We start from the raw sequence: 131,634 nt of genomic DNA, 5'->3' as shown, positions 1-131,634 counted from the left end.
AGATGTGATTATAGTACTGGAGGTTAGAAGACATACTTTTAACCAGCTGCTCTCCATTGCAGCTGTTTTCTCATGTGTCGCTGGGTCATTCATCATAATTTCACTTGTCAACGCCACTCCATGCAATTTATCTCTTTTAGGTCCGTCCAGACTTTAACTATCAAAGGCAGCTTTAGCTTGAGTAAATATTGGAAGATCTGATTTCCAAAGAGCTGTGCACATAGAGGCTATCTCAACTCAAGTATCGATTTCCTTCATACCAGCATCGTTTGGTTTGCAGTCTTGGCTTTCTGGGCTCCCACATGCAGGCATAACCTCATTGTTTAGCACAGAGTTCTTCTGTCTTGATACATGTTGTCAGAGATTGCATGGATTGCTTGTCTGTGGGGGGGGGGGGTTTTGGTCAGTGTTATGTAAGAATGTGAACTTTATACAGACTTTGGACCTTTGCATAGTTGCAAAGGTCATATGTGCAGAGCGTCTACAAAATAAATACAGAGAATACAAAGAAATATTGCAGTCAGCATTAAATATGCATTACTGACAGAAGAGCAGTTGTTTTGAATTTCCAGACTTTCTTTACTTTAATTAAAAGCCACTGGAGTCATAAAAAACAGCTTTCATGTATTCTCACATTTACAATTTACAGTCCTCAAAAAATAGACATTTTACTGCCTGGTTGTTTTTCTTGGGAGGAGCACTTAAATTAATAGTTTCTCCCGGCAATTACAGCCCCAGACAAACACAAATGAAATTCAAAAGCGCCAAGCAAAATAAACTGGTGTGATAATGTAGTCATATTCATTGTTATTGAATAATTGAAAAAAAAAAAAACAGATCCATTTATCAGCTGAAGTGGAACTGATTGGACAGGATTTTGTATTTTTGTTTATGTCCCACACACAGTTTGTCAGTAAGTAGTAAGACCAGTCTGTCAGCTGACATTTGGAAACGCTAATCCCAGCAAATGAAAGAGTCTGACAGTTCTCTAAGGGAGAGAACTGGTGGGGGTACCAGTTTGTTTACAGCGTGATAATCTGGAGCAGGCATCTTGATTGTGTGCTGGCAGAACATCAGCGGCCGTGCCGTGACTGCGGGGCCACGCAGCGATTACACTGGCCTCTTATCTGTATGAATAGCAGGCCTGTTACAGCAGAAAGCAGGCTTAATGAGAGATGAACATATGGAGTACGGTGACAAAAAAGGCCACCAGCCGGAAGTATCTTAAACTCCTACATCAGTAATCTGAGCCTGTGGCTATGGAAGTGGGTTAGAGCTTGGTTTAATTCTACTCACTATTAAAAAGATGATTTTCTACTTTGTAAAGATATTGTTCCAAAATATAGTCTGGTTCTTGATAGGCCAGTATCACAGAAAACGATGCCATATTCCACACTTCGCAAAACTTCGCAAAAACAAAAGTTTGCTTTGCGTTTGCCCTCAACTGCTTAATTTCCTTGGTTACATGGGGACAGATACAGAACAGTATCTATCCGGTCGTTAAGGCTGACGTCACTAGCCGTGTCTGGGCCTAAACTCTGCTGCTGGTCCATATATCAAACGATCACTATGGCATTACTGAGAGTTGAAAAACTGTCTAAAGTCTTTCATCTTTAATAAAATGATCAGCGTTCTGCTCTACCACGTGTAACAATTGAGTTTAACATCCAGGCATCCATGAAAACTGAATTTATGACATTTAACGGAATTAGAAGTTAGCAGGAAGTTAGCTCGCTAGCTTCTATCTAAATACAATATAGCATGTTCTGACTGTGGGGTTTTGGAAACAAATTTAAACGTACAGCTCTGTTATCACTTCCAACATAAATGAAGACAGAAAACTAAACAGCAGTGACGTTTGTAGGGTTACTGAAGTTTGACTAGCTGGTATATAATGATGTGCTACGTGACTGCTAGTGACACAGCTATGTTAGCATAATATAAACAAGCTAACCTTTTTTCCACTCAATAAAGGTTAACGTGAGTGTTCTCGGTGGTCAGGAACAAATGTAATCGCATGGCAGGATGCTGTAAAAGGACCAAACTTCAGCCAGGAGAACAACTGAGATAATCCATCCACAATACGAGGTTAGTCATTCATATATTGCTGCATGGGCTGGGCTGTAGTTACATCGTAAGGTTTTAAAAACTGAGCTTAAATAAATGATTAGCGGTAATAAAAGCCGAGGGAGGTCAACAGTGATCACTGACTGTTTTAGGAGCTTTTTGAGATTAAATAGAAGAAAATACATAACATTAAACATGTTAACAACACAAAAGCCATATTAAACGCAGACTACTTTAGGCCCGGAAGTAGGATTCGTCACGTCATCACTTAACGACCGGATTATGAATCTATAATAAACAATACGATTGAGTATGGATACTCCATTTAGCCTGATTTTGAACTTTTCGAGAATTTAACTTCAGAGCTGTATGTGAGAACACACATTTCATGTTTGTGATTGGACATTAAATGCACTTTCATGTACCCACATGAGGACAGAGCAGGAAATTCACACAACTCAGTATGTCCCCCATGTGTCCACCCTCCCATGTACTAGTATTTCCAGTAGTGAGGACCCATCTGTCTCCTGTTTGTTGCAATACATGTGAGAAGTGTGTGCAGCTTTTGGACTGTGTACCAACTTTGTTTTAATGACAATGCCTAAAGACTCTAGTCTTTTTGAAGCTGGTATCTTTCAAAAGCAGTATTATTGATATACTGAGACTGCACCAAAACAGTAAAGCTGGAAACAACGATGCTGAAAGGCACCACAACACAGGACTGCCTGAGCTGAGCAAAGCACTGTCTCACTGATCAAATGCTCAAGTTTCTGTTTACTTCAGCTTTCAGTCAGTTTATGTTAGTTCTAAACCCACATTTGTTTCATGTTTCTCACACAACCTTTATGCTCTCATTCACATAATACTCAGTGTGACTTGCAGCCCACGATGTAGCTCAGTTCATTTCCTTGATTAGCAATGCTATCCTTTCTTTCAAAACTTTTAATAACCTTGGAAACACTGACAGGAGCTTCAGTAAAGAGAGCTTTAACCCTCTGACTGTTGATGAAAATATAAAGTTACTGCATGCTGGAGAATCTATGGCACTAAGTGACAGTGATTGATGCTTGTGTTTGATGTGCGTGTGGCGTGATAATTGCGTTGCATGTCACGATTAGCAAGTTGGATTTTACTGAGTGGGCTCATTCAGAGTAGATTTATATGCCAATTTTACTTTCTAGAAGAGATCCATCCAGCAAAATGGGTGATGCATTGCCTCAATTTTTAGAGTATCAGGCATCAGAGTCAAATATTACAAACAGGACTGAGTTTTTTCAGTGCTTTGCTGGTAGTATCTGTTGATACAATTCTAAGCCACATTTAGCAATTCAGATACAGCCAAATGAAGAAGAAGGTAGTGGTGTGCAGTCAAACTGATTTTCAATATGGTATTAATCTGATACCCAAAAACATACCGAGCTTACAAACGCAGATTATGTAATGAAGATCAATGTGTTGTGATTTCAGCAATGAATCATCATCATCTTGCAAATTCTGAACACATTTTAATGACAGCTTAATCAACGTGATTTGCACTTTTCATGATGATGTGTTATAAATAGATTCAGGCATTTCCATTGTGCATGTTTCAGGTATACTATATATTCTCATTAACAAAAAAAGGGAGGAAAATAAAAACCCACCACAATCGGGTGGGCTACATTACTGAACTTGTAGAAGAGAAGTATCGATTCTCATTGTCCACAGTATTTGGCTCATAGAAGGTGCATCTGAAGATCTAAGGTGATATTATGTTCATGTTGATACAGTTAAATTTTTTGCTATATAGACTGCAAACCATTCTGTTTTAACCCCGCTTTTACCTAGTGTGGCAACATTTGCATAAAATTATGTTTAATTGCTCAGGAAACTGGGTTTACTGATTCATGCCACTGCAAGCTTATTAAATACACCCCATTGTGAAGTTTTGCTTCCATACTGAAGGCCATAAGTTTAATGATTTAAATATTGAAGAGATCTTTGTTGTATCCTGAACAGATGTTCTCTGACTCATGTGAGCTGATGTGGGCTTTGACCAAATATCATCCACCATGAGGTTTCCCACCAACAACATGCACAGCTCTAAATTTTACAACTTTGCCTATAAGTTTCCTTAAAGTTAACTTTCAGCACCCTTCTGGCATCTGGTGTCTAACATCTGCTTATGTCAACCCTTTATTACTATATGATGATTACAGAAGGAGAAACAAATCTGAACAAGGTTTGGATCCATGGTTTAGCAAACCCACTGTTGGGAAACGGCTTGCCGTAAGGTTAATTCCGTATAAAGTTGGTTGCTTTTCTGTTTGTAATCGTTCGCCAGATGTGTACACAGATGTTAGAACGAAACACATTTCCTCCCCGGTTAACTAGGAGTGCATACAGTAGAGGCTCAAAGTATTTGTATTTGAATTTTCTGGAAACACAAAGAGCGGTAGCTCCACCTTTGCTGTTAGATCATAACAGCTTTTACCTGCCACAATGGGGAACGATAAATGATACGTTCCTACGCCTGTGTTTAAAGTGGGATTGTCTTTCATCTCCTGCTGGGACTCTGCCAGGAAAGATTCTCACTGTGAGGTTTAATGCTCCGAGCTATAAGCCCAAACATGTTTATTTATTTTTACAATTCAAAAGACCCTTCTCCCCCTCACCTCTGCTGTATCGCTCTCCTACCCCACCCGCCACCCCCTCTGTCATTAACTTTATGGGAATTTCCATGGAATTCTTTCTGAATATACAGTGAGTGATTGTGTGGGGATGAGGAACCGCATGCAAGGGTGTAATATCCTTCTCAGTAAGGCATGGGTTATGGGCCCCTGCTGATGATGACACAGGAACATCTGGATACCGGTGTGAGTGTGTAATGCTAAATAATGCAGAATTAAACACCATCCAAACATTTATGTACTCAAGATTATGTAACATTAAATGTAATCACATGATGAAATCAACTAATGTCTGTGCAAATTAACTTACTAACAAACTCTCTCTTCTTCACCAAGTGTGAAGTGTTTTTAAGTAGCATGTCGCTGAACCCTTATGCTTCATGCTTCGGCCAAGAAGGCTGACATTGATAAATGGAAGATTAATCCTTAACTAATGTTTCAGGCAGCAGTGAGAGTGGAATTCTTTAGATTTTATAACACTCTTTTTTTGGAAGACATGAAAACATAACAGGGACAAAGATTTAAATACAGTTTGTTGAAAGTGAAAATGGCACGAACATTGTGGAGCAGTTGGAATTTATTATATGACCACGTATAATTATTACACCCATTAAACACTGTCTTCACTGTGATTTAAATCGTTGTTTAAAATCCTTATAACTACATTCATAATTATTGATAGTACTTGCTTATTGCAAACTGGTTTGTGCATATAAAACAATGTGTGTGGGACTTTCATGTGTGTTTCCCACACTCACTGAAATGGCAGGTCAGGTGCGTTTATAATCTTATGGCCCTCCAGCCCCTCTTATGATCTTTTTTAATCTCAGTCAGTTTAATCTCAGAATAAATGGAGTCTAATTTTGTTTATTTTCATACAAACTGCAGGTTTTTTGCATCTGCGTCAAAGCACCCTCTGACCTCTTTATGACCTCATTTCTTTATATACAGGGTATATGATCACTCTTGTGTGTTTTACTATTTCACTGTTTCGAGATTCCCCCATTATCCTTCAAACACCAGCATGTGTCTGCATGAAACATGCGAAATAGTATATTAGTAAAGCAGAAGTAATTATCATTATGAAATGGAAAATTAAAACACAAGCACCACAAATTTCTCCTACAATACTTGAGCATATGACTGGCAACAACGGCAGACTTAGTGCCACAAAGGCTCAAAAACAAAAGATAAACTTTTTTTTTCCAAGCTGGAAACAAAAATCCAAACAAGGAGAGTAAACTGAAACCAGAAACACAAAGACTCAGAAGTGGAGACAGATTCAAAGACCGCAGCGGACAGACTGGCAAACAGGACTGTACGTACACAGCACACTGACTGGGGAACAGGACACAGGTGAGGGCAGCACACAGGAGGAAACAATTAAAAGCAGGTGGTAACAATCAGGGGAAGGCAAAAAAAAGGAGCAAATAACAGCCCAAGAGACACAAAGAAAAGTAATTACCAAAATAAAGATACACATAGACGCACAAACACATAAACGAGACAGAGGGAATACAGACACACCCCGTTTCTCATTTCCCAAATTACACATCCTGTCCACAGCACCTCTGGTTTTTAAGTTATGAGTGGACAAAACAAGGAAGCAATACAAAGACAGAGGAGTCCAGGCTTCCTCGCTCAACTGCATCATAACATATTTTTCTGTGATGTACATAACAAAGTCATTACAAAGCAATGTGAGATTTTGAATCCATATATATCATTTCCTATATCCCTATATGTTGTCAATTCAATCGATGACAGTAGGAATTATAGTCACAGCTCTATGTAGCATCATAATCACTTTTTAAGATTAATCTGTTGGTCTTGAAGGAGAGGTCAGAGGTCAAATGTCACATTGTATTTAATATGGTATTTTCTATATGTTGCCGATACACATCACACTAACAATCATGGTTTCAAAGTATTTTTAATCAGTTTTAACCAGTAGATTATTAAGTTGAGTTTGCCAAAAGCATAACCTACTTGGTGAAAAATGACTAAATTAATACGATCTAGGAAGTTCTACTATTTTCTGCTATTTCTGAATACTTGATGTTACGACAGACTATAATTGAATACGTGTATATTTGAATAAATAGATAAGTAATCAAACTTGCAATGTGTTACCCACGTCAAAACAGAATGCAATAGATTTGATCATCATACAACATAAAAAGGACATGTTGTTGTCCTCCTCTCGCACAGGATATATTTAAGCTTTGTGCTGCTCCTTTTTATACAATGAATTTTTAAAACCTCTAAAGAATACACCTGCGCATCCTCGATTATAGCTCCTCTGGCAAGCCTCCTCTCTCTTCTCTCCTCCAGATGCATTTTAAGGAACTGAGAGGTTCAATATGAGGAATGGAAGACATGCGTAGCCAGAGAAATTGGGATAGCCAGGGAAAATTTATCCAAACATCAACCAAAAACTAAACAATGTCACATAAACTGAAAGTCATTCAACTAAAAATGAGATCAAGAACTCAAAATAAGAAGAATCCAAAAAGCATAACCAAACCTTGAGACCACAACATGTGATGCAGATTCTTTGTAACTGAATACATCTATTTATGAATTTGTTGCCAGCTACCATCACTATTATTAGCATAATTTCTCTTCTTCTTTTCCCTTTCTTCTTTTCTTTTTTACATAGAGCTCATTAAATTTCCATTGTGTATAAAATGTGTTATATATAAAGCTCCGCTCTGCTTGCCTTTAGTTACATGTCTCCCCACCATTATCCAGCTCTTCTCTTCTCTCTGTTCCTCCATGCATGCCTGTGCTCCAAAAAGGGTTACTGTGGCCCCAGAGCCCCACATGTGTAAGGAGATATCTTCAGCCAGCCTACAGCACGGAGCTCGCCGTGCGACTGGTTGCTCCTCCAACACACAAAGCAGTGAGCGAGGGAGAGGGGAAAGAGAGAAGAAGGGAAGCAAAAATATGAAAATATCATCAGAGGACTGGGAAGCAGCTTCAGCTCCTGCAATCCTTGTGCAAATACAACACACTCTCATGAACACAAACACACATGCATACGCACAAACACTTCTGGCATCTGTCTCGGGGAGAGATCAAGTAGAGATCAACCACAGAGCTTGGCTCTCCCCCACCGGCTGTCCTCATTCTGCTGCACTACAGAGGGGAAACATCACCAGCTTGTTGGTCTGGGAGGCTTTCTGATTACCTCTGAATCCTTTGGTTGAGCAAGCCATAAATATTGTGCTATTAGGGGCATAACTGCAAACCTGCATGGCAATCAACCAACAATTATAAAAAAGAGTCCACCAGGAGTGTTTTTAACCTTTACTATAAAAGGCAAGGGATTCACATGAGTAATAAACTTCTATTCTAAGCCAATACATTGATTAAAATGACAAATCTAATCAGTTGCAGAAGGATTGGCCCTCTTGTTATGCTCAGTTTAGAGGCAAAAATTGCTGTTTTGGTTAAAGGTGCAGTCTGGGTGGCACAAATCCCTCATCAAATGCCACCATTTCAAGCCAACTTTGTGCAAGTCCATGCACGTGCAAACACATAAATGCACACACGCACAACTGGAGTGCAGTATTAGCACCTTGGGTCAAAGCTGAATACCTTACAAATAAGCACAACTGGAGCTCATCAAAGAGTGGAAAGGCGGAAGAGCCAGCGTTGGTGGTTATTTATGATTCTACATTTTACGGCTCAGTGCAGCTTACTAAATCAGAGGTTTCCTTATTCCTTATTATTCCTTATTGTACATATTTTGATTCATTTGTGATCCGTTTTTCACTTATTGAGGCGAGATATCAAGATTGCGTGAAACTCCACGGCTCTGTTGCTGGAAAGAAAAAAGCACACACATGCACGTGACATGCACATGCTTTTTCCTACATGCACGTTACGAGGTGTGCATGTAGACTTGCACAAACGAACATCAAGACATGTGAGGTAAACATTGTTTTAAGATGCGTAAGTGTAATGCACACATATAAGTCCAATCCCATTTTTTCAAGTGCTTTTCACTTTCGTTTATCTCTTCCCTTCACAGTAAATTAACCAAACAAAAGTAGCTCTCCTTTCAGTTGTTGCATGACAGGAACAGTGCTCATGTAATTAACCGTAAACTGCTCGCTGTGACAGTGAATTATCACGGGGCAACGAAATTGCTGGTTAATCATAAACACTCTCTGTACACAGTCGTGTTTGTCTGCCTCTGCTCTAGCTTTAACCTCAAAGCTTTATTGTACTTTGGACAACTGCGTGTGCGTATGTGTGTGCAAATATGACGTGCAAGCACATGATTTTTGAACAAAACCCCAGAATTACTTTTCCTCTTAATTATTAAGTAAGAAGGGTGGAGAAAGCTTTACATGTTTGCTGACAGTGTAGTCGGGCAATCCCTACATCCCATTGCTTTCCATTAGCTTAAGCTAGCATGTGTTTGGACGCTCTAACTAAGATGTAGCAGAAGAATACTCGAGAACTAACCTCCATCACAAAGGGGTGTGTTTGCCTGACCTCCCGTCCTCGACTCTATGAGGGCCCAGGGCCCAGTTTGGTCTCTCCAGGCAAACCTAACAATGTTTGCTTTGCTTAATGGCTTCTCTGTTTGTTTTTCTCTTCACTGGAGCGACCATCTCTTGGTCGCAGCAGCTTTAGTGTGCTGCCACGTTTGGGGTCACCAAACCGGGGCCTAGCCCACCCAGAATGCAGTGCAGCAGCCAGTGGAGATATGAAAATTACTGCATGGCTGTCAAACTTCCATCTGCAACACACACACACACACGCACACACACAGAGTGGTAATCTACCATTTCATGTGGAGCTGCGATCTTGCTTCAGATAGGCGGCTTTTATCTGTTTGTCAGCTCTCACCTCGGGTTTGTCAAGCTTTCTCTCGAGGGCATCGTAAAATGAAAAAACACATAATAAGAATAAAGGAGTGACTGTCTTTTTTCCCTGCAACTGAAACCTGTGACTCAACTATATGTTGTCATCAAAGGCAGTGATTATCTTCAGATTTATTTTAGATGCTAGAGCCACTGGAGTCATAAATACATAAATACATACGTCTCAGGGAGATTAGGTGGCTGCATAAACACCTGAAATACAAGAAAGTGAGCTGGAAAAACTATAACCATAGTGCTTATCCTATGTATTGCGATGGATTCATGCAAGAACTAAAATTTATATTCTACGGAAGTTACATAAAAATTGGAGACTGACAACAAAATATCTGTTTTCCTCATTCTTGGGGATAATTTTCAAAGATGTTTTAGAGCAGGAATGTCAAACTCATTTTGCACTGTGGATCACAGAGCTAGCTGTAAACAACTTTAACTACAAATGTACTCCCCAGGATACTTTAATAAAAAAACAAAAGAAGTGTAATTTCAACGGTGTGTCTCTGTGGTTTTTCTACATCATAATGAAACACTGCTGTAGTAAATGAAAGAAGTCTGTCGGAGTGAGTCTTTGGCCATAAATTGTTAGAAATAAATGTGTAAAGTAACAGAAAAAGTTCTGATTGTGCACAAGGTCCAGTGAGTGTAAAACGAAAACATTTCTGTCAGCTGACAGAATATGTCCTTTATTTCCTTTATTGACTGATTGATTGATTTTCCTTACTTTGGTAAAATCAAATTTCTACAGAAGATTAAAAAAAACGTAGTGAAGGAAAAAAACACAAACTACCGCTTTTTTACTTTGGTGCTGTATGAATGGCCATGGAGAGGCCATTAAGGTGAAGTCTTTATCAGTAGGAGAGGCTGCAAAAACTTGTGAAAATACAGTTTAAAACCAACAATTTACATGCTCCTTCACAGTCTCCAAAGCTGCTCAGCGGACCAGTTTGAAATCTTTGGCTGACCGATTTTGGCCCCCTGCCCTTATGTTTGACATCCCTGTTTTGGCGCATTTAATCCAATATTACCTCCATAAGATAGCACATCCGCGCGCATCCTATTTACTCACATCACAGGGCTTTTAAACTTAAGATAATATCTTATATGACTCCAACATTTTTACCTGCTTGGTTATTGTTTGCTTTACGATCACCGGCAGCTGCACGGTATAGTTTGCTCATGCATTTTAATCATCCCTACATGCCGTGAGCAACACGCACGGAGCTGTGGTTTACAAATCCCCCTACAAACACCTTTTTTTAATAATTGCTGGGGTGGAGGAGGGGGGTATTATTAGCCCATTTGCTGTGGAGTGCAGGAGGATCACATGAGGCCTTTAGGGGGATGGGCAGACTTTTCTGAGGGTGGTATGGCTTTAAGAGTTTACTACCATCAGTGCGCTCTTTCACTCACACGCCGCAGAAAGTTTGGAGGCCAGGCGAGCAGCGGGATACCGACGGATAGGAAGTGACGGGACTGAGTGAGAGTCAGAAGGAGGTAAGAAAAGAGAGAGAGAGAAGACGTGAACATCAACACAAAGCAGAGTGAGAAGCAGCGTGCAATCATCGGACTCTTGACTGTGGTGCGGGAGGGAGCTGAAGTGCGCATGATCTTATCAACAACACCGGAGCGACACACTTTCAATGGAAGGGAACTGGTCCCAGAAGTGAAAGGGAGAGATTGCAGTGAGGACGTGTGTTTGTCGCCTGATTCCTATGAATGTGCCTGTAATTGTGGAAAGTACTGACGCACGGCGGGGGGACCGCATGAAAGAGTGACCCACCAAACTTTGATCATGAAGGAAAAGACTTGACGAGACAACACGGCACAAGAGAAGAACACAGCTGGGATATGAGCGGAGACCTCTGGATTTCGCCTCGATTTTTTGCTCTCTCGGGTACGGTTTTGCGTCTTCGGGGATGTTTGCGAGTTGCATCTCCGCGGCTCCAGGTCGGATACTGACTCGTTTCTGCGCCCTTGTGCTGCTCGTGGCTGTGGGACTCGCTGCAGAGCTGCGGGTCCGAGTCCGGCTCTCTGACGGACTGGTGACCGAGGAGGTTTTGGAGGCGGACAGCGAGAAAGACTCGATATCACTCGAGTTCAAGCAGGGAGATGGGACGCTCATCACTTTTGTGGTGGACTTCAAACGGGTAAGAGGTTGTCCTGCTTACCGCTGAACATGAGGCGGATACTTCCCTCTGGCTCATTTGAATTTTAGGTTATTGAATAGCTACAATTTCCCCCCTCCAGAATCAGAACTAATTAACAAAGAACTTAATTTCATGCTTCCCATTTTATACCTGCAGACTCATAACACTCCCTCGGTGGTCCTGGAAGTCACTATTGGAAGTCCCCACTTAAAAATAAGAAATTGTGTCTTGTCACTAATCCTTAAAGTCAGTCCAAATCTAACTAAAAGGCACTACTGCTTTGCCCCTCCACCCCCTTACTTTGGTAATACAACCATTCACCCCTACAACCCCCCAAAAAACTGATCAAGGATCTGCACCGTTCACATAAGCAGAACCCCCAATTAGCCCCAAATCTGTGTATCCCTTAGGTGTTGAAATCCGCAACAATGGCTTCTTGGTTCAAGCTACATTGTTAAATTTTAATTCAGGGTCACAGATCTGAATCTTAAACAAAATCACACCTAAAGCCTTTTTTTTTTTTTAAATAAAGGAGAAAAATCTGAGCAGTTACTGTAGCCCACATTTAAGCTGAAGTATAGTTTCATTCATCCCTTTCCATCACAGCTGAGTTTCACCGAGGTCAAGACAGCTGCTGCTCCTTAGATGTGACGCCCCCAAGACCCTTAATGGCCTTCGAAACCCCTGCAGCTCAAGGGTCCCGTTCAGAGCTGATCATAAGTGGCCATATTTAGCATTCTTCTAAAATGTAGACAAACAGCTCGAGTGTCCAACGCCAACCAGTTGTAACATTTTGGAAAGATGATACTGTTTTGCTTTTGTCAATGGCTATCCGGAGACTGGTGAAATTGTCAGTCTTGCAAAATAAAAAACAACTGCTTTGCATAAGAGGGGCGTGTGTGGTGGGGGGGTTGGTGGGGGGGGGGCTGCACAGAGCAAAGGCATGTGTCTGTGATGGTTGCTGTCACACAGAAGCTGACAGGCTGGCGAGATGTGAAGGGGGAGATTTACCAGGATTAAGTGGGCATGTCTGACCTTTTTGATCTGCACGTCTGGTTCACTAACCAAAACAGCTAATTTAGAGTTGAAAGAGAAGAGGCCGTCACCCCCCCAATCGCTGGTGACACCCACGGAAAGAGACGTACAGTGATCTGAGAGCAGGGAGCCCTTTTCCTGACCGTGCAGGGTTGCTGTATCCTGTCACGCGTGCACACACGCCAGCGCACATCACATCTGCACATATGGTTTGGTTTATTTGAACCTCTTACATCGCTTTACTTTTCCGCTGCCTGATTTATCTGTACAGTCGTAGGTCAGCCTCTTGCTGCTCCCCCCTACCTCTCCCCTCTTTCTGTCTCACCCCCCCGTCTCCTGCCCCCGCCTTGTTTCTTCTGCATGTGGTTTTCATTCAAGTCTTGTGCAGTATCTCTCAAGATTTATGGAAAGTTGGATGAGCTGTCACTTCCAGCTGCCATGAATATATAGTTCAGACGAGCGCCTGTGGGAAGCGGAGTGTTTTAAGAGGGATGTTAAACACTGAGTTCTAATGATGAGACACAAAAAATATGGATGGCTCGATAGATAATGTCACATTTTGAAGAGCAAGTCTCGTTCACTGAGATTTAAAAAACGAACTGAAATGTAGTCACGGGACAGCAGCCTCATTACTATTTGCTGCTTTGTGAATACGTGGCAAAATGTGATGGTACATGTTATAGCCATTAGACACTGGTGAAGTGGTCTGCTGAATGTGAGAGGGAAGTTTAGTCAACCTTATCCCAGCAATGAATCACAGTGTATGAGCCATGCAGCGATTTCAGGAAGGTTCTCTGATGGTCTGTAAGCATATGGAAAAGATGAATAGGTGGTTTTAGCTTGCTCATGACACCTCTGTGTCATGTTGACTGAATCTCAACATGTGGGTACTGCTGTCTGTTCACTTCAAAGCAACAGATTTATGATAGTGCGGTTCGCTTTTTTTTATGAAGCACAGGCGTTATGGGGTTGGATGGAGTTGATTATCTGCCACTTATTCTGTAATTGCATTTGAAGGTTACACTCTTTTTTTTCAGCGTGCAGTAAAAGAGCTTTTCATTCCCGTCTGGGGTCTCCATGAAGTATTTGCAGCTGAATCGACTCTAAATTATGTAAAATTGCAGCAATCTGTCTGCAGCTCAGAAATATCCTGATGAAATGTTTCACGTCGATCGGCGGATTTTCTTTTTTCCCCACTGTGAGACAAATCTCAGCACAGATGTCGCTCTGAATAGAGAAGGTAGCTGCTAATTTGGTATCCCCCCCCTTTCCCCCCCATTAAATTCTGCAATTTATGGTTCAACACAGGCTAGTACCCTGAGCTTAACATAAACCGTTGTCTTAAGGTCAATGCGAGGGAAATGACCCTCATCTTTCAGGGCTTGTTTTGGGTCTTTCCAGATTTGGTGTTTTGTGTGTCTTGTCTTTTCTGTCCATCAATGCAGGAATGTGAATGACTTCACGGGGATCTGGGATGCAGTGGTGCACATCATCGTACATCTACAGTTACAGGCACCTTGGCCTGCAACTGTAAAGCCTTTTTATTATCTGGATACGATTTCAGGGTTTTAAATTTCGGGGCCTATTTCGATTTATAGACTTTTTGGGTCTTCTTTTATTCCTAGATGTTTGATTCGATTCCTTCTTGACGCAAACCTCCACGCTTATCAGGGCTTGGGACTCTTATTAGAAGTACACCGTGGGGCGCACTGCAGTTACAATTTAATGTTAGGCGACCAGTAGCAAGTGCATTGCTGTATATAATGTAGCAAGTTTGTCACTCTTAAGCGACTGCATGTGAATGCTTGTAAAGGATTCCTTTGCCCTTTAAGTGCAATGTCGGGTGGCATGTTTCAACCCAACCGCAATCCCTCTTGTTCTCTTAACTATGGGTTTGTTTTTTTAATGCCTAATCCTAACCAGCAAGAAAAGTCAAAAGTGATTTAAAAGCATCTGAAACAAAATGCAGACAGTCTCCTGTCACCCCTTTAGCCACCTAATATGGTCGTTAAAGCTCAGAGGATCTTTTTCTTTTCTTTCTGCACTTTAAAACTCGAACTGCATAGTTTGAGATAGTAGGAATAAACAGCTGATACCATCAGTTAGAAGGAAATTTGAAAGGCTTCCACTCACGCTAGCGTTTTTACTACTTTGGGTGACAAAGCTTTAGGAGTTTGTTGTTCTCACCAAAACCTCAGTTATTGGAACAATTTTGAAAATAGGGGTGTGGGAGAACAAAGAAACTGCTGATCCAAAAAAATCACCAACTATATTTGAGGTTCAGAGTTTTTTGATGGGGATGATCATCTGCACCTTACACCATCCCGTTAACTGGGTCAGGTTCTTGTGAATGATGGCACTGATGAGCACGTCAGTGTCTGTTTTCTTTTTTTTTTCCCCCTGAACCTTGCAAACTGGATCAGCTTTCACTGCGGAGGCCTGCGTTACCGTCAGCTCAGCTCATTGTGATGGTCTTCAAAGCACAGAGGCTTTATGCACACGCCCAGAAATAAGCTTGCTGTAAGAATGGATTTTTTTTTCCCACACACCCTCATGTGCTGTGTCAAACACAGAAGGAAAGTTGAGGGTGGGGAGTTAGGTTGGTTAGCTTTTCTGTGTGCCCTCCCATTGGGTTGCAGAGTGTGACCCAGTTAGGCAGGTGCTCATTCCGAGTTCTGTTCGAGCCTTCGTATGTTGTATGAGCCATTAGAATTGTTTAACTGCATTATCTGTCAGACAAACTCTTTTTCTTTTCTTTTTTTTTCCTGCATGGGAGGCCTGATGACAGTCCACTTTGTTCTTTTTCTTGTTAACGCAGAGGTTTGCCAAGAGTCGCAACTGCCTGTTGTGTTTTTTTTCCCATGTTACAGGTACTTCACATTAGTACAGTACAGTAGCAACCTTTTTTTTTTCTTTACTTTTGGCTGCCACACCTTGCCTCTTACTCAACCTTGAAACACCATCCCTCTTTGTCACTTGTACAAACTTGTAAAGTCCTTTTTATGGGTGAGTGTCACCTGTTCCAGGAAGTGTTGTTGTTGCTTCAGGTACGTTCAGTATGTTATAAGGCACACCGGTTTTCACACCCCAAACGGTGACTGTGAGCAATCTGTGAGTCACAGAAATCCATGTGGCAAATTGTTTACTCAAGGGATGAACTTTGAAGACCTCGCCTCCTACTCTGCTTTCCTTTTGTATGTTTTTTGCGTGGGAAAATGACTCTGTTCAGAGAAGCTACTGCCTAGTTCTGCTTTCTTGTCTTAAATCTCTGAGGTGGCATTCTTGAACGCTTACTTTTGATTTTAATACATTAAGATCTTGTAAGGTTACTCTGTGCTGGAGGAAGAGTTCAGCTAACTTTGAAGTATTTAAAAATGAACTTTTTTTTTTTTGTTTGTTTTTTTTACCCATGGCCATAATTTTCCGTGCTGGCTCAAAATCCTAAAAATCAAAACACCAAAACAAGCTTCTTCTGTGGTCTTGTTGTTGCCATTCGAGTCTCCTCATGAGCCCCCTTTGGCCTCTGGTGGCCCCTTTGCGCCTGTTGGTGTCTTTATCCTTTTCCCCTCCTCCTCTCGCCAGAAGGCCAGATGTTCACATTTAATACTGCTGATAAAGAGCTTCCCATTTTCACAGTCTCTGCTTCCAGGGAAAGAGACCAGAGCAGAGAGATGACTATCATCTAGCTTTTTAAAATTTTTTTCTCACTTATCAGGACAGGGACTGCACAGTGCTGTGGTAGCAGCCTTTGACGGACATGAAGACGGCAGTTGTGGCTTGCAGTGTACATAGTTGTAATTTTTGTCTAACTACAGATGGTTTAAGATGAAGAAGATTGGCAATGACACTGACAAAGAATTGAAGCGTGCCAGATCTTTCTGTCTCCTGAAATATTATTTTTGTCAAATTCATGGCTGTGTCCGTTTGGGTAGCAGCACTTGGCAAGCTTTGGACTTATTTATTTTATTTTTAGGTCAGTGATAGTTCAGGCAGTTAAGTCATAGGGGTCCACACCTGGGAAGGCATTACAACACCCTTTTCCTTGTCAACAATCTGCTGTCGTGTCACCTTTCCTGTCATAAAACAGATTCTGTTTTTTATGAAAAAGGCTCATAAATAATATGTTGTTACATAAAACCTATTATCAATATGTATAGTTTGAATAATACCATTATTTTTGTGGTTCCTGAAACCGGATATGAAAGATGTGCAACAACAGTTGGAGGCTGAATGGGACTGTGGCCATCTCTATTGTTTATGCCTCGTCTATCTGCCTCATTTCCTTCCCTGTTAGCACTCGCTGTTTGCCTCCTTCTCATTTCCTGAATGCAGAGTCCCCCATAAACAGTTTGTGTGTCTACTTAATTGTATCCAGATTCTGCATGAATGAATAAAATTATGTTGTGGGCTGTGCAGAGTTAGTCTTTTAAAAATAATTTCGATTGTATTTTTGTACTCATGTGTAACGCCTAAACATTAACCCCTCATGCACTGGGAAAGGTAAGCTCCTTTTGCATTGTTGTCAGGAGAATAGCCAACAGGAAAACCTTTCTTTTCATGGCTTCCAGTGTTTTGATTGTCCATTCATTGCCAGTGTTTACTAATTGGTTAGCTCTTTGGACAGCCAGGTGTGACCAGACCTAAATGTGGCTCCACATTCCTGCCTTTGGGGCGTCTGTAATTAACTTCAGCTCAAAGCATGTCTTAGCTCAGTGGCTTTTCTCCCGTTCCTTTTGTCTGTGTGCGTCTCTCCCTCCGTCTCCCAAAATGATCTTTAATCCCTGCCAAAAACCTGTGCTTTTTTTTTTTTTTTTTTTTGCTTCTTTGAATGGCTTCCCTCACACACTAAAGCAAATACCCTGTCCCGTCACCAAACATTTTAAATCCATACGTGTTTCCAAAAGGCAGTCGGAGCCATTTACGTAGGTTCGGGATTTTAAAAGTAAACACAAGGTTTCATCACTCGAGACAAGCGAATAAACTGGAAGGTTGCACGGTGCTGAATTTTATGTAAAAATTACATTGCCCTTTTTTACTTTTGTTAGTATACAAGCTTGCCTTTAATCTTATTTGTTCTTTTTTTTTTTTTTTTTTTTAAGTATTACATCAACTTTTTGGTTCTATGTCAGGCAAATATCCACACAGACCCACAGTGATCCCAAATGACTCATCAGAGCGTGGCTTACCAGCAGTCCTCCACAGCCAGCCATCAGCCTTATCAACAGACAGGGTCTTAGGGGGGATTTGAAAACAGGAAGAACCCCCTGCACAGGGAACACATACTGCTGTACTGTTTGTGTGCGTGTGTGTGGGTGCACTTGTGCGTGAATATCCATCCTTGCATCGAGTGTGAATCGGTTCAGCCAGAATGGCACTCAAACTGAGATGCATATATCTCTTGCAAGTGCAGGTGCAATGTTCCCATGAGCGTTTGGACTGCTTTTCATTGCTGGGCTCCTATTTTAACAGCCCGTAAACCAGGTATATACTCTGCAAGGAGACGGAGTTTGTCTTGCTGGGTTACAGTGTCTGAGAATGTTCACTGTAAATGGCACCCTTTGAGTGTCTGAATGGGCTTTTGTGCACTTCTTAAATAATCTGACCCACCAAAGGTAACCACCAATGAAACGAGCCCCCACCCTCTCTCCTGATTAACAGGTCTTCGTTTGACCCACCAGTCATGTTGCATGAATACAGACTTGTTTGGCTGTTGGCCAGTGGTAGTTTGTCTGCAAATGGACTAAGTCCTATGTGTAAGCGAGCAATGTTAAGGAATTCGCACTTGTGCAGATTATTTATAGCCACGCTGACATTTACGCTGCTCTGCTAGAGTAAAAAAAACTCAAGGATACGCTGCCCTTTGATTATGGTATCGCCAGTCTTTTTAAAGATGGGAATAAGGTTGCCTTTTTAATCCGTAATGTCCGAAGGTGGTTATTTTCTGTAATGTTGGTCAGAAAATTATTACTATAATTTTTTTTCTAGGTGTAAACACTCTTTAAGGGGGGGTGACTCATTTTCCAAATGTGGGCACCTCCTCTTTAGGGAGTATTTTGAAATTAAGGGGTGCTTTTTCAAGCTCTAGCAAGTCTACTCGATTCCAGCATTACTGTTTTTCTTGCCATATGCATCCCAGGCAATTATTTTGTCTACTTTTTGGCAGTGTGGTGTATTTTATCAGGAACTGACGAAATCTTTCTCTATAATCCATCACACGAATGAGGCAGGTTTTGTTACAACAGGAAGGGATTACCCCATACTGTGACCACAGAAGCGCTTTTCCTCCCCGTCTCATATTTGTTTGATCTTCTGTCAGTCCTCTGTTTGCATAATTCGGCGACTTTAAAAACACCTTCCCACTTGGGAGATTGTAAAAAGAGATAGCTGTTGTTTGATCAGTCTGACGAGTGCGCACTCTCTCCTAGTGATATTGCCTGTCATCAAAACAACAGGTGTAAACCTTACTTTAATCACTTCACGTTTCACTCCTTTGTTGTCTTTTCTTTATCACGCTTTGGAGTGTGTCTGCACACATCCCAAACGGTGGTGGTTTTTTCTGGCGGGCAGCAAAGATGATATAACTATTTTACTCTGTTTGCTGTCAGAATGTCAGTGAAATTTTACTCGAGCATGACCTGAGTTGACATGTCCTCAGCACTGGTTTGGTGTTGCCATTCAAAGGTCGTAATTAAATTTTAACTACTCTCACTACATGACTGCGCACAAAATATACCAATGCTGCCAGCTGAATATGAAGACCACAAAACATCTTGGCCTGTCAGAAGATAAAGATAAAAGAAATATCACCATCCAGAACCTGTAAAAGTTCAATTCAATGCAGTTCAGTTTTTCATATAGCAGCAAATCACAACAGTCACCTCAAGGCACTTTAAATTTTAAAGTAAAGTTGCTACAAATATGTAGAGTAAAGCGGAAAACCCCAACAATCAGATGGCTCCCAATTAGCAAACACTTTGGTGACAGTGGGGAGGAAAAACTCCCTTCTAACAAGAAGAAACCTCCAGTAGAACCAGGTTGAGGGAGGGCCAGCCGTTATACACTTATGGACAAGTTATATCCTCTAAACACTAAAATGCTAAGACAAATATATATTTATGAGGGGCAATGGTTAGCACCGTGCAGGTCATAGCAAGAAAGTGTCCTTTTGAATCCACAGACCAGCTGGAGCAGTTCTTTGTGCAATGAAAAAGTTCCTCTAAAGCAGGTATGCAGGTGAAAGAATCTCTTTGCTTGATAGTCGCAGGTAGGGATGGGTATCGTTTAGGTTTTATCCAATACCGGTGCCAAACCGGTACTTTTGAAACGGTGCTGGTGCTCAAACCGGTGCTTAAAGAATGGAGAACACAAAATTGGTCCAAAAACCTCTCATGTTTAGCTGTTTTTTTGTAAAAAGATAACAACGTTAGCCTTTTCTGCAGCTGTGGGGCATATATGGTATCACTCTTGGCTGGAAGCAGTGCTTAATCAATGGAAAAAACACAAACTTTATCCAAAAACCTCTCATGTTTAACTGTTTTCCACGTTTTCTTTGGTCATTTTAGCCTTTTTGGCCAGGGTGAAGGGAGTATCTGCCATCAAACAAGAAGACAGCCGCATGTAACTACGACGGTGTTTGCTAGTTCACCTTACATGCATTAATTTAATAACGTGGTTAGCCTACTCAACGTAAATTACACACGAACAACATGAAGCTACTCACACAGAGAAGAACGGCTGCTGCTGCCATCATCATCCGTCATCATTTCTGCTACACTAGCAGGGCTCCGGGTCCGATAACAGGCACCACACCCGCAGTAGATGTGCACGGTGTGAGGTCTTGCAGCAAGCTATCAAATACGGCGCATTTCTGGGCTTTAAAAAAACCCGCTATGCGTCGCCAGGTGTTTCATTGGATTTGAGGTGTTACCTCCTTTGACAGTGTCACAGTATCAGCTTAAAGCACTTGTTGCAGGCTGCTGAGTTTGCATATTTTGCTGTGAAGTACAACCAGACTTTTGACCGCTTCGCCTTGGGCATTTTAATCTGTAGCTCTGCTCTAAAAGAACTACGCACCTGGACCTGCCTACTATCCTCGGAAACGTAAAATGATTGGCTAGAATCTAAAGTGTATCACAGCTTAGGAAAAAAAAGCACCAAAAAAAAGCACCGAAATAAAGCACCGAAATGTGCGCTGCTTTTCGGTCTGGTTACTACCGTTTATGTCAGAACCGGTGCCATCATGGCACCGGACACCGGTACCCATCCCTAGTCGCAGGTATGGTTTTATATTCAACTTCTGATCTTCAGGGTTTTTTATTTAATTTTTTAATTTCTATATTTTTACTCAAATTGTGTAACACGGATAAATGGAAATCTATAGACTACTGTAAACTCTTAAGTACCACCAGCCAGGTAGTCTATTGGCAAAATGCCAGTACTACAGTAATTTTCTGTAGTTTGAATGGTGGGTGCGGTGCACACAAACTCTCACATCTATTTTTTTGGAGTTTTCCTGAAGCATAATGCTGCCACATCCTAGAATAGTCTGTAATACATCATGAGCGTGCATTGTTTGTTGTGCAGCTTTGCTCTGTCCTTGGCATGGCTTCAAATCATTTCAGGAGCTCTTCAGAAGTGAAGCATTTAATCTCCAGGAGGAGGGTTGTTTTTTTGGTGGTGGGGGGGGTGGGGGGGTTGTTGTATGTTTTGTTTTTTTTGTTATTTTTCATTAATTAAGGGGATTTTCCTGCCATCCTGGCCTTCTCATTTGCTCTGCATAGCTTGACATGTCTTAGGTCAAAACTGATCCAATGCTAATTCTAGCTAGAAGCTGCTTCTGGGGAAATTATTTTCTGGAACCTGATCGCTGCCTGTTTGCTTCCTAATTAGGTAGCAAAAGTCCAAAAACGTAGCCAAAACAATAAAACTAGGCAGTAAAACACATACCTTTTGGTATTTCATCATTATTGTTTGTTTACTCCTTTCCCATTGTTATGTCTCATTATGGCACTGGACGTTACCCTTAGTTACCCCTGTAATATTTCACCCTGTCGACTTGCCACAGCTCCCAATCTGTGCTCCCAATTTTTCAACACCATGACTGCCCGATAGCTTATGTGGTACTTTCATTAGCAGCTTCCCTTCTTCATCTTCAGTTCTTCTGTGGTCTTCTAAATAATTGATCCCATAATGCTCACTTACTCTGGTAGTGCTTTTTTGTTCTTAAAGATTCTTTCTGAAACTGCTAAAATATGATCCTAAATATGCCACTTGACTGCTTGTTGCATTTTTATACGTACATAACAGTCTTGAGGTTGTGTTTTTTTTTTTTTTTTTTCTCCCAACCTCTTCGAGAGAAGATTGCTGTCAGTGCTCAAACTGTCAAACTGTGCCCGTAAGACTTTCCATGGTGTGCAGATGATGTTATTTCGATACAAAATTGCATCAATAAAAATCGTTGCCACAGTAAGCACTGTTAAACTACCTTTGCCCTTTTGGCCTAGACGCAGAGTAGAAATTAGACAATCATTAATCACGAGACATAATGACACAACAGGAGGGGATCAGTGTCTTCGCTTTGCTGTTGAGTCGCTTCCAGAGAAGCAGAGCTAGTGGAACTGCCATGCTGCTCTGTAATTACCCAGGGAGCCCTGGGGCAAATCCATGTGGCTGACACGAATACCTTCCTCTTCTTTCTGTCCCTCCCTCCCTCTTTTCTCCCCACCCGGTGTCCCAGCGTAGCACTATGTGTCTGCAGCATGGGAGGTCTTGAAGTCATGGCCTCTGCTTACTCCTGCATTCTGGGGCAAATGGCCCTCTTGTCCTTCTCGCTGTAGGCATTGTACTCACTCTTTTCGCTGTGATATCTCTTCCTCCGCTCATTGACATTATCTTATTGTTTTGTGTCTGCAGGGAAAAAGCTGAGGCATATATTTTCCACTGGCTCCTTTCTGTGTTCCTCTGAGTACCAGCTCATAAAGCTATATAATCAATATTTGCTTAGTAATTTTCTTTCCAGGGGTCAAACAGGATTGCCTTGTGTAATACCCGTGCTGCTATTGTACCCTTGCCAGTGTCTCTTTTCACAGACAAAAGTGGCTGTTGGAGTGAAGATCCAAGCAGTCTGTAAAGGACTGCAGAGCGTAAACACTTGTGAGCAGAATGCATTGCCTTCTTGCCAGGGTGTACTCTTCTCCATACAGGAAGTGGAAGAGCTTAAGAAGAACTCAGTGGGGTTATCTCGGAGCTGTTTATCTATTCCAGAGTTCCTCCTGCTCAGGAAGTGAAAGCCTTCAAACTGTTACTCCTCAGCTGCCTGTTTGCTTCAGACGGGTGTGTGAAAAGCGGAGGAGGGGTATTTAGGACTGTGTGTGTCTGTGTTGGAGCTGAGGCCAAGAGGAGGGGGTTTGGAGTGGGGTTCTAATGAATAGGAGGACAGGTCTACTGCTCTGCTCTCCACACTGTCGAAGCTTCCCATCATGCTTTGCCTTGCCCCTCACCAAACTCTTTATGGCCTTTTGGTTTGGTGCCAGATCGCTCGCGCATTTGCCAACAGCAGCACGTCTTTGTTTTTATTTGTGTGTGTGTGTGTGCGTATGCGTGTGTGTGTGAGAGAGAAAATTCTCACTATTGGCATTTTGCTGCTAGTACAGTTCTACTTTAAACAGCATGCTAAAATGAGTCTGACATTTCTGGCATGTGAGAAATTCTAGTAGGTCTGACAAGAAACAGGCTGGAAAGCTTTAATTTGACACAGCAGAATACCACAGTATTATAGGAGCCTCATTGCACAGGTCTGCAGACAAAAAGTATCAACAAGTTGTCATGTGAGCCTTTATGGGTGAGGTGAATATAAACCCTTTGTTTCTTTGAGTAGACAGCTGTTTGGACATCTTTGAACTGCTTTAAGTACCGTACTGGAAACAGCATCTGTTCTAATTTGGATGATTCTCCTCATATAAACAACAACTTATCGTAACCTCGCCTCGACTACTATTCCCGATACTTTCCGAGAGTCATCTGTTCAGCCTTTTCATTTCTCATCCCTTTGGCTTTTTCAGGATGTGAAAATATTCCGAGCGCTGATCCTGGGCGAGCTGGAACGAGGGCAGAACCAGTACCAAGCCCTGTGCTTCGTTTCCCGCCTCAACCGCAATGAGATCATCCCCAGCGAGTCCATGGCCCGTCTCAGGCAGGTATGACACGGTGGAGATTGTGCTATGGAGATTTTTCAGCTGATTATATGCTGTGGAGAATCTGAGGATATTACGTCTTTCCCAGAAAAATCCCCAGGCCATTCGTTTGGCAGAGGAGCGGAGAGGCCTGGAGCAGCTGACTATGAGCGCAGCGGTCAATCTAAGTCGGGCCTGGCACCTCAGCGCCCACATCCACAACATGTGTAGCGAGGCTCGCGAGGCCATCTACACCAGTGAGGCAGATGTGAAATACTGGCTGGAAAAAGGTCAGCAGCCATCTGATTTTTGTTTATTATTGAACCTCTGGTGAAACTCTGGTGGTGTTTTTGTACCCCCCCCCCCCTTTTTTTTTCTTTCTCCTCTCCTGATTGTCTCTCTAATTCTGCATACGTCTCTGAACTGATTCTCCTAATCTTCTCAACACTATCTTCCCTGTTTCTCTCTTCAAGACACCTCTTTCCACTTAATTCTAGTGATATGACTTCAAGTATTATCTTGTGGGGTTTCAATGATAAGACTTTGTGACTGTGCATGTTATCTTGGTTCCTCTCCTCTTTCGCTCTTTGCTCTCCAAATTGCCTTCTTGCACACTATGAAATAGGGTGAAACGGCATGTGTGTGCATGCAGATTAATTTTGTTTATCGGAGAGGTTCAGCCCATTATTTAACCATTTGTTTTCAAAAAAGCAGTTTGCAGCGAGATGCAGATTCTTTATAGCAGCGAAATCCAAATTATTCGAGCTGAGGAGAATTCATACGACAGCACTATTGTCAGCTGACAGCTTTGTTATTAAGAAAACAATGTTGATGGTCACGGTTCACCGAGCGCTCTGCGCCGTTATCTGCACAGGGACCTATCGTAGCGTCTCCTTAGCATAACAAAGCTGCCCTTTCACTGCAGCATCTCGCCTGTTTTATGCCACTTTGTTTGCGCTCTCTAGATCACAGCCGCATTTAATTGAGCGGAATCAGAAAAGGGAGCGATCGGCGCAGACGCGCGACTGCTTGCTTTTTGTTTTTAACTGCCACATGCTTCCCTATTTGTTTGTGTTCAGGAGTGGACGGCTCCATATTTGAGGTTCTGCCCCAAGCAACAGAGCTACCCAGCTTTCAGGCCTGTCATGCTACTAAAGACTTGTGGCAGCCATGTCTCTGCACGTACACCCTGCGGCTGGAGTGGTACCCGTGTCTGCTGAAGTACTGCCGCAGCCGGGACGCAACTGGCAAGGGCTCCACCTACAAGTGTGGCATCAAGAGCTGCAGCAAAGGATACCATTTCACGTACTATGTTCCCCAAAAACAGCTCTGCCTCTGGGACGAGGAGACCTAGAGTTTTGTTGTGGATGTTTAAGAAACGAGAAGACTTCTTTTTTTCTTTTTTCTTTTTCGCCAGCCCAGCCAATGCTTCTCCACCCATGCTATTCAAAGTAACCACAGCAACACTGGACCTTGGTTTATATCATGTGAAGTGAAGCTGTGTCAGGTGGGGAGGGCCGACATCCAGACATTAACGTTGAAGTAGAAATAAATTCAGGTTCCAGATGAGACCAAAAGCTTTTAAGGGAGATGCAGCAAAGTCACTAATTTTTCACTAATGTTTCTGGGGGAAAATGACCTCTTGCTGTCAGCCTTAACGTGATATATATACATTTATATATATATATATATATTTTTTATTTTTTTTTTTCTTTTGCCAAGAAGCTGTCACTTTTGTGCCTTTTTGGGGAAAGTGAGTGGGGCAAATTAAACAAAACCTCTCAAACAAGCTATGGTATGCACAAAAGGTGGACAGTCATACACCGGCAGAGGAACAAAACTGTCCCACTCTCAGTCAAAAGGAGGTAGACAAACAAATTCTTCCATCCTGGTGAAGGAAAATTTGAATGTTGGAATTATCTGTCTTATAAAGCTCTGTGAAAACAGTTTATTACCAGCTAAATGCTGTTTTTTACCATGTAAGCATGCTTACAAAGAAAAAACAAAACCTCTCCAATGCTATCTTTATTTATTTTGGTTGCAAAGTGAAATTATGGAGGGCTATCATTAAAAAAAATCTTTTTAATATAATAACCTCATCTGTTTGCTTCCCTGTAGGCATTAAAACAGTTTCTGAAGTTCATGTTAAACCACAGATCCTCAGTAACACAAAGTATTCAAACACATTTCAGGTTAACCTCTTGGCTGTTGTTTCTCATCCATATCCTGTTTTCCTTATATGCTGCCTGTTTTCATTCTTGTATAGACGGTGTAGAAAAACAGGCATATTATCCTATTTAATAGTGAAGATTTATCCCGAGTTGCCCTGTCGTTACCCATGGGGACACCTCCTGCCCACAACTCGCACCCCTCTCAGTCTGTTTAAAAAGTGTCAAACCAAAGTCAAAGAAATGCTGTGAAAGGAGCCGTTTAAAGTTTCAGTTTCTGGACACAAGCTCTTCAGTATGGTGGTGTTTTTTTTGTTTTGTTTTTCCTCCCCAATGTGAGGATCCATTCAAGCAACGGGCGCTTTAATGATCTACACTGCCATCTTCTGGTTAACCAGCATTTTTAGACTTTTATGTGCGCTGCCAGAATTCTGGTTCTTGGTTTCCGGCTTTGCCTGCTATAATTTACGCATCTCATATCTGCCCCCCGATAATTTACGTGTAATTCAAGAAGCACTTCTTAAATTTGTGGGACCAAATTTAACTTGTCTGTTCGTTCTTTATAGTACTAGGTTAAAGAAAAGACTGCTTTTCCTCAATAACTTCAGCCTTTTTACTGCCATAGCGCAAAAAAAGGGAGAAAAAAGAGGAAAAAAGAGATTTAGTGTGCTGGTATGTCCTGCTAACTGAAGAACCAAATGAGTGAAACACACCTATTTGTGGCCTTCTCTGGTGATCAAGTGCCTTAACATTTTACTGATGTTTTTGCTATGTAATTGTAGATTACATTGTTAAACATATTTTTTTTTCTATGAAAGAGTTTTTAATATGTTGTAATTAAAAAAAGCTGCCGTAAGGAAAAAATGAAGCAATTTGGTTATGTACAATTTTTAAGAGCTGTTTTACATCAATTGTTTTAATAAAGTCCTTCTTTGCACTGCATGGACAGCTTGGAAGTTATTTGTGGTATATTGGAGTCATTTTATTAAGCCTTATATGGGGTATAAGGAGGTGTGTGTGTGTGTGTGTGTGTGTGTGTGTGTGTGTGTGTGTGTGTGTGTGTGTGTGTGTGTGTGTGTGTGTGTGATGCCCAAGAAAGGTTGTAATTTCCACTATTTCCCACACGGTGTCGCCCCTGCTCCGAAAGAAAAAGCCTGCCGTCGCTACATCAAGGATGAAAGCATGCTTCTCCTACAAAATATTGCATAAATCTACTTTAATCTCTAATTATGGTATTGCACGGGATAATATAAGCAGGATGCAATACACTTTGTAGTGCTAGCAAGTTAATAGTAGCAGAGCATGCAAATGCAGCCACTTGTAATGGGACACAAAGGATGCTGAAGGAGGCTGCTGTTGCTGCTACCCGGTGCCGTTCAGTTAAAGGACAGCAAAGTGTGTATCCAAACAAACCTGCCTCGGTTTTCTACGAGCATATATTTGCTTCAGAGGACGCAAAACAGCCAGAATGTAAACAGAGACACAGCCACAAGGTAATTATATTTCACCGCATTTATAAACGTGTTGTAACCCCATAAAACAAGGCTTTGTTAGCTTGCTAACGGTTAGCTTGCTCACTGATCCATCTAATAGTGCCAGTGCAGAGTTAGCCTGTTATGATAGCATCCCCTCGGCTAAGGGATGAGCTATGGCCCTGCTCTGCTGCTGCCCTTTCACATTGTTAGCAACAGCTGCTTTTGCTGTCACCGTCAATAAACTGGCCCACGAACAAATGAAGAAATTTCTTCATTTGTTCGTGGGCTCTGGTTGCCAGTTCCCGTCCTTTCATAGGTTTGCGTGGGAACACAATTATTACGCTAATAGTTTTTACCTTAAAACGGCTCAAATCTGCATCCATTATAAGAGTAAACATAGCTCAGGTGTCTCACGCTTATCCCAAGAAAGCCTCCAGCATCATACACAGGGCATGCTGTAATGAAGAAAAACAAATAATAAACATAAAGGTAGTTGTTCAGTTACCTGGTGTTTTCTTGTGTGTACTCTACAAAAGTCTTGAGTCACCACTCATTTCTTTATATTTTGCTAGTAAAATGAGCATATATTGAAACATGTGCAAACATACATGGGAATGCAGTGTAATAAGGCAAAAACAGAGTTTGTACAATTCTAAAGTGCCTGAAAGTCAATATTTGGCAACAATCGTTATTCCTTAGCTTTGCCTGAACTCTCTTAGGTAAGCTTTCTTTTCATTTTTTTTAAAGTTCAAGTAGTCTTTTTTGGATGTTGGATGACTTTTGTTCTGTTCTCTGTTAAGATGATCTCACACTGCTTCAGTAATGTTGAGGTCTGGGCTCTGGGGAGGCCAATCCATGAATGATAGTGTTCCTTTATGTGTTTTTTCTATCCAGGTATGCCTTTACTGCATTGGCAGTGTTTGGGATCATTGTCATGCTGAAAAACAAATCAGCTGCAAATCAGACGCTTTCCACATTGGGCTGCATGGAGGATTAAAATCTGAGTGTTCTTCTCTGTGTTTATGATTCCATCAATTTTAACAAGATCCTGTGCAATTTGGCATATCTCAGTCTTTTCTCCCTGTTATCTGTTGATTAAGCATGGCTTCTTGACAGCCACCCTTCCACTGAGACCATTTCTGATGAGTCTCCAGTGAAAAGTAGACGGATCAACTGATGAATTGTCTGGGCCAGACGCATCTCTTAGGACTTGTGTCACATCCTTGCTGGATTTTTTCTTATTTCTAAAGGACACGACTTTCAAATATTGTTCATGTATTACAGATAGTTTTTTTTCGGCCTGCCACTTCTCCTTTTGTTCTCCTCTTGTCCAGGTTCCTCAGATCTTTTAATGACACCCTGCACGCTGTACTAAGATATGCCATGTTTCCATCTTCTAGTTGTTTTTGGAATAACTGTATTGGTGCAAAAATACTATTTTATGCATGTTAAAGTGTAGTATCTGTGGCATATTTTTTTTATAGATTCAAAAAAGAGAACAGTTTTGTGACTGTCTGCTACTAACAGAGTGCACACGGCACAATTTAAAAGGGATTTTCTATTATGTAGGCATAATACTGGTTTATTCCTGGAGTTAGGTCCCTTTTTATCCTTGAATTAAAAAAAAAACATTCCCAAGAAAATGGTCAGGTCAAAGGACTGGACTGAAAAACTTTCAAAACCCTTCATAAAGCATGGAGAACGATCACTCAAAACCAGAAAGTCTGGCTTCTTGGAAGATAAATATAGAGAAATGTGGAATCGTTCAAGACTTACTAGTTTTATTTTATGTCATTACATAATTTTGTCATTGCATATTCAGATCTCAGATGTTTCCTTTGTTTGCTCGTGATTTTTTCTCCCTACTTTATTGTGCGTTTTCAGATGAACATGCAGGTTTTCTAAGACTATAAATTCAAGCCTAGTCTTCATATCATCCTTAGGTGCATCCTTTTTATCCATAGTACAAGTGAATCTGTAAAATAATTTGCAGCAGAGTCACTAAACAGATGAATTAATTTATTAACATATTCATTTCCAAGCAGAAAATCTGAAACAGTTCAGTGTCCCGCCTCTTAAATATAATAATTTATTGCTCTTATATGTGTGTTGTAGTAACTGAATATCTTTTAGTTTATTTGGCTGGCATGTGGACATCACGAGCATAACAACGAAGATAGCAACGGGACATTTTTTGTTTGCTTATTAGTGCAGATGTCAAATAATAAGGGAGAAAGAGCCTTTGTCCCTCTCGGGAACTGTCTGAGACCCAGCACCCAGTAACCTCTCTGCCAGTTTTGAAACTAGCTTGAATCTTTAAGAATCAAGTGTACATCTTGTTCCAGTTCACTGAGGGTGGGCTCATCTGTCTGCATGGTCTCACCTCCTAGTACAAACGTCACAGCAGAAGAAGAGACGTCCCCCTCACCCCACCAGACCCTCAGCCGGCCTACTATAGTACTATTATAGTTCAAGCAAAGGCTAATTGTTGCTCCCTCACAAAGAGTGCACAGTTCAAATCTCTGGACGGTGATTCTGTCTTTTTCTACTGTAAGTGATATTACAGAGCAAGAAGTTCCTCCTTGCATTTTTCTCTCGCCATGTAATGTGAGTCAGAGTTGGCTTGATGACTGCTGAGAAGTTTGTTTAGCTGTAATTTGCTGCTTTTCTTTGTTTGACTTACCTTCAGAGGGGAAGATGGCTGTGCTTGTCGTTTGTGCTCTCCTGTGCCTATCCTGCTGGGTGTCTTTCTACTTTGTCCTGTGTAACGTTAACGGATCCAGGAGCTACGAATGGAACTGTCGACTCGTCACGCTGGTACACGGGATCCTGGCAGTCTGCATCACAGCGTACATAGGCTATGTAGATGGACCTTGGCCTTTTACTTATCCAGGTAGGGGATGCAGTTTGTCAAGATTTTGTGTGCACATTAAAAACCTAAAAGGATGCAAGGATGCAGTGACACAGCATAGATTTTAAGCAGCTCACTGACTTAATATTATATTCTTTTATGCATTAATGTGACATTACTGTTTAGATTCATCTATTAGTTTTCACTGTAACATCTGCTGCTTTTTCTTTGAAAATTGATGCAGACATGAGGCATCTAAACTAGTTAGCACAGTTGAGCTCTAACTACCAAGTGGAAACTTTTTGTAAGGTGCTGAAAAATCTTTAGACACAAAGACAAAAAGTTCTCAAGAGCTGTTTTTGTTACACGCCAATATAAACAACTATGTGCTCATTTCACAGTAATAACTTGTTTTATCTGTTTCGATAAGAAGCTAACTAAAGCCGGTCTTTTTTTGTCTGTGGACGCCAGGTACAAAGAACACCCCTCTGCAGATAAGTGCCATGGTCCTGAGTCTGGGCTATTTTATTTTTGACATGGCCTGGTGTGTGTACTTCCGTACAGAGGGACCAGTCATGCTGGCCCACCACACCATGAGCATCCTGGGAATCCTGTTGACCCTTTGGTTGGGGGAGTCTGGCATCGAGTCGTGTGCGGTGCTCTTTGGCAGTGAAATCACAAACCCTCTCTTGCAGGCGCGCTGGTTCCTCAAGCAGACTGGACGTTACGGGACTCTGCTGGGGGACGTTGTGGACGTCCTGTTTGTGCTGCTGTTTGTGGTGATGCGAATCTTCGTGGGAGGCACAATGCTGTACTGTGAGCTGATCTCCCCCAGGCCGAGATTCTTTATCAAGTGTGGCGGAGTGGCCATGTACGCCCTTTCCTGGGTCTTTATGGTAGACATTGTTCGATTTGCCATCCGGAAGAGCAAAAGCTGGCACAAACACCAGAGAGACCACCAAGAGCTTTTAGCAGCTAATGGTCATGAAGTGAAGATGGAGTGATCGGCATTAGAAGGGAATCCATTTATGTCATTTCTCTGCTCTTCACTTTGGACACTTGATGGAAAGTACATGGAAAGCAACTTTCTCCATGTTGAAGTGTGATTTTAGAAAAAGGGATTTTTAAATTAAAAAAATGCTAAGGCTTCTTTTTGTAAGGTTTGTAGATTTTGGAGCTGAACATGCATAAAAGGTGCAAACAGCACTGACGCAGTTTATATCACTGAAAACCAAAGCTTGTTGTATAAACACATAAAGAAAACCTGTGGGAAGAAAAGTTGCCGTTAACTGTGACCTAGTCATGTGTGGCAGTGTGGCTCCAAAAGGAAGTTCCCTACTAGAAAAGAAAACGTTTACATGTAATGTTGTAGTCCTTGTGAAACACTTTTAGTGATGTCAACAGACTAGAATTGGTACTCAGGGAAATTAAGTAATATCAGAAAGATTGAAGTGTGTTTGATGTGTTTAATCAAATTTCTATTTATTTTGCATCCCTCCTTTAAAGCTCTATGTTACAGTTTTATTGAGTCTATTAAATTCTAAATGCTTTCTTTTTAGTGTAAATTGTAAACCTTCTCATGTTTTCTGAAATGGTAACCAGTGTCAACTTTATTGTACCAGATGTGTGAGGGTGGTCGCGCATGAGTAATCGTTTAGACAAGATCTGTGCTCTGCACTGATAGCTCCCAGCTAATTTAATTTAATAAGCTGTTTGTTGAATGTTTCAGTCTCACAGAGATCTTGTCAGAAATTGTCCAAGCTTTGATTAAATTCATTCTGAGCTATCTGTACATTGTGCAAGTCTTTCAAAAGGTCTTTTTTTAAATAAACCATTTTGAAATAAACATGTTATACAATGTTTGCCTTAATAAAAAATGTGCTACTGGGATGAAGACAGGAAGTTTTTATATTAAGGGACTTTAATGACTGAGTCCAGATTTTTATGTGCATTCTTGTCTTAATTTTGAGAATATGTTTTTGTCGCAATAGGTTAAAAACATGCCATCTGTTTGTTTCCTATGACTGTTCACTTGACTGGCACTGAGAGACGTCTCTGTGTGCATCACCAATACATACAAGAAAGTACAAACCTAACTAGTGTGTGCCTTAGTTATCTGAATGTACCTTCCTAATGTGTTTTTATCCTTTCTCGTGTACTGTAATCTCACTCAACACACGAGGCGGCGTCACAAGAGCCATTTCGGGTCGGGGTTTCATCGTTCACCTTTGTAATCCCTGTGTAAAGTGAAATAAAATAAACTTGACATGTTGTTTGCATTCACTAAACAGCAAATTTACAACTAAACTGAAACATCAACTGTGTTCTAGTGAAGCCTAGCGAAACTCGAGATGAATTAGTCGACTGAGAGTGAAGTTACCTAAGCTGTCCACATGATGGTGTCATATCAATTATTTATGAATGATGAGAGAGGAAAGATGTGGTCTTTCTGCAATTCTAAAATAGGAGCAATGAAAAGGGAAGAAAAGCACTTTTTATTTTAAACACAAAGCATCAGCAACTTACATTAAGTTCATGTGTAACTTTTTGTTTTTTTCTCATTTTAGCATAAATTCAGTCGTTTTGGACCAGTTTTCAGTCTTTACCAATGCAAAGTGGAGATAGGTGTGTGTTATGCTGTGTGTAATATACAATGTGCCTTATTTATTGTCTTATTTACAGTATAATGTAGGGTGCCAGAAATGCAGTGATGTGTGACTGCAATGCTCAGCACAGCAATCACACAGTAGTGCAGTAGTTGTGTATTTAAGCAAGGTAGTTGTGTGAGAAAAAGGGTAGAGTACAAGCCAGACGGGAATTTGTTTATTAAGAAAGATAAAATTATGTACTTTGCATTGATAAATGTGACTGTCCACAACCTTAATGGGACAGATGAAGTTGTTTTTTTTTTTTTATCATTTTCATTTGATGGTTGGTTTTGCTTCCAGTAATATCACATGCACAAAAACTGGAGTCGTATAAATGACTCTTGGACTGGAAGGTTCAACACTTTAGTAGTTTGTATGTTTTTTTTTTCTTAACGGATAAATATAAATGCATGAATAATTTATTGTGTCAGTTTCATGAGTGCCTTTTGCATCCATATTTGACTGTTACGGCACACACAGTTACTTGAAGCACTATTCAGAAGGAGACTGACTAACATGAAGATATTCGTGTCTATACATTTTAAAATGATCAAATTATAACAATTTTTTTTTTTTTGGCCCAGTGGTCATTATTTAATATCCCTGCCAGCTGCACACGCCATTGAGGCGCTGCTTGTTATATTCACAGCCTACTATAGTTGCATCATACACGAATAAATTATACATGTTTAGTATTACTGTTACCAGTAGTAGTAGTGCTTGCTGTTGTTGTTACTCGTTTTTCAGTAGTGGTCCCTGATATTATGCTGAAATAAATTCTCCCCGGCGGCAGGAAGTGGTTAGTCTCTCCCAACTGCTAGCTAGGGCGTTGCTAGCGGCAGAAAGTGGGATTTTTTTTGGTACCTTTCCTCAAGTTATTCTCTCGAACAAACAGCGTTGTACGTTGGGAAAAAATAACGTTTAATGTTCGCTACAAGTTTCAAGCCTCTCGCCGCTTTTTTGTCGTTGTTTACACGGGAGCGGTGGTTACTTTCTTTCCCGTTAGCTGGCGGCCACATAGCTAGCCTGCTTTCCATCCACGGGAATTCTGTCGAGAATTGACGATTTCTTTTGGAACATGGAGTCAAGAGACGCTGTGCTGTGCTAACGGGCTCCGCTGCATTTTGTTTCCTCAAGGAGTCTTTTTGAAGGACATAACGCGAAGACGTATCGCAAGCCAGTGAAAATACACGAGGTTTTTGTGTATGTATGTTTCGCTCGTTGGCCGGCTCATTGTTGTGAACGGGAGTTTGCTTAGTTTGCACTCGAAACAAGAGCCCACGAAGCAAAGTTTTTTGCTGAAAGAGCTCATCTGTTTTGTTAGCTGGTAGCTGGTGAGATTCAACGACTGCCAGTTTGCAGTGAGAAAGGATTTTTTTGGAGGGGAAACCTATGTGCTTTTTTAAATGACCATTTAACTCAGTTCGTTTCTTTTTAATCAAAGCGGTTTGACGTTAGCTGCAGTTGTTTTGCTAATTTCTAACACGGGTCGTTTAAACTCGGCATTGAGCGATTCTCCTGGTCACGGGAGAGTCGTCCCCACAGCCACAGACAGGCATTTCTTGGAGCAGGGAATACCTAATGGGACTGGAGGAATTTCCAGCATCTTCACCGATCATTTAGACACCGAGGCCATTCGGCCGAGCTGGGTGTTGGCAGACGAACTACATCGCAGGGCCAAGGTGTCAGGAACGTTGGGATACGGATTGTTTACATACATCATATCGGCGGAAAACTGGGATGTGAATGCAAAGGAGGCACACGAGGAGTTCGTACATACACGACAACTTGTGTCAGCTGCACCAGTATATTTATTATTGTTGCCAAAATATTGTTTATTACCGGGGTAGGACTGCTAATTCGACCAAGGCCCCGATTGATTTTTATGATCTGCACTGTAGATTTTTTGCTGTCATTTAATTTTAACAAGAAGTCCTGGTTGTAGCTTAGGCTCATCTGGTGTTTGGAGGTGCCTTGCAGCAACCTCACAGTGAACTGATTCCCAGCATCGTTCTCAAAATCCCTGCCTACTCCAGACGAATGCCAGAGAAAGACGCTCCAGGAAATCGCCTCATCACACTCTGGAAAATGTTAATAGGATATAATTTGCTGCAAATCTAGAACCGGAAGCCCAATGAGTGACACACAGCCCAGCTTCACTGACAGGTACAGTAAACAACCACCTTTTATATTCTGTTAATGCACTGTTTTCACTTTCAAAGTAATAAAATCATAACATTTTTGTGAAAGTCCCTTGATTCGGTTGATCTGAAAACGTGTTTTACACGGTTCAGGTAAAACACTGACCTATGTAGATGATGCTCGGTAATAACTGTTATTTAGTTACTAATGAAGGACATCATATCTTGATGGAAACTGCTGATCTCAGCATGGATAATGGAGTTCTCTGTAGACTGTAAAATACTACTTATGGACTGGATGAGAAGGACTGCTACTGTTTGTGTGCTAGGGAACAGTCATCCAGTGATCCCTGTACACCTTTCAACATCACTATTACCCCTAAGCCTTTAAAGCTAAACCTCTCCTACACCTATTAAAACAATCTCTGGATTTAGACAAAACCCTAGCTCGGAGAGGAATCATCTTATCTAAGGCAGTTGTCACCTTAAACTAAAAGGTTGGACCAGCTGACTAAACATTGTGTCACAGCCTTCAAGAATGCAGCGATGGATGTGTCCAAAACTACCCCAATGTATGGACAGTGTGTCCATCACTGATTTCTGCATTGCATCATGACAGTGATTTTCTTGCCTGGACAATAAAGAGGTTTTTGTTCTGAAATGATGTTCTCTGGCAGTAAAGCAAAAAGTGGAGCTGTTGTATTGCATCAAACCTTCCCACCTGAATTTCACATACCTGCAAGGAGAGAAGGAAGGAGTCAGAATAGAAGGGGAGCTTATTACACCAGGTTGGGATATGAAATACCCTCATGGCTAGAGCTAGAGGGAGGCGAAAGCCCAGCCCTAGTTTTTTTTTTTTTTTTTTAATAAATATGACACCCCCCCTCCCCCACTGCACTGATGCCAACAGTGGCTGGCACCAACTGCTGGCCTGTACTTGGAATTATTGTGGATGTATGGTCTGTTTACATTGTTTTCCACAACAGTTGCTTGTAGTGACTGCACTGATCAATTAGGTTTTTGGTTTGTTGCTTGCTCACTCTTGCCTTATGTGTGTCTGTATTTCCCTGCTTTTGCCTTCGCTCCAGTCATGTGTGGTGTTGTGCAGTTTGTTTTTTTGCTCTGTTGGCATTGGTGGGAGGATGCATTCAGTATCTATTGGGGTTGGGCTGCCAGCCGGTGGGTCAGTTTAGTGTGCAGTTCACTCTTTGTCATAGTGTTCTGCTGATCTCCACGATTTTCCCACACCCCTGAGGCCCTCTCGGGAAGTGGTACTGAGGGGTATACTGCAAATGAAGTTCAACACAACCAGGCTTTCTTTGCATTAGCTGGCTGGACAAAACCTAAAACCCCAGCTGGAGATAACAGGTATCACAACAGTGGTTCTCAACTTTCTCTCTTAAGCAGAGCTTTTTGCTTCATGATCTGTGCTCAGAAAAGCAGTGATTCGTGAGGCATTAGACCCTTTTTCTACACAAAATGACCCCTATGAGTGACACTTACTGCAGTCAGAGATGTTATCATTTGATGATGATAAAAGGGTGATTAAAACTAAAAAGAACAGCACATTAAAAAGATAATACTAAAATGCAACAAGAGATTAATACCGTAGAAAACAGTTAATTTGGTGGTTTTTAGTGCACAGGAAAACAGTTTAATTCAAGTTATTTATTTCATCATCAGACTTGGCAGCAGATCAGAATCAAGTAAAACAATATTTATACATTTTCAATATGACACACAGTTTGCACTTTATTCAGAAATTTAACAGCGCATAACAATCCTATTAGCAGATAATCTATATTGTGCTTAAGACATGCTGTAAATGAAACAATCAGTGGAACCCTGGCACTTTGACTTTAAACCAAAACTCAGAAGATATCCTGGTCATAAGCAGACTTTGTTCTCACCATGATTTACCACAGTAATTTAGCCAGGTAAAAAGGAAGCTACTTTTATGACACAAACCTTTGACTTGAAGAGTTAAGCTTCGTAATACACCCCCTCCAGTGTCATTACTAATAGTAAAAAATAGTCAGTGTTTATCACCCAGGTATTTCAGGCACTGTCAGGGAGGCTGATTGGAGTGTGACTTCACTGTTACCTTGCAAAAGTTTTAACCTATTTCTGTAATCAGTTTTCAGCTGACAAGCCTGTCAGTAATCATTCAATATCATTGATTCTTACATAAATATGCTCTCAGTTGTGAAGCCAGTATCAGTCACAACCTAATAAAGGCCAAAGTTTTCACATTGTGACATAGCCATCAGCTGAAAACGAGAGATGTGAGATGTCATGATCAGTGAATGTCTGGTAGTTTGCTGTGCTAAAGTCTTTAAAGGGGGAACGGTTAACTATATGTCAACATTGATACATTTCTGTGGGCTAGTTGAGTAATTATATCACCACTATTTTTAATAACAGGACACTGGAGTTGATATTTGCGTCACTGCAGTGAAGTTTGTTTCCTTATGATAAATGTTTTCATGAGCAGTTCTGACAGCCCAGTCTGCTTGTATGCGTCTCCAGTATTTGGCATCCCTCCCCGATAATGCACCATGCCTCTGCTCCATCTAGTCAGCGCTGATACTGAGGAAGCTGCGTCAGCTGCTCTAAACCGTGCATTAAAATGAATTTCCAGAAGTCACTTAAAGCTCTGATCAGAAGTTTCCAACTAAGCAACAGAGGAAATGTGCATTTCACCCTAACATGTAATCTGCAAATGAAAAGAAAAAGTCCAGCCTTTTAGAAATGTTCTTTTGTGGGGGAAAAAAACTTCAGTTCAAGTGACAATCAACATTTGAAATGAAGCAGGTTGCAGGCTGTAGTTTCAGCTTGCAGGATTAAAAGCTAGTGTAGCCTGTAACATCTAGGTAAGGGCGGTCAAGCCAAATAAATTTAAACAGTTTTTCCTGATATGTAATCTTGGTAAACATTTTCTCTTGAGGTCACCTAGGTTGTAGTAATAGATGATGGTCTTGAGGGTTGGATTCCTTTCAAAGAATGTAGTAAATGAGTATTATTATTATTATTACATGTACATATTTATTTCCTGTGCTGTAGTTTCATGTGTACAAATGTACACATCCATGCACGCACTTTTTCACTGAAATGAATGTGTGTGTTAGAGAGGTATCTTTCGTTGCAAGTGAGTGAGGCTTGTCTGCTGGCATTACGTTCTCTTCATACTCTGGAGGGGGTAGTAAACTCTCCAGTGTGTCTCCTGCTTTCTTCTCATTGGCAGTAGTTATCTCTTTTAGGCTTTTCTGTTTGTTGCTTTGCTATGCTGGTTGGATTGTGCTGTGTTATTTTAAGAAGTCCACCAGCCCCTCTTGCAGCAATATATCGCCACCATGCTTTGTGGTTGGGATGGCGTTACAAGTGTCATCTTTAGTGCTTTAAATATAATGATGGTTATTATGGTCAGACAGTAAAGTTTTTGTTTCATCAAACCAGTTGAAAGTATGTTCTTTGTGTGGAGTCACACATTGTAGTCTGTCTTTTTCGGGGGCAGTAGTTTTTTGCTTGATGAGCAACCTTTCAGGTTATATTGCTATACTTTATCTATACTCTGTCAGCCAGCAAATGAGTGCTTTTGTCCAGTTTTAATACAAGTTGCTTATTATTTTCCAGGACTGATTTTCTATTGTGCATCAGACTTTTTTTGTTTTACATTCATAAGCAGTAGCTGCATGTCCCAGTGGTCCCCCCTCGCCCCCCGTCAGATTTGATTTCTTGTATCCCATGATGTTGAGCAAAGAGATCTCAAGCAGAGTTAGAAAGTAGAGCTCATCAAACACAGCAGTTGTGCAATAAATTTTATATTAATAGAGCATTGCATCAAGAATTGGTTTTGATTGTTTTATGGAAGTGATGATTCATTTCAGTGGAAGATTTGGAAGTTGTAGTTTGTGGTTGCACTGTATATTACACTAAAAGCTGTTTTTTTTTTTTTTTATTATTATTTGCTGTATTTTTTTTGTTTCGTTTTTTTTTACATGAATTGGCTGAATGGCTAACACATCCACAGAAGAAAACGAGAATCAATTCAATGATGAGCTGAAGTGCTGCAAACACTTGTTTTTAGATAGCTTTTGATCACATTTAAAAACTAGGTTGAATATTTATTTCTAGTCTAGTGAGTCTTGATGAGCATTTTTTTATTTTTTATTTGGATGGATAGGAAAAGAACATTAATATAGCCTTGCAATTGTAGCTGTGTCTTCAGCATCTGCACCACACTGGCATGCTGCTTTACATAATCACTTCTGCAGCTTTCCTGTATTTTGCCCTATGTGAGATCTGGTGCATTTACCCCATCTTCTCTGTAATGGATTTAAATGTCCAGTGCTGATTAACAGGGAGCTCAAATATTGCAAAACCGACAATACCAATTATTGCTCTGGTCAGTCTTGTGCGCTTGATTATTTAACAACATTTTTCATTACCTAAAAAGTCATGCATTTGTTGTTATAGAAAATGAAAAACAAAATAAAATACATTTTAACAAGGGCTATTGGAGGACACAATGTTGACAAGTTGGACCAGATCATAAAACCCACCTCGCAAGGCTTCCTACAGCCTCTGTGGGTGCTGACAGGGGCAAAGAAAGGCCCCAGGCAAGGCAACAGCGACTAGCATGGCGGCAACAGGGCATTTAACATAGAGCTGAAGCCCACAGCACAGCCAGCCTTTGCAGTGATTGCTCAGTTTCTTCGCTTTCACAATCTGGAGGCAAATGATTCCACGGGGTTCACCTGTGAAAACGTGAGTATTAGTTTGTCTGGATGGGACAGGATTCTCTTTTCGTCCTCGTGACTGGAGCTACATTAAACAGCAAGTGCTTTGTGCTTCTTTTTATTTTTTTAACCCTAACCCTCCCTAAAAGCTCAAAGCACAGCCGTTGCTAAGAAAAGGGGTGTGCTTTGTTTGGAACACAAGAAAAAGAGCTTCTTAGTAAAAAAATAAATAATAATGCAACAAAGCAAGCAATTTATCTGGATTGTTTTGTTTGGGTGCACGTTAGAGTTACCATTGAAATTGTAATTAAGTTCAATTACGTGCTACATGTTTTGTTTTTTGTGTTTTTTTTCCACTTTGTCCCGACCTGGGATATCTAGCAGTCGTGCAGCAAAACCAAAAGATTACTGAATTTTTCTCCAGAATGATAGCAGCGCACACAATGTACCATATAAACCACCTAAAGTCTTCACCAAACAACTGACCAAATTCTTTGTTTTGGTTATTTATATAATGTAAATACGGATCTTAGGACTACTGCTCACACCTGGGTGTCACTTTCACAGGCACACACCAGCTCTGTTCATTCTCATCCAGCTCTGTTTCACTCTTTTTCAGCCATAATAACATGTCTTTTTACTTTTTTGCTTTAATCAACCTCTCCCTCCTGTCATTACTACGTTTTATTGTGGTCCATGTTAGAACAGAGAATACTTTACTATTACACCAAAGTACAAATAAAAAGTGGTAAGGTGAAAACTGCAAGCCAGTGAAATTGTCTGGGTCTTTTTCATTACTTTTTTAAGATTATTAAGAATTCTTTTTATCTCAAGCTAATAAAAGGAAAGAAATATATCTAGGAAATGGCACAAAGAAGACAGAGGGGAATGAAAGAAGCAGTGGCCCAGGGGTGGTGACGTTGGAGAGTGGGTGGACCCTGGATATTAGCTGGGGCTCTTGAGCATTGAGAGAGTTGGGGGTCTGTCACCCAACTATGTGATGTTGATGCATGTGGACACCCTCTACTGTCCTGCACCTCCTGTGCTGTTAAGCAGAAGAGCTTCAGGGCTCAAACATTACTTTCACTTCATGAAAGACAGGATCACAACAATAAAGAAAAGGGGGACGAGGAAACAGAGCTGTCTTACCCAAGTGTCAAGTTCTCACATGTCCATGTAAGGGCTTTGTGGGCTTAAACTAGGCTGCTGCCTTCAAGCTATCTGTGGCGGTGAAGAAGCCATACTATTATGCTCAGTGCTCCAATAGATTTGAAGATAAATTGCTTTTACAGTATTTATTTCTCAGAATGTCAAGTTGATAAAGAAATTATATTATAACTTAATTTCTGGTACTTTTTGGATCCAGTCTTTGTCTAAAATAACCGGAAATGGATAGTTGACATTAAAAAGCAGCATCCCGGCTGTAGCTCATTGGATGCATTTTACTTGCCATGCTGAGAGTCCTCAGGATGGAGATGCTCTAATTGAATTTTTTCTGTGTTTGCTATGAAAGGCTGTATTGTAGAGAGAGACAGCAACATGCCGCTGCACTGTGATTAATCTTACATTGCCTGTTTCAGCTGATTCAGAGATGACTCAACAGACTGACACACGCCTGCTTTCTTTTCTTTCTTTCTTTTTTTTTGGGTGGGGGGCTACAAGAACCATTCTAAAAACACAAGTTGTATTACCTACCCACAGTTTTTTTTAATCGGATAACATTTCTTTGATAGCAGATAGCCAAAACAAAAAAGGAAAGGCAGGACAGGGAATACGTGGTGATACCTTTTCTTCCGCAGTCTTCTGTTTATATATTCTTGTAGGCCAGTGAATATCCCTAGGATAGGCTGTTTCCCTTAGTGACAAATTATTTTTGAAATGATCTTGCTTTTCTCGGGCTAAATTGCTTTAATGAGCATAATGTCCTTGAATGAATATTTTATGATCTTCAACCTGAAAAGATGATTAGCGGGGGGGAAAATGATGTGTCATCCGCACATTAAAAGTCTTGTGAGTTCAGAGAAGTTGCTCATTGATTAGAAAAGTTTGCCATTTGTTGTATTAGGCCTCATAACTTCAAGTGTTTTGGCAGAGTAGCATATTCAGCCACCTTCCTTCCTTTCCCAGTGCTCGAGGACAGCAGACAGCATAGCGTGAAGAAATGTCTATCCCCCCGGCCTTCATGTCAGGAATCCTGATGAGGTTTATTGGGGCAGAAAGGGCACAGTTTTCCCCCTGAGGCTGTAGCTTGAGCTCCAAAGCTATTGGTCTTGTCTCTCCAGTACACACCACACCTCCCTTCCTGTCTCCCTCACTCTCTCTGTCTCATACACTTACTTAATCCTTCTTTCTGTAAATCCATATTTCAGTGTACACAGCACCACATGGTAACACTGCTTAGGTCACATATTGAAAGTGACATCATTGCATTTGACATGAGGTTAGGGTGAAGTGCAGACAGTGGTTGAAAAAGAGAAAATGATGGTGTGGGTGTAGAGAACCTCTTTGTCATTGGCAGGGAAGCATAGGGAGTGACGTCAAGCAGACTGTGGGGTTTTTTTTGTGTGTGTGCACCCAAATTGTGTGACTCAGGTATATAGATTAGATAACAGGCAGTGTCTTTGTGTTCTCTCTTATTGGCCAGCTGCAGGCATGAATCAGACTGTTCAAGTGACTGTATTATTGCACAGTGGAGATGAAATCTTACTTCTAAGGAGGTGAGGTGGAAAAAAAAACAGATTTTGCCAGTTCCATAAAGTACTTGGCTGGCCAGTGGCATATTGTAGTACTGATATCCAGCTGAGGACATGGTGCCATCACTACAGACCTGCAGTCCAGCTCTGCCAAATTTTCCAAAGAAATCTACCATCTCAGGGTGTGTAGCTGTGTGATGGTGTACACTTCAACTCCTGGAATTGACACACCTCAGTCTGATCTCTGCAGGCAACTCCCAAAGTGTCCAATCCTACACTAGTAACAGACAGGCACCACCCCTTTTAACCCCAACAACACCTGGCTGTGCTGTGAACTGTGCTCTGCTTCTGGTAGGGGACTTGCATTACTGCAACTTCCTTTAATGCAAGTTACAACAGCAGCTTTGTATGACCAGAGATAGTAAAGGTAATGCTTGGTTTATGAAGCCAACTGTGTTTCCTAACTTGATGCATCCTGCCAGATCTTACCCTGAGTTTGAAATGTTTTATTTTTCTCTGTTGGCATACAAAACACATTATAATGCACATCTGAGATAAACTTTAATAATCTCCCTAGGTCTGCTTAGATTAATTCTAAGAGGAACCGAGAGTAATCCGAAGTATTTCCTCCGAATCTTGCATTACTTTGCCTAGTTCCTTATATACTGTTTCCCTTCCTCTTTAGTGTGGGAGACCTGTGCACAGAAATGGCTGTGCATCAGAGCTCCCTTAGAGCTGTTTGTCCTCCCTCTTTCTCTTCTTTTTCCTCTCTCCACGGGCTGGTCTGGTCCCGGCCTCTCTTGCTGCCACTGTTGCTGCAGTTGGCCCAGCTCTGCCACAGTTTTCCATCAAAACACCAAACCTCAATGGAGCATTCAAGCCCAGGCCCGCTCCAGTGCTGCCCCTCCCTCCTATCCCACCCTGTTCTGACTCTGCCTTCTTTCTTCCTTTCTCACTCACTGCACAGTTAATGGCCCCGTCCAGGAAGAGGTTCCTCACTTAGACTTTATATAACTGGATCTGAAGTATTGAATGAAGTGTGAGTGTTGTCTGTGAGATTTCATAGGGGGGGAAAAAGCTGGTTTTAGCAAGTTGGTTTTGTAGCTTCTCTTAGATCTACATGTAAGCTGTGATCTAAAACTGTTCTAACAAAACCACAATGTAGAAGAATTAAGTTATTGTCAGTTGTTGTAACAGGATTCACACGGTCCAAGATGGGGTTTTTTTTATTACTAAAAGGCTGTTTAGAGTGTTGCATCAGTGTGCAACTTCTGCAATCAGACTCAGAAGGTGTTTTGTTTAATACTTAAACAGAACCGCATATTTTCTGTTCATATCATGCTGTTCTTTGTATGTTTTTGTACTGCAACCAGTGATTATTAACACTCAACCAGTGGTTATTAACACAAGAGTCTCTTATACTCTTGTTTGTTCTAGCAAATCCAAAAAAAAGAAAAATTTTATACAGTCCTCGAAACCTGACATAAACTATTAATGGAGACTTGATAAGAATTAAAACTTTGCATAGTTTTCGTAGTTTTATCAGGGGAGGAGGGGGCGTGGAGATTATACACTGCTGATCGGCAAAAGAGTATGTACTGTGAAGTTATAGGCTTTAGTGTATGTCAGTAATACTTTTCACTACAAACTATGAAGTGAGACCCCATAGTATGAACAGACTTGCAGGCTTTGCAGTCACTGCTGTCAGAATCTATCAGAATCTATGCCACAGCAACCAGCTCTTATCAGAATTTGCTTATTCACAACTACTCTTTTTCCTTTTCATTGTTTAACTCCAGCTAGTACAGATATTGTTAGACAAACCTGAATTGTAAGCCTGAAACACTCCCAGTGCAGCCAATTAAGATACTTAACTATCCACGTGGCCATGACAATTACTTTTCTTGGATAGTAACCCTTGGGTTAGTGTTATGAATGCATGCTGTTGTTGTAAATTGACAAACCAAGGTAGCATTGTTTTTGGACCAAAATCCACGTTCCACTTAATACCACTTTTCAGATGATGGATGATGATGTGTGATCGCTAGCGAGCTATGTTAGCATAACAAACACAGTGAAGCTGGAGGATGAACACTAACATTTTTCCACTCGATAAAAGTTAACTTGAGGGTTCCCAATGGCTATGGACAAATGCAATCTCATGGTAGGATGCTGTAAATGGACCAAACCTCAGTTAGGAGAACAACTGAGATAACCCCTCCACAATACAAGGTTAGTCATTAATATACTGCAACAACATGGGAATAGAGCAGCTGCGAGAGAATTCAACATTAATGAATCAATGGTTCAGAAGTGGAGGAAATAAGAAGAATAAGTTGAGTAAAGTTTAACTTATCTTACTGTTTTGTTTCGCTTAATATGCCTTATAATCCGGTGCGCCTTATGTATGAAAATAGACCCGTTCATCAACAGTGCGCCTTATAATCTGGTGCGCCTTATGGTCCGAGAAATACGGAATATTTAGTTTCTGAAGAGTATGTAGAATGAAAAGTATTTCTTTTAAACTCTGTCTTTAGTTACTGGTGTGATTGTAATTTAAAATGGGGGGGGGGGGGGGGGGGGGGTTATGGGAACCTCAAAAACTGTTATTTTTATTGGTGCTAAAATGTTTTTATGCGATATTTCCTATCTACAATTGGCATGACGTCTAACAGGGTAGAGCAGGGCAAAATACTGAAATGTAATTATTATAAAAAATTGTCACACTCTATTCTGTTTGTCTTACAGGTATAATAGAACTGTGTATTTATCAGTCCTTTTTGCTTGAGACAAAACCAAAATGAGACTTTTAAGCCTTTGTTTGTCATTCTGTTGTTACATGTATCGGGTATGATGACTTGTCGTCAGCTATCTAAGTGTTGTAGAAATATGGTTCGTCTTACCCATCTTTAAATTTCTTATTTTAAGCTGAGGACACTTGCACCCACATTGAAACTTTGCAGCTTCAAATTGGCTGTCACCAATTTAGTCTTAGACAACAGTCACAGTAGCTCACAGTAGCTTGCCAGTGCCAAAAGATTTTACAAAAAACAGTATTTCTGTTATGTGTGTTGTTGTTTTGTTTTGTTTTCTTTTTTTTTTTTTAAGCATGCAGTTAACAAACCATTATGTAGAGGCATAGAGAAACACATGGGGAATGAGTTATGACTAAGTAAATAACCATTACTTCAAAGATGGATTAGCAGTTGTTATGTGTATATATTGGATTTGTTCCTTCAGCTTGAATTGCATAGTTTGTTTGTGGGTTGTTTTTTTTAAACAACCTTTTGACTGTTAGTTTGGGCTAATATGATGAAGCCCCTATCTGTCATTGTCTCATGTCAACTGTACCTGTCCAAAAAAAAGTTTTGGAAAACTTTTATTAATGCATGTTAAACTTCTTTTCTGCATAGGCAATGTTTCCCAAACTTACAGATACATTTACTGTTGAAAACTGATTCCAGTTCATAATATATACACAGTAAGCCGCTATATGCAAATAGACTTACAAACACTATTCTTACAGTAAAAGTAGATATGCCACAAAACACTTAAAGCTGTAATAAATATCATCACTGCACATGCCTCGATGCTACAACTCTGTTTATGCAAAAAAAAAAAAATGTTTCTTCTTTTTGGCTGCTACAAATCAGATGATTGGCTCATCCTAGGAGGGATCAAACAAGTATTATCTTTGATTCGGTCAAAAATGTATATTCATTATTCCTTTAGTGTCATGTTTCTCGCTTATAATTTGTGATGTCACATAGCAAATTACCAGACAGCTTTTACATTCAGCAGTTATTTAGAAGCACTGTTTCCATAGCAGGCTGGTCTCACTCTCAGCGGGACTGTGCTGTAGTTTTGCTGTGATGCCCGGGCATCGTTGTTATTCCTTTTCTTTCAGTTTTTTTCCCCTCTGCACTGGTTGAGTGCCAAAACCAATGTGACAACAGTGCTCACGTCCACCCAGGCGGAAAGTTGTCCTTAGATGGAAAGTTTTTATTTTTTATTTTTAATTTAGCCTGTGTCTATTTTTATGATAACTTTGGAAGCATTCGTTTGTAAATGACAGAACCCAGACCTTTAAATGGTTAGTTGTAGATTTGCTTGCCAGAGGCAACTAGGGATGTTTAACAGTCAAGCTCTGAAGTGGTGTGTTTTCACAAACTTGAACCAAAAGTGTGGCAGCTTCAGGATTCTGCGCAGCGGGATATTTCTTGATTTAGGAATAGTACCTATAATTTAAAGAATATTAGTTTGTTTGATATCCTTAAACTTACATAGTGATCCCCCATTTTGTGTAGCATATAGCACATACGAAGTTTTGTTGTCCCTTTTAAAACTTGCTGTGCCACCACTTCCTTTTACCACTTCTCTCTTGTTTGTACTATTTCTTGCATATTTTTCATAACTACCTTTGTCCTTCTTCTCAGTCTTTATATGTATTTTATAGGCACGTGATTTCATGCTAGGTGTTTCTCTTATTTCTTCTAGAGACTGTGCTGGCTCTGACTCATGTCTTTTTTTAGGACGTAAAATGATGTTGCCCTTCTGAACAAAAGTTTTTTCAGTTCCCTTCAAAAGTTTTACCAAGTGCAAGACCTCATGAAGAGGAACCACAGCATTATTTCAAAAGGCACTATTATAAGCATAATTCAGCACAGTCATGTCTACAGTCACTGTAGACGGCTTGATGTGTCATCCATCCTCTTGGTTTCCCTGTCATGCTTTCATTTGCTCCTATACGATCAACCAAAAACATGTGCCTACTCATTTTTGCCGTCTCCGAGCTTGTGCATTTGCATGTAGCATTTCACAGTGTGTGTATTTGCGTGCTGACTTTTCCATCCTTCCAATTCAGAGGTTTCTTAGGGAATGGGTTACTTACAACTAGTTTTTTTTCCCCCTGCTGTAAGCTCTGGAACTTATTACAGTCTGAGGCATTTTCATAAACGGGCCATTCAGCTGCCCCTGCATGGCCCTGAATGAGACAGTGTCACAAGGAGAAAGGGAGTTAATGTGGCTAGTAAGTCATGACACCTCCTTTTTACCGAACAGTATTATTTTAGAGTGAGTAGTTATTTGTATTCATATACTGTGCATTTTCCCTTGTTTTTCTCTTTTTACATTTTCACAAGCATTTAGTGTAGCATACAGCACATATGTACAAGCCTGAATAAAGACTTTGGGGTATTACAGCAAAGTGTGAAAATGGATTTCACTGCTGTGTGATTATTTCCACAGTGAGGCACCAATCTTTTCCATCTTTTCCACTTCTTCGCAGTTAAAAATAATAAAATGTAAAATGGCAAATTGTGTCTCAGTCTTTCTGGAGAAAAATCAGTAGTACTGACTGTGTGGACCCCAACTTGGAGTGCTGACGGGTGTTGCAGTGACACTCATATAATCAACTCCAACACTAAGAGTTTTAAGATACTTTGCTAGGTTAAACAAAATAAATCAATATTAAAATCTGTGACCCTTTGCCACGTTGCGTTGGAATAGATTGTCTTTGATTCTCTTTAATCACTTTAAGGCTAAAAACACATTTTTGGCATGTATATCTTATCTTTGAGTACTGGAGTAAAATTTGGTTTAGAAACTGTACAAAGTGCAAGGTCCAGCCAACTCTTGCCTTGGGTGACTCTGTTAAGGCTGTCTCTTAAACATGAGAATGACCACCTACAGCTGCTGTTAACAGTGTAGCATTTCTTTAAATTGTCTTGCCTATAAATTTTCTTTCATGCTTTATCTCCCAAAGAAAAAAGGCAGATCTCGAGTATCCTGGAAAACATTATGTTTTCCAATATGGTGCTCACTATATCCCCTAATTATTTCATCACTGCTGCACTCTGTGGCAATGAGCATGCCACTTCGAAGGCCCTGTGTATGATTACGATATGATTATTACAGTGAAGCTATGATGTCTGAAGAACTAGATTACAGCACATGCACACAGATGAGATCTGAGAGGCAGAGGACATTTGACCTGGAAAACGCTTTAATCTGCAGCTGAAGAACTCCGATGTTTGATCGGGATTATCATGTTTACTACTATATGGGTCTCATGAGAAACTGTCAGCACGACATCTTGTTTTTCGTTTTTTAACTCTCCAAACAGGAATAAGCAGCCCAGCTTTTGTGCTCTACATTAGTAGTCTGCCAGCAGATTTCTGTAGGATGCTAACTGTTATTCTGTTTTATCTTGCAGGTTTCCCAAGAAAGCAAACAGGTAAGAATCTTTATCTTATTGGATTGCTGACACTTACACCCTTATGAATAGGGAATCCTGTGGTAACACAGACATAACACACCACCCAGACATGTACAGAGCTCTGCATGAGGGAAATGAGGCAGATTTTACTAGGCCTGGTGTGCTGTAATACAGAAGTCTTTAGAGTGTGGACCAACCCCCCGCCCCCATGCACACACACACACACACACACACACACACACACACACACACACACACACACACACACACACACACACACACACACACACACACACACACACACACACACAGAGAGTGACGGACAAAGGGGTCCCTCTTTTAAGGGCGGCCCATCGCTGCCTTTCACTGTGAATAGAACAGTGGCCTTTCACAGTTGAGGCCAGTATAGGCAGAGGCAGCCATACATAGCCTCCCGAGGTTCAAGCCGGAGTCTGGCCTTGTGGTATCTCCACTGAGAAGCGTCCTTTCTCTGGCCTTGCTCTTTGGGCACTCAGGAGAGCGCCTCCACTTCCTCTCAGCGTGTCACATTATACAGTAGACACACTCGGCATGATTCATACGCTAGGAGGTCCTCCTGCATTTTATTCTCAAGAATAAAAAGGACAGTAGTTGGTTCTTACTGTTGCTGCGGTTACTCCGGGTCTTTACTTGCATGAAAGCCAGGCTTATTCTGTAGCAGTAATGTAAGATATGCATACATTATAGTGACCTTTTCAGTAAAAACAATGCAATGTGTAAAAGTCTGCATTGTTGTATGTGATTGCTCTTACTGGACAAATGCTGGTCTTGTACTGTTCTACCACTTGGTTTACCTTTTACTCATCTGTTCCCCTTTCTATAGAACCAGCAGCATTCTCAGTAAAGACCACCCCCCAGACAAGAAACCCAAAAGTGAAAGAAATTCCCTTCCCTCCAATGAGTTTGACCCTACAGGTAACTTTGTACTTTCATTTCTATGCTTGAATGTGGTTTTCCTACTCGGTCTGCTTCAGTCCGTGACAGTGCGTGTTTCCATCTCTTCCTTCGGTCTTTGAATGCCTCACCGACTGCCTCACATGTTTCTGTCTGACAGTCTCCTTTTCTTTTTTTCTCTTCAACTCTCACACTCACAAATTGTCTCATAGAACAAATGTGCTCATGATGATTTGCTCAAGGCATGTTTGTATCTTGCTCTATGCTTTGTGCTTGATTATTGCATAAGTTTAAAATGACAGCTTTACGTCAGTCTTCACATGTGTGGTCTGATCTATGATAACTGTTTGTTTGTCATTGGATGAAAATAATTTATTATTAGTAGGAGTTTGAATCATCTTTTTGGGAGTTAATTCAGTTAACAGACAGTATAATGTGTCTTTAATGGTTACGTTGACATTACAGCTTTACAAGTGTTTGTCAGAAAGCTTACGTTTCATTACATGTTGCCAGTGTTAACCCAATAAGCAGAGAACTGTTTGATTAATGGAGTGAAAAATCAGTAGCTCTGTGTGTGTATTATGTTCACGTGTCTCACAGTTTTACATAAATAAGTGGGTTTTGTATGCTTGAGTGGTTGGGTGGTCTCATGTGTGCATGCATACTTGAAGGGCACAAAAAGCCACTGAGCTTATTATGCACTCCAGTTTCCAGTTTATTGCAGGGTGAAATTGTTATGTTTCAGAGACAGACTCGTCTGATATGGTGACAGTCCCTGTGGTATTTGTCAGCAGTCAGTTGAGTGTGATTCGAGATATGACTGAAGCTTCTGTATTCACAACAAAAAAAGAAAATCCTCGGCACCACATAGTGGCTTATCTGTGAATGATGCAACAAAACACAGACAAGATGAGTTCTCTCAGTTAAGACATGCGCTTTGCTGCTTGTCTTTGTCTGGCATCAGACTAAAATCTTCTTGCATACATTTCTTTGATGTTTAGCTATGTAGCGATTAAACAAAATGTACCAAATCCAGCAAGACGCACCTCATTCTTAAATGTACTTTTTGTACATCTTTATTTTCTGCTAGTGTTACATTTATGTCCTGAAATTTTGCATGTCTGCATGTTCTGTATCGCAACTTGTACTTTTTTTTATTTGCTTGCAAGATGCATGAACTCTAATAATCTTTTCCTAGATTTTCTCCATATGTGCCTTTTTTCTCTAATTTCAAAGTGGTTTGGGTTTATTAAGGATATACAGAAGTAGGCAGACACTGTAGATGTTTATTAAAACTGACTTTTTAGATCATTGTTTCCCACAAAAACTGATTATTTGATTAAAAGAAAAAGTCAGCCTCCTTATTTTAATTGGTGGCCTAAGAAAAGTTTCTCTTCTGTTGATGGAAACTTGATTTTGGAATTATTTTTAGCATCATCCCCTTTGCCACAACTTATAAAACCACCCTCTGCGGTGGGGAGACACACCCAAAATTGCATGCAATTTCACTAGCTGCTTATTCATCACGATAAAACTGGAGGCAAAATTGAATATACCAGACCTAAATGAATGCTAGGTTTAAGTGTACAGCTACACTTTTATGGCCATTGTGTTATTAGCGCAGAATTTTTTTTATTAAAGAAGCCAGATGCAATCTTGGCCTTTTGTAACCTTCTTTATTTTCAGGACTATTTCTATGTTTAATATAAAATCAGACTTGAGCTTATCATTTTAATGCGGTTTTCAGTTTTGAAAGCGTGTGGCCCCTATAATTACATTTGCAGTAAGTATCTATAGATATGTGGGTAGTTAAAAATAAAAAGGTACTAAAAAAAAACAAGCTAGTTAATCTTCAGCTACTTTCACTTTTTTCAGTGCCTATTCAAATCTTTTTTTTTTTTTTTTTGTTAAACTGCCGATTTGTGCATTTAATTTTTCATCTCCCATGTTTATTTCTCCCTCATGATTTTCTCTTTCCTGTTTTGTGTTTCCTTTCCTTGTGTTGTTTCTTTATGTGTATGTGAATGTGTGCTGTCTGCTCTGCGTTCTGTGTGGTGGGGGCTGTGAGCAGAAGCTCTGGTGGTACAGAAGAGTGGCAGCAGCAGTGTGCTACCAGAGGGGAAGCCTGAGTCCTGTGGTAAGAAGCTCCTGCTTGAATGGCTGGTGTGGCAGCTGCATTTGTACACGCTTCCTGGTGTGAGATTGCCTATAGATGTTTTACTTATGTGACCATGCTGGCTGATATTAAAATAAACTGTCCTCATAATCACTGCCAAGACATCAGCTCAACTGGGATACATTCAACTCCTTGTTTATCTGCTCTTTTAAAAATGGAAATCAGTATAGCATTTATTAAGAGATAGGCAGCCAACACATATTTTTTACAGTGATTATTTATTTATTTCGTTTTATTTTATGATCAGTACAATAGCTTCTAGTAGTCAACCTTTTTGTGAACATTTGGTATGTAGTTTTATTGTACTTTTCAAATGAATGAGCTAATTTAAGTATAGGATCTGCCTACATGATTACAAGGACCAAACATTGGATTTAGTGATATGTTTATTAGAATCTATGTAAACAAAGCCACTTGGGTGTCCCTCTGGTCTTTTGAAACCCATTCAACTTTGCTTTCATGCTTGTTACTTCATCTACACTGACACGAGTACATTTACAGGCAGAGACACGTGGTCACTGCAGCCAACTGACTGCATGTGGCTTGCCTCACATGCAATGAATTGACAAAACAAATTCTTAAAGCAGCTGTCAGAAATGCCAGTTTGAGCTGAGATAGTCTAAACTCTCCGAAGGGTACAGTTGACAAAGGTAAACCCTTATTATCATATGCAACAAAGCTTTGGCGTGCTTTTTCACTTTGAAACAAACAGATCTTTGTCTCTTATCTTTTTCTGGTCTGGTGCAACTTTAGCATTTTTTTTAAGACAACAAAAAAAGTCAGTGAGAACTGAAAGTCTTAAAACTCCAGCTTTTAATGAAATGAAATTGTTCTGCCTTTTTAATGCTCTGGCCTGTTACTTGGGTTCCTTTTGTGTTACTGTGGTGATGATACAATACAGAAGGTCACCTTATTCTCTAGTGTAAGTTTTGTATCATTGGTGGGTGCTGATTACATTAAAGTTGAATCTCTGAATTATACATTAGCTGGTTTATAAATACCAAAGAATTTTAAATGCTTTAAAGCATAGAGAGAGAGAGATAAGCATCTAGAGGCAAATTCACACCAGCTCTTGAATTCATATGGCTTCATCTGCTTCCTTGACACCCATGCCCTCTCCTCCTCCCTTCCTCCTCGCTCCTTCATCTATACCTAACCCTCACTCTCTACACCCTTCCCCCCAACCCAGAGCTTTTGGCTCCTCTAACCTCTCTCCACATATTAGCTGCTGTTCCTTCTATTCTCCAACCCCCAACGTACCTATTGATCGACTTGCCTCTCTTTTGATGACAAGAAACCACTGGATACCTTTCTCAGTCTTTAAAATGTTGAAATGACAATTTAAGAGAGTTTGTTGTAGTTATAGAGTCTTCTCGTTTTGTTGTTGTTTTGTTTGTTTGTTTGTTTGTTTGTTAAAATAATATGAGACTACAATTATGTATTTAAGCATTTGTGTACTTTGCGTAATGTTTTCTTTTATGTCTTGTGATGAAGTGCTGGCCAGATAAAAGATAACCTTCCCCTTGCGTTTCTTCTAAATCGCTCCACAAAGAACCTGAAAAGTAACGTTCCTCTTTCTAACCTGTGAGATAACATCTACTTAAACAGAGTCGTCAGATCAGTTTCAGAAATGACCTCACACGTAACCTGTTTCCAAGGAAAGGTGCGACCCTGTGTAAAATGTAAATAAAAACAGAATGCAGTGATTTGAAACTCATTTTCAACAATTCTGGGAAATGGGTGGATGTCTGCTTGTTAAGACAAAATGTTTTATGTTGAAACTGTTGTTTTGTAAATAAAGATATGAGTAAATTTGAAGCTTATAGTACAGAGGACATTTTTTTTTTTTTTAAACACACATCTCTAAGCATTTGTAAACTGAGACGACTGATTGCTTTTTTTTAAAAGCGAAACATTTTCCGAGCATGTGTGATTCAGAAATTCAGGTATTTCATAGTTCAGGGCTTCCTTTGTTGTAGTTCCCATTTAAAATGTTTTCAATTGTCTAATTCATAAGTGTCAAACTCTGGCCCGCGGGCCTAATTACATTTGGCCCGCGAAGCCATACCAAATTACTATTAGAGCTGGCCTACTGGTATTATACAGCTAATATATATATATTGTTTAGTATTAAGCTTTGCTTGTTCCATATTCAGTTTTTCAGCAAAACGTGTTTGAGTCCATAAGAAAAGATTCATTCTTATATCTGGAGGAATAAATATACTTCAATAAATATTGTTAGCCCGCGACTTTGTTCCAGTTTTGAATTTTGGCCCACTGTGTATTTGAGTTTGACACCCCTGGTCTAATTGGTGGGGGCTGTAGAAAGACCAGTTTAACATCCAGATTCTTTTCTTAGCAGGTCATGTTACTAAACTGTTTCTAAGTAACTTAAATGTATGTTTTTAAACCCAGTTTACCTAGCTTCTGTTATTGCTGTACCAGGCCTTTGGAAACTTTAACTAACACTGTATTTAAATCATTTATTTATTTAAAAAAAACAAAAAACAATCATGGTTGTACCTTTTATAAATGGCGTGTTTTGTCTTTGTACTGTTTAATTGAAATTAAATTATTAATGATGGTTCCAACTTTTTTGCATAGGGTTCTGTATTATAAATAGGTATTTTTATTTGTTTGTTGTCTACCCAGTCTTGATGATGATTATGATAGTAATAATAATGAGAAGGACCCTTTGTTGTCATTGTCTATTAGAAAGTGCAAAACATTAGATAAAACATTTTAAAAGAATTGAAGCATGTAAAATAAATAAATCTGGCATTGAAAATAATTAAAGTGTAAAGGACAGACATAGACATCCGTATATTTATGATGACTGGACTTAAGGGGATGCCATTCACCACAGAATAAGTATTGTGCTCCTTTATTTACAGCAGTTGTGGGTTTTGAAGGCATAAGGGAAGACACTGTTTTAACTCTGTTTGTCTGGATGTTTGTCCACCTGTACTGCCTGCCTGAGGGCAGAAGGTTGAACAAGTGCTGTCCAGAGTGGGGAGGCTCTTTCATTATTTTCTTTGCCCTGCTGAGACGGCGAGTGCTGGAGATGTCCTCTAGGGAAGACATTGGGCAGCCGATGGCTCGCCGGATGGTGTTGATAACCCTCTGCACAGCTTTCCTGTCTGCTGCCGAGCAGCTAGTGTACCACACTGTGATGCAGTACATCAGTACATTGTCGATGGCAAAGCAGTAAAAGGCTACCAACAGCTTTTCCTCTGTGCGATTCCTCTGCAGCGCACTCAGGAAATGTTGTCTCTGGTGGTCTTTTTTTAACTGTTGCTGTTATGTTGGGAGACCAAGAGAGATCCTCCGCGATGTTCCTATTAAATTAAAGAAGGAAACCCTTTTGATGCAGTCTATATTGATCTAGCGAGCAGCAGGGATGGGTCCACGCTGCGCCTCCTGTAGTCAGTCATCATCCCCCTGGTTTTTTGATGCTGAGTGCCAGATTATTAGCAGAGTAACACCCAGACAGCTTCTACACTCCATCTCTGTACACTAACTTGTCACTTCCAGATACAAGTCAACTCACAGTAGTGTTTTCAGCAAACTGTATTAACTGTGCATAGTTTGTGTTCTAGGCAACTATAAATTCGTGTTTCAGGATAATATTTTTCCAAGTCTATGATGTGTTATGCATTTACACAGTAAAAGCCTTATTGGTCATATTTCATGTCCACACTGGCTTCAAAGATGTCCTGTCTTGGGACTGTTTCAGTGAAAGTAATGGGGCACAAAATCCCTTCATCCAAGTATAGATAATACATTTTTAAAGGCAGATGCCACATCTGGCCCGCGAGATCATTTTATATAGATTTATTATTATTGTTATGCATGGCCCGGCGATATGAGGCGCTAATAACACACAAACTACAGATCCCATAATGCAGCGCTGCAGCCTCCTTGCCGAACGCTAGGCTATCTGGGAACATTCCCGCGTCAATCAAGTCAAACTTCTGTTATTGCAGAGCTAGCACCTGACAATGGCGAAGAGAACAGTTGATTCTGAAAACGGAGCCTTTCATCATCGGTGGGAGACTGAATATATGTTTACAAACATTGCCGGTGTTCTGGGAATCCATCCTACCTGACAAACCATCCTACCCGTTGTTTCTACGCATGCGCACAACACGAAATTCAGTGGCGAACCGTCCTACCTTTGTGAATATGAGCTAGAAGCATAATTTTACAGCTAGAATTCAGTGGCAAATCATCTTACCTTTGTTAATGAGAGCTAGAAACATACTCTGATGGGTAAAATTACATGTCAAACCGTCCTGGCTTTATGAATGTGAGCTACAAGCATACTCTGATGGGCAAAGTTAAGTGGCAAACCGTCATACCTACTTACATTTGTGCTGGAATTACTCTGTGACAGCAGAAATGTGCATAAACTACTTACGGTAGGACGTTTTGTCAGAACACCGGTAAACCTGTGTATCTTATTAGTGGAGCTAATGTGGCTGTAATTAAGGAATTTAAGACAGCACTACGAGACAAAACATCAGGATAAGCTGAAAAACCTAAATGCAGAGCAGAAACTACAGAAAGTAGAAGAGCTAAAGAAGAATCACTCTCACTTTGCTGATAAACTGAGCGCACTGAGTGCTTTAAAGTCCTTTGGTGACTTTAAAGCACAAAATGAGAATTTCGAGCTGCTTCACAACCCATTTACAGTCAGTGTTGGGAAGGTTACTTTTAAAATGTATTCCACTACAGATTACAGAATACATGCCCCAAAATGTATTCTGTAACGTATTCCGTTACGTTACTCAATGAGAGTAACGTATTCTGAATACTTTGGATTACTTAATATATTATCATGTTGTTTACAACTACATGAATGTACTATTGCTGTGATTTATTACTATTACTGAAGGTCCGCAGCTCCGAACCATAGTAAAGGGACCTCTGGCTAATATGTCGGGTTCCGTGTCGGGCTCGTAGCCAAAAACTAGCTTTACTTTGTTGTCTGGGTCAACTTTTCTTGTGAGAGACAGAGAGCAGGGTTGAAAGGCTGCTCCAACGGAGCTTATTGTTTCAGAGGAAAACACAAACACAGTGTACAGTCGAGTCTTAATAGCTTACTTACAACTGGGCTCGTCAGGCACTCTTCTTGGCTGCAGTGGTTATTATTATATTTACATGCTTCCATCTCCCGTTTCTGCTCGATGACAGCTCGTACTTTTCCACTCTCCTTTTTCTCCCTCCTCGCACTCACAGACACATAACGGGTATGGCAGTCCATTCTCCCTGCAGCACGGACTACACTGCCCATGATGCTACATTCTTTAGGGCTATGGTTATAGCATTCTGCCTATTAGCTTAGCACAACAACAAAAAGGCGCTCTCCCACCCAGGAAACACACAGTCGCAGAGAGCGCGCATCATCCTGTAACCATGGCAACCGCAACGCTGCCGCCTGGAACAACAGAACACAGCTGTCAAACAAAACCCAAACAGTCCTGACCTGCGACAATATGAAACAGGAAAATACCGCCGTGTAATCCATTTATTTCAACAAAGTAACTGTATTCCAAATACCACCTTTTTGAATGGTAACTGTAACAGAATACAGTTACTCATATTTTGTATTTTAAATACGTAACAGCAGTACATGTATTCCGTTACTCCCCAGCACTGTTTACAGTTGATGTGGAAACTGCACCTGTGCAGATTCAGATGGAGCTGTATTCTAATGGGACACTCAAGGGAAAGAATGGCCCGCAGAGTTTATTAGTTCCATTCCTGAAGCAACGCCCCAGCTCCATCTACATGCGGCTCGAACCTTGTATATGTTTTCATTTATTTTTTCTGGGGTTTGTGGCAGCATGTTCATATTTCTAACTTGCATAATTTTGACATAATTCAACATATCTAAACAAAATCTCTATTAAACATTTAAGAAGGCACCATGGAGCCATTATCTGTGGAGCCCACTGTTGTATTTTGACGTTTAAAAGCAAAAAAGGAGAGCTTTCTAGTGACCTACCTCACACACAGACAGCTTCAGCTTTATGCTTTGGCAGAGGAAAAAGTGTAAAGTTTATAGTGACTGGTTTTTATCACCTTCCCAGTGTGATTATTGTGGAATTCTGTCACCCTACATGCTAAGAGTGAACTAACTGGATGAACTAAAAATTTACTCAACTTCCTGATCTTGTGAAAATCTTTCTCTTTCCGGTCTGTGTCACTTGCAGGTCTGGTCCAGCGATGTGTAATAATCCAGAAAGATGAAAATGGCTTTGGGCTCACTGTCAGTGGTGACAATCCAGTGTTTGTGCAGCTTGTCAAAGAAGGTAAGATTGACTCTCAAACTTAAAAGAGAAAAATGTTACCACATTGACCACCTTTGGTTTGAGCCTTCCGTGAGCTCCCCTTATTTTGTGCTTGTGTCATCATGCAATGACATCAAACTATCACATCAATTTGCCATGTTAGTTCGCCAATATGAGTGGTAATTGGTCCCCAGAAATCACCAACTCTGGCATTTATTTAAACTAGTGACGTTGTTGACTGTAAACTATTTCCTCTTTCTACAAGTTTCACTTGTAGTTGCAGCTTCTGCTTTATCCTGTTGTCTTGTTATGAGTTTGCCAAGATGTTTCTGTGACCCCAAGTAGTGTCTCACACTGTCTGTAGAGGATTATGTGGGCTTTTATCAGGTCACAGTAAACACTAGCAGGTCTGTACAGCAGTGGATGGAGACTGCAGAGGAGGGAACCAATCGAGACCTTTTTTCTTTTTTGCACTTTCATTAATGCTTGGGAGTGTCTTAACTATCACTGAATGGCTTCCCATTTTCTTTTTTTATGTTCCATGTGAATAATGTATCAGCATTTTAAACTGAAAAGCAAACAAAATGCAGCTATAGTGTCTTTAAATGTCATCCCAACGTGGTGAAACTGAAACATAGTTATAAGTCCTTTTTCCCCACCTACTCCACAGTTGAGCAGACTGAGTTATATTCTTTGTTCCCTGACCCCGAGTTGAATTTCCTCACTACTACAAACCTGAAGACCTAAAGTCTATTTTCGGCTTGCAGAGTACTTGAACTGCACTCTGCTGACTTTAGTCAGACTTGCCTCTCATAATAACCTGTCTCATGCCTAAATCCCTTTGTTTGGGGTGGAGCTGTGAAACAGGTCCTTCTTGTAATATAACCACTGTTATGGTCTTTCAAAATAGTACTTGAAATAGTCACGTATTTATGGTCTGTCAAAAGACTTTTGGCATATTCACTGTGAAGAAATGTCATTGCTGCATCATGAAGAAGCATTTTTTGTGTTTCCTTCCTTATTTTCTATTATTCCACTTCCATTGCTTTTTCTCTCTCTTTTGGTTGTTAATTGCTTATTTCCCTTTGTGTTTACCAGATGGGGCTGCGATGCGAGCAGGTGTTCAGACAGGAGACAGGATCATCAAGGTATTCTGTTCCTCTGCCACCATGTCTTTTCACTGAGAAAGTCACTGTTTTCTACTCCAAGGCCAATACCGAGGCTGCCACCTTCTGGCCACTCAGTATTTCTACTCAGTAAACTATTGGGAATAAAATGCAATGTCAGGCTGTGTACTTAGAATATGGCCACTATTGTCTTCCAGGTTAATGGGACCCATGTTGCACATTCTAACCACACAGAAGTGGTGAAACTCATTAAATGTAAGTTGTTCTTTCTGCATTTTCACAAAAGTTACATTTTAAAAATAAATCCTACAAAGAGGGACTAATTCTCGTTTTTATGTGTGTGTTCTAGCGGGCTCCTATGTGGCCCTCACAGTGTTGGGCCGGCCCCCCGGGCTCGCCCAGATACCTTTGCCCGAAGCAGAGCCAGACATGAGCTTATCCTCTCCAAACTCTCCAGCGCCACAGCGCCCCTGCAGTCCTCAGGACAGCATCTTACCTATTCAACAACCATGGGTACTAAAGACATTAGTTACTTCTGTTGCCTTTTTATTGCCTGTCCACTTTCCGCAAATTTGTCATGCTTCTTTATCTTATTCCCCTTGATCTGTCTGTGCCCCCCCTCCCCCCTTTATAGATGTTGTCACATTTGTGGTACATCTCTAAATCTCATCCGCTCAAATCTTCTCTGGGGCTAAATGTCTTCTATACAACTCTGACACTATCTCTGTTATATATAATAGAGAATTATATAACATATGTGAAACATGTGAATGTGTATATTTTACTATTATTAAATATTATTATTATTATTATTATTATTATTATTATTAAATTTTAAATTAATTTTAGAGAGAGAGAGAGAGCGCACATTCGCAGTTTTGCATCTTTTTCAGCTTCTCCTTTGGTTTTTATCCCCACAGGATGAGAAAGCTGACATCTTGGAGGTGAGCAAAGCAAACAAGTGCAAGGGCGTTAGAAAGAAGATTTGCCCTCTTTGATGCACAGCTGTGTTAAATTGAACTATTAAAACGAGTGGTGTTTTCTCTTTGGAAAATCAAAAGATCACTTGTACCAGAACATTCATACAGAGGAGTCAAGTAGTATGTGTATTGTTTATTTGAATACTGCAGTATATATTTTAATTCAGGAAGTAGTTTTCTTTACCTTTTGCATGGGAAACAAATGTCAACATATTCAAGCAAACTACAGTGACCTGCCATTACTATTCTTGTGGCGATTTCCCCCTTCTTGCCATTCAGGCCATGAAGGAGGAGTACAGCAGAAACCCCTCCCCTAAACTACTGAAAGACATCCAGGAAGCTGAAAAACACATTCCTCAGCTGCAGGGTCAGCTCCCCAAGGCCATTGGGACAACACAGGTAGTTACCATAACATGCCCAAAGACACGGGATATCTAGGGACAGGTATCTAACGGCAGCATCCAGGGAGGTGTTGTGGGATTCTTTTTCTTTTTTGTAGAACATTTAGAGATTGTGCCAGACAAACCTTAATCCAAAGCCCATCAGAGGATTAGACTTTCTCTGTGGGAAGCCACTCTTTTGTGTCTGAGTGACGGCTTATTTTATAGTCATCACACGCTGAACCTTGTGCTATGTGCATCAGCTAGTCTGCTACATTCAAATTTTTCAGTATTTATATTTTATGCAATTCCACTCTTGAAATGATTTATTGACTATTACCGTATGTATGTAGTTTATTTTGAAAAGCTGTTTGAACATCTGTCATAAAGAACATTGTAAATATTATTTGTTTATCATTAAAAATATATAAATCTTTATAATTATTTTAAAAAAAGTATTATTAAATCCTCAGGAGATTGTTCCAAGTGATGATGCAGATGAAGATGCATTTGTCCCCAAGGGAGAAAACAATGCAGACCTGTTCTGGACCAGGACCCCTGTAAGTAATCACATTTTTAAACATCACAATCTAAAAATCTCTCTCAATACCATATTTACATCAAATGTGTGTGTGTGTTCCTTCCCACTTTCAGATGTCTCGCATATTTGGGCCGTCATCTCCAGACAGCCAGTGTCCAAGAGAGTTCTCCTGCCCCAGCCCAAAGACCACACCCAGGAACAGCTACAACTCCTTCCACTCCCCAGAGACGGAGGACACCACTGATCTGGTAGCGTTGTGGAAATTATCTTCACACATATTATTTATTTACTCTGTCTTTCCTCTAACTGTTACAACCACACAATAAGGTCAAGAGGTTATGAATGTCCAAATGGGAGACACATATTGACCATACCTGACATCTCGTCTACAGGACGCCCTTTCCCCTACCACAGTCAGCAGTCCCTCCTCGTCTCGACTTGTTTCGCAGATCATTGGAGCTGAGGATGACTATTTTGATTCAGACCAAGAGCAGGTATTTTTTGGGGACATTATCTCTTTTATTTATTTGCAAAACCCTACAATTTTACGGAAAGCCCAAATACAATTTCAAGTGACTTATAGGTTAAGATTAGAGGTAAACTGTTGTACTGACTGTTTTTCAGACAAACGGCCAGTGTAACAGCTTTAATAGTATTGAGCTGCTCAAGTCTCGCCCTGCCCACCTCGCAGCCTTTCTGTATCATGTCATCTCTCAGTTCGACCCTGCTCCTGTGGTAAGATTCATATTTGTTGATGGCTTTTATGCATTATTTACAGTTTGTACGTAACCTAGGCCCTTTGCTGTGAAGAAAGTTCACCCAGTCACACAAAGCCGGTTATCAATTTGCTAAGTTAACCCAGTGTTTGCTGTTCCAGGTATGCGCCAGTCCCATGAACATCTGACCAACAACACTGATTTAGTGCACTGACAGCTGAGAATCTCATTTTACAATGCAAGAAAAAAGTATAATATTAGAAACGTATGAAGCAGTTGCACGCATACAACACAATGAAACTAACATACCTGCTGCAGATAAACCAGCGATATAAGATTAAAAGCTCTGAATAGTAGTGTTAAAAGTGCTGTATGTTTGAGGACTTTAAATGTTTTGGACAGTAAGTCTGGGAAAAGAGCTGCTATATGAAGTCAGTGAAAATGTTTTTTAATAGTCTGAGAGCAAGTAAATAATACAAAAACTGAATTTAAATATGGGCTTTGACCTTCTGTGATGTCTTATATATTACATATTAATGTTTATTGAACAACAAAATTGTTGTAAAATTGTTTGCAAGCAAGGAAAGTTGCATCTAAAAGTCAGTATTTGTTATTGGTGCTGATTTTGGAAACGTAATACATTAGACACCATTGAAAAATTTTAGACCCTCCCACTAAGTTATCTCAGTAAGAAGTGAACCACCACAGGAAACCCCGGCTTAACTATGGGAAGAAAACTTAACTTGTCTTAAAACAAACTCTTGCTTTTTAGTAGACCTCTAGGAGACTCTGCAGTTCCTACTTTTATTTTGATTTTTAATGTTTTGTTCCCTCAGCTGTGCTACCTCTATGCTGACCTCTACAAGCAGACCAACTCCAAAGAGACCAGACGGGTGTTCATGGACCTTCACAATTTCTTCATTGACCGGGGAGCAGTGAGTCTTCATCTGTCTTTACACGGCGAGCACACAATATAGTATTGCATTTAGATTATAGCAAATTATTGTAGCAAATTGAATTTAATCACATTTCCGGGTGTTTCCAAAATCATACTAATTCGACCAAACAAAGCCTAAAAACACATTTTAAAGTAATCTCATATACAGGTCAGAACAGGGTGGTGTATTTGCTCGTAATTGGCTATTATGCCTTTCATTGGAGATGATAGAGGAGTATCAAGGGCACAATAAGACTAGAAAAGCACTATAAATGCCAGATCATTTACTGTTATGTGTCTTTATTTATGATCTGAAGTCATGCAGACAGCATTTGGCAGTGTTTTGCTTGACTTCGGTACCTTCACTCCTTTATATCCCTGTTTGCTTTTAAAGTATCGAACTGTTTCATTTTTGTTGCAGAATTTAAAAGTTGGTGTTCCTGAATCTGTCTCCGCTGATCTTGGTAAGTATTTCGTACACAGCTTCTTTCTCATTTAGTTACCTAACCAGCATCATTTAGAGCTGGTGATATTTATTTTGTGCTGACTTTTTGTGCTTCTGCTGGGTAACTTTAGCAATTTAAGCATCCTCATTATACAGTCCCTGTAAGTCGATTCCTCAGCCAGCCAAGCACAGTCCTTGCCAAGGCCTTAAGAAATCAAATGCTCTGATGGTTTGGAAAGTATTGCTTAGCTTTAATACCACTTATTTATTGTGGACATGCTGCAACCCTTTGATATTTATTCTGTGTGTGTGTGTGTGTCCGTGCGTGCGTGCGTGCGTGTGTGTTTGCAGATCGGCGGCGGACAGAACTGATCCCAGAGGAAATAAACAGACAACATGTTCAAACACTGCAGGACTCTCTGCTCCCTGATATTCAGAAGAATCTTGAAGATTTCAGGTAAATTCAGAATTTGTATTTTTTGTGATGCTGCCAATTTAGCTGAGTTTCAGATGTTAAGGATTTTGTTAGCTCCCACATTAGGCATATATAAAAGAAACAAGCTTTTCTCATCCTCTTCTTCATTGTTTCTCTAAAACATTATCAACCTGGTCACAGTAATAACAGTATAGATCCTTATGTGTTTGGTACTTGCAGGCAGAAGCGGAGTATGGGCCTAACAGTGGCTGAAGCAGAGCTGGGCAGACTGGACCAAGAGAGAGTCAGAGACCGCGGCACTCTCGAGCGGGAACGCTCATATGCTGAAAACATCATCGCGAAGATAGACGATATCCTGTGAGTAACTGATACGTATACATGCTAGTTGGAAGCATATAATATTCAGTTTTATCAATTTTTATTTATCGTACTGTTAACAGGGTAACTACTCAGCTCACAGAGGAAGAGAAATGGTAAGAAAACTTTGGCTGAAGCAAGTTTCTTAAATCAAGAGATTTCTAAGAGTTAACTCCCATGGCCCCTTCAGCCATCTGTGTCTGTGCTATATTTACATTCTGTAATATGCCTCTCAATTATCTAAGGGAGCTGTCATGTCATGGCTTATTTTTATTAAATCTTTTCAGTCCCCGATATTATCATTAGACAGCAATCTGCTCCTAAATTAATAACTTGCCAGTGGTAGTAATTATTCACCTTTAAAGTACAGTCTTTGATGTTTCAAGCAAGAATACATATCAGTGTCATCTGAGCGCCACTCTACATCCCCCACAGTTGACAAATTAAGCGGTGGAGCAGTCTCTTAAAGAAAACATGTAATTTATGCAGTATGTTTATATTAAATAATTCAAAAGTGTGACTGATTGAAACAGTCTTGTTTGAAATGCCATATGGTCGCAGCACAGCCCAGATGGTTTGTGTAGACGTTGTATGAGGAACGACTGTTGTGACATATGGTACGAATCACAATATGGATACTTGCTCTCTTCAAATTTTAGCATTGTCTTGTTTTGTTAATTATAATTCAGAAAGCATCCAAACTCATTGGTTGTCATGTTTTTTTAAGCACTACAATGCAGTATGTTATATATACGTACATGAAGCACCTTGGTGTGAGGGTCAAGGAACCTCGCAGCCTGGAGTCCAAACGGCTTCGGATCAGCTTTCTTCCCATGATTAAGGTAATCTAAATTTGTCTTGCACAGTGAGACTTCTTCCTCTTCCCCCATCACCTACATGACTCTTTTCTCGTTTTTGATGAACTCTACAGCGAGGCAACAAGACGGAAAAGGAAAGGGAAGAGAAAGTGAAAAAGGTTCCCAAGAATAATAAATTTAATATTCGTGTACCTCAGCGGCGGCCCAGCCGCATCGAATCGTCAGGTAAGATACGAGTTTGAAATGACCAAAAATAACAACATAGCTTTCAAAGCTTTATATTATTTTGATACCACCTTTCTGTGTATTCAGGGGGTACGACCCAGGAGGGACGACCACGGCCTCAGAAACAGATGTCTCAACCTGCACTGTCTACAAGTGATTATAGAGAATCTAGTCGTCTCAAAGGCAGCCAATCAAGCGAGGGCCCTGAACTTATACACTCCATGTCTGTCAACTCATCATCTCCAATTAGCGCCACCTACAGCTCTGACACCAGCAGAGACGCTGATATGGGTGAGCAAGCAGACAAATGAATTAAATGAAACAACACTTAAAGGAGCGATGGCTATTAACTTGTTATCTGGCAGGTGGGACTCCAATATTTGGCCCCTGCAGGGTGAGTGAACTCCTTCCATCGGACTCTCTGGACGGGTCGCCATACTCTGCTTCGCAGTTTGACCCTCTATATAACCTGGACCAACTGCCAGAGGATGACAGAGAAAGCGACAGGTGCCTTTAAAGTCACATCTGGAGTAACACCGTTTCCCTTAAAAGTTCTTATTTTTATCACTGATTTCTCTGTCACTTTTTGTAGAACTCACGAGGGAACACCAAAAGCTTTAAGAAGGCAAGAATACCAGATCATTTGGACTTTCTTATATTGATCTAAAAACCTAGGTGAAAAGCTAACTTTATTGTATTACTGTAGGCTTGAGGGACTCGGTGCTGCTGATATCCAGAGCGAGGATGACCAGGGAACAGATTCTGAGTGCGATCCCCCAAACTGGCAGCATCTGGTGCGTCCAGAGGTTCTAGCCGGTCTCAGGCCTCATGAAATCAAGAGACAGGAAGTTATCCATGGTGAGGACTGGCACTGTCAAACTCCCCTGAAGCATATATTGTATTTTCAAAGGATACTCTCCATATGCTTTAAAATACTACAGTATACAGAATATAGTGCGTAGACGGGAAGACAAATATGCAGCATTTGCTGGGATCCAGCCCAAGCTGCTGTCAGATGTGTTTTATGCTGAAATGTGCAAATACCAGCCAGCTCGAATTAACATCTTGCATGTCTGCAGAGCTGTTTTACACAGAGCGTGCACATGTACGGATGCTGAAGGTTTTGGACAACGTTTTCTACCAGAAGCTCACCAAAGACTCCATCCTGCCTCCTGCTGACATCAAGAATATTTTCTCCAATCTGGAAGAGGTTCTGCAGCTGCATGGTACACTAGAAACACACATCTCCTCTGCCTCTAAGCCATTAAGAATCAATAAAATGCCTCAAAAGTCCTGTAGTGTAAATTTAATTCCATTTTAAAGTAAGGCCAAACTCTTAACAACATACAGACGCTCACATTATCATTTTGCATTCCTCTTTTTTTTTTTTTTAATCTTGTACACACACATGCTGATAGTTCCTCCTATTTGAATTTCAGTTAACATATCAGATCAAATGGCTGCCGTTCGGAAGAGAAATGACTCTTCAGTAATTGATCAGATAGGAGACGACTTGCTTTCCTGGGTGAGTACAATTTTCATGCCAAAATTCTATTTTCTCTTTCATATAATTCCTTCTATTGAATACAATTCAAGATGACTGATGTGGTGGGGAGAAAAAAACATTGTGTACAAGGAAATGGAAGTGTTGCCCAAAATTGCTTCATAACGAGAAAAAAACTGTTGACGTTGGCTTGAGATTGCTTTTCTCAGCTTTATAATTCGACAATCTTTTGGGATGACGTGTGCACAGGGACATGGGTATGTGCAGTTTATATATGACAGCCATGGTAATAGGCCTTTTTCGCCACTTAAATCCTTCTAAAATGGAAAAAGAGGGAAAAAAATCTAAGACGACAGAGAGGAAAATCTGCCCTCTCCAGTAAGATGAAATGGGAGTGAGAAAAATGGAAGCCCTGTCCCTAGTAAATGATGTCACTCAATACCCTAGATCTGGCTGACATCTCAGCATCTTAATATTGTCAGTGATATATGAGATGTGAGGTAGCGGCGTATGAGCTGGAAGTCTTGTATAGAGTGTCTCAATGGGAGAAGTGGAGGGAGTAGGATAAGTAGGCTAATCAGTCCCCTGAGGGTCTAAACATTGATCTAGTCTGGACTGAAACTTAAGCTGTCTCTGCTGCAAGGACATAAGCCTGCCCCCCCAGGAGTCAGCCACTCGTCATAGCGGTTAAATACTAAATCTACTACCTCTGACCCATATTGACTGAGTTTCTATCCATCTCTGTCCTGTCTTGGGTTGGGTGGTAACAGTTCAGCGGTGGAGAGGAAGAGAAGATCAAACAGGCGGTGGGGACATTCTGCAGTAACCAGCCTTTTGCTCTGGAGCTCATAAAGACCAAACAGAAGAAGGACTCGAGGTTCACCTCATTCATTCTGGTACGCTTGTCACTGCGCACACAGTGTATACAAGGTGTTCACAGGAGATAACCGTTCAGGCTCAGAAGGCTCACAATTTGTCAATCAGAGGGTTTAAACAATGGTTGTGTGGATCTAAATAAACACCCAAGCTTACTCTTATTCTAGCTCAGTCTCTATTTATACTGAAAATTATGCATTTGGGCTGTTTTTATGGCTGCTTAAGGGTACTCGACTTATATTTTGCTTCTTTGCAGGAGGCAGAGAGTAACAGGCAGTGTCGCCGACTGCAACTCAAGGACATCATTCCTGTGGAGATGTTGCGGCTCACCAAGTACCCTCTGCTGCTCGACAACATTGTCAAGTACACAGGTGTGGTTGTGTTTTCTTAGTAATCAGAGCTCTCTTACCACAGTTGGCAAGGATTTGTTCACATTGTAATTACTTTGCGTGCACAACGACCTTAATGCACAACTCGTGAAGGATCTAATCTAATAATTGTGACAGGCCTTTACTTAAACGAATAGCTGCAACTCTATCATTATTATTATTATTAGAGCACATTTAGTTTGCAGATTATTTTTGTAAACTGTGAAATAAAATACTGCAAACAAGTCCAAGTACTTAAGTACACAGACTCTTTCACACGGGAGTTCCCTGACTAGATAAATAGTTTTCTTTCTTATTTTTAAATTATTCATTGCTTAACATATTTATTAGGCTTCCTGTGATTAAAAACTGCTGTCAAAATTAAATTAAGTGTTAATTTTGACAGCAAATTGTGATTTAGTTTTAGCCTTTTACTAAAACATCATTTAGTTTTGGTAGTAATTTAGTCTACTAAGTATCATAAGATTAAAGCAGATTAAATCTAAAGTTGATTCAGTGGCTAAAATATAAAGTATAAAAGTCTGATGCGTTATGTTCCGTGACATCTCTTTCGCACCAGCGTTGACATAAGAAAGAAAACCATTTTCTCAGGTGCAAATCGAATGTGTTCATCTAACCTTACTGCAAAAGGGGATTATTTCTGATTGGATCACTTCCAAACTCATCCCGTCTTTCTACACAGCTCAATTAGTTCTGATAGGATCTCACTGTCTCTCCAGAATATTTTTATCTTGTTTTTTTTTATATATGTATAAGAATAATATTCTTATTTATTTGGCAAATAAACTGAATTCACATTTTTATATCCAATATGGACTTCTCTGAGAAGTCAGAAATTATTCAAGGTTAAAATTATTCAATATGTACCCCGCCTCTCGCCCTATGACAGCTGGGATAGGCTCCAGCGCCCCCCGCGACCCTGAAAAGGATAAGCGGAAGTGAATGGATGGATGGATGGATCAAATTATTCAAATTATTCAAGGATTCAATGACTAAAAATAAACTAGTTCTTCTTCTATGCAGAAATGCAGGTAAATAACTGTAATTAGGTATCTTCATCTAAAAATAATATGCTCTACTATTTGAAAATTCATAGGTAACAACAGTAATTATTTTATAGCTATACAAATATTATTTACATAAAATGGCATATGTGTACCAGTGGCTTGACCATTGCAGACACATAAAATATGATTTTCATAATTACCAATAATGTTAATTTAGTGCAGCGGTAACATAAACATACATTAGGGTGGTGCTCTAATACATTTGATGAGCACTGTATATCAGCAGTGTTGGGACTAACGCGTTATTAAGTAATGTGTTACAGTAACTACGTTATTATTGTGGTAACGAGCACGGGAACTAGTTATTATGCCAAAATCAGGAACACGTTAATTGTTACTGGGATTTAGATAGGGTCGTTATTCGTTACTTCGTGTGGTGGCATCGCGGAGCTTCCACAGATTCAGTAACATTAGCAAGTGGTGGAGGGCAGCAGGTGGATGAGGGAAAGGGGAGGCAGGAGGAGCAGAGACCCGAGGCGGCCGCCGCGGTGTCAGGTGAACTGAACTTGAGGTACGAAGTTATGACCTGCAGTCTATCTGGGTCAGATATAAACCAAGTTTAGGTGGAGTTTATTTTTGTTATGCTGACTTTTTTGTACTGCATACTAGCTAGCATGACGGAGTAGGGCTGGGCGATATGACCCAAAATTCATATCTCGATATTTTTTAGCTGGATGGCGATATATGATATATATCTCGATTTTTCTTTTTTTTAAAGCCATAAGGTAAGAACAAAAAGAGAGTTTAGTCAAAGCTGTGTCCCAGTTGTCACACAGGCACTTTTATTAACATACAGCATAGATGTACATGAAGAAATTACTCAAAAATAAATTGTGACCATTTATTAACCCTTTAAGACCTACCATAGAACCAAGTCCGCCAGAGCTTATATTATATTTTTACATGCTGTAGTGCCATTTTTGGGAGCATTTCAAGTTGCTATACATCAATACAACCATTATAGCCCAAATTTTAATAATATGTATGCATTAAGTAAATAGTAATTACATAAATTGCAAAAAAGTGCAATAAACTACAAAAAAAATTGAAAATCGTTTTTGTTTTTTTAACATATATTTCTAGTTAGAGAAATTTAAGAGGCTTATCCCTCAAAACTGTAAATACAAAAAAGTTGCACAAAATAGTTTCCCACCACAGGAAATTTATTTTGAGTGTCTTCATAGTTTTATTTTTGAAATACACCAATTTTTATATACTGCACGAGTAACTTGAAGTAACTGAGTTACTTTTGATAGAAGTAACTAGTAATGTAACTAAGTTACTAATTTAAAGTAACTTACCCAACACTGTATATCAGCCATCTAGTTCATCACAGTAGCTGTGCAGCCTGGCTTACCAGTAAAAGTGTGTAAAATGTCAGACCAGAATTAATTCTTGCTTTAAGTTTGGCTGCAGTGCTGCAGCACGCCCTCATGTCACCTCCTTGAGCAGAGTTCAGTTATCATATCCAGCTTTTCTCTCACATTCATCATGTCACAATCCCTGTGCCAATTAGTTCTTATTGGTAACTTAATACAGCATGTAAATGAATTTACCCATAACTATGGGCTTAAAAAAAATGGTATCTCATTTGCATTTGATAATCTGAATGCAGCATAAAAGAACGGATGAGTTACAGAGACAAATAGAGAGATTATCATTTTAATGGTCCTGCAGCAACAGTGCACGTTTTTGGGGGAATGTCGTGCCCATTGTTTGGGCCATCATTTTAGTCTGGGGCGGCCTTTGGGTCTCACTCGAGACAATGCACTAACGATAAAGAATAACCAGCTATTAGGGGACTGAAGTGTGCTCCCGCTCCCCCCAAAACCCTGTCATAATTTTTTGGGAATGATGGCGTGTTAATGGCCGGACGAAATATCAATTTGTCGGACAGTCCTCTGCAGAACTGAGGAGGCCTTACTGGTTAATGTCGTCTTTCAGACAATGCAGAGGAGAAGGAGAAAGTTAAGCAGGCAGCAGACTACTGCAGAAAGATCCTCAGTCACGTAAACCAGGCTGTGAAGGAATCTGAGGACAAACAGGTGTGGTTTTTTTTGTTGTTGTTGTTTTTGTTTTTTTAATTGAATCTCCTTTCCATGTTTTTTGCTATTAGGATGATTTGTTTTCCAACTTCCTTTTCAGCTTCCTTTTCACTCTAGCTGCATTTTATTTCCACTGCTTCTTCTCCACAGGCAGCAGTATCCTCTTAAAGAGGACTTACTCATCCCATTTTTTTTCCCATCTGTTTATTTCACTCCCTTCCTCTAGAGGTTGGAGGACTATCAGAGACGATTGGACCTCTCTTCTCTAAAGCAGACAGACAACCCAATGATCCTGGAGCTAAAGGTGAGTTATCTGCCCAGCCCTCTTTTAGCTTCAGTTAAAGCATACTCACTTGTTGTACACCCACATTCACTGTTTGAAATATGTGCTAGATAGAAAAAAAGCACTGCACAGAGCAGAAGCCAGTAGTTTAATGCTCTTGTTTTTATTTCCTGTTCCATAACATTCAGAACTTGGATCTGACAAAGAAAACGATGGTGCATGAGGGTCCACTGTCATGGAAAGTGAACAAGGACAAAACTATCGGTTTGTTCTCGAGTTTCACTATTGCTGTTTAGCTGGAAGGTGACCACTACTTACACCACATCTTTCTATTTTCTCTCAGAGCTCTACACACTCCTCCTGGAGGACATCCTGGTTCTCCTACAGAAACAAGATGAGCGTCTGATACTGAAGTGTCACAGCAAAAACCTGGCGGGCACTGCAGATACCAAACATATCTTCAGCCCTATCATCAAACTCAACACGGTGCTGGTGCGCTCAGTGGCCACAGGTCAGTTACCACATAAACTCTGAGGATTTATTACTAGAATAAGGTATGAAATAATACAGGCTCCATCCATAGAGGGTAGAGTAATATTCATTAATAAGCCTCTCTCCTGCCAGACAACAAGTCCTTCTTTGTTCTTTCGATGTCGGAAAACGGAGCCCAAATCTACGAGCTAATGGCGCCCACTGTCTCAGATCAGAGAACGTGAGAGCAGATCCCCTTTGATTGATTCATTTAAATCTCATTGTTCCGGTTGATATACGAGCTGATGACTGTTTCATTTCCCTGCTCAAGGTGGCAGCGTCTAATCACGCAGAGAGCTGAAGCCATGAAAGTTAAGCCTCACAGCGTCATACCATTACCTCAGACCGTGTACGTTACTTACTAATTTGAGCACATCTAGTGGGTCAGGGTTTATGCTCGTTATTAACACATGATTCTGCTCGTGTGCCAGTGGGGAGAGAGACGGCGTGGAGATCATTACAACGGGAGTTTCCAGGTTGAGTAGAGACACGGACCGCACATCCACTGGCAGCAGCCAGTCCACTGGTAACTGAAGCAACTCATTTCCTCGATCTATTTCTTCGTCCTACTTAAATATGTGTCGCTATACTTCTGTAATTAAACCCCTGTGATAACTCTTAATTATACCTTCATAGATAAGGAAAGCAGTCCAGTCTGTAGAAGCGCACTGCAGACTTCGCTACCTGGCAGTAATCCGTTTGAGGGAGTGAAGACTGAGGAGGAGGAGGAGGAAGAAGAAGGCTTTGTGGACCCAGAACTTTCTTATCCAGTGGCTGAGGATTGCAGAGGAGCCTCGTTTAACATGTTCCCCTCGAGGGCAGACGAAGCATTGAAAACACGTAAGGGGCACAGAACCGATGGATTGATTGATGCACATGAAATGCGATCCAGCTGTACTCTATAAATCTATCACTTTTTTCTTTTCTTTTTTCTTTTTTTTTTTTTGCTTTTGCTCAGTGGCAGCATTAAAGCAGGTGTTAGTGACCCAGCTGATGTCCCAGGAAGCTGCAGAGCAAACTAAACGCTCCACGGGGGCTCGCCTCCTCAGGACCACCTCCCTGCGCACCCCCATAGACAGCCGTGCACGAGTGATGGTCCACAACGGCTCAGAGAAGACCGGCTCCCAGACAGACGACCTGGCTCAGGACCTGGGTTCAGGAGACACCGGCTTCTTTGACTCGACTGATGACTATGGTAGGTCTGGGAAGTCAGAACAACTCACGGTTTAAATGGAATAAACTGACATTAAACATAAATGTTCACCTCATCCTGATCCTTCCTGTTTTCCTTTGATTCTTTCAGCTGCGTATTTAGTCCTGGAGGGTTACGGTGGCCCAGGGGAGAGCAGCACAGACGATGACATCTTGGCAACAACCACAGGGAAGCAGCTGAGCACTTCCCAAGGCTGCGCTGCGGACTCGGGCATCAATTTGAGATTTTCTTCAACATCACAGGCTGGCAGCCTCTCTTCTTTCAGCAGACAGGTCCTCTCTCACCTTCGAAATCTTCAGGCCAACCTCAATTATCTGAAGGTAACCGACACTTAATCCTTTACAGCTCTGAAACACACACACACACACACACACACACACACACACACAATAACTGGTATCATGCACATACACAGTAGTCATTTTTATTGTGTAATCAACAGTAAATTATTTTTCTCCCACAGGAGGTTGAGGCCAAGTACAACAGTCTAATACAGCAAAGGCCAGAGAGATCAGCAGCAGACACGGATGGAAATAAAGGTATCTCACTTCATGCTCAGCACTGACGAATGAATAACTGGTTCTTAATTTATGAATCACTTCCTGTATCTGTTCCTTTTCTGATCCCAGATCTTGCTCTCTCTCCTTCCCTCTCCCTCCCTCAGATAAGAGATAGTGGAAGTCTGTGCAGCAGCTTTTGGCTGTGGTCCCAAAGAGGAAGTACCGACTTGTAGTCTGTTCCTACTTCTCATGTCCTGGACTTTCTGGACGTCTTATAAGCTTGTCCTCTCACTGCTGAGCCCTGGTTTTTTTTTGTTTTTTCCGTTTTGTTTTTTCCATCAGTTGCCACAGAGAATGAGAGACTTAAGTGTGAGCAAACGTTTGAAGGGAGGAGTCATCTTTTCGATGCCGAGCCCCCCCATCCTCTTCCTCCTCCTCCTCTTCTTCCTCCTCAGCACAAGGCAATCAGGGAAGTGGGATTGCGCTAGAACCTCACCCCCCTCCCCTTTTACCATTTAACACCCATATCCCTTGAATCCCTGCAAGAAAGAGAACTTATACCAAAATGTACAAAGAAGTGTGTTGAGAATATATATATATGAAACACAAAACAAGAAAAGGAAAATTTTAAGATAATGTATTAAGATTTTTTTTTTTATCCCAAGATGTATTTATTTTCTCTCTTTTCATTTTTTAAAGTGTTTCCCATATTGCTTGCATGCTTTAGGCCATGGTGTTACAGTTTTTGGCTGCTTCTCCTGCTTCAGTCACACGGAGGTTAGTGGGAGAGCCGAGTGCTCGCTAGCATAAAAGCACCCTAGCACACCTTGCTGAATTGCAGGACTGTATTCGGACTGAAGAGGCCAGAGTTGCACTGCTGATGGATCCCATTGTGTTAAAATGACCTGTGTTTCGAGTCTTGAATTTCAGATAAATTCTAGGCGTGGTGTTAACTAGAATGAAGAGTCTGCCGGCTCTGATCTGGTCCTGTTGCATTTCTGTGCTGACTTCTTCGTCCTCTTCGCTCTGAGGGGTGTTTTGCCTCTCGTCTGCTCCTCTTCTCCTTTTGCGTGTGATTCTCCCTCTTCTTTTTCCCCGTGACCATGTTTGAGTGTTTTCCCTCTCTTCCTCACAGCCTAGTAGCTTTTTGATGCTTATTTATCCCTTCCAACACTTTATGTCATGCTTCCTCATCTGCCTCTGGGTGTCTCGCCCTGTTCCCCTCTTCTCCAAGGAGCGGTCGTGCTCGTTCAGTGTCAGCTCCTGGCAAATGCTGCTTTCTTTCTGCTACTATTGGCAATGCTGATCTGACTGCCTGATATTCTAATAATGTCATGAAGTTCAACATATTCTGTACAATGATCAAGTTGGAAGGTTTATGCATAACTTTACAAAATAAATGGTGCCATGACACATTCAAAAAAGAAACCGGTGTGCTGATGTTTTCTTTCTTTTTTTTCCAGTCTAACAAAAGAAGACATCTAGTCTGGTGACGTTTTCAGAAATTGCTGAATGATTGGGAAATTATTATATTTGGAAGTCAGAGTGACAAAGAAATGATCAGTTGCTTGTGTCTAACATTAAATAATAAACACATGAAATTGTGACTGTAAACCTATTTTTCTTTTTCTTTTTTAATCTGTCTGGTTGAATTTTAGGTCCTGCTGAAAATACTGTGCCTTCTGTTCACAATATCCCTCCTCCTGTCTTTACACATATGGAGTGGAAATTTTTCAGATGTCTATGCCGATAAATTCACTCCTGGCATCTTTGTGTGAGATTATTGTGCACAAATTCTTCATGGTTCTGCTAATTTATGCTGTCCTAATATATAAATTTTGCAATGATGGGTGCAAATTCATTCATTCATTTACAGTAACGTAATTCCCTAGAAGGTTACAACTTAAGACCTACAGTAAGCAACCTTTTACCACTTTCAAGCAGGATATAGGGAGAGAAACAGTGAAAGTTACCTCTATGTAGATATCCAGTATATGCAAAGCAGCAGTAGGACTTAGTGGTAGTACAAGTATTCAGTATTAAAAGTCTTTTTGATAGAGAAAAAATCTAAGTGTATGTTGTTATTAAAGCTTGTTTAAGCTGCTCCTTTAATGACACAGGGTAGCTCCGCCTGTTTGATATCTAGGGATATTCAGCAAATGCCTAACCCAATACACTAAGAAAATTTGTTAAAAGGAAAATTCTCAAAGTGAATTTGACAAATATTTAAGGGGGAAAAGAAGAACTGGAGGATTTGCTCTGTGATCAGGTTTTTTCAGAGTTCTGGTTTCTTGACCAAAAAAGTTATTTTTCACTTTATGGTTTTAACATTTTAAATGTTATTCAATTTTTTTTTTCAGTAGTGCCATTTTAATTGGTTAATTATTCTACCTAATATCGTCCTAATGCAGCATTCAAGTTGTAGATGCCTCAAAGTTTCCTAATAGAATTTCAGGATTGAGTAGTGCTAGTTTTTCATTTATTTCAGAAAGCAAACAAGCTAAATGGCAAATGAATTTATGAGTTAGCTGATATGAATAAATGTGTTTTATTAAGTGATGTGGTGGAGAATAAATAAATGGAAGTGTATAATTTTCTGTTTGTGCTACTTTAGATAGTCTGGAGGCTCATTCTGATTTTCACTACTTTTTTACTTTTGTAGTTTAGGTTGTGAACAAAACTGAACCAGCTGTTCTGTTACTGTGTGTCATTTGCATTAAGATACATCGTGTGTATAATATAGTTAAAGTGTGTCTAATTTGGTAACAGTTGTAAGAATGCTTCAACAGTCTGATTTTGCTCCCTTCTGCCATGTTATAGCGAAGCCTTAAACTTAGTTTCAGAATTGTTTTCTTTTAGCTCCAACAAATTTTGGGGAGTTAATTATGAGCTATAGTTGTAGTCTCTGGAGTCGCTTGCTTTCAGATACAGTTCAGGTAAATCAATTTAATATTAAAATAACTAAACTGCACTTTAATCTGTGTAAGTGACAGTCGGACACTTGCAGGAACTCACTGCACTGTGAAGGAATTCAAGGCTTGAACTTTCCAACCACTCAACAGATGACATCCTGTATGCAAGTAACTGGAAACTGGATGACACATGAAATATTACAGATCTCTTTCCCCCCGAAGCAACTTCACAATTGAAAACTCAGTTGAAAATGTGGACAGCGCAGGCAGTGTGGACCACTTTAATGTTACCTTCATAGTCAACTATACGTTTGACCTTAAACAGAATATATTTTCCTAGACATTCGGCAGCACTAAATGTCAGAGTGCGTGAGCCATCGTAAAGGAAACCACGAGAGAGGTTTCGATCAAAGACGCCAGAAAAGGTGTTCATTACCAGCAGGTGGCAAACTTCCACCATTAAACTTCATGTGGAGAAGACCCACCCTAAAACCTGCAGTGACATCAGTGTTTTAAATAACCTAGGGTGCCCATTGATTTTCCACATACATTTGACTCCAGAGTCTAACAAATAAATGACCCAAGAAATGCATCTTGCCGGCCTCCATAATGAGACAAAGCCACAGTCAAGAGAATCCCACAGAGGACTGTGTAGCATTTAGTGTGACTTTGTTCTGGTTTACCGCTACCTGTCTTGTGTCTGGCAGTGATTTTTGCAAAGTGTGTCTGAGTGGAAAGCAGGATGAAGCATCGCAGCCCAAATGACATGCTCCCTCTTTCTTTCTCTCCGTCAGCCCAACTGTTGGCTTGCTGCAGTGAGAGAGAGGAGAGGATATCTTATGAGGAGACAATGTGAATCCACATGAGGTATAAATGGTGAAAGAAAAAGAGGGAGAAAAGCCAATAAATTAAGAGTAATAGAAAGGAAGTGGCGAGGGCAGAGTGTGATAAAGACACAGGGAAGATGAGGAGAGGACAGAGGCAGACGAGAGGGGATGGTAATTGATTGTCTCGTTTCTCCACATGCACCTGTCATCGAGCTAATTGGAGTGGCGAAGACAAAGAGGAGAGAGGTGTCAGTCACAGCGGAGCCTTCAGGGAGGGCAATTCAGGTCAAGCTCTGATAAGACGACCCCTTTCTCCTCAGCACCTTCAGCTACGCAACAGTGTCACAAGGAGACGGGCGGGGAAAATGAAGCTTTATCCTTGCGGAGGAATCCAAAATATGTCCCATCCAAAAGCGGAAGTCCTGCACTGTCGTTGTTCTTTTTTTTTCACCCACTAGGCATTTTGAGTTGTGTCATCTTTTAAATATAGTATAAAAACATAACAGAGCACACTTACCCACATGGTTTCGGATGCTGATTTGCATAAATTTTGCATACATGCTCAATGTTGAAAATCAAGTTGAGGATTGATGTGTTTACCTGATGCTGTGTAACACAAAGAGCTCGAGCTCATGATTATAGTGGAGCGCATCATTATGGTTGTTGCCACAGGGCTTAATTCTAAGATAAGGATGGTTGACTAAATAACTCGGCTGTGACAGGAACAAACAGGAGGGTTTTTTTCTTTAGAATCTGGGCTATTTTATCCACACTTTCACAAAAATAAGAAACACAGCACTGCAAACATCGCATTCTGAACAGCTCCTAAAATCAAGGTTCTGTGTGAACGTCTATGCACCGACTTTTCTACTCTACACGAGCACTGAAAGCATTTCATGCAACATCTCTCATTCACCCATGCATTTTTCTGCGACAAAGTGCTTTCTATCGAATACTTACACATTAGGAGCAACTCAGGATTCAGTGTGCCAAAGGATGCTTTGTTATGCACACTGAGGCAGCCGGGGACTGAACCACCAACCCTCCAATTAGGACATGACCTGCTGCACCTCCTGAGCCACAGTTAGCTAACTAAATAATGTTTAAAACCAACTACCTAATTTTGTGTAGTTCCCCCTCAAAGAAACACAGCTCTGACCTGTTGAGGAGTCTCTTTAAGACCTCTTAATACATCCCAGTAATGACCTGAAAGCTGAGAGGCTTTAAAGAAACTGACTTGCATTTCCAGCATGGTGAGGTGGAGTTGAGGTACAGGACACGCTGGAGAGATCATCTCTGTGTTCCTCTGAATAAACTGGAGGAGGTGGCTGGGGAAAGGTAGGACCTTTCTGCTTAAGCAGCAGCCCCTCAACACGGGCATGGGTATGCAGAAGAAAATGGAGGGATGGACGTTCCAGCACAAGTTCAAGGCCAAGTCAACACCTTGAATTCCTTCAAACCATTTCTGAACACTTCCAGAATGAGAGGTTCACTGCTATTGGCAATAGTTACCATGAAGAGGTGTCTGCAGCAGTGCATCATTCACACGTATACCAGGGTTCAATAACACACGACGCCTCCGAAACGTTGCCACTTTTCCATAATTCATCTCTTCCGCAGGTAAATAAAACACACTCACAAGGCGATCTGCACGATGTTAAAGGAAAGTTAGATGCTCATGTGCCTATCATACATATGTAACCCGTGTGATTCTGCGTTGTGTCTGATAAAAAAGGTAAAAGAAAGAAAGGCCTCCAAGTAAATAATTTGCCCACTCCAGCTCCTGCGACCAAATACAAACAGTGGGGAAGAGGGTTAGCTCAACCCACCACAACTTCCAAGCTAGCAAGAAGTATATATTCATGCTAGCATTTATGGCGCCTAAAACCCATTTATGATACATACATACTACACACTTGTAACATCTAACAAAAACAGGCTTAATAATGACAATAATTGAACTAAAATCACAATCAGAAACATCCAGGTGGCTAAATATGCATTATATGAGCGTTTTACAGTGTTGGGAAAGAAATTATACCAACCTCTCCCACAGGGGAATTGTAGAAAAGGGGAGAGGCAAAAGGGGTACACTGTATTTATAGGGTTGCACCAAAGAAGAAGAAGAAAAGAATGAGGAGGGGCTCTAACTGATAATGAACATAACTACAGGCTTGGAGGTCCTAAAAGTCAGGTATAAAAGGAACGGTTTGGGGGTTTACACACATTTTGTGTAATTATAACAATGTGATTTATGACCCTGTTACACATAGCTGGACTGGCCATTTTCGTTTTTATGGGCCGATGTTTTTTGTTTTTTGTTTTTTTCCGTAACGGTATAAACACTGAAAGGTGGTGGATTGGCCAGATGCTGGGAGATGTGTAAAATAACTCAATTGTTTGATGGTGGCTATCGCAGAGCTTCCACAGATTCAGGAACATTAGCAAGTGGTGGAGGCCAGCAGATGCAACACGCTGGCAGGTGGATGACGGAAAGGCAGGAGGAGCAGAGACCCGAGGCGGTGAACTGAACTTCAGGTAAGAAGTTATGACCTGCAGTCTATCTGGGTCAGATATAAACCAAGTTTAGGTGGAGTTTATTTTTGTTATGCTGACTTTGTACAGTCAGTTGCAATAACTCGTACTGCGTACTAGCTAGCATGACAGATTTTATATACAGCTGGGCGGGTGCTATGATGTTAATGATGTTGAACTTGTTTTGTCTTATTTTATTTATAAGGTTAGTTATTAGAGTTTCCAACCATCCCTTATAAAACGGAATCGTCTCCTATTCAAAGAAAATATTGGTGAAAAGGAACACAGTTTGTCCCGGACTTTAGCTACAATGAAAAAGACACAAAGGTGGAGTTATTCTGTGTCTTTGCTGCACAGCTGCCTCTTCTTCTCTTATTATCTCCCTTCCCTCTCCTGTTTCTACTTCAATCATGTTTGCTGGAGCCACAGCTGTAAAGCTGCTGGTCATGATATCGGTTTGTGTCATGATCCTGGGTCCTTTTGACCCAGCGTTTTGTGTTTTCTATTAGTGATTTTGGTTCTGTTGTTCCTTCTGTTTAGTGCAGGGGTGTCCAAACTCCGGCCCGCGGGCCAACTGCGGCCCGCGATCCATTTTTAATTGGCCCGCAAGTAATTTTATATATGGCCCGCACTTCAACTTTTGCTTGAGTGTATTGCACTTCTTAGTTTTAACACCAGGGGGAGCTACTGTCGATCGAGGCAGTTGCTCCACCAAAAAGGACAATCACAGAAGAAATTTAGCCCAAGTTAGTTACTAAACATGACAGAACCAAAGAAGCGAAAGGTAGAAAGTGAATGCAGAAAATTTCAGACATGGTGGGAGAGTGAATATTTCTTCAAAGAATTCAAGGGGAAGTGTGTCTGTTTGATCTGCACTGAAATTATGGCAGTTATGAAAGAGTATAATGTACGACGTCATTATGAAACCAAACATCAGGCCTATGCATCCTAGACTGGTGCTGAGCGAGAGCAGAAATTAAAGCAAAGGGTAGCTCTCCTGCGGGGTCAGCAACAGTAATTCGTCCAGGAAAAGGCTACAATAGCCAGCTATGAGGTCGCCCAACTCATCGCAAGACATGGCAAGCCTTTTTCAGATGGAGACCTCATAAAACATGGCCTCGTTAAAGTCACCGAAATAATGCGCCCGTCAACAACGTCAGCATGTCCAGAAATCCAGTTGTTGAAGACTTGTCAGCCAACATTAAACTGCAACTGTCTGATAAAGCTGTGCTTTTGATCTTTACTCCATCGCATGCGATGAGAGCACTGATGCCACAGACACCGCACAGCTGCTATTTTTTTGCGGGGAGTGGACGAGCACTTTAGGTGAGTAAAAAATATATATTCCACAGTACCCGTTTGTTAATGTTCAGGTACACATGCTTCAAATATCAATAATGTGCATCAATTCTGTCACTACCCTGCTTTTGCACACCACTTTCTTATATGCGCTTTTCTTGTTAACACACAGAGTACACACCGCTGTGCACTGCCCACGTACACGCAAAGTCAGCTGATCTCATCTGATGCAGATTTGCTCCTTGATCAAGTGACATTTGTCTGGATTTTTGGCACGAGTGGCGATCAGCACCGCGGCTGGATGTCCCGATTTACATACCCAGCGCAGCTGATACTCACCAGAATAATTTACTAAAATTATATGCACTCCTGTTATTAAGTCCAGTTCAGTCTGTTAATGTTGATAACGGTTTCAAACGAACGTTAATAGGTGTGTTGCTAAGCCTAATAACTTAAATAACAAACTTGAAATGTGCCCGTCCCATTTTCCCCTTTATTGTTTTTTCTCTGTGCTGTAAATCTTCTGTCTAAGAAGAAATCTGAGGCTGTTCTGAGAATGAGCTACCAAAGCTTTTTCTGAATAAATCAATAAAGATCCATTTATGGAAAGCTGTGATGAAGGCAGTTTTGTCTTTAATTATATTCAACAATATAATATATTCGACCACTTGTAAGTGATTTTTCTAACTTTAATACACTAAAGTTAAGGTTATATACCTAATTTCTAGTAAGTGGCCCAGCCCATCCTATATTTTTATGTATGTGGCCCTCAGTGAAAAAAGTTTGGACACCCCTGGTTTAGTGTATTCTGTTCTGCCCATCTATTCCTGTGTTAAGTCCGCGTTTCCTAGTCTGTGTCTTTGCGTGTGTGTGTGTTTCCTGTTTTATTGTGAAGGTCTGCGTCTTATGTGAGTGTTTTCAGTTTGCCTCCCTAGTCTCGTCACGTTAATCACTCCCAGCTGTGTCCCCCACCTGTGTGTAATCTCCCTGTGTTCTCTGAGTGTTTTTAAGTCGTGTCTTCTGTCTTAGTCGTTGCTGGTTCGTCTGTGTTGTTTCCCCTCGGTCTCCCTGCGTTTCTCCATCCATCTCTCTATCCATCTCTCTGTGTATATTTTCCCCGGACCTCCCTGCATCTTTGTTCTGGTTTGTTTTGTTAGTTTGCACAGTTTAGGTTTTCTGTTACAGCCATTTCTGTTGTATTTACTTTTGTAAATAAATACTCACCTGCACCAGAGCTGCCGCTTCCGGGTCCTAAATAATCACCACATGGCTTGCCCTGGCAGACCGTGACAGTTTGGTTATCTGGTGAGAGGGAAACATGCAGATGAAACAAGGAGATGTTCTTACTGAATCATCAGAGCTGAACAGGTGATGGAGAAACAGGTTTACCTTTTAGGTGACATGAATGAGTTGAACTGAAGTTATGAACTGTTTCTGAGAGACAAATAACACCAGGATCCTTTTCTAAGTAGCTGACAGCTGGTAACTGTGCAGGGGTGGGTGTAGCAAAGTTTTGCTAGGGGCCCAGGTAGGGCATTAACAGGGAAAAGGGGGGCACAAAGAAATACTTCTCTTTCTTTTTCTCATTTAGCCCTTTAAAGCCGGTGGGAGCGGGCACACTCGGTTTTACTTAACTTTTTTAAAATCCCGGTAGCACTGCAACCACATAAGCTAGCGCAATAATTTTTTTTGCATATGAAACCGGAGGAGTTGTACTTACATCTTATGCCATCAGCTTGATCTAGGTCATGGTTTCCTTCCACATATAGCTTTGCAAAAACTGCATAAAAAGCACTTGCAGCAACAAAAACATAATATTCCAGAAACAGGCTTTGCCGATCCATCAGCTGTTCGTAACACTTCCTATGTCCATCAGCACAAACTATCGCATGTCCGCCATGTCCTGCCCGAAACCGGAAGTGACGTCATTTTGCGGAAATGTTTGACTTTATGACTTTCTGTGTTGTTTCTGGGGTGCTTAGGACTCATATTGCACTGCTGGAAATAGTTTATTTTGATGCATATGCTGTTTTTTTTTGCAAATTTGCACTATAATATTTATTTTCGTTTTTCCTGCAGTATATAAAAATTGGTGTATTTCAAAAATAAAACTATGAAGACACTTAAAATAAATTTCCTGTGGTGGGAAACTATTTTGTGCAACTTTTTTGTATTTACAGTTTTGAGGGTTACGCCTCTTAAATTTCTCTAACTAGAAATATATGTTAAAAAAAACAAACAAAAACGATTTTCAAATTTTTTTTGTAGTTTATTGCACTTTTTTTTGCAATTTATGTAATTACTATGCACTTATTGCATACATATTATTAAAATTTGGGCTATAATGGTTGTATTGATGCATATCAACTTGAAATGCTCCCAAAAATGGCACTACAGCATGTAAAAATATAATATAAGCTCTGGCAGACTTGGTTCTAGGTCTTAAAGGGTTAGAGTGTCTTGCTTTTAACAAATAATTATCTGAATCTTACAGCAAATGTTTTCATCTGATGTAAAATGTATAGAAATTCATTTTTGTACATAGCAATATTTTTAGGGTCCCATTTTAATTTCTTCAGAAGTAGCTAAGTACTGTGTATGATGCCAGTATTTTCCCACATTTTCTAGATACTGTACCAGTACTGTGTGTAAAATGCCATCAAAAAGTCAATTAAGTTTTATTCTTTCTCACCTGTCTTTCTATCTCCTTTCACATTTTAAAGGTTGCCATGTTAGAAAAAATATTTTGCCCTGCCATGCTGTTTATTGATGTGGCAAATGAATGGTTTATGAAAATATATCTAAATCTGTCATCAGTAATCAGTAATGATCATGATTCACGTCTAGTCTTCTCTGTCTTAATTTCAGGTTTTCACCTGAAATTAATCTACACCGGTGTTGTAGATATTTCAGGAGGTTAACCAAGCAGTCTACTTTCGGGTACTGTTTAGAATACCAGAATAGGGAGGATGGTGTCAGCATGACCGCTGAATGATCATGGTGATCTTCCTATTATAGCCGGTACTCAGAGCATCGTGCATATTGTACTTCCTTGAGGCACTTTTGGCAAACGCTACCGACTGTAAATCAGGAACGCCTGCAAGACTTGCATTTTGAAGATGACTCAGTTGTGTAACTATCAGAGTTTGGCGCTTGTTAAAATGAGTCAGATTTTTATTTTTTGGTCCAGTTTTCAGCTGCCACAGTAAACTCCAAGAGGCAGCTGATACATCTAATACATCCCAACACAACCTTGATAGGCGGTAGTGTGAGAAGATAATCAATATACTTCCCAAAGATTTTCTCATGTATCTCGGTAATGTTTCCAGTGGGGATACACTCGCATCAGTATTTACACCTCCAACACGTCCTCACTCCCAAAGCGTAACATTTTACGCTAGGTGACAAATCGTCAGCATATTACGTTTTCGGCCACCCAACACGTTCCTAAATGATGACATCGGAAACATGGGGAAATATGAGAACCGTTTGGGCTCAATCTACACATGTCTGCTCTTTTTCTTAAAATCGCTTGGGAAAACACTATTTAACGTCATTAAAGTGCTGGTTACAGGGCTGGAACGTCTATTACCGCGGGAGCGTCATTACATTGGATTTCATCCATAACCAGGTGTTCTGAAAAACCATCCTACTCTGACAAAACGTCCTACCCATATTATAATTTGACGGTGACTTGCGACTAAACCTAACCATGACCCTGTGCGCATGCGCCGCATCTGGGCAGGAACATTGGGTAGAATGTTTTTTCAGGTAGGACGGATTCCCAGAGCACCGGCGTGTACCATCAGAAGGTCACCTTTCGCGTCCTCAGGAACGCCGCAGGACGTGACAAAACGTCAGGATGTTACGCCTCGGGAGTGAGAACGGTCTGACACCTCAGGTAGTCTGTCAGCAGCCTGTGCTCATCTTTTATCATTGTATGGAATTGGGCTGGTTAGTTGGTGCTTAACTCATTGCTACAGCTGGTGGCATTCAGCAGCAGCACCCAATAAAAGTTTCAAACGTAAAAACATAATGCTGCTCCTCGTTTAATCCCTTCATCAGTATTCATTGGCAGCATGACGCACACGAGCCTCAGCGTCAGCCGCTGTTCCTATCAATATAAAGTCAGTCACCAGAGTGAAGATTGTGTGAGGTCAAACTTAAGATCAGTCAACAAAATAATTAGTCATAGTCCTCCATTACTTCTGTTTAGCTCTTCTAGCAGAGGCACAGTGGGGTTATTTTTTTCTTTCTTTTTCCTTTTCTGTGCAATATATCACTGACTAGTTTTGTGGTGCTCATCAAAGGCTATTATATTTCAAACTGTGGAGGAAATAAATAAATAAAGAAGAAAAGAATGTGAACAGCTTAGAAAAAGTTATAGTGGAATTTAAAAAAAATCAGCTATTCAGATTGTGATTTATGGCTACGGCCACTTTCTCTCCACTTTCCAGGGGGAGAGAGGGATGGTGTCTGCACCTGCTTGTCAAACCAGAATAATTAGGTTGTTTTTTTCCTCACCACCTCCACCGGGTTTTAACAACTTTTTTTTTTTTTTTTTAATATTTGCATTTTTGGATGCCCTCCCCATTTATTCAAATCCAAACAAGATGTTTCTGGAAATGATTTAAGTCAATCAAAGACAATTCTTTCTTTTTCCTTTTTTATCCCACAGAAGTCACCTCAATAATAAGCTGTTTCCACAAACGATGCCCGTGACCTTATAAGATTGATTTTCATGCTGCTCTTCTCTCCTTTCATCGAGCAGAAGCCAATATCGGATGGATTGGGGCTGAAGATCAATGTGCCATCCGCAGTCCGGTTAATCCATAGCCTCTCTGGAGTAATCTGTGTCCCAAGCACAACAATGAGCCAGGCAAGCCGTGGAGAGGGTGCGTTAAGCCAATGCAAAGAGATGAATGAACTAACTCCTTTAAATGAAAGCAATATGCTTTAAAAAAAACCCTGAGAGAGCAAAGATCCATGCATACCAAACAACGAAGAGGATGCTTGAACCCATTCAGCGACTGCTGCTGCTGCGGGATGCTTTTTAATCAACCTGTCCAGTAATGAATAGGCACCTGTGGCTCTGCGTGGCTTGGCTCAGTGTTAACCCTGTCTAATTACGACACCGCGGTTTGATGGAGTATCTGGGTAAAAAGCTCCAGGCAGGGCCAGCTGGCACTGGGCTCCCTGGTTCAGTCTGCTGTGAAAGAGAAACCAGAGAGAGGGGAGCACATGGGCGCTGAGCTGTGACCTGGGACCACACCCGCGCTTAAAGAACCTCAGGGCCGCGGCAGAAATCGATGGCGCTATTGGCAGCCATGCTTCTGCTGATTTTGATAACCCAAGCTGACGAGGTGCACAGCTGCCCCATCTGGCTGGCCGGCTCAGTCAGGCGGCAGGCTTTTTCTCAGACATGGAAACAAAAGTGAGATGTGGAAAAAGTTTAAGTGGGGCTAACGGACATATGTCTGGGGTCAGCTGCTCTGTGTCCTCTGGGCGTGAGACGAACTCTCTCTTACACTATGTGACAGCAATGAATGGAGGCTGCCATGCTCACACTGATGCTTGATTTGGCTAAAAAGAGAAAATGATTAGTTATTCATTATCCTTAATTCGTTGCTTCTATAATCAAGACACACAGGGAGGAGAGTAATTCAAAACAGAGCCCAGAAAACTAGAACTAAAGGGAGAATGTGGTATTTCTTCCCAAGACATGGATGGATGATGATTGATGCCAAATCCAGATCTGTATGGTAAACGGGTATTTGACAAGCAGATCATCTTATTGCTTGAAAAATGTCACATTATTTATTTCAAATAAACTATGTAAATCAATGGATCTGTCTTAGAGGATCTGTATATTTATAGCACCTTTAAGCTGCTGGTGTGCTCACATTTTATTTAACAAAAAAAATCTGTCTGCCTGTACTCAAAGCAGAGTGTGTGGTGCCCCCCCTTTTTTTTCTTTTAATTTTGCAGGGTACAATTCTAGTCATCATGAATCATTGAGCGTGAGTCATCTAGGAATCACGAGTCTTTCCTTCTCACATGAAGCCTACATTGCTTCCTTTGTGCGATCGTTCCTGGTGAGCATGTACAGTACAAGCAGGCGCACTGGCAGCGCTCTTTAAAGCCCACATCCATAATTACAACATGCTGTCCTCTTACGAGTTGCTTCTACCCCACCACTGGCTCCGTTTATGTTTTAGGCATGAGCATGAATTTTGCATGAGCTTTGAAGCAGGACAGGTTTGTTTTACATCGGCAGTATTTGTAAACAGTGGATTAAAAAAGAAAAAGAAAAAAAAAGGTCATGTAAAATGTAAGCGAGCATATTTTCCAGGTAGCGGTGAAGCTTTTCAAGAAGCCAGAAGCTAATTTCTAAGGTGAAATTAACTGAGAAACTGAGATAGAGAGAGTTTAAAAATGTGGACCTGGGGCACTTCATCTGACCCCAGTCTAATCCTGCTTATTTCCTATTATCTCTCACTGTGATGCTATTGCAGGAGAGTATGTCGGGGTGCTGTGAATACTGACTTCTTAATGTTTGGGGCTTTTAAAACATTTAAAAGTTACACAAGCTTCATCGTCAAAGTACACTTTTAAGACAAATCCGGGCCCTTGCTTCCTTTCCGTTTCAGTGTGACTCGGAAGCCTGACCTAACCTCACTAAGTTTTCACAACTCCAGCTGCATCTTTGCTGTAGATAAGCAGCGGCAATGCACAACGGGCGTGGATGCTGTGAGTCCAAGCTGGGGTCAGGTGATTTAATCTAGCAGACATGCTCCCGCAGAGTGCTAATCAATAATGCTCCCATACTAATGCCACCATCAGGAAGGAATGAATCTACTTCAAGGAAAAGGATAAATAAATAAGTAAAAAAATCTACGTGAGCGCAGACAAAACCTGACTGGAATTGAAAATGACTCTTTTGTTTGGTCGTTTGTTGTGATTCTCTCCACGGGCTCGAGGCTCCCTAAACCAGTCATTTGGAACATCCAAGAGGATCTCCTGCCGTCAGCGTTAACTCATCTGACAGCATCCTGCTGGCTTCTGAAAAGGGCACAAATTCAGTGGACGCTAATAATCCTCGGTAAAGGCCCGGAGGTGAGCTGTCTCTCAGGACCTACTGGAGCAGAAGTTCACCCAGGGGTTCGGCAAGAGAATGACTCCAGTCAAGAGCCCTGCTAATCTGGCCAAACTAGTTCGCAAGGGCACTATTTGTCAGAGGGGAAGAAGTGAGGAATGGATTATTAAGTTGCGGCCCACAGAGAGGCTCCGGCATTAACATTTTCACCTTGAAAATTGAATAAAAGGTGCTTTCACCTCTAAAAAGAACTCTGACATTGAATGTATTTTAAATTATAAGGTATTTGAAATGTGCAGTACAGTGGAGTGGCACGTGGTTAGCACTGGTTGCCTCACAGCATTAAAGTCCTGGTTTCAAATCCTGTGTGGAGTTTGCATGTTCTCCCACATGTCTGTGTGTTCTGCCTCAGTACACTGGCTTCCTCCCACAGTTCAAAGACGTGGAGTTAGTGGGGTTAGGTTAACTGGGGATTCTAAATTTTCCATAGGTGTTCTCTGTGTTAGCCCTGTGACAGACTGGAGACCTGACCAGGCTGGAGCCCGCCTCTCGCTCTCTGGCAGCTGGGATAGACTCCAGCACCCCCTCGACCCCGAATTGGATAAGTGGAAGAAAATGGCTGGATCCAGGTATTTGAAACGATACGCTTCACGTCACTCTTCTCTTAAATAAGCAGAGACAGCGCATTTATCTGATATGGAATGATTCTTTTCAGTGTCTCTGTTTATGGAGGTCTTGACTTGACGGTCAGAGAGTGCAACTGCCTATTGCATTGTTTTCTGACTACAAAGAAATATCCTCTCTCCACAGGGAGGGGAAAATATGGATGATAGAGTCAGTACTGATGCATCTGCATGTTAACCTGTAGGTGAATCTTACTAAATTCAAACTGACTTTCTTTTTTTCTGGGGTCAAAGATGCACCTACTTGAGTCATACACAGATGAGCTGTGAGTTTTTGACCACGCAGAAAGATGAAGTGAATCACGTCCGTCATCTCTGTGATGTATGCCAAAGATAAAACTACTAGACAGTAGGTGAACAGTCAGTTCTCACAGTAAGTGTGCTAAACCCAAGCAGAGAACAGAGGCCAAGTCAACAGGGCCAGACAACTGCGTGCCTTCAGCTGCTGGGCTGCACGCAAATAACCAGCAGCAGGATATCAGGCAGGTGTGATCATAATGTTTGGGCTCATTGAGGTAATCTGATTACTCTTGAAAGGGGCAGCAAAAGCTGAGCAGCACTTATAACAGAGATCTGTATTTGATCCTTATACACAAGGACAGTTGTGAGCGTTTTGTGCTTGTGTACTCGCCAGGTGCCCCCGAACAGTGATTGGAGCTCTTCCTCAAACTATTAGAGTCACTTAAATCCCCCCACCTGTCCTCATTGCTCATTTCTCCTGCCAGTTAAGCGAAACACTTAACTGCCCGTTCTCCTTAGCTGAGTGCAGTACAGCTCTTCTGTGCGCTTCAGTAATGGTTTGCTACAAGCGACGAAATTGTCCAAGCAGAGCACGTAACCCTGGGCGTCCCTCCTCACACTCCACAGGAGCTAACTCTATAAGGAGACATATCCACTGTAGCATGTGTAATTCAGACCCAGGCGACATCACTATTACTGTATGATTACTTTCAAAACTCTCATGTAGAGTCAGAGCTTGGACTCCTCTGGCTTTGGCACTAAAATGGGCGGCCGCTCCACGTTCACGTCACTTAACTGTTCTTCGCTGCTTTATCCCTTATTACACACTCTCTCCTTTTTTTTCTGCCATCCCTCATGTTGTGTCCTCTCATCTCTCACTGGCCACTGGAAGAAAGCCAGAGCCATTACCCTGCTGTCACTCTGAGAGAGGAGGAGGATCTATCCTCATAGCTGATGTGAAATGAACAGCACCACTTGGTCACACAATGCACAATACAGGCGGTCTTTGGGGATGGAAGGTGATGCGGTGTGAAGAGCATTCGTGTGCACACACATGGACACCAACCCACTCACACTGACACATCAACACAGCAGTGCTGCACCGGTGCAGCAGTGGTCTGATTCATAGCTGATGAATATTTACCAGCTGGCCATGCCATGTCTAAAACTGTACTGGCACACGGGGGGAAACAGAGGTGTTGAACCACTAGCGGCTGGAAGTTGTAAATGTCTATTGCAAGCAGCTGCCGAGGCGGAGGGTTCACACTGGTTATATGTGTGTGTTTGTCGTGCACCAGTGCGTACTGAAGGCTTTACATTTAGAGTACGTACAAATAAAGACAGGTGACAAATTTAAGGAAAAATCGTAGCCCTTAAAGTAAAAGCAATCTTCCGATGGTGGTAGGAAAAGTGACTGCAAATCAATACAATCTAACGCAAAGTTACCATTCACAAAGGGTCACTGAATGTGAAGTGTATGAAAATATGCTGTAGCCTTTGCAGTCTCCAGATCTCAAAGCAACACCAGTGGCAGAGTTTGGACCAGTGTGTCCGTACTATCCACAAGCATCATCAAAACACCTTAAAGAATCGATTAAACTGTGGACTGCAGCTGCTCTAGTGCCCTGCGCTGGTTCATCAACTTACTAAGTAATATACGACGGTGATCTTTTCTTTAATTTGTCACCTGTTTGTATTTATGGATGTGTGCTTATCTCTGAGGCACCAGATACATTTTCCTTTTCCCAGAGGGCTCCGACAGGTGGACTGTGATTGAAAGCTGATCATCCCCGAGGAGTATGAAATACAGAAGAACCATATGTGTGACAGGATTCTGATTATTTATTTATTTGCAAAGATTCTACTGGAACAAATATGCCTCAATAAAAGACATATTGACTCCGAGCAAAAGGAAAACATCACAGCTCAAGGACAGGTGGAGGAGTCTGAAGTGATGAAGGATGAAAACTTTGTATAGCATCAAAAGAGACTTCTTCCTCGCTTTTTCCACAAGTAGTATGGGACATCACTCAAAGGCCGCTTTGTTAGGTACCCCTGTTCAACTGCTTGTTAACACAAATATCTAAACATCGAATTGCAACTAAATGCATTTAGACAAGTCGACATATTCAAGATGACTAGCTGAAGTTTAAAATGAGCATCATGCTGAGCAAGAAAAGTCATTTAAGTGACTTTGAACGTGACCTTGTTGCCTGACCGGCTGACTGCTGATCTACTGGGATATACTGGGATCAGCTCTGGAGTTCGCAGAGAACGGTTTGAAAAATAAAAATTTGAAATTAGCCAGTGAGGGGACAAAATGTCTAGTTGACGCTAGAGGTCAGACTAGTATGACCAGACTGCTTGGTGCTGATGGGAAGGTATGAGTAACTCAAATAAACAAAACAAGAAAAGCTAGTTTGAACTGAGGTGTGCAGAAGAGCATCTCTGAACACACAACACGTTGAAACTTGAAGAAGATGCACTACAGCTGCAGAAGAGCACATTAGGTGCCACTCTCAGTAGCTAAAAACAGAAAACTGAGGCTACAATAGAAGAAAACATTGTCTGGTCTGAATTTGGCATAAACAACGTGAAAGGATGGATCCATCCTTTCACGTATAAACAGTTCAGGCTGGTGGTGTAATGGTGTGGTGCATATCCCTTAGTACTGACTGAGCATCGTTTAAAGAACAGGGCCTACATGCTGACCATGCCCATCCCTTTATGCACACATCGTCTGATGGCTGCCATGTCACAGAGGCCCAATCATCACGAACTGCTTTCTCAAACACCACAATGAAATGTTTCCAGCTCCTTGTTGAATCTATGGCATGAAGAATTAAGGCAGTTCTGAAGTCCAAAGCGGGTCCAACTCCGTTCAAGCAAGCTGTAACTAATAAAGTGTGCTATGAGCATATACACTGTATTCAAATGCTCTAAAATTATGGTTTTAAAAGTGAAGTATTTCTCAATAACATTCAAAATACATCACTAAATGTATAATGATCATATTTAACATTCTCAGAGGGTGGGAGATGGGCTTTACCAGCAAAAAACTCAAATATGTCTAAATCCTTTAAAATAATCAAAAAGTGTGACTTCTTCACTTCTTCAATGGCATTTTCAGAAAATCTGTTAAGCTAACCAACCAAAAGTGCTTTGTTTTTGTCAGTTCATGAATGCGCCCATTGCTCATAGCGAGAAGCTGTTTGAAAAGAACACAATCGGCCCGCAGAATAAGCACAGACCAAATTTACTCAGCATGATGAGCGGTATTTGATTCTAGTTAGCAAAGTTAAGTGCAGAGTTCACTCCAGTCCTCACAGAAAAGGAACCTCTCGAGCTGACAAGTGTATAAGGGAGTCGATGCCAAAGCAGTTGTCAATAGAACGACGCTTTGAATGCTAATGAGAAAAATTGCTGACAATCCATGTTCTGATTTGTCAGTAAATTTTATTCGCTGTTAGCGCACCTCGCCAGCTTCCTTCAATCGATACACCAGTGGGGATGCACCCACAGCCTGACTTCAGCATAAATGTGTCATTCTTTGTGCTTCGCACCACGCACCCTTGTTCGCATCATAGCGAGGTGACTGTACCCTTGTCCTGCCATATCAGCATCAGCAGCCTTATTCACATCCATCCCACCCACACTTTCCTGCAGCTCATTGGGGATTTAAGACTGTCAATAACGCTTATTGCAGCGCCAGTGTACTGCCTAATTACAAAATGGCTCTCAAGCAAATATGGCTTGTTTGGAATCACACGTGGCTGCACAAACATAAATAAAGGTGCACAGAGTTCACTCGCACTAATGGCAGATGGATGAGACTCTCAGATTGCTTGAATGCATTATATTTATGAACACGTCTATTTTTACAGGGCTGATTTTCCATCTTGCTTCAGTGACTATGTTCCTCAGCGCCGGTGTAACGTAGTCGCTAAAGCATACTTCCTCACGTCTCGGCAAATGCTATGCAGCTGTCAATGTGCCAGTTCCACAAGTCAGATTTTCAGCCACAGTTAAAGGATCCCCCCCCCCCTCCATGCTCCATTAACATTCTATCTCACTTCAGGAGATGCACACCTCTGCAGCTGTTGCTGAAATGGGACATCAGATATGGTGGTTCAAGTTTTAAGCACTCTTAAGCTACAGCTCTGCGCAGAATATCGGTCTTGTTCAGTGATTACTTGGACACTGAATTGCTATCTAGCACTGCAGTGACCTGTGGAAAAATTGGCAGTGCATTTTCATATGTCTTCAGCGTTTGGCTGTGTCAGTAATGCTGAACCGCTCCTTCTCATGGCCTCTAATATGAAGTGGGTGTGACTGCACCAGTATGTTCATGGATGAGATTAGTGACAAACCAAATGTCCTAACTGAAAATAAGAAACAAAAATATCTTCTTCCATTAAAAATATATATTTAAATTTTGATTCTGTTTTTACAAATTGGTAATCGGTATTAGCTGGAAAGGGAAATTTTTATTTTTTTTTATTTTTTTATTTATTTTTTTTTTATTATTTTTTTATTTTTTTATTTTTTTTTTTTTTATTTATTTATTTATTTTTATTTATTTTTTTTATTTTTTTTTATTTTGGAAAGGGAAATTGATATTGACACACATTTATATTGTGTCATTTAACTCATGCTCTGACTTCAGTGTGCTGTTTAAATCAAACTCTGCATGAGCCGCTGCTTTATGGGCACAGCTGGATTTTCAGTCTTACCAGCAAATGTGATTCACAGAGCATTTTATCCAAACATACTATTTTTTTTTCTATGAAAGCATGAAAGACAAATACAGCAAAGTAGGGGGAAAAGCAATATTGGAAGATTAAAGGCATCCCTGTTCTCTTTTTGTTTTCAGTTTAGCCTGAGGAAATTCAGCCCCAAAGATTACAGACTACCTCGAATGAGGCGTAGCAAAAAGGAGACCTACAGATATTTTAAAAGTGATCAATGAATTATTAAAATAGATTTTGACAGAATGGGAATGTTGAAGTTTGTTTTAAAAAATGCAGTAGTGCTCTTTCAACACCTATTGATCATAGGAACTTTGAAATGTGCTCACTGTTATTAAAAAAATCATAGAATCAAAGCAGACTGCTGTGTGTTGGAAACCAGTGGTCAGTAGGATATTATTATTAAAATGATCCAACCATATGAGTAAAACTGCTACTTAAACCTGTTTAAAAATGTTTTCATTAGTTTATTTCTTGCCCCCTTTGCAGTAATATTATTTTATTATTGTGTATGAAATAACTGCTCTGTATTTTAGTGCACATTTTAGTCAAACTGAAAGAAATACTAATATTTTAATCAGTATAATTAAGACAAACTTAAGGAGTTTGCAGAGTAATTAGGTGACAGGTGCAGTCAAACATATTTTATCTAATTGCAGACCTGTGATCTTTGCTTGTGAGATCTGTTTTAATATTGTAACTGAAACATTGCTTATGTGTGTGTTTGCTCACTGCAGAGAACAACCATCCTGACTTTAGTAATTTATGGAAGTACTAGAAGTGTAACAACGATTATTTCATTAACATTAACATTGGTCTACAGGACGGGATTTTTCCTCTTAATCAAGGAGAAAGCCCAAACATTGTGTTAATGCTAGAACACGTCACCCCATACAAAATTTTGTGGGAATTTAAAGAGGCTCTCTGCCAGCTTTACCCACCATCTATGGGCCTTTGGAAGCGGTGTTGCATGAGCTATGTGGAAAAGCAATATTAAGTCTTCAATGCTTGTGGAGGCAGCTCCATGAAATCTAATAATTCCCTCAGGAGATGTCAGTTGAGTCAATTGAGTCTGAGGACTACACATTTGAAAACCAACAATGTCTGGAGCAAGACCAGACCTCTGCAGCTCACTCATCACCTCCATCTCTGCTCGAGGCTAGTGGCTCAGGGCTGTACTGGCTACTGCTAGCATAAATCCCCAGCCACACTGTTGCTGGTTGAGTTTGTCTTGTAGGAATTGTACAGTAGACGCCAGGCTGATGAGCATTATGGCCACTTGCCTTTCTCTTGTCACTGTAGGGTTTCCTCCTGCAGGACTCTGAAGGAATGGATGGTCATTAGGTCAGTATGGTTCCAGTCAGGGGCGATTCTATGATCAGACCTTTAGAGGGGCTCAGCTCCCAATCATAATGTCATACAGTGTCTTGCAGTTAATATTCATGATATTAATGGAGTATGCTGCTTGCAAACATATACAATCCCTTTCCCCTTTGCAAGCCTCAATTCAACTGGGTACGCGTTACAATGTTACCACCAAAAGCAAACTAATTAGTTGGATGACCTATTGCAGTGTATAACACATGCCTTTAGGATAGACATTTTAGTTATCAAACTTGAGGCAAAGGCTCAGTTGTGTTGACTATAATTTTCAAAAGTAAGTTGAAGAACAATTTGTAGCAGAGTAGATTAGAGGAGAAACATGCAGCGCATCATGAAAAATCACAGTGCCACTCCGAAAACCTGGAAAAACAAATTGGTAATAGAGCTGATTTTACTTTACCTTAAAGTTTTCCAATTCTTACAAACTCTCCCTTTATTGTGCAGAATGAGAACAGGATGTCAGCTACACAACTCCAGAAGTGGAGAACAGATTTGAAACCATCCTGTTTAGATGATGTGAATGACGCCCTAAATGGCACCATTCATGTCCATTAGTGTCTTCTACTTAGAAAGTAAAATCAACATCGATGACTGAAGCTACTCTGGCTTTGTAACTTTTGTTAACTTTGACTGCATGTCTATGCTTGCCTGTTTTAAGTTCCTTTCTCTCCTTCTCACCCTATACCTACTCTATCTTCCTCCCTCTGTCTTTGTGCTGTCACCAAAAGGTAAATGTAACAGTGGAACAGAATTTACAGCCCAATAAAAGGCTGATTTACATCATTTTATAATAATATTCTAATTGAATATAAGCTGCCTCTGGCCATTGACAGGTGACATCCTTCTGCCTTGCTCTCTGGAGCTCTACGGTACTGTAAACAAACAATGACGCCCAATTCAACCAGAACAGAAAAATAATGAAGTACATCAGCTTCTGGGATGACAGCTAGTGATACGGCAGCAGATTTATGGCTCCGAAAGCTAAAATTAGCTAATAATCTCTGGCATCTAGCCTACATTCCCAACATTTTTTTGGTCTTATGAATAACCCTGCATTATTAGAAGAATTTGCCATTTTCCTTACTATGTTCAGATAAAATGTGTGAATCTGCACCACTTGTGTCCTGAAATGAACTCTTTGTCCAATTTCAGTGAGACAAGTCTCATTTTTCACGACACGCCTCTGTGTGAGTGCACTGTAACATAATGATAAAAACAATGCTGGAAATTTAAACTTGTTGTCGTTGTAGCCTCGAGTGTCTCCAGTAGACAAGTTGGGAAAACACATTAGCAGACAATGTCAGAAAAGACATTTATTATCACTTTTACTGCAGTTATTTTTACGTGAGCTACGATGAACTATGATAAACGCCCTCAGAAGAGGGTCTTAACTCATCATTTGTTCCAGTTAGTAATCATTCTGACTCCTTCCTAAAATCTCCACCTCCTGGTTTGTTGCTTGTGTGTAATTTGCTTTCCATTATCACCACCACCACATTCTTACTCATCCTCGTGTTTGTTTTTCTTTGTCCTAATCTTTTCTCATAAACAGCATCTTAGCCTGTCATGTCTTGCCTTATGTGTCACTAGCTATGAGCTGGGTTGTGACACAAAAAAGGATGCAGGTCCTGCTGCATCTCTACATGTCTAAAGAACTGGTTTACCTATGCTATGACAGATCAGCCTGCCCTGATTGGATTTTGTGTTAGCAGGTACAAACTCCTGATAGGCATAAGATAATAACAGTGATTTAGCCAATACGTTTAGAGAGTAGCAAATACATATTCAGCATAGCTTTGTGTTTGTCCCATGGGGCTTATGAAAAATTAATACCAAGTCCCAGCCTGAATTACTCAACGCAAATATCCTATTAGATTTCCATTCTGGCCACACATAATGGAATGTGGATGACGGGTACCACTTCATTGAGTCCCATTTTAGGCATGCTGATTTCATTTTTCATCAATAATAGATCAGAAATTACTCAACGCATAGCTGACTGTGTGGTATGTAAATTGCACCAGTGATAAAGCACTTCAGGATGTGGTAACTCTACTGTGGTATTTGTGCATAAAATTCATTCGGTTGCTCTTCTTCCTGGGGCTACATCTAAACACACCTGTAAGTGATTTCTAAGAAATGAAGCCCTTGAGAAGTTGAGATCCGAAAGCAATGCAACTAAAAAGGCATCCCATCGCTCCCATCCTGGGAAAAACAATCCCTGAACATCTCTCTCTCTATCCCTCCTATATGCTTGTATATGACACAATTGTGAGACTGTAGGAAATTGTCTTTTGCATTTCTTGGCAGCTTCCCCACTTTGATGACAGCATGACTGGTGGACGCAATGAGGGTGGGGTTAAAATGTCAAGACATTATTCTCGTCTGTCCCTCCGCAGCTCCCATGAGCAATTTCATCAACCTTCACCTTGCACTAAAGCGTTTGGTGTTTAAACAGACATTTACTGCCACCGGGGCCTGTGATTCATCTGGAGGGGTTACAGGACTGACATCCTTTTAAACACAGCTCGCCACAGTGAACTGGTGGCCTCTGTGGGGTCTTGATGAGTGCTGGAGATGTTTGAAAAACATTCTTACCCACCAGTCTAGACAGAGAGCAAGACAAAGCAGCAGTGTGACTAAATTGTTCATCCATTAGAAGCACTTACACACACTGACAGATGCAAAAGTGCAAGTCAAAGCTGTAGAGTTGTTTGTGGATTGGATATAAAGTCAGTGGGAACTTTTCAAAACAATTTCCACCTGCTCAGGAGGGTTGGGAAAACGTATTGATGGTGTCATGGGGATGTTTTCTAGCTGACTGGGTTAAAAGAGTTAAAAATGTGCTTCCAGCATGACCCACGAGAGCAGCGAGCAGGTAAGAAAAATAATCCTAGAAATAATCAGTTTCACTCCGAGGCTTTTTTCTTAATCCTATTAATCCTGTCCGGTTTTAATATTATATTAAAGCTAGAACATGAAACATGAATAATATAGACTTTCCCCTCTTTTATATATGTTCCTGTAATGTCAGATGACCTTTTCTTTGTCATCTGTAGTTTGTGTTATTCTAGCCCCCCCCCCCCCAACACACACTGCTATAAATACATTAAGAGTCAGGAGCATCTTCCTTTCCACGTCTGAGGACAGCACAAAAAAAAAAAATCCCCCCTCTGTGAACGTGTGCGCGGCAGCGCGTATGAGAAGAAGGGGAGACTTCGCCCGCACCTCTATCAGTCTGCCCTGCATCTTTCCACCGGACCGCAGTGGATACAGCCGACTGTACACGAATGCGACTGACATACAGCACAATGTAAAATAGGTGTTTTCTACAGAGAGGGTTTCACAGGTACGTTTGTTTGGAGGAGCACCGCACAAAGCGCGATCGTTCCCTGGCTTTTTCCTCCGCGCTCGCTCTTACCTCAGCGGCAGCCCCTAAGTGGGATGCGGGATACGCAGCATCACCGGTGCCGTTAGAATAATCCCAACAGATAAACCTTGCAGTTCAGCGGGCCTATCACATTTTAAGGCAACTGGTTTTCTAAAGGCTGAGCAGGGAGAGTAAAACTGCTCGCTGGTGTGTGTGGGGGGGAAGAAAAAGACACTGCTTTTCTCCGGGAGATAAAGTGAGGAGGGATTTTCCAACTAACGGAGATGTGGCTGTTTTTCCACTGTCCTATAAAGCGGGAAATGATTTGGTCATCCAAAGATCAGATTTAAACTGGACTGCTCTTGATCTTATCAGTAACACATTTTATCTGCCCGTTTATCTGCCCTGGGAGTCTCGGTGGTGGAGGGAGACGCGGAGCAAGATCCAGAGAACTATACAGAGGAAAACTGAGTTACTCTTCAATTACGCTTTTTCTTGTAAATTGACGTGTTTCTGGGCAGCGGACGTAATGCAAAAGTAAGGGAGAATATTGGAAACGCAGACAAGACGCAGCACAGGTAAGGGAAACTGCTTATTAAGATTTGAAGAGAGCAATATATGCAGCAACAGAAACCATTCTTAACGGTTTAACAGCAGTTGGGGGGAAAAAGCAAGAAGCTGTAAGATGCGGCAACGAATGACTAAACATTTAATGCTGCTGGATCTGTAGATGCAGAAGTTAAGGCACGGACTATTCTGTGGTCACTACTTAAACGGGGGGTTTAACCTGTCTGATACCAAATACTTAAGCTGGCGATTTGTACCCTGTGAGTCTGTATGTTATTGGTTTTAATGAGCCAGTTGCGTTGGTGAACTGTAGCCTAATTGTTGCACGCTGGGCTGAATGGAAACTGTCCTTGTGCAGCAGTGACTTGAGAGCGCGGCTCAATAAGCAATCAAACATCATTTGCTGGATACGTGGCAGAAGTCGCAGACGTTTCAGTCGTGACGAATGACAGGATAAAGTATTCACTTTAAGTGGGCTGATTCAGACCAAGTGTTAAATTCACCAAGGGTGTGATCAATAGGCTGGCTGCTCTACTCCAGTTAGATGCTGATTTATGCTCTTTACATACTTGGAGTGATATACTTGTACTCGTTCGTTTTTTTTTGTTATTGTTTTATTTTTAATTACACGGGAATAAAGAAGGGACGGATGAACGCGACGCTGAAATGAGATACACAGATGGAGATGGCTAAAAAAAACACACGCACTCATTTTTGGCTCCACCTTGTGGTTCAGTTTGGTGCCTGATTTTGGCTCTGCCCGTAGCATCCTCAGACTTCTTATGTTATTTATAGCATGATGGTAGAAAAAACCCTGACTTATTATAGTCTCTTATAATTAATGTGATGTGCAGTGATGCAGTGCTTAATTGAAATGTGTGCTCGGTGTGACCAGAGATAATGGCGGGTCACAGTTACAAACAGGGTAAAAAAGAGTTGTTTTGCTTCTGTCCATTAAAGACTTCACAGTCTCCTCATGTCACAAAGACAGGCGTCTATTTTCAATTCCACGGGTCTTGTGTCATGTGGCCTTGCCTTCCACAGCGTCAATGCAACCCATTGAGAGTAATTTATGATAAATTGTACTTTATTTTCTTTTAAAAATTTATATCATTTCTGCTGAGCTTTTCTTTTTTTTGCCATTTTGCAAAATAAAATAGTTCCTGAGAACTTGATTGGCAGGCACAAGGTAACCACCTGTTTGTGCCAGCTGATGTTTGCATTTCTGCAAGCTCAAGTACTTTTTGTTGATCTCAGAATGAGTAAATGCTTCATCCATAACCACAAACTGCTTTGCTGGCTTTCCCTCTTGTTATAAGTCAGATATTTGTGCGACAGAATCAATTTCACGTTCATAATTTTATCTGTAGCTTGGCAATTCAAGTTCACGGGATTTGGATGCCAAGTGCTACAGCTGATGCCTGAAAAGAACACTTTAGTTTGACAGCCCATAACCGGGATTGGTGATACTCTTGGAAAGGTTTATATGTAATCACAAAGTGGGTACATATGAACTATTTATTGTGCTGCAAGTTATAATTCAGATTTTGTTTCAAGCGATATAGTGTTTGGGGGCAAACAGTCATACAAATAACTGGTCAGTACTGCCAGGTAGCTAAATTATACATACACATCCACCCTAGACAGGTTGCCAGTCTGTCACAGGGCCGACACATGGAGAAACAGAAAGATTCACCTCTACAGCCAATTTAGAATCACCAACCTTAACTCTTGCACATCTTTGGACTGTAGAAGGAAGCACACAGGGGCACAGGGAGAACATGAAAACTCCACACAGATTGCTGTATATTACTTACTGTACAAAACTCTTGATCCACTGTGTTTTTCTGTTCAGGTATGCTTTTACTGCATAGCTGTGTGTTTGGGATTGTCATGCTGAAAAAAGCTCGTCACAGTCTGGCACTTTCCAGATGGTATTGCACGGTGGATTCAAATCTGATGGCACTTTTCTTTGTTCATAATTCCACCAATTTAGACAACTGGCTGAAATGTAGCACTCACCACGATTTGCAGGTGGCTGTAGTCAGTCACTGTTTTACCTTTCTCCATACCCCCGTCATATAACAATTGACAAGAATTTGAACTGAAAATTTCAAATTTGGATTCATCACTCCATGAGACCTGTTGCCACTGATTTAGTCTAGTTGTTGTGTAATTTGGCATACTGCTGCTTTTTCTCCATTTCCCTTTCTTAAGAATGGCTTGTTGACAACCACCCTTCCACTGAGACCTGATGAAGCTTAAGTGACTGTGTCGGGTCTGATTTTTTTATTATAGACATGACTTTTAGACACTATTCATCTGCTCCAGATGAGATGCCTTTTTTTGTTCTTGAATTATTTGCAGTTAAGTGTTAAGTGGCTTAAGAGACAGACATTTCCTCTAAAAAGGGTCAGGTGCAAGGACTGAAAAAGGAAAAAACTTTGAAAAACATTCAGAAATGTTGGGGAATTACTGCTCAAGACCGCTTTAAAAAATGACAAAAATGTATAATTAGAAGTAATGAGAGGTGGCTTAGGATTTATTGCACCGATAACGACTGTCAAACACATGTACAAACCTTTAGACACTGATCTTCAGCTAAAATAAGCATTTATTAGTATACTTGGATTATAAACCTTCACACTTCATATAAGTTCCACTCCTAGGCTTGGGGTATAGCATTTTCTCTAATTTGCTGTGGGTTTGTATCATTAAATCAAGCAGGACATGTTCAGGTGCTTTCAGCAGAGTATGTGTCATTTTCACCAAGATTATTTGAACACTTAAAAAGCGTGGTTGATATGCACATTTTGTTTGAAAAGCTTACCCCATTAGGCTAAATTTAGGAAAATTATGTTCAGCCTTTGTACTGGAGATGTATCCCCTCATCACCTGCAGACTAAAAGTTCAGTGTGAATCTATTGAGTGTATGACTGCCTATTCTAACCTCATTTTAAACCCTAATGACTAAATTAGCCGTAAGCATTCTCCTGGGCTAATGCTAATATTAGCCGCAATTAGCATCTCGCTAAGCCTTTAGCTAAATTTAGCAGCAAAGCTGCACATATTCTGACTACAGTGAATTTCATATATGTAATTTATATGCTACCGTGGAAGGTTGTTTATTTTATCCAGTTTGTTTTTTATTGCCAAAACAATGCTAAAAGCTTTTAGGGATTAAAACAACCAACTAATGTTCATTAATTGTTGTTGTTGTTGTTGTTGTTGTTGTTTAACCGCCCTCTTATGCATACAAAGCAAGCTGAAACAGCTTCAGGTCTAGTGGAATTTATTTTGAGATAATCTTCTTACATTTCACCCTCACCTCTTCCTTTTAATCTTCCAACACTGCTAAATTGTATTCCTTTAGCCTCATATGCATGAAAAGCAAGCATATGTTGGGTATAATTTTGTTATGACTTGGCTTGGTAGGACTTTAGTAGTGCCTTTCATTTATTTAAATGTCTCCATTAACTGTTAAGCTTAACTATCCACCTGTGACAGATTAAAAGAAAAAAAATAATTCAGTTTGGTTATATCCAACCCAATTCAGCTTCAGGTCTCCACAAACCAGGTTTTTCCAGGTCCCAGACCAGCTGCACAGGAGTGGCCCACAGGTGTCACAGATGTTTGAAAGTGGGTAGGAGGATTCCACTTGGATTCTCACACAGATGTGGATTTCTATTTTTAATGTCGTGGGTTAAGGTGTGATGGCTCTGTTTTTGTGTCGCACCAGGAGAAGGTGCGCATGCTGGTCAATTACACAGTTTTATTTGGTCAAATTCAACTCCTCTGCTTGCGTTTGTAAATTTCATGGCTGTGCTTCATGGTTTCATTTCTGAGATGGGTGGAGTGCAGCTCACTTCACCTCTCGCTGGCTTCTATTTATTTGTTTGTGTTCTCCGGAGTTCGCTTGTTTGCGGCGGGGTGCGTTACAAAACAGTTTCAATGTTTTATAGCGCACTGCGGGGCAGTTTACAGCAGTTTTTCAGTATATTTTGGGTCTACATTGGTCTTTTGTTGCGGTGGAGACACACTGCAGACCTTAATTTTGACTTTTTACTGTCGATATATCTTATTGTTTGTTATGCACTTATTAATAGCTCTCACATTATCCATTTCATATGCATACCTCCTGTAATTTATGTAACATTTACAGCTGGGCCATGAGCCACATTTTTCTCACAGACTGTTATTCACTGACCTCTAGACTAGGATAAGTGAATTTATGTTCTAACACGGGCTCCAATTACTGAAAAGATGCCCCGGTTATCTGCAGCACTGATAATGCTCTAGAAATTCCTAAATTAAGAATTTTGTAGTGATGAATATTTATGACTATGGTAATTCAAGGGCCTTCATTTGCTACAGCTTTTTAAAGGGTACATGATTACTAGCAAAACAAATAATGATTAGTGCTGTAGAGGGAAGGGTGAACACCTCATTTGCAGAAACAAGAGCCTGCTATTTATTGAAATGTTCATTGCAATCTAACAGATGAACACGTCGGCACAAATGGATACAAGTTCTGCTGGAAATTATTGTTATTGGATCGGTGAGAGGTCAGGCAGAGGAAGGAAGTACAGCATCTACTAAAAAATTTATTATCGTCAATTGGTGATCCATGTTTTTAATTTTTAAGAATTTCTGCTTTCACACAAATATCTGATCAGCCATCACATGGTGGCAATTCAAAGCTTTTAGGCACATAGACGTGGTCAAGATGACCTGCTGAAGTTCAAATTGAACATCACAATGGGGAATGGCTGTTAGTCTGAGTATTTCAAAAAATGCTGATCTTCTGGGATTTTCCTGCACAACCATCTCTAGGGTTTCCAGAGGATGATCTGGAAAAAGAGAAAATTTTCAGTCAGCTGCAGTTCACAGAGGTCAGAGGCGAATGACCAGACTGCTTGGAGCTGATAGGAAGGCAACACTAACTCAAATAACCACTAGTTACAACCGAGGTATGCAGAAAAGCATCTCTGAATACACATGTTCAGCCTGGAAGCAGATGTATTAAACAGCAGAAGACCACACTGGGTGCCACAGCTGTCAGCTTAGATAGACAATAGAAGATTGTCCAACTGATGAGTCTTAATCGCTGTTGACATTAAGACCTCAGACAAGGTCAGATTTTGCTAAAAACAACATAAAAGCATGGATCCATCCATCCTATGAGGGATATTTTCTTGGCACACTTTGGGCCCATTACTACCAAATGAGAATTGTTTAAATACCCAAGTAGTCTTTTGACCATGTCTGTCCTTTCACGACCACAGTGTGGCATTCTTATGATGGTTGCTTGCAGCAGGATAATACTCTTTGTTAAAAAGCTCAAATCATCTTAAACTGGTTTCTTTAGTGTGACAATGAGTTCATTGTATTCAAATGGCCTCCACAGTCAACAGATCTCAATCCTAGAGCACCCTTTGGATGTGGTGGAACGTGTGACGCTGTCATGTCAATATGGAGCAAAGTCTCTGAGGAGTGTTTTCAACAGCTCGTTTAATCAATGCCATGAAGATTTAAGGTAGGTCTGAAAGCAAATCTGGTACTGGTATGGTGTAACATAAAACCAGGAGTAACTGTTGTTCAGTGAAGTGAGGGGTATCACAGATGTTTGGGTATTCATTTTCATTTAGTTTACAGGTGCGTTGCATACTGTAATTTTATACATGACCCAGTCCTCATGGTTTGTTTGATGGTGCTTTTGAGGTCTTAGCTGATTATGTTGAAGGTTAATTATCATCAGGTACTCTCTGCCTCTCAGTGAGGGGACAGAGTGACAATCATTAGTCCTTAACAAAGTCTCTTTTCCTGCGAGTAGGAAGGAACAGCACTGTCGTGCTCTGCATCTGCCTCACTTCATTTAGTCTTCACTGCAGCTTGCTCACACACACACGCGCACGACTGAATGCTCACACATAGTCGATATGCATTAAATATGCATTTAAAACAAAAGAGAAAAAAAAGGTTAAATATTGTCTGTCAGCTGAGGAGGCTTCCTGTTTTCATTCTTGGAGCCATGGGTCATGTTTAGCATATTCATTGTGCTAATATGGCTGGTGGGGTTGCTCACTCAAGGTTACATTAACAATGTCCTTCTCATGGTAAACACAGCATTCTAATGGTACTCAGGTATTCCTCTCCACTTTTCTAATTTCCACCCATACTAGTGAGCAGTAGTCGAGGCACTCACCTCAGTGCTTTTGAGTATAGATCCACAAAATTATTGAAGTTGGAGAAAGGTCACTTACCAACTACTTCTAGTACGGTACACTGCCTTTTTCCAGTTTCTAGTTTTTTTGGACTAGCTTCCCTCATTTAGCTTCTCTCACTCATCATTTTAAGTTAAACTTTACTCGGGCTGAGAGCAAGATTAAATTCCCATTTTGCAGAACTTGATCATTCAATCTGACATTTTCTCTTTATGTGTGACAAGATGTATTTTGCTTAGTTTTGCCGTCTAACGTTCTTCTTTAAACAAAGCAGAAGCTGTGATAATTGTTTGTTGAAGTGACTAACACAGAATCTTCTACTGAAGAAACATTGATTTAAGGTTTATTTACAGAAAGTGGTGTAAAAAGATTTCTTCAGATTGATATTTTTCAAGCTAGTGACCATTGGTCAAAAGGGACAGAATACCATCAGCTCAAACTAGTGAGGTTTGGTCAGAGATTCAGAGGTTTGGAACCAAATAGATTTGTTGTTATTTACTTACACGATACACCATAATGGAAGTATTAAACTCTTGTTTAGCCTGTGAGTAAGCCAACTTAAAGAGAGAACATTATTGATGGTGTCATTGATCTCTGTGTGTTAGCTTACAGAACAAAGACAGCTCTCCAAGCCAATATACACTTTGTCTTGTAATTACTAAATCTAACTGCTTAAGGCACTTTGGAAAGTTTTGAGGTTAATCTTAACTTTGTCACCTAAGTTCAAAGAACAACAACAAAAGAACAACACAATCAGCTTTCCAAATTTGTAACTTCTAAAATCATAGCTTTAGGCCTTAAGATTCACTTGACAATATGAAACCTGGTGGTTATTTCTCACTCTTTCTGACAATTATTTCTGAGATGAATAGCGTGTCTTTATTTTGTCACCAAGCTCCCACCAGACAGCACAGACTTAATTAAGGTAATAATAGAAAGTCAAGATTTATATTCTGTCAAAACAAAATCAAGGTCACAGTTAGAACAAAAAAAACTATAATAGACAAATTTTGCTGCCAGGGCACCGGAGGAAAGCCCAATTTGCAGCCACCTTTGCATGGATCAAAGGTCATCATACTGAGTCACATTCTGTAAGCGTGGAGCCTTCAGCTCAATTTCATGGACTTTCCAAGTGAACAAGCAGGAAAAAGCAATGAATCTTTTAATTATGGCTCACAACATGCTGTTAACTGCTGTGTAGTGAGATTTTATAGTGAAATGAGAATTGTAATTATAGATGACATAAAGTAATTAGGAGGAAACAGCTTGTGCGTAAACTAGTTCATACAGTATCCTATGATTGGAGATTTCCATCTATACTTAAAAATACAACACCTGTTAGCTCTTACTCGTACTACACAACTGTCTGGACACCTTTCTTGTGTCTGTGAAGACAGTAATCATTGATTTTTATACTATGCCCTTTAGATGTAATCTCTAACAATGTATAGTGTAGGTATATATTCAGCCCTATTTTAAAAACACCTTAGTGTTTCCCTAGCTTTCAAGCGAGTCGAGACAAAAGACAACGTTATGTGAGTCGATGAGAACTCGATTGCTTACTGTAAGTTCAATAAAAGTCTCCCAACAACAGATAATCTAAAACAAAAGCAGGACAGACGCCGGCCCCAGACGTCTGAAAGTCTGATAGCAAAGCACCAGCAGCTCTCCTGCTGTGTTACAGCTGAACCACTCGTCAAGCACAGGAGGACAGGCTTTGACCCACGATTCATTTAAGAGGCGGAGGAGGGATAACAGTTGTCATTAAACCAAACGGTCCAGTTTTTATTGATGCAGAACACAAAACACTTAAATTACAGAACATATAAAACTCCTTTGTCCACCTCCTGTGGCTCTGACAGAATAAACGAGATAATATAAATGCACAAAGGTTATTTTTGGAATATTTTCATTTTTGTTTATTGTTGCTGTAAGTGATTCTTCACATTTTCCAAATGTGGAGTCTACACAGTAAATAAAGAAGGTGTTGCACTATTTGCATCGCAGCCTGTGTCTGTGCATTATGCTTGTAATTGGTGGCTAGCATGGATATATAAACACAAACTTGCTGTTGGCAAACGTGCTGGCTTTCTCTGCCAGCACCACTAACTTACTTTACTTACTTTGAAATCAGAACTGGCCTTTTTTAAAAGAAACCTTTATTGTTTCAAGTTGCTCAATGTTAGAAATATGATCAAATGGCTGGGGCCATAAAGTGTTTGCATGTTCTCCCTATATCTGCATGGGTTCTCTCCGGGTACTGCAGCTTCCTCTCACACTCCACAGACATGCTATCAGTGGGGTTAGGTTGTTTCACTGGATTTACATCCTATAGGCGTACCCAGTGAGTGTATTTTCTAAGCTAAATCTTTAGCACACATTCCTAGGTTTCAAATAAGTCAATCGTAAGCCATGCTTTCTGTTGATCTTTTTGCTTGAATCTATCTATTGTAAAGATTTCTATAAAGCCAGACGAATGAATAAATAAACAGTGAAACTATGTAATAAAGAAAAAGAGTTATAGAAGGAAAAGTGCTAAAGAGAAATTTCTGAGTATATTGTGAATAAATACTAGGCTGAGCAAACACGGTATTACATCTGCAAGGACCATTTGTGAGGCGCTGGCAAGAAAAAGTGAAGTATGATTCATCGTCTCGTTGCGTTCTCGATCAATTGATGGATTGGACAGGGGAGCCCAACTCTCCAAAGTTGTGAAGGTTAACCAGCTGCCACACATCCATCGTTTAGCCTTTGAAGCCTTCACGCAGCTACTAGAGATAGTGAAAGTCAAAGACATGCCATTTACTCGCATGCTGTTGTACTCAATGGGGTGTATGCACAAGGCGTTTGACAACTTCAGAATACACTCAAGATAAATCCTCCTTCAGATTCTCCTCAGCGTTTTCACAATGTAACAGCAGGAAAAACGCTGAACATGAGAGACCTACTCTAAAAACATAATCATTAGGGATAAAAGCTGAACAGGCTGCATAGAATTTTTCTGTTCTACTCGTGTCTTTGTGGCCCAGCTGCAGCAATGCACTAAAAAGTGCCATTTCGTGTATGTATCTGTGCATGCACTTCACTTAACCTTTTCTATTTAATCAGTTTTCTTACAACAGTTTGCCCATCTGTGAGCACAGTGTGACTTTGAGAGCAGTGCATCTGTCTGTCTGTGATGATCCATATCAACTGTGCTGCTTGTCAACTGTTTAGACAGTGATGAATGAGATGCAGGATATGTGCAAAGCAGGCGGCCACAGATAAAACACTTTCAAGAATCGAGATCTACCTGTTGTGAATAGGAAGGAGAAAACCTGAATGGATGCAGCTCATTTATATATGTGTGTATATATATGAAGTAGTGCCACAGTTTTTACATCCATAGCAAGCTAGTTCTAAATCAAAGTTTAGATCAAAGAGTGCGTTTCCTAACTAGGAAGTCGCAGGAATTCAAAGCTATAACTGTCAACTTCATTGCCTAAGTTAAATGAAGTGAAAGAATTACTCTGCAAGCGTTGATTTCATAGGCTATGACAACTGTGGGTGGCAAACCCAGTCAGTTGCAGCCATTTAATAAATGGTAATTCAGTGAGTTGGCTCAAGTACAAACTGCAAATATTGGCTGTCTGGTTATTGTACTCTCAGTCAGAGCGCTAGTTACTGATTGTCAATATGAAATATGCGCTCACTATCATTTTGATTATTATAAATAGATGCTCTAATTTACTCTCTCTTTATATTAGTTATTTGTCTTTATTCGTTTTAATAGTAGTTTTATTGTCACTTCTTTTTATATATACTGGTAGTTATTACTTCTTATTTTCTCAGTCTACTTTCCTTATGTGTGTGTTTTTTTGATACTTTCTTTCTAAACAACAACAACAAAAAAGTCGGCCTCGTGGTGTCCACCTGTTCCCCATTAGCTCCCAATCAATGCTTCGTATATATAGCCTTTTATTTTCCTGCATTCCCAAGTACAAGCCGTGCTAATTAAAGCTCACCATTTATTTGCATTCAGTTTGTGCGTGCATTCTCATTAAACATAACAATTGGTCTCTGTCTAGGTTGAGGCCTCCTCATGTCAACGAGCACCTACGAGGAATTTTTAAAATAGCCTTTTGCGTCAGGAAGCTTTTAGTCTTTTTATAAAACCTTAATGGGAGTCACTGGAGGACAGTATAAAGGCTGTGTATATAGTAGGTGAGTCCCCGGCACTACAAAGCAGAATTTAAGCCTTAAATTTAAGCCCAGGTTTGGAGTGTCATAAAGGTGCTTTACTTTTTAATGGGATGCCATGGTAACTGCTGCAAACCTAACCTTCTGCAGACTAGGTTTGAGATAAGAGAGTATCACTGTTCACCGAGCAATCGTTTCTCTGAAAAATACTGTCACTGTTCATGGAAGAACAGGCGAACAAGATGATAAATCGTTTTTACAGACTGTCAAAAGTTGTCTTTCCCTTGATAAGCTTTGGCGAGTGCATTCTCAGGAGCAGTTTTACATCTTGCTTTTTTAGTGTTGACTATAATTAATAGAGGTTTATTTTCCTATAAATAAGCTTTCAAAAACGCAAATACTTCTCATGTAAAATGTAAAAACATTTTTTTTTAAATGTACTTACAGGTCTAATGATGTTTTTGGAGTTATTATTTGCTGTAGTTGAAAGACAAAATGCTAAAATTATCGCCATAAAAACACTTTATTTATGTAACTCATTATTATCACTGCCCCATTAAAAAGACACAGGAATGAATATGTCTAATAACAGACACAGTCAGGACTTTTTTGCTTTTCTTTACAGATTTCTTAGACTAAATTTCTACTTTTCTAGTGTTGCTGACCAAACCGTGATTCCTGTGCACATACATTAATATGGAGCTGTTCCCGCAGCCGTGGTCAGGTATATATTATGTAATCCACCTTTAAGAGACCTAAGACCTTGGAGCACAACTCAGGAAAGTTTTGCAGAAGCATAATGTTCTTGATAAATTTTAGTGAGATACATTACACTTTAACAGTCTTCCTTAAAGTCTCGAATTACCTAATGTTGCCTGCAGATAACAGTGACTGCTCAGTCCTTGTTTTACTGGCCCCAAGCTAAGCCTCTGATACCGTCAACCATCAGATTTTAATTCACAGGATTTCCAGGCCAGGTCTGGATAAGCTTACTTTGAACCTTTCCGACCTTTTTTTAAAAAAAAAATCAGATTTGTCTGTCCTGTGATGTGGTGTCCCACAAGGATCTCTTTTTTCATTATTTTTTTTTCTCCCATCGGGTCATGTTATCAGTAGCTTTAACATAACTTCTCATCATTTGCATGATGAGGACATTCAACCATACCTTTCTTTTAAAGCCTCGTGAACTGAATAAGTTACCTATTCTAAATGCAATCAACGATTAGACTGCAAATAACTTTTTGCAGCTCAAAACAGACAAAGACAGCATCACTGCCCAAGTCAGACTGAGATTGCAGTCTTTTTCTTCCACTATAGATGGTAATGTGCAGAACCTTGGGGTCATTTTTGATCATTTTTATGAGATTTGATTCTCAGATCAAGATTTTAACCCACTGTTGTTTTTGTTTGATCTAATAAATACTGCTAAACCCAAAACATGAATTGGAGATGCTACATACTTTCATCTCTTCACATTTTCGATTATTGTATCAAACTCTTTTCATGTCTGATCAAAGTATCTATTAATCACTTCCAATCTGTCCAAAAGGCTACTGCAAGGCTTCTAGCTCCCATAAATCATCACACGTTATCACATAACGCTTTTGCACTGGCTAAATGTCAAGCTTAGATGTCATTTAAAAAATTTTTTTTTTCACTTTTATTGCCTTCTTGGGTTGGGGCACCAACTACATTATTGAATTACTACACCCCAGTACTACAAGTCGGACTCTTAGCTCCTCAGATATGGGCCTTATGATACATACCTGATTTAAGCTGTGCATAAACAAATACCCTCAAAGCTTAATGAACTTTATAAAAGAACAATGCATCAAAATTCCTTCACAACCATGTGAGAGAAAGTCATACAAAAAAAAAGAAAATAAATAATAATAACTCTGAGTTACTGTTGCAAAAAGTAGTTTTACGAGCAACTAAATCATAGGTTGTACTTTTCACACACTTTAGTTTTTCACACACAGTTTCTGCATTTTATTAAATAAATAATAACAGCACAATATTTTACATATTGTTAGTCTGAGGTTGAATTTATGTAATTTTAAGACCTGGTAAGGACCCTTTGAATTAACAGAGAGAGCACTTTATTTTCTTATAGCATGGAACATCTGAGTTAGAAGAGAGATGAAACCTAAAACAGATAACTTACTTCATAAAGAAAAAAAAGAACTTACTTAGATTGAGGTTAGAAGGGTAATCTTCTTTTATTTTTACCTCATGTACTACTCAGTGGCATGCAGTGTACAAATTAGATGGCATATTGATCATTTTCTTTCAAGGTAAACTAAAGCTGTTGTATTGACCTGGGTAGTATGCAGTCATTTATTAACACAGTGTCACAAAGCTCTTTAGGTCACTTTAGTTCAGGATGGATTTCCAAGAGGACGTCTATAACGGGTTCAGAAATGGCCTGAGACACTCATAAAGAAGGAGAGATGCATAATTTCTCTTTGTGCTATGCTGAGCCAGATAAATGGCTTTCTTGTGTTAGCCTCATCCTCATTATTATGTTACAAGGGAAGTTAGATTTTCAGTACTACAAATCAATAACACATTAAAGTTGGGAACCAATAAAGGACATATAAGTGGACTGAACAAATCTTGCAACACTTTTTTTTGAGGTAATCATCCATGATTAACCTCTAATTTCACGGATGGCTTAAACTGGATTTGTGTTTGAGATGAGCACGGTGTGGTGTCATTTGCATGACTGAGCTCCTCTCAATCATGCAAATGACACCAACCAGACAATTTTAACTCAAACCAAGTTAAGTTAGAAATGAATATAAGAGCTCATTCAAAGCACGATTCAACAATGAAAGCATGTCCATTATTAAAATGTTAGCCAAAGGTAAAGTTGCTTGCTAAATGGAGTTCATTGGCGGATGTGATTTGGAAGAAAATTTTGCCACTTACTGAGTTGGGTTGTCAGTAAATAGAAGTAAAAAGACCTTGAGGTGTGCTTTTCAGTCTTAAACACTAGTTTGCTTGAATCCACAACTTTTAGCCTTTGGGTTATAGCTGCACTGGTGGATTTGTTGGAATTGAAATAAATTAATAAATAAATTAGCAAATAAATTAATTTTAAATTAACTTTACTGACCATAACATAGCACAAGGACAGGGTCTACACAAAAGCAGGTTGCAACTTTGACTGTCAGACTGGTTATGTGTCAGCTGTGATAGGATTAAGTTTAAAGCCCCTTTCAGACGTGCACTACTTTCCATTTATCTGAAGGCATCTGAACATCTCAGCTTCATGTCTGAATGAACACCCTGTTCATTTTTTCATAATAGTTGTGACAGAAGAATTCTTTGGTCATACCTAAATCTGAAGTCATGTTGTCACATTATTGCAGCTATGCCTGAGTCTCCCTTGGATCTTGAATTGCTCAGCTTGGAGAACGAAAGAATAATGAACTGAGGGAGGAAAATGTCATTTTTGAGTTGATTGTATACGAATAACATCAGAAAGAAACTATGACTGAAAGTGAGAGAGTTGCGTGGCACATTAGCAATGTATTGTGCTAAATATCGCATGTTAATTCTGAAATGTAACTATTATTTGCATGTTCTATTTAATGTAATGTTACATGTAACAGTCAGCATTACTGAACATGACACCCCAACGGATGTAACCCAGGGCTTATAAGATAAGGACATTGCTGAAAAGAGGGCTCAGAGGTATTCAGTAGTTTGGAGATATTTTGATTGTTTGAGTAGTGTCTTGATGCATGCTCAGCCATCCAGGTAAAGAAAACCCCCAAAAGTTGATTCTGTTCATCTCCATGTAGCATTTTCAGTGGGAGAAATGAGTTCAGTCAGACTGAAGAAGTTGCTTGGATGAGTGACAAAACATTTCTCCCTCTGAACTTTCTGCGTGTGCCCTGCAAACTGAGTCAAAAGCATGTTTCCACAAAGGCAGGTAACATTTTTACCATTTGAAACTTTGCCATCATTGCTCAGGGCTGTTTACCTGTACAATTCATTGCAAGCGCAATGCAAGATTCTTTCTGTCTAGTCCTAACTGGATTGAAAACCAAAAATAAAAATATATTTCCAGCTTTTTTAGAGAATGCTGAAGGTCGGACTGGAGGATAACATGGAGAGAAGTGACTAATGTGGTCTCATATTGTCTCAGTATTGACAATATTGGTGAAGACATGCTGTACAAATATTGTATATTAGTGGATGTTTTAGATATTGTATGTGCCACTTTGCCCTTAAACCGCTCCTTCCTCCTTTACTGCGTCAGTTAAAATTTGCTCCTTTATATTTCTGATTTTCAAGGTCATTGTTAAGCAAACACTTACACCAAAAAAAGAAAGAAAAACCTAAAACATATTGACTGGCGCTTTCCTGTGAAAGAAAAAGTTTGTGTGGGCATCTAATGAAAAGAAGAGGCTGTTGGTAGATTGATTTTTTTTTGAGCTTTCCAAGTTTTCGTTAGTGCAACTTTCTGATCAAGGTGTTTGCCAGGTGAGCAAGTCTGAACATGTTTGAACATGACCTCTAAAACTGAAGCGTTGCAAAAATAAAACTTTGGCTTGCGCATTGTTGTCGGTGATTGCCTCTTTATGACACTTGTTGCCATGGCAGCCAGTACCTACCTACTATTTTGTGTCATTCGAGAGATGAGCCACAAAATCTTAACTTAACATACAAGCCCATTTATATGTATACACAGGGGAATTAGCCCCCCTCATATTGTCAGTTTGTGGTTATTGTCTAGTTAGGAAATATCATGGATAGGTGAAAGTATGCCGAACCATAGATGTATATGCATATATATTCAGACACAAAGAGCAAATGTTTTTGCTATCCAGCCAGCAGTACCAGCTGTGTATAGGCAGACACAACATACATACACAACAAGTAACCAGGGAAATAGACAAATCTGAGAACACATGTTTTATTTGCTGTGAGGCAATGTGTCTGGCCTTGCTTGTGCTGGGCAAAACACAACTATGGATAGTATAAAAACTGGAGAAATACACATTGCCTCGATTTTCAATCTTTTATTAACTTTTACTTGTGATGAAAAATAAACAATTTTATTAGAACTTAGCAGAATAGTAACTCTGGCCATATCCACACTCATATGTTTTCGTGTGAAAATGCATCTTTTTCTCTCCATTTTGGCCTTCCGTCCACACTGAGACGGCGTTTTTGGTCAAGGAAAACTGAGCTTTTTTGACAACCCTCTCCAAAGTGGATACATTTGAAAATGCAGTTTTTGTGTGGCAGTGTGGACTGCAAAAAACGGAGCCTTTTCAAAAACGATGACACATTTTAGTCATGTGCTGCAGTCATGTGACCAATTCAACTAGGATGGCGGAGGGCATTATACAGCAGGTGTTTTGTTTGCTCTCAATTTTGACAGCCCTATTAAAGATTAATATCAGTTTGCACATGCTCCAGAAGTACATTGTACATGCAATGTTTACTCAGAGCTGTTGTTCAGCAACTTTCTACTCCACCTCATTGTCAGTCCATTTAAAAAACTCGGTGCTTTTCCTCGCCATTTTTCCGCGACGTTTCAAAGAGCCGGAAAGTAAATTAACGGAAGACGGAAATCACGCATCGTCTTACGTTTCACGCATGCGCAGTACAGGAACGTAAGCGTTTTCAGTGTGGACGAACAACTCTCGGAAACGGTTGAAAACAATAGCGTGGATGTGGAGCGTTTTTAGAGGAAAACACCGTTTTTTATGTGGATTAGTGTGGACGTAGCCTCTGATTACTTAAATCCATGACTCAACTGTTTCATGTAGCCGACCTTATTAAATGTCAAAAGTTTGAGTATATTTAAGTTAACTGAGAACAAAGAAGTACAGGTAAGATTTTTTTGATAAGACAGGTTGAATGACGCAACTTTTCCTCGATATGATGATTAGACTCAAGATGAAGCTACAGTGAAGGTAGGATGTAGGACAGAACCACTTGGAGTCTAGACTCTGGTGGTGGCAGGGGAAAAGCAGATGGAGACTTGGACGAGGATCTCCATCTGGACAGGATGTGGAGGAAATGAGGAGGAAACGGGTCACACAAATGACAGTATGAAAGGCAGATTGATTAAAGAGCTGTGAGATTTAAAGCATGTGGTATAGAGGCGAAATACAGATCTTCCTTATTGAATATACTCAGAAGCTTCGTGTACGTATGTACCTTACAGTTATGTCACTGTAGACGGACAACTTATCAATCGTGTTATTATTCATGTTATCATTTGTGTCGTTCTAATCTTTATATAAATTTCCAGGTTTGAAATTCTACTTCAACCCTACATGATGATGATAGTAATAATGAACAAAAGCACGTTTTATACCATTTTATTTAATGACACTTCACCAGTGTGTACAGCCATGGCAATGATATGTGCGATCACTTAACAAAACGATTAGCCGGCACAAGAAATACAAGGTGATTAAAACAATTATTCAAATTTTATGAATAGTGTACTGTTGTGTAACCACAAGTGCAGTCTATACAGTCTCTTCTGGGTTCAAGCACTCACGAATGACCACAAAAAGTGGAATAGATGACATTTGGAAAACCAACCAATGCAATTAGGCCGAATTTTAAAAACGTAATTATGTGTGTGTGTAAGTTCCATCAAATTACTGGCATTTTTCCACTCTTCCTGAATACATGCTGTATAACCACATTCAGCATAGGCATCTGAGTGTTAACCTACAAGGAAGGAAAACTGCTGATTCTAGTTGTATTTAGTGTATCCATTGGTGATTGAAGAAGTCCTTACATTTTCTTTTCTATTACAAGTGTGATAATGTCCATGCACTGATAATAAAAACCATTACACGCACTATGATGTGAGATGCACAGAGTCGGTAAATAGTACAATATCGCATTACATTAATATTTATTCAGGGAAAACTCAAGTTTTCCACTCCAGGTCTCAGGCCTGAAGACTATCATATTAATCTATCTCTGTTTGACTATGTTTCCCAATGGTGCATGCAGAAAATGAACATTGTTAGAATTGATCCTGGTACATCATTCCTAAAGCTCCCCATCTTGTGAACCAGCCCTCCGTGCATTCCTAATTCCCCCTCTCCGACCTGTATGCCAGCCAGCTCGGCTGGCAGCCTTGCACTTCACTTTGATTTGTGAATGCGAATTTTATCAAACATCAATATTATCTTTTGAATCCTATCCAAATGGGTATTTTATAGTGCTGCAGACAAGAAACGTGCTCTCTGCTTAATACTCTGTTCTTCCTTTTATTGCCAGACCACCTCCTCTCTTAAATTCTTTAAGATGAATATTAGAAGTACACTTGCCTTTTTTGTTGGCCACAGCAAAACAATTGGAGTAGTATACTGTATATTTATTGTGTTGCTGTTATTAAAGTCCAACCTGTTGTCTTGGAAGCCGTTCCCAGTAGAGTTGGATGCTCCATGCAGACTGAGGGAGACACCGGTGCACAATAAATTCTTCAGGCCCATTTAATCCATAGGGGTAAAACAAGCAAACAGCAACAACAAAAAAACCCTCAGATCAGGTCAGGTCCTACGACTAAAACTAAAGCTAAACATGGTGGTCTTAAGTACACTGCCATTCTTGCGGTTGCTGCTCTGAAGCTCATTCATTGCCTTATGCTGTGAATACATGGGGCACAACTGCATTGGATTCTAGACCCGATGTGACCATAGGAGCTGATCTCATCCACTCAATACTAAGCTTGCAATTCCACGAGCAGCAGGAGGGTGGGAAGTCAGACTAAGGAACTGCATAATGAACCTGTCAATTTTCAAAAATAAAAGACCCCATGCAGAATGCAGCGCTCTTAAAATGCTCCTGGTGTAACGTGAAGCTGTGCAAAAGATGGACCAAAACTCCCTCGGAGACACGATATAAAAAACATACATCTGAACAATTCCTGGTGTTATTCTCCGTTTTGCCTCTCTTTCCTCCTTCGATCTGATTTCCATTTCGCGAGTTTTACTGTTTCAATGTCTGTAGTTTCACGTGTCCCTCAGGAGAAATGCAGAGTGACTATGCTTTCCAGGTTTCTAACCCTAGATATATCTGGTTGCACGGTGGAGCACCCTGCACCGGTTTTATTTTCCTTCTCTCTGTCTGCTTCCTTCACTTTAATTTCTTTCAACTCTCCTCTGCCTTATCCTGGTTTTCCTTACAGATTTGGGCCTCACTTGTTTGCCACTAATCCCCTCACCCCCAACCGTCCGGTTGGGGGTGAGGGCCGGATCTGTCTGAGGTGTCTTTCTTCTGTTAATAGGGAGTTTTTCCTTCCCACTGTTGCCAAGTGCTTGCTCAAAGGCGGTGGTTTCATTGTTGGGGTTTCTCTCTGTTATTATACAGTCTTTACCTTACAATATAAAGCACCTGAGGCAACTGTTGTTGTGATTTGGCGCTATATAAATAAAATTGAATTGAATAGAAACTGATCAGTTGCAGCTGATTTCAGCCTGTCTCCCGAAGTGTTGTCAAAAGTGTAGATCTGTGTCTTCATCAACACACACCTGTAGCTTTGTGCAATTTGGCTATTTCTGCTAAGTCCACTTAATGTACAGCACATGCTATGTGACTCTCCAGTCATTCTAATTGGTCGGGGTCACGAGTCATTGCAAATCTGCACCTCTCAGCTTGATTGACATGCGGCAGGGAAGACTAATCATATCCCAGGTGCAGAGGCAGTATGTCCTGGCCACTTTTTAATCATGTTCTCCAGGCTGGGGCTGATAAGAGATGTAAGGGTGATTATGGTTCAAGGAGGACGTCCTTGCGCAGGGGCCTTGGGATTATGGCTCTTCACTGTGTTCTGACGTGAAGAATGAATACATCAGTATTCAGATGGGGGCCTCCTCAGGGGGTTACAGAGGTACTTGAGAGATTTGGAATGGAGAAGAGAGACTCACTCCGTCAGGGAACTCAAATCGAACGCCTTAGGATTGTGTGTAATCTGTGAACTCATTCCATTCTGATGAGCACAGCAGATGACAGTAAGGGTGTTAATAGCATTTTAGATGTGATAAGCTTGCTTGACCTTAAAGCTCTGTTCTCACTTTATTTTCAATATATGAATAGCGCAGATGTGAACTGAGGCAATGTTTCCGTGTAAAAGGTGTGAAAAGAAGTGACTGCATGCCCTTCTTGATGGTTTCTAGGCTTTCTATCAGATTTGCAGAGAAATGGCACTAAATAGAGAGAGCGAGAGATCAAAAAAGCCTAAAAATAGCACAGCCATTTTGCATGTCAGGCCATGCAAAAATTAACTGGCTGGAAAAGCAGAACTGGGGTCGGTTATCTTAATGTTCAGAGAAGTCGAAGTTAAATTTTTACGCTCACTTAAACATTTCCCAAAATGCATTTAAAAAAAAAAAAAAAGTACATTTTGTGTATATTTGCTTCATGAAACAGCTTGAAAACACTGGCGATAGCTTTATTGGTCATTGGTCACACCAAGTATCTTCTGGTAATGGCCAGACACAAAAAGAAACTGAATAGACGACAGCTAATCACACACTTTCACAAAATATTTTGTGCCATCTGCAGAAAAAAGAAAGTGTGTTTAACTTGTGGAAGATGTATGGCAGAGGCAAGGGTGAGAGCTGATGAGAAAGAAACTCTAAGTCATTGTAACTCACTAGCCTGAAGAGTCAGTAAATCAAGCAATGGTCAGCCACACTTATGCGGTCCCTGTGATTGAGTAACTCATTGAACTTAAGAGTGGAAGCTTTTTGCATCTATTTTTCTAAAAATATCCCATGGCTGGAAGAGACAGTCTCCAAAAAAGAAAGTTGAGTGGATGTGAATGACGTGGATGAAGGGTTATCTCCACAACCCCAAACCCCAGAGATATGCTGGACTCTTTCTTACTGCAAGGACAGAAGATGTGCGCAATATATACAAGTCTGTAGATTTTTTGTATCCCAACACACATTCAAATACACATCTCCTAACTGTGGATAGCCCAACAACCCAAAGATTTTACTCTTGCATACATCCATATTTGATTATCCTTTTAAAAGGCTTTTTTTTACTTGCCCTTTCTGTCTGGGTTGTTACAGCTTTCTCTTTCATCCATGTGTTTCATAATTAGAGATGCAGGGGAGATAAAAAGGTGCGGAACAGATTGCTTATAATTACCTGTATGCTCATGCTGATCACATTATGTAACCTGCAAGGGGAGGAGACTGGAAAATTAGAGTCTTGCAGACTGAAGGTTATGATTTAGCCAACACTGTGGGCTACATTAACACACACACGCACACACACACACACACACTTTACTCCTCTACTGCGTAAGATCCTTTATCATTACAGAATCATTTTTCCTGACCTTTTCAAGCATGATATTCATGAATGCATGGATAATTTTTCTCCATAGCCTGCATTAAGTCTTCGCCGTTGCATTAAGAAAAGTGTTGAAAAAAAGAGTTTCTAATGTGTACTTGTCAGCTCACTGCCTAATTGGGCTCTCATTCATTTCAAAGTCATTTTCAAAAATGATATAAAGATGGCGTTGCAGGGTAAAATATGGTTAAAACCCCCTCTACTATGAGCTGGACAGAATTTAAATGTGACTATAATTGTAGATAACTACATTTTTTGTATATATAGTCGTGATAAAAAAGAAAGTTTTAGGTATCAGAATATAGTAAAAAAAAAAAATGATATGGTTCGTGTCAAAATTATTTAAATACAACCTCAGATGAACAACAACATGGCATATTACACTATGCTATACTGCTACGATTCAGTGGCTTGTAGAATCACATTTAGCAGCAATAACTTGAAGTAATGGTTTTCTGTATGACTTTATCAGTCGCTAACATTGCTGTGGAGGAATTTTGGCTCACTGCTCTTTACAAAGTTTCTTGAGTTCATTGAGGTTTGCAGGGATTGCTTTTAGCACAGCTTTTTTATGGTCCTGCCACAGCATTTCAGTCATGTTGAGGTCTGGACCATTGTAACAGCTTAATTCTTTTCCATCTGCGCCATTCTCTTGCAGATTTGATGGTTTCCTTGGGATCATTGTGCTGTTTCATGACCTAGTTTTTGCTGGGCTTTTGGACAGATGGTCTCACAATTGACTCCAGAATACGTTGGTATACAGAAGAGTCAGGCTCACTTCTGTCCATGTGTGGACTACAGTGTCTCATGGACTTGCATGTTGCATGTTATAAGGAAAGTCTGCATTGTTTGATATGGATTTTCTTCTTTGTGACCCTTAGGTCAGGTAATGAGTGATACACTGTGTTGGCGTGGCCAAAGAGCTCCAGAAATTCCACTGCTTTGTGATCAGATGCTCATGTCACAGCTCAAGTCATCTTCAGTATTGTTGTCCATTAAACTGGATATGTGGTTCTTCATTGGTTTCATACGTAGATCTATGGTTATATAGAGAGAGGAACTGTAGGATCCAACCAATGTAGAGGTTGGATCACGTTACTACTGGATACACAGTGTACACATAGCATTGTTACCATTGGATACAAAGTGTATTCTGTGGTAATGATGCCGCGTGTAGATGAAATGGGGATTCATCGAAAAGCTGGAGAAGAGGAATAGGAGCAACAGAGTTTGCCATGAAGAAAACGATTTTTTACAGAGCAAAACAAACTAAAAAGCACTAATAAACTAATAATAAATTCCACAGTTCATTTTTAAACAATAAGTTGCAAAAAACAAAACAAAGTGACAAAAAGAACAAAACAAAATTGCCAAGAATAGCAACTGATTAATTAATTTAAAAAAAGTTTAATTAACGCCCCATAAAAAAAATGAAAGAAAATGAAATCAAAAATATAATTTTCTGCTTTTTTCATGGTTCAGGCATTAAAAGGGTTAACACTCTTCAATCCAATGCAAACAAGAAAAAACAACAGTTATCCATATAGCAGGGGCAAAGCTAAAGGACCGACTACAGGACAAACATAAACAAAAAGCTGCCAACTGGACTATGTTTTTTTTTACACTGCCTCCTGGTGACAGTACACAGCTACACGATTTGTAAAAGCTCTTCATGAAGCATATAAAGACTACGTACTGAAAACCATTTGTATGAATTTGGTTTGCAGTAACATGCACAACAAATTCATACTGGCAAGCCTGAGAATGTCTAAAAAGGACGAGCATGCTCTTTGTTGCACTGTGCTTGAGCTTGAACATTAATATACACTTCAACTGAAAACCACTGTTTAGCCTTTGGATTGTAATGGCACTAAGTACTCATCACCTGGATAATCCTCCAACAGAAGGTCAGTTTAACAAATTTTTTCTCTCAGCTCAAAAATAAATTTGCTCACATATGCAGGTGATCAGAACGGGGCTACGGGTGAGAGCTAAATACCGAATTTTACTCAGATGTCCTTCTCACTTTTTATGAATAAATGCCAGACATTTTATCCGTCATGGATTGACTGCATCTCTGTCGTAAACAAGCATCTGAGTGTAAAATGTCATGAGGTTACTGCTTTGAAGTTGCTGCATTTTCTTTCTACCGCACCAAATGAGATAGTGAGATGTAGGTATAAAAACGGGATGCAGCGCGTGAAATCAAGGCTGACGTTATCAAAGATTTCTAACTGTGTTCATTCTTTTTATCGCTGAAGTTTAGAGACAGTGCAAATAGATAAATACTTGTTTCTAGCACGTTCAATAAAACTGTCATTCATCACAGTCCCCAGGCTAAAGATGGAAAAGTTGCCAGCATCACTAAATGATCAAATTTTGCTATACAACGGGCCAGTTTGCACCCTCGGGTGTGTATGGCAGTGTGGGGACTGCGCCCTTACATCTGAGAGCATTGTTTGTTTGGCGTTTATGAGAGATATCTGCAGACATGAAGGTTAATATTAAATACACTGGAAATATACTGTTTATTGATTGTGTCATTGCTTAGCTGTTTTTGTGTTAACCTGGGATTATCAGTTTGTGTTTGGCCTGTTTCTCCCATGCTGTGTCACATATAAAAGAATATTTTTTTTTTTACTCCTATATCGATTTTAAGATGCATCAGAAATTAGGCTTGCAGTTAAACTACACATGGACAGCTTTTGCTATGCTTTTGCTCTTAAAAATTCATGCAAGCTTATCAGGTGTGTGTAAAACATAAAGTCCTTCTGCAGGACCAGCTGAAGACATCTGTTTTCTTACAGAACAGGTGGTACGATAAAGGACTCTTATCTGAATTTTACACTCCAAGTTTTTTTTTGAACCACTTACTGTAATATGTGTTGTTTACTCTACTAAAGCTTTATATTTCCCTCCACTTGTGTTTGCTGCCTCACCACCACTGCTTTGCTGCTAAATGAATCTTTGCTCTCCCTTGTTCTGACAAAGTTTCTGGGCTTTCATTTCATGTCTTTGCAGTTTGATGTGGGGAACCACAATTATTAAGATAGTAAATTAAAAAGAAAACCCCCTCGTGTTAATGATGTCTGCAGCACAATGTTAATTAGCTGTTTTTAATCAGATCACTTAATCCCAATTATTTGATCTGCTACATATATTAGGTTTGTGTAATATTTGAAACCAGGAATGCTTTAAAGTATTATTTTTAAAAGTGAAGGCCTGGGTTGCTCTCAAAACCAGTTCTCAAAGCTGGGGAATCAATTTTCATTAGGAGTTATTAAGGCTTCTGATTTCCTAATATGTACAATGCAAATTAGTCTCTATTAGGACTTACATTGTGATAAATTAGTAAAGAATATTAATGGTTTGAGAAAAGCATAATTTCCTCTACAAACTTTCAAAGCCACTGGTGGATTTTTAGGACAGTCTAAACCATTTGCTGGACTTTGAAGTGGGATCCTGCTTCTTAATTCTTCTTTATCTCAAAGTACTAACTTCTGTACACTACATTTCAGTACACACCTTACAGATTTGTTCTTAACTGCAAGTATAAAACACCTTTACTCTTAGTTGTTCTCTGCTGCCATCTTATATAATCTGATTGACTCCTTTCTTATCTCTTTGCTGAGTCACTTGGGCAGTGGGCAGATACAGGATGGCTTGTGCAGAATCATTTCTTTGCTTGAGAGGCAACTCTGTAAACTTGCTGATGGACAACTTCTATCATCCCAATCTATCCTCGCTTGGTCCTGCTTGAGCAACATCTGTTTTGCGAAATTGCCTGCCTTGTTTACATGATACAGGGCTACATCTGTTACTGTGCCATCTTTTTCACCCACAGGAAACACCGGTTTCTTTGCCTCCTGGAATTGTTGCTACAATTTTTTCGATTATGCAAGCCCTGGAGGTGGTCTGGGCAGCTGAAAATGTTGATACCTGGAATGAAAAGGTATGGGGCAGATTAGAGGCTGAAAGGTGTCATAAACAAGTGATGCTTAATAGTATCTTATCTAGTCTGTTGTAGCTGCTGGGTCTAGTTTGACTAGAATTAGCAGGTTTCCTCAGATCTTCTCTTCCCTGTTAACATCTTAATCAGCCTAATGAGTCGAGCTGAGAGGGGGGAAAAAAGTAAAACTCTGACGATTTTGTTGCAGGCAATTATCGTACCGTCCTTCCTGTACTGGCCTTATCTCCTGAAGGGTAGAGATTGGGATCAGTGGACCAGTAGCCTGTTCAAACCTGGTGTGTGCTGTGGAGTCTGGTATTGATTAAACAAGCAGAGGAAGAAGAGAAGGAGGAAGGTGCAGACAGAGATTAGTGAACCCTGATGTCATCTGCCTGTGGGATGCTTGCAGCAACTCCTGCTATGGTTGCTACATCACTTGATTGCCTCTATACAGGCAGTGGAAAAGATATATCACTGTTAGCCCGTGCAGCTGTTTAACTACTCATTCATCCTTCTGTCCTGTCACCTGAACAAAATAGACCAAATTTACCTGTGGCAGTGGATTTAATGTGGATTTAATAGCAGTCCTTGGCTACACATTGTGACTACATTTGCTCTTTCTTCCTCTCACCTACCACACATACTCCAAGGCTCCATTCCAAACCCACCACCCAATAAAGAAAGAGCTAGTGGGCTCGTATTTAATATAGTTTTCCATCACCCAATCCTACAGACAGCCCTTTACAAAGCAAAGTCAATAAATGCAGGCTAATCAAAGTCAACATTTCACGTAGATGTGCACTAATTGCAGTTTTCTTGTCCATTTCTGTTTTCCAGTTTTTCTCTAATTTTTGCCTGATCTGTTTTTCTTACTATACTGGGCAGCACAAATAACCAAAAAATGCTTTCTTTAGTGTATAATATAATAATAATGTTGATGATTATCATAAAAATAAATTACTAAACTTACAGGAGCTTCACTCATCCAACAACTCTAAACAAAGTGCTCTGCTACAAGAAAGATATATAATCAATTAAATAATTAACTAAAAATAAGCTGCTGTAAACTCAACTCATATTTGAGTTGACTGTCTCATGATTGGCCACATGTGCACCTGACCAGTTAAGATCAAAAATGCTATAAAAGGCTTTTTCAGTCTCTGGTGTTGATCGGTCTGTCTGTTTATCCATTGCTGCTGCCTGTGTATATTTTACAGAATTCAGTGATTTAGACGGATCAGTGATGACACCACTGAAATGTGAATCTTGCGGTTGAATACTGTAAAGTTCCAATGTCCCACACTAGAAAATTGATTACTAGCCGTTACTGCAATTAGGACCTCTAGTATGCTTAAAAAAATTAACGGATGTACAGCAATTAATAAACTAACAGATACTCTGTTTCCTTTGCCACATGCTGCCTGTTAACACTTTTTGCATTAAATTTGATTAGATTTGATACTTTCCTGTTAACTCGACTGTGTCATGACATGATGTGAAACTTAGATTGCATGTAAGGTATTATTTATGCCAAGGATGCACTGAGAAATCTGATTGGTATCATTATCCAAGCCAACATTTTTAAGTTGATTGGGTAATAACCATGGTGTAATCAATCCACAAATAGATTTTCTTCATCACTGTCATTATCAAGTTTTGTGTTTGTGTTACCAAATACATTCATTCTGTCATTATGAGCTCTCATCTGTCTGCTGTGAAAAGATCGATTTATATGCATGTATCGCATTTAGCAGTCCTGCTCTGTCTAATTTATTATTCTTTGAACGCTGACAGTGTTGCTAATATCCAACTTTTTATCATTATTGACAATCAAGTTTTTCAAATGAGTAGGACTGTGCTTTATTGAATAATGTTTGTTTAATTATTGATCACTCAATAAACTTATCAGCAGCACAGAAGAAAGGACAAGGACAGTGAGGCTGTTAGAACACAGTATTTTATGAGTCTGCAGTCAAAGAACAAATTTGCAAATATTTGAGAAGCATTTGAGGGAAGGTTAAACCTCCAACAAAGGACATGGCATGCTAGAAAATAAATACATTTGAACAATTTATTCACACGTAAGAATAAAAAAATCACAAATGACAATAAAAGGTTAATTATTTACTTTCCATGTGGCAAAGCAATTATACCCATCATATATTAGATATTAATGGCTGTACAACAATATATAGATTATACTGAGTTAATATTTTTGTATTTTTAGTATTTCATTTATTAAAATGATTGGTTTTAGACATAAAAATTCTTGCCCCTGTTCGGTTTATCCTTCAAGCTCGGGTCCTCTCACCAGAGGCCTGGGAGCTTGAGGATCCTGCGCAGTATATTTGCTGTTCCTACGACTGCGCTCTGCTGGACAGAGATCTTGGATGTTGCTCCTGGGATCTGCTGGAGCCACTCGCGTAGTTTGGGGGTCACTGCATCGAGTGCTCCGATTACTACTAGGACCACTGTTACCTTCCCCCTCCACATCTTCTTGGGTTGTTCTCTGAACTCTTGGTACTTTTTCAGCTTCTCGTGTTCCTTCTTCCTGATGTTACTGTCATCCGGCATTGGTACGTCTATCACTATGGCTTCCTCTGCTTGTCCACCACTACTATGTCCGGTTGGTTAGCCATCACCATTTTGTCCGCCTGTATCTGAAAGTCCCACAAGATCTTAACTTGGTCATTCTCAACCACCCTAGTAAGGCATCTCCTCGGTAGATCCCGTGCTTGATAGTGACTTGTGTTATAGGTGAAGTTGGCCTCTAGTGTTGTTTGCCACATCCCCATTGAGTTCCCGATGGCTCTTAATGTCCTGGTGGTCTTGTATAGTTCTCGATATTCCAGGATCCATGTGTGAGGCATCGAGTCATAGGCTTCCTTGTAGTCAATCCAGGCGGGGCACAGGTTGGTCAGTCTGGTCTTGCAGTCTTGGGCAAATGCTCTGTATACAAGTAGCTGGTGTTTCCCTTCTCTGGTATTCATGCCAAATCCTTTCTGTGCCCCTTTCATCTATTGATCCGTGTGCCTGCTCATCTTACCTGCTATTATGCCTGACAGGAGCTTCCATGTGGTGTTGAGGCAAGTTATTGGCCAGTAGTTGGATGGGAGTGGTCCTTTCTGGGGATCCTTGGGGATCAGGACTGTCCGGCCTTCAGTTAGTCATTCTGTGTGTCTCTTGATAATTAGCAACTGGTTCAGCTGCCAGATGCTCATGGAGTACAGTCAGCTTCTTCAGCCAGTAAGCATGAATCATGTCGAGGCCTCGTGCTGTCCAACTTTTCATATCTGAGACCCTTTCTTGGATGTCAGCCACTATGATGGTTACTGGTCCCTGTTCACAGAGGTTACTGTGGTGTTCTGTTAGATCCACTAGCCACAGAGCATTGCTGTTATGGGTTGCGTCCTTCTTCCATATGCTCTTCCAGTATTACTCCGTCTCCACCCTTAATGGGGCTGTTCCCATATTGTTCCAAGTACACCTTGGATGGGTCTGTGCAGAACAGCTGGTTTATTCTCCTGGTTTATCTCTCTGGTATACCTCTTCAAGGGGCTGGCCAAGGCTGTGAGTCCTTGATTGGCAGTTTCCAACGCCTCAGGTACAGGCAGCTTGCTGTACTTCTTAGACACCTTCTTCATTGCACCTATATATATATATATATATATATTAGGGGTGCAACGATACACAAAATTCATGGTTCGATATTTTTTCTATACAAAAAAAATGTTCATGCTTTTTTAATGTGTCATTTATTAAAATTATAAATATATATATTTAATTCAAACGTACAGTTTTTAAATTTAATGTTGCTGAAACAACAAAGTAATAAAAAAAAAAATCTATCTGATCGAGAAATCACTCATCTTTGGAAAAGCGAGTTTATTACAGAGAAATGGCTCTTTTCAAAATAAAAGCTATACTATACGCCCATAAGGAGAATCATGTGCTAAAAGCTGTCTAAATGACTCGGGTAAAGTTTGTAGCATGCAGGCTTGTTGTTTTTGTCTGCTTCCACTTGTCTTTGCACTAGGATGATGTTGGCGTAAATGTGCAGTCATATTCATTGTGTTCCCACTAGGGCTGTCAGCGTTAATCTGAAATGACGTTAACGCCACAACACGGCAAATCTCCGTTAATGAGCTACCGCGGATCGCTCCGTGCGTGGGGCTGGACAGCGTCAACACGTTAACACACTAGTTCCCACCCATGTAATTGAGCACTGCGTGGCACATCCAACATACTGTTTTACTTTTGTCCATGACGCGCTTACCATCAGGGTCATACGTCACATGAAAACCAAAAAAGTTCCAAATGCCAGATCTGAATGAGGGTGGGGGAGGTTCAATTTGCCATGTTGCAATGAGCTTAGCTTCTGTCTTGCTAGCTTGTGCTGCGCTCAGTGGATCTGCGCTCGACAGTGGAACGCAGATCCACTGAGCTCTCAACACAGACATCATCGTCAGAAGAAAAGTTAATAAAATAAAATAAAAATTTTGGATTGTTCGATACATATGCGTACCGAACCGAAAGCACTGTATCGAACGGTTCAATATCGATAGGAGTATCGTTGCACCCCTAATATATATATATATAAATATATATATGTTTATTTTTCCATCAGTACATTCTTTACATTGTTTTGTTGTTTTTATAGTAAAACCTTTCAGTGTGGCTATATTATTAAATGATTAAATGGTACCAAGGGAGCTTAAGGACTTACTAATTTTTATCTGTCCCTTTTTGCACTTTGTCAGGCCATCAGTTGCAAATTGCATGTGAAAATATCCCATATTTTATGTCTGAACTCTAATGACTTGTAAAGCTTCTAAATGGTCAAGTCCTCTTTTTTTCTTAATTCCTGGCTCTTCATCACACGTACAGCCATGCCATAATGAATCACTTAGGAGTGTGATTGCCTGTGGGCCTTCTGGGAAAGGTAGTGTGTGGTTGACAGGGCATCTGGCCAAGTTGCGCTATAAAAAAGCAGACCTAATAAAGCCAGAGTTCAATATGGGTCAGGTGCTTTGTACAACTGACCTCCCCATATATCCAACTTTTCTCCTATCAAAATTTAATTCTTAAAAAATACACAGAAACAGTGATATATGTAACCTTTTACATCCAAATGTACAGTATTAGGTACATGTAGGGCTTATGATAAATACACTGAATATCTTCACATAATCATTAAAGGGGGGTTATGAGGTTGTCAGCATGAAGTATGGCTCTGTCAGGTCAGCACTTCATTTGGAACATGTGCAGAGGCAAGTGTACATCGAGCATCTTTCTTTGCTCCTTCAGCTGACATCTCATTAGAAGCATGTCAGGTCCCCCCACACAATGTTATAATGATTATACTGCAGGGATGGTGTGGTTTACCATGACGGAAGGAGAAAAAAAATGGAAAGAAGCTCCTAGCTGCCTTTTTCTCAGTGTGCAGTGATATTATCTCGGGGTTAATTGTAATGCCAGCGCAATAAATCAAAAGCAATGTAAAGCTCAGAAAATGGCATTTGTTAAATGAAGTTCTCAATAAAGACATATTAGTCATAACAAAGGGCTCAGTTTCAGACAAACACCTTTGAAGTGATAACCAACGCTAATTTTAAAAACGATTACTTATTTTTCTTTTTCCTTTCACAGGTTCTTTAAAGTCATAGGCCACATGCTTTATCCAGTCATCCGTGCTTCTTTTGTTGTATGAAGTTATATATGTGATGACTGTTGTATATGACAAAAGTGCTATTTTCTGCTGTAAACCACATCTGCTGTTCATTATAGTCCTTTTTATCTCCTGACTAAAAGCAGCTCACCTTGATCTACCTCATCCTTGCTGTTAACAGCACCTAAAACAATTAAATTCAACCTTTTTATTGGTAGCTCTTTAGTGAACCATTATCTAATAAGCATCTGTTATCTGTTCGTTGGCAGAAAACCCCTGATGACGATTCAAGTGCCCGAGTCAGCAGGCACCAGTACTGCAGATACTAGACAAAAATGCACAGGTAGTGGTTTGTGTTTAGTCCATTCTGAGTTCTTAAATGATAAACAGATATAGCTACTAATAATCAGCTACATTGATTATTAAACCCAAGTCATGCAAATTGCTAATGATGGCTACTTTAGAATAACTTTGCTCTTTATTCCTAGCACAGTGTTTTTATGTGTTTTAAATTTGAGCAATAGTCTCTTAAATTTTATTTTGACTTATTTAATATGATGCCATCAGCACATTTGTAGACTAATCAGTGTATGACAACCAAGAGGCTTTAGTGCCATGATCATTTGCAAAAACTATAAAGACATTGTCTCTTTTGCTATGTTCACAATGATCCCACACTGCTTCAATAATTTTGAGATTCCGGCTCTGGGGAGACCAATCCATGTGTGTTTTTCTATCCAGTTATGCTTTTACTGCACTGACAGTGTGTTTGGCATCACCATGCTAAAAAAGCTGCTGCCACTGATGTTCTTTTCATATGGTATTGCATGATGGCTCAAAATTTAATGGTACTTTTCTACCTTCATCATCCATCAAAATTGACAAGATCCAACACCACTGATTAAAACTGAGCTAATGATTTGAATGAAAATGTTTTAATTTGCATTATTCCCTCTGTAAGGTCTGATTTTCAGTTGAGTTCCTCTGCATACCTCAGCATTTCTGCCTTGTTTTCCTACCTTAAGGGTTTAAGAATATTTCTGATCTCCTTCTTCAGTAAACAATAAATTGATCAGCTGAAGGGCCAACAGCATCTCTCAGGTCCTGTGTCAGGTCTTTAACCTTGCCAGTGATGTGTTTGTGTGACAGGCTTCTAGTAACGAAGCGGCTAAAGATAATTTTACATTGGTTCTATTGCGTCAGTGCAACACTGGTTCATCGGTGGAGTTAGATGCCTTATGCTTGTGTGATTCATAGGTCACTATTAAGTTGCTTAATTAATCAAAAAAACATTGTTTTGAAAAAATAACCTGGAGAGCTGCTCAAGACCTTTAAAAATCAAAATTATGTCTGGCCTCTTGGAAGAAAAATATAAAGAATGTAAAGACATCGCTATTCTATATAAAATATGGTAGAACTGTCCATTCGATTTATTTGCAAGACTCCACTATGTCCTGTATACTTATACTTTATGTGCTTAGGATTTTACAAGGGTATCATGATGCAACCCTGCTCATACTGCTAGACTGTAATGCCCTCGACAGCACTTCAGATGAATCCTCCCAGGCTACATTTTTCTGCTGATGAGCATGCTCATTCTAACAGACTTAATGTTTATGTTTCATGGATCTCTTTGTGGTGATATTTCTTACACTTTTACATTTCTGAAGGCTCCCAGCCAAACACAACACAATGACTTTAATTAGCTAGAGTCTCTGCATACAAAGATAATTGTGAATAATGTAGTTGCGGTACCCAAGGGTGAATGAACACATCATTTGCCTCACGCCTTGGTGTCTCCTGCGGGGGCATTTCAAACCATTCCCCACCCCCAGTGAAGGTTAACTGTTATAAGGACACGGCGCAGAGGTGAGAGAAGGCCGCCTGATCATATTGACCCA

At 40.3% G+C, this 131,634-nt stretch overlaps 4 protein-coding genes across 7 annotated transcripts in view; all 4 read left to right on the top strand.

Annotated features, from left to right (window-relative positions):
- Positions 1-11,013: 11,013 nt before the first annotated feature.
- On the top strand, positions 11,014-27,090 carry oafa (OAF homolog a (Drosophila)). Its single transcript, XM_006795455.3, has 4 exons — positions 11,014-11,781; positions 23,877-24,011; positions 24,097-24,277; positions 25,067-27,090. The coding sequence occupies exons 1-4, from the start codon at positions 11,551-11,553 to the stop codon at positions 25,339-25,341; spliced, it is 822 nt and encodes a 273-aa protein (XP_006795518.1). The 5' UTR covers positions 11,014-11,550; the 3' UTR covers positions 25,342-27,090.
- Positions 27,091-27,305: 215 nt separating this feature from the next.
- Positions 27,306-32,720, top strand: tlcd5a (TLC domain containing 5a). Of its 2 annotated transcripts, XM_035909801.2 has the most exons (4): positions 27,306-27,648; positions 29,976-30,180; positions 30,320-30,523; positions 30,953-32,720. In XM_035909801.2, the coding sequence occupies exons 3-4, from the start codon at positions 30,328-30,330 to the stop codon at positions 31,483-31,485; spliced, it is 729 nt and encodes a 242-aa protein (XP_035765694.1). In that variant the 5' UTR covers positions 27,306-27,648; positions 29,976-30,180; positions 30,320-30,327; the 3' UTR covers positions 31,486-32,720. The 2 variants fall into 2 exon arrangements, with proteins under 2 accessions (XP_035765694.1, XP_006795519.1); XM_006795456.3 differs by lacking the exon at positions 29,976-30,180.
- A 1,207-nt stretch (positions 32,721-33,927) lies between these two features.
- arhgef12a (Rho guanine nucleotide exchange factor 12a) lies at positions 33,928-75,122 on the top strand. 2 transcript variants are annotated; one of them, XM_006795458.3, is made up of 41 exons: positions 33,928-35,295; positions 48,917-48,937; positions 49,782-49,873; positions 51,924-51,989; positions 58,247-58,345; positions 59,423-59,472; positions 59,649-59,706; positions 59,801-59,964; positions 60,372-60,395; positions 60,711-60,830; positions 61,285-61,371; positions 61,466-61,600; positions 61,745-61,846; positions 61,977-62,087; positions 62,905-63,003; positions 63,427-63,469; positions 63,802-63,907; positions 64,106-64,243; positions 64,327-64,359; positions 64,971-65,085; positions 65,175-65,286; positions 65,374-65,577; positions 65,652-65,793; positions 65,879-65,911; positions 65,993-66,144; positions 66,366-66,512; positions 66,726-66,811; positions 67,561-67,686; positions 67,923-68,037; positions 71,067-71,167; positions 71,394-71,471; positions 71,639-71,714; positions 71,794-71,961; positions 72,075-72,162; positions 72,253-72,330; positions 72,413-72,507; positions 72,618-72,821; positions 72,940-73,176; positions 73,285-73,514; positions 73,658-73,733; positions 73,859-75,122. In XM_006795458.3, exons 1-41 carry the CDS (start codon positions 35,264-35,266, stop codon positions 73,867-73,869), a joined length of 4,254 nt encoding a protein of 1,417 aa, XP_006795521.1. In that variant the 5' UTR covers positions 33,928-35,263; the 3' UTR covers positions 73,870-75,122. The 2 variants fall into 2 exon arrangements, with proteins under 2 accessions (XP_006795521.1, XP_087707091.1); XM_087850965.1 differs by lacking the exon at positions 51,924-51,989.
- Positions 75,123-98,626: 23,504 nt separating this feature from the next.
- Positions 98,627-131,634, top strand: part of grik4 (glutamate receptor, ionotropic, kainate 4) — a 339,306-nt gene continuing 306,298 nt past the window's right edge. For both annotated transcript variants that reach the window (XM_035909771.2, XM_006795461.3), the window contains exon 1: positions 98,627-99,365. The gene's annotated coding sequence lies outside the window, so the exon portion shown is untranslated. The remainder of the gene's footprint in view (positions 99,366-131,634) is intronic.

Source organism: Neolamprologus brichardi, chromosome 14 (genome assembly GCF_056152115.1).
Source record: "Neolamprologus brichardi isolate AB-2024 chromosome 14, ASM5615211v1, whole genome shotgun sequence".
Lineage (NCBI taxonomy): Eukaryota > Metazoa > Chordata > Actinopteri > Cichliformes > Cichlidae > Neolamprologus > Neolamprologus brichardi.
This window is presented reverse-complemented; position numbering and strand designations above follow the sequence as displayed.

Bases quoted from the DNA above. Each gene is read 5' to 3' on its own strand.
- oafa (XM_006795455.3), top strand. From the start codon at position 11,551: ATGTTTGCGAGTTGCATCTCCGCGGCTCCAGGTCGGATACTGACTCGT. The intron at 24,012-24,096 runs GTATGACACGGT...CGTCTTTCCCAG, and splicing joins CCATGGCCCGTCTCAGGCAG to AAAAATCCCCAGGCCATTCG. The intron at 24,278-25,066 runs GTCAGCAGCCAT...GTTTGTGTTCAG, and splicing joins GAAATACTGGCTGGAAAAAG to GAGTGGACGGCTCCATATTT.
- arhgef12a (XM_006795458.3), top strand. From the start codon at position 35,264: ATGAGTGACACACAGCCCAGCTTCACTGACAG. The intron at 60,831-61,284 runs GTAGTTACCATA...TTAAATCCTCAG, and splicing joins AGGCCATTGGGACAACACAG to GAGATTGTTCCAAGTGATGA. The intron at 65,794-65,878 runs GTGCCTTTAAAG...CACTTTTTGTAG, and splicing joins GATGACAGAGAAAGCGACAG to AACTCACGAGGGAACACCAA.
- tlcd5a (XM_006795456.3), top strand. From the start codon at position 30,328: ATGGCTGTGCTTGTCGTTTGTGCTCTCCTGTGCCTATCCTGCTGGGTG. The intron at 30,524-30,952 runs GTAGGGGATGCA...TGTGGACGCCAG, and splicing joins TTGGCCTTTTACTTATCCAG to GTACAAAGAACACCCCTCTG.